At 42.5% G+C, this 144,179-nt stretch overlaps 1 protein-coding gene across 1 annotated transcript; it reads right to left on the bottom strand.

The window, feature by feature from the left end:
* Positions 1 to 53,532: 53,532 nt before the first annotated feature.
* LOC125461469 (potassium channel subfamily K member 9-like) lies at positions 53,533 to 110,813 on the bottom strand. The gene is made up of 2 exons (XM_048550293.1): positions 110,528 to 110,813; positions 53,533 to 54,525 (listed from the first exon to the last, which is right to left on the bottom strand). Exons 1-2 carry the CDS (start codon positions 110,808 to 110,810, stop codon positions 53,621 to 53,623), a joined length of 1,188 nt encoding a protein of 395 aa, XP_048406250.1. The 5' UTR covers positions 110,811 to 110,813; the 3' UTR covers positions 53,533 to 53,620.
* Positions 110,814 to 144,179: the final 33,366 nt, after the last annotated feature.

Below are 144,179 nucleotides of genomic sequence, written 5' to 3'. Positions count from 1 at the left end.
ACGAAATGCATGCTTGAACCAAAACCTGACTTTCAAACTATCACTGGAATAGGGGTTCAACTTGGCAAAACGAACTGGGTTTATGATTCTGATTGATCATTCAGGTGAGCGAAACTGGCAGATACTTGGTCATTGACAAGAGGTAAAGATAGATTCAGCTGTCTATGGATTCCACTTTGCAAAGAAGTTATTGGCAAAATGATATCCCTTCTATTTTAAAGTATCCTTCAGTTAATTCTTCCTGTTGCCATGTCTCAATTGACATCCTAATTTCCTACTCAATGCAATACCAGCTGAGACCATTTGGCCATTATGCCAGTGCTATCTCTTTGAAAGAGCTATCCCAATAGTCTCATGCCCCCTGTTCTTTTCCATAGGCGTGCACAATTTTCACCTTTGTATAATTAATCAAATTCTCTTTGAAAAAGATATGACTGAATTTCTTCCAACATCCTTTTCTGCGACTTATCATTTCAGATCACTGCCGAAAAGACACTTTCCCCATCTCCCCTCATCACCTCAAAATTATGTCCACTCTTTATCTGATCTTCCACTGAAAACAATGTTTCCTGATTGAGGCCATCTAAACCCTCGTTATTTCAGGCATCTTTTCTGCTTAAGGAGGAAGAATCTCAGCCTCTCTAATCTTTCCACTTCTCCTTACTCTAAGTCAAACAACTTTTTCTCAAAAGCAATGGGAATGGCTTATGTAAGTTATTTCACTGCAGTTGGCTGTCAAGTGGAAGCAGTGAACCCCATCTTCAAGAAACCAATCCACACTTAGTTCAAGTCTTCTTTCTCTTTGGCTACCCCTGCTTCTTTATTTCAGCTCCCTAATCTGCTTTCACTGAAGTGCTAAGAGGAGATAACGTATGAACTTAGCCCAGGCAATGCTTCAAAGATCAGAAATGGACGTCAGGGGACACAGGGCATTGGTGAGGGGTAGCTTAGGTCCTGGATTGTGTTGCAGGGTATATCTCATCCTCCCAGCAGGAGAACCTCCCTCCACATATTGACAGGTTGGAAAATTGGTGCCACAGGAGTATAGCTCCATCGTTGATGTCAATGGCCTTCCATTGTTCAGGATGAATCTGAGCCTCAGAATGTTTCAGCAAGGGGTTTTCCATATGGACAGCTGTGTCCCATTTATCTCATTGTAATCAGACTATGGAAGATGTGGAACTTTCCCTAAATTAGCTCATAATGAACTGATGAGCATTGTACACCAGGCCAGGAATTACTGGACTGTAAAATAAAGCAGTCATTAATCAGTTGCTTGGGTGGTAAATTACTTTAAAACTGTGTTGCTTGTGTCCGTAGTCTTTTTCCCTATATCTCCTTTCCGATTAAAAAGTAAAGCTAATTAGTAATTGATCACAGAATTAAAGAGCTGTTGTGGTGCAGAAGGAGACCACTCAGCCCAGCCTGCTCTTCAACTGAGCGTCATGACCTATTGCCAATTTTCTGCTATTCCTCAATACCCTTGCAAAATTATTTCTATGCTAATAACCATCCAATTTCCTGTTGAATGTCTTCGGCCTCCACCACATTTCCAGGCAGTGCGTTCCATATCCTTGCTAACTGATAACGTTTTTTTTTCCTCGCATCACCTTTGCTTCACTTGCATATCACTTTTGATCTAAGCCTTCCCTCTCTTGTTCCTTTACAAACAGGAATATCTTTTCCCTATCTACTCTGCCCAACTTGCTCGCTCTTTTGAAAACTTCTTCCGGGGTGGCGCAGTGGCTAGCACTGCTGCATCACAGCACCAGGGACCTGGGTTCAATTCTACCCTTGGGTGACTGTCTGAGTGGAGTTTGCACATTCTCCCTGTGTCTGTGTGGGTTTCCTCCAGGTGCTCTGGTTTCCTCCCATGGTCCAAAGATGCACAGGCTAGGTGAATTAGCCATGCTAAATTGCTCATAGTGTTCACGGATGTGTAGATTAGGTGGTTTATAAGGAGATGGGTCTGAGTGGGATACTCTGAGGTTCAGTGTGGATACGTTGGGCCAAAGGGCCTGTTTCCACACTGTAGGGATTCTATGATTACTTTTTGCTATGATCTCCCCTCAGCCTACTTCTCTCCAAGGTGAGCGGTCCCAACTTCTTCAACCTATTCTCGTCACTGAAATTTCTTATTCCTGTAACCATTCTTGTAACTTGCTTCTGTGCTCTTTCCAATGCGTTCATATCTTTCACATAATATAAAGCCCACTACTGTAGACTATACTCCAGGTGAGAGTTACCGAGTGTCTTATGAAATATTGGTGGACATAATCTTGAGGTGCGCCGAGGACCTGCCGATGTTGGGTACAGCAGAGAATTTTCAGGTACAATTCGGACAATCAATCCTCAGTTTGTGAGGGAGCTTGGCTGTACATTCAGGAGGTATTTACTGACCAGTGATAGTTTCAGGCAAACCTTGTTCCATTTCCCCTTCCTCCACACCTCGGATTACTCTTATTTGCTCCCGGGGTGTTGGCCAGGCCGAGTGGTGGAGCTAAGATTTGACCGACGTGGTTGGATGGTTGATGGCAGTGTGTGCCAAACTCATGATTCACTTGACTTGCGAAGGGGAGATGGAGCCGAGAACTGGGAAGGAGATGGAGCCGAGAACTGGAAGGAGATGGAGCCGACAACTGGGAATCGCATCCAAAATTCAAAAATTGAAAATGTACAGATTTCGGAACAATCCTGGAAGTTGATGAATGACGGAAGTTTTTAGCAATCAAATGAGGCAACTCATCTAAAGAAATGTGACGAGCCTCAAAATAATTGACCAAGGCCATGCCCCTAGTTGCCACCCCAAGCCCCCCCATTCCAAATTAATTCCATCGCTTGGCAGGAGGGTGATTATTGCTCAGGCCTTGTTGCTTTGACGGCATTAAGGGTCAAGTGCACAACATGGATCTTAAACTGCTTGAGGCTGGGAATGCTAGGACGAGAGAGATAGGTTTACTTCCCTGAAGAACATTTGTGAAGTTGTGATGATCAAACTGTTTTATCATGATTATTTATAGGTACAAGGTCACCAATTATTGAATTTAACTGCATAGCCAACTTTTGAGGGATTTAAGTTCACAGCCTTTGCATTTTACACTGTTCTAGGCGGCAGTAATCCAGTCATTTACTGTTTTAACTCAGTATTTTGCAGATTTACTTTCCTGTCAGAATCTTGCATTCTAGTGTCTTTAGACATTGTGACATCTTCTATGCCTTCCTATTAATTCACTTTATAAACTGACACAAGCAAACTCTTTACAACAGAAGTGCAAGTTTCAATTATCAACAATACAGGCATAAATCAGAGGGAGACACTTCAGAAAAAGGAAGGTTTTTAAGTCAAGTTCCTTATCCCTAATAACCACCTCCTTTAATAGCTGAACTTTGATACTGACATGGATTCATGTCTGTTTGGGTACAGAATAACATTCAAATTCATATGTACCACATATTAGACATGATCTAATGGAATGGTAGAACAAGATGATGGACTGAGTGGCCTCTTCCTGCTCTCGTGCCAGTAATTATTTTCTGTTTCTCAGTGAGGTTTTCTTCAGTCATGAAACCGGTTTAGGGAAGGTATTGTCTGAATAGAAGGGTTACAAAGGAAATGGAGAGTATGGAAAACGATGGCGGGATGCAAGGAGATTGTAGCAGGATGCGTGAGCAATGGCTTGATGAAAGGTGACAAATGGAAAGCATGAGTAACTGCATGCTACATGGTGGTAAGCATGGAAAAAGTGGCGGGACGCATGAGAAATAGAACAGCGCATGGGAAAATTCCAAGGCGCATGGAAAACAATGGCAGGATGCATACAAAATGTTAAAGCACTTCGGAACTGACAACACTTATTGGCAGATGCATGGCCAGGGCTGTGGTTCTGTTAAATGCATAGCACCAGCCATCAGCATGAAAATCAACTTCATCAGCATGGATATGACCATCATTCAAGTCTTGAGACAAAAGTTGGTGTTCTGACAGAAGCGCAAAACGTGGTTTCACAGAAGCCATCTTTCCCGCTACCTGTCAATACTGGTCAGCAGGTCAAGCAGTTGTACTCTTTGATTTGATGGATATGATCACCTTCATTCAATGGACATAAGCAATGTGCCCAGGGGTTTTGCATAAGTGATGAACTGACCCCCCTGTGTTGACTACTTTGCTGCGATAGCTAAGAATCCGAACACAAGTATCTTTCGGTGAAAGGATTCTTTCTGGGATCCCTTATACTTGGATCCACTTTCTGATGATATTAAGGGCACTGGGATTGGGCCTCATCGATTGATCAATCTTTGATCTCTGCCCACATTGTGCCCACTCAATCCATCAGGCAACCAGTGACAGTCAAAATGAAAATCTTTCCTTCTGTCGAAACTTCTTATCTTTACAAATTGAGAACCTCACTGAGACCAGAACAGCTGAATGCTATCAAATGTGGTCAATGACCCATGATTGAAACACAAACAAAAGTAGAGGTTGCTGGAAAAGCTCAGCAGGTCTGGCAGCGTCTGTGAAGAGAAATCAGAGTTAACGTTTTGGGTCCAGTGATTCTTCCTCAGAACTCCAGTACTCCACTCCAGTTCTTAGGAAGGTCACCAGGCCTGTAACGTTAACTCTGATTTCTCTTCACAGATACTGCCAGACCTGCTGAGCTTTTCCAGCAACTTCTGTTTTCTTCTCTCATTTGCAGCCTTTTCAGTTCTTTCGGTCTTGATTGATCGATCCCTCACACGCTCACACTTTAAGAAAAATCCACAGTGGCTCTGTTTTCTAGAATGTAGTCTTCAACAGCGTAATGAGAGGCTGGAGGTCGAGAAGATGCTCCCATTCGAGGTGAGACTGAGACTGGAGATTAGAAATGTGCTGAAGTTGCATGTAAATCCAACAGGTAATTCAAGAGAAACATCTTCATTGAGACAGTGTGTGGAACTAGCTACCACTTGGAATACTGTATTGAGGTGAAAAGCAATGGTACCTTCAGTGGGAAACCAGATAAACACATGATGGAGAAAGGAACAGCAGGATATGTTGGAGATGGCAGGGTGGGGAGAAGAGATCAAGTGGAGTATTAGCACTTCAGGGATTAGTTGGATTAAATGGTTGCCTCAGCACTGTATATTCTTTGAAATAGCTTTACAACATTCAACTGATTAAACTTGGTGTTGTTTAAGAAAGAATGGAAGCAGAGAAAATAGAATAACTCAGATCCAGAGCTTTTGATCTTCAATATCCCTCCTGTACACAGTTATTGTGCAAATGTTCCAGCAAATGTATTTTGATTGCATCGAATGAATCCCTTAGAGGATATTGTCCAGGATCCCTCAGTGCAAGGAGGGACTCCCATTGAATTATCTCCAAGTGTGATAATCCTTTGTTTTCCAATATTGTCTTTGTTTGATTGTAACACATGCTGATAAAGACCGTGATCATAACAATCTCCCAGACAGCCACATTGCAATGGAGCTGACCCTCCCACGAGGCAACAAAGTTCATTCATTTTCATCAAGAAAGCACTTTGCGAAAAATGATTTCTTTTTGCCCCACTGCCTGAATGAACCGAAAAATGCAGAGGGTGGGATTGGGGACTTTGTGGATATTGTAAAAAATGCAAGTCAAAGCTCCCATGAACTTTTACCCCAAGTCTGATGTAGTTGTTAAAAATCACATTCGTAAAAATAAAAAGCCCTGAAGTCTAAGCATTTAGCTAAATGAGCACTGGAGCAAAGTTTGACTTTTTCCAGACATTCGTCTCTCTTAAGAGTGCAGTAGCTTGGAAGTTTTTTTCTTAGTATAGGAATGATTTATTAGTGTAGAAGCTAAAATTGCAATGGGGTGAATCTAGCTGCTGGCCCCTTGGCGTTGACAAGTTTGATTTGGAAAATTTTCATGTCAATTTCTTGTGTGCTAGCATTTGCATCACCCAAAACCTGCGAACTAATCCCTTTTTTGAACAAGTCAGAATTGGTCAAACATCGAACTATCTTGATGTCAAACTTAATGTTTTGCCCTTCACATATGATGGTAGAGCACTATGTAGGTAGATCTGAGCCATCCTGTAAGTGTGTATCAGTGGAGCTCAGTCCTAAAGCATCACACAACTATCAAATATGACACAAAGTAATGGATGGCAATTGCACAGTTTATTGTAAATGTTAAAACTGTTGAAGAAACTTTTTTTCCAGATAAATGCGTTGGTGTGAAGTTTTAATTAAGTTCAGGAGCCTGTTGTCAAAAGGCCTTTTACACCGATTTGTAGAACTGGAAAATGATGTGTTTATCCAATCTGAATATTTTACAAAATAAAGTGAATGATTAAACATTGTAGTGTGTGTTAAACCTGTCATTCTCATTTACCAGTGGGAGGTTTGGGATTTGGTGCTGCGTAGCAATTGAAGTGAGGGAATCACTGAGGGTTTCAAATCTCTTTCCACGCTGATCCTTCAGCACACATTGGGGAGCGCCGCACTGGCGGAGGGTCAGCGCTGAGGGATTTTGGCTCCAACGGTGGGTCAGTAGGGAGGGAATGGGCACTGTCGGAGGGTCAGGGCTGAGGGGGCGCCGGACTGTCGGAGGGTCAGGGCCGAGGGGGCGCCGGACTGTCGGAGGGTCAGCGCCGAGGGATTGCAGCTCCAACAGTGGGTCAGTAGGGAGGGAATCCTACATTGATAGAGTGTCAGGGCAGAGGGAGAGTGGCTTTGATGGTGGCTTAGTGCTGAAGGTGCACCACAGTCTTGGAAGGAGTTCTGAGGAAGGGTCACGGGACCTGTAATGTTAACTCTGATTACACAGATGCTGCCGGACCTGTTGAGTTTTTCCAGCAACTCGTGTTTGGGTACACAGTTGGAGAACTGATGCTGAGTGCTTCACTGATTTGGGGTCAAAAGTGAGGGAGTGCTGCACTGGCAGGACTGAGGCTGTTCTGTATTATTTGAGGGTAGTTACTGAGGAAACACACTGCTAACAGGCCAGTCCAAATGGGGAGGCAATAGTGAAATAATGTTGTTACTAGAGTAATCTAGACGACTAAGTTACCAGGGACTTGGATTTGCATGCAACCAAGGCATATGGTGGAGTTCAATTCTTTAAAGCACACAAATAAGTCTTAATTAATCACCAATGCCATTTGCCTTCAATAATCACCTCCACTCCCAACACTTTCCTTTCTGGTCTGAGGAGAGATGTTGGGGCATTCTCAGCTGACATTTCTTTGCCCTAGTGATTTATCTTCCTTTTAGTCTCTGACGCACTTGCCGACTCAGCTTTATGGGCTGGCAGAAAAAAAAGTTTCAGTTGTATGGATCAGCTGATAATCATCTGGTCTTCAAAATGTGTTGTAAATCCAAACCTAGTGAGTTATTACATTCTTTAAAGAGAGCAATTTATCCGAGAGCTTCGTAGAGGGTAATTACTCCTATTGCCCACATTAATCGTCAAAATTGCTTCATTCTTTTCGATTCGGTACAGGTTTTCCCAAGCTACTTCTCGAAATTACAAAACTTCCACCTGTCTGCTTCAGGAACTATATCACGTACACAGAGAACATCCATTTTATTATAGTGTCATAATCCTCAAACTTCTGACAATAATGCATAAATCTCACATGCTCTACCTGTCAACTTGCTCTGCATGGGCAATATTCAGTTGATTTTGGCCACTTCATTTTATTTTCTATTTTCTCAAACAGCATAAAGAATGACACCCTATTCTTTTCCTCAAATTTTCGTAATGCCAGCACAAATTTAAACATTTTCCTACCGGACTTTAGATTTTGATTAGGGGTTTCCTCATCAGCACCTTCTCTGGCATCGGACGTCTTTTTTTGAGCTGCACCATTCCTCTCTCCTCCCTTTTCTCTTTATCCTTCTTTCTCCACTGAATCCCTATTTTTCAGCCTTTTGAATTCTCTTATTCATAGGTTTTTTACTCTCTCTGAAAGGTTTGCACATTTTCTTTCTCTTTTTCTTCAAGCACAAGTCTTTTAGGTTTCATTTCCTTTTCACCTCAGGCTGGTTGAGCACTAATTATCAATCCTTTTTCCACGACTGTGGTTTCTCACCCATTGTAGTTGACAGCACCCTGTCAAGTGCATCTGACCTAGCACCCATACAGCCGTCGTGGCCCTTTTCCATCATTCAACAGCATGATCAGGTCCCCCTTATCCTCACTTTTCATTCCACCAGCCTCTGCATTCAAAAGATCATCCTCTGCCAATTCAGACAACTGCAGCAGAATGCCCCCACCAAACATATCGTCCCCTCCCTCTCCCTGTCTGCATTACATACGGTAGAGTCATAGGGTAATAGAGCATCGAAACAGGCCCTTCAGCCCAAACTGGTTCATGCTGACCATGGTGCCCACTCAGCTAGTTCCAATGCTTGCATTTGGTCCATATCCTGCTAAACCCTTCCCATCCATGTACCTAACCAAATTTTTTTTTAAAATGTTGCTATTGGACCTGCCTCAAACACTTCCTCTGGCAGCCCATTAATATACACACCACTCTTTGCGTGAAGTTGCCCCTCAGGTCCTTCTTAAATCTATGCCCTCTCACCTTAAACCTATGCCCTCTAGTTTTCAATTCCCCATCCCTGGAAGAAAGATAATATGCATAATATCTATGCCCCTCATGATTTTATGCACTTCAATAAGGTCACCCCTCATTTTCCTACCTTCTAAGGAATGAAGTCCTATCCTGGCCACCATCTTCCTATAACTCAGGCCTACTGGTCCTGGCAACATCCTCGTAAATCTTATTTACACACTTTCCAGTTTAACTATGTCCTTCCTATACTGGGGTGACAAAAACTGCACACAATACTCCAATACAGCCTCACCCATGACTTATACAACTGTAACATAATGTCCCAACCCCTGTAGCCTTGACCAATGAAGGCCACCATGTACATGCCTTCTTCGCAATGCTGTCTCCTTGAGATGCCGCTTTCAACAAACTATGTACTTGTATTCCTAGGTCCCTCTGTTCCACAACACTCCTCAGGACCTCACCATTTACTGTATAAGTCCTTCCTTGGTTTGACTTTCCAAAGTGCAACACCTCACACTTATCTGTATTGAATTGCATTTGCTAATCCTCAGCCCATTTCCCCATCTGATCAAGGTCCCTCTGTAATTTTTGATAACCTTCTTCATGATCAACGATACCTCCTAATTTTGTATCATCCTCGAACTTACTAATCATTCCTTGTACATCCACACCCAGATCATTTATGTAAATAACAAAGGTCCCAGCACCGACTCCCGTAACATGCCACTAGTCACAGGCCTCCAGACTGAGAAACGACCTTCAACAATCACCTTGTGCTTCCTACCATTGAGCCAGTTTGAATCCAATTAGCCCTTTCTCCCTGGATCCCCTGCAGCCGAACTTTCATGACTAGCCTGCCATGCAGGAACTTGCCAAAGGCCTTACTAAAGTCCATATAGACAACATCCACTTCCTATCCTCTTCCATCTTCTTGATTACCTCTTCAAAAAACTCTTAAAAGACTTGTCAGACAGACATGGCTTCCCACGCACAAGTCCATGCTGACTATCCCTAATCAGACCTTGACTACCTCAATGTTGATTGATCCTGTCCCTCAGTATCCTTTCCAATAACTTGCCTACCACTGATGTCATGTTCACTGGCCTGTAGTTCCCTGGCTTGTCTTTACTACCTTTCTTAAACAATAGAACAACAACAGGGACTATTTCCTCCTGGACACCCTAACCCGATCGTCCAACACCTACACCAATCCCTTTCCCATAGGACCTTTTCATGTAACTGCAGAAGGTGCAACACCTGCTCCTTTACCTCCTCCACGCTGACCATCCAAGGGCCTAAACAGTCTTTCCAGGTGAAGCAGCATTTTACTTGTACCTCCTCCAATCCGGCCAATTGCATTTGCTGCACTCAATGTGGCCTATCCTACATTGGAGAAACGCAGACAGGCTGACTGTAGAACACCTCCAGTCTGTGCACAAGTATGACCCCAAGCTTCCCATAACTGGTCATTTTAACACAGCATCCTGCTCATATGCCCACTTGACTGTCATCAGCCAGCTGCAACTTTCCAGTGAATCACTGCATAAACTGGAGGAACAACATCGCATCTTCAGATTAGGCACTTTACAACCTTCTGGACTTAATATTGAGTTCAACACCTTCAGGTTGTGAACTGACCCCCTACACATTTCACATCAGATCCGATGAAGAGTCAACTTGACTTAAAAATGTTAACATGCTCTCTCTCCATGGATGCTGCCTGACCCGCTGTTATCTCCAGCACTTTTTGTTTTCAGCACAGACTCTAGCATCTGCAGCAATTTGCTCTTCAACTGTAATTGAATTCTTGTCTACTGAACAGACTCACCATTCCGTGTATCTTGTCCTCTCTGTATATGTACTTTTCCCAGATACCTTGCCCTTTCAATATCATCTGCCTTCTTTGCTTTACCAGGGGATTCTACTTCCAATTCTTTCTTTTTTTTAAACCAATTCTATAAGTCTGGCTTTTGTTAATTCCTGTAAATCCAGCAGAAATACTGATCCCAGCTATTTGCTGGTTTCATCTGCTTATAATGCTGTTTTATTTCAATGACAGAAACCTGATATCTGTCCCTTTATCCTCTACCAATTATTTCTGCACCACATCTAATCTTATGCTGTTCTAGTTCAATGATCACAAACCCAGAACACCCAAGCATTTCGTACAACTTAATGGGAAGGAATGTACTAATAATTGAGCCCCATTATTCTGCAACCCATCCCAAATGTGTGCAGCCACAAATTAAACCATCTGGGAAATTGCCTATTCAGGAATTCAGAACAGATTTCAACATTAACAGCAAAATATTTATTGTAAAAAACAGTATTAATCAATAAAATGACAGAGGACAAATAAACTATAATCTACTACAATGTGGCTTAACTATAATCTTCTGAAATCCAAGTCCTCAACTGCCATTCACAAATAAGATAGATAAATGACAGATGATGGCTGGATGACTGCTTTCTGCAGATTGAAAGTCCAGGCATAAAATGGAAAGCTATTTATTTCTCACAGTCCTTTTGATATTAGCAATTGTGACACACTGTTGTTTGATTGGGTGATTAGGTCTTTTCTTTTGTTGAAGTTATTGCTTCTAATTCGCTGGGGGTTTGTTTTGTCTTTTCACTCTTACAGAGATAAGGGCAGGAGATATTTCTGTTTGTTGCTCTGGGATGTTACAGATTGCACACTGTCTCAGTCTACTGCGAACTGCAGCGTAACTAATCCAATGGCTGCTGTCAGGCAGTTTTTCCGCAAGTCTAAGATTCTACTTTCTGCTGTGTCTCAATAAGGTGGCAAACACTCTACTCCAAACGCAACATTGTCTTGTACAGTATAAAGCATACACTGCTTGATTTTCAGATGGTGTGACTCTCCAGACATTTTATCTACATAGCAGTGTCCATCTTCCCTTCCAGTTTATGGCCCAAAGAGGAAATAAGTGCACTCCTTTGCTTTGTTTAAATGATTCTTTCAAGTTTGCTGTCATATTTTATATTCCCGACTTATTCAATCTCTTGATCCTTTGTTTTAATTCATCAGAGGTAGGCATCACAGACTGGACCAGCACATAATACTTATTTCTAATTACCCTTGAATTGATCAGGTTGTTAGGTCATTTAAGACACAAACACGTTTCTGTGAGTCTGGAGTTACATGGTGGCCAAGCCAGGTAAGAATGATATCAGAGATAATGGGAACTGCAGATGCTGGAGAATCCAAGATAATAAAGTGTGAAGCTGGATGAACACAGCAGGCCCAGCAGCATCTCAGGAGTACAAAAGCTGACGTTTCAGGCCTAGACCCTTCATCAGAGAGGGGGTGGGGAGAGGGTTCTGGAATAAATAGGGAGAGAGGGGGAGGCGGACCGAAGATGGAGAGAAAACCAGCCCAGCTCATCCCCTCCCCCCACTGCATCCCAAAACCAGCCCAGCCTGCCTCTGCCTCCCTAACCTGTTCTTCCTCTCACCCATCCCTTCCTCCCACCTCAAGCCGCACCTCCATTTCCTACCTACTAACCTCATCCCACCTCCTTGACCTGTCCATCTTCCCTGGACTGACCTATCCCCTCCCTACATCCCCACCTAAACTCCCTTCTCCACCTATCTTCTTTTCTCTCCATCTTCGGTCCGCCTCCCCCTCTCTCCCTATTTATTCCAGTTCCCTCTCCCCATCCCCCTCTCTGGTGAAGGGTCTAGGCCCGAAACATCAAAAAGCTTTTGTGCTCCTGAGATGCTGCTGGGCCTGCTGTGTTCATCCAGCTCCACACTTTGTTATCCAGGTAAGAATGGTAGATCACTTTTCCTCAGGGACATTAGTGAACAAGCTGAGAGTGACAACAATGTACTGCTGTAGATGCCTTAGCGCATTTGTTCTGGATTACTAATCCAATGACATTACCACTATGCCACTGCCACTGCCTTTGGTGAAAACTAGACTGCCCCTGAGGTGAGCTACTTTTTTGCACAGCTTTATATGACTCCTCTTTGGATCCAATTCTGTCATTAATTTAGTTTGTTAGCCATGGTTGGGCGATATTTTTCTGTTTTGTTTTTGTGCCAGAAAGGAAGGTACAGTGAGGAGATGTAAAATCACCAGAGTCCGACTGAACCGTAGGGCTGCTGTCTCCTCACAGCTGGGTGACTGGTGGTGCCTTAACCTGAGCATACCTCAGGCAAGTGGAGAGGTAGATTAGATTAGATTCCTCACAGTGTGGAAACAGGCCCTTCAGCCCAACAAGTCCACACTGAACCTCAGCGCATCCCACTCAGACCCATCCCCCTATAACCCACACACCCCTGAACACTACGGGCAATTTAGCACGGCCGATCCACCTAGCCTGAGCATCTTTGGACTGTGGGAGGAAACCAGAGCACCCGAAGGAAACCCACGCAGACACGGGGAGAATGTGCAAACTCCACTCAGACAGTTACCTGAGGCTGGAATTGAACCCGGGTCCCTGGCGCTGTGAGGCTGCAGTGCTAACCACTGAGTCACCTCAGCCAAAGTAGAAATTGAACCCAAATTGTCAATGTCAGCCTGCAATAGCATCAAGCTGTCCAGCCAACTGAGCTAACCAATCCCGTACAACATGGATTGCACTTCCTGATTCCTCAGAGTTTGTGCACCATCTACAGGTGTGGGATGGGTTACTCCCCACTTGCCTGGATGGGTGCAGCTCCAACAACATGCAAGATGTTTGACACCATCCAGGACAAAGCAGCCCACCTGATTGGCATCACATCCACAACCATTCACCCCCTTTCCCGTTGATGAAGTGTTGCAGCCACTCTGTGCCATCCACAGAGTCAGATTGCATTTAATTAACTCTGGACTCATAATTACTTCTGGTCATGCACACAGTGTGTTGACTTCAGGTACATTCAAACAAATGTGGGGATCCAGAGTCTGCATTCCCGTCTTTTCCTGGGCTTTGAATATAATTCAGATTCATGACTATTTCCTGGTCCTGACTCCACTCACGCCTGAATTGCTAGTTAGCTTCATTCCCCTCAAGGATGCCTGAGCAAAGCCCAGGAGATGGGCTGTATTGGGGGCACTAAGGAAGTCAGTCGGATTGCTCTCTGTGGAGGCAGCCAGATAGGATGTCAAGCCTGGGGTCTCTATTGAGATGGAGACCAGTGGGTTGTGCTTTCAAGTTGGGATGCGCAACCGGTGCTCCCTGTGGGAGAGGTGATACTACTGGTAGATGTCAAAGCTGCAAGGTCACCTCTAGACTCCCGAGGGCATAGGCCATGGTGTTTTTCACCTTGAGCACTCTCCCTCTTCCTTGCCTGAGATTTACCAGATTGATCAAATCATGGAATCCCTACAGTGTGAAAACAGGCCATTCAGCCCAACAAGTCCACACCACACCTCTGAAGAGCATCCCACCCAGACCCATTCCCCTACTCCTGTCTAACCTACCTAAACTAATCTTCCCTGGGTACTGTGGGCAATTTAGCATGGCCAATCCACCCTAGCCTGCACGTCTTCGGACTGTGGGAGGAAACCCGAGCCTCTGGAGGAAACCCACACAGACACAGAGAGAATATGCAAATTCCACACTGACACTAACCTGAGGGTGGAGTCGAACCTGGGTCCCTGGCACTGTGAGGCAGCAGTGCTAGCCACCGAGCCACCGTGCTACCCCTGTCCTCCAATGACTAAATTGTAATGAGAAGTTACAAAACTAGGGTCGTGTTCCCTGGAGTTTAGAAGTTTAAGTGTGATTTGATTGAAATGTTCAATATCTGTAGAGGATCAGTAGGATAGGCAGGAACTACTGCCATTGTTTGCGGTCTAGGACAAGGAGGCACTGCCTAAAAATGACAGACTGGCTTTTCAGGAGTGCAACCAGCAAATGTTTATTCATACAAGAGGTAGCGATCCCTCTTCAGCATCTCATCAAAGCTCCTTAGACAGCACCTTCCAAACACACGACGACTATCACCTAGAAGAACAAAGGCAGCAGATACGTGGGAACACCATCACCTGCAAGCTCCCCTTCAAACCACACTCTGATATATCAGAGGTAAATTCCTATTTCTTCACTGTCACTGGGTCAAAGTCATGAAGCTCCTTCCTGGACAAAACTGTAGATGCTGCTACACCAAATACAGGGGTTCAAGGAGGCAGCTTACCACAACCGTCACTGGGGCAGTTAAGGATAGACAATAAATCCTGTCACAGCCAGTCTTTGTGCACACACAATGAATGAATAAATATATTATAAAGTGTCAAGGTTATTGTGCCTGCAGTTTTCTTTAAAGAGTCTTCAGTTATTGATGATAAGGAAGCTTAACCTTGTGATTGTGCCCAATCCCTGAGTCAAAGTTGAGCTGACTGAGCTTTGACAAGTAACCTCTGGATGTCCTGTAATTCCTTGATATGTAGGATTTTATCAGCTCAAAGTGTTCGTTGCATTCATTTGACATTTGCAGCTGAGAAACAGCAGGGGTTGTAATGATAATAAGCACGGGGTTTGGGCTGAGGACAGGAGAATATTCAACATAATCCTTCATTCTGATAACACCCAAAATATACATGAATTCCCTGACATTGGGCAACAGCTTCAAGGAATAAATAAAAACACTGCCCAAAATGTCCAATTAAGTTGAGAAAATCAGCATTACGTGATTGTGGATATATAGACTGTAGCAATGAAAAACAGGCCGCTCATCTCCACCCTCTCAAGGGTAATTAGGGATGCACACTAAATGCTAGCCCAACCACATATTGTGAAGAAATTTTAAAAAAAAGACAATTAATGCCAGGTCAATTGTTAATTTTAAGAGATTGATAGATTTTGTCAATCAGAGATGTCACAGGATATTGGGATGAGGGCAGGGCTATGGAAGTAGGTCACAGATCAACTATGGACTCTGAGTGCTAGAAAAGGCTCAAGAGGCTCTCTGGCCACATTCTAGTCATGAGGTGGAAAAGCTATCTTTTCAGAAAAAAAAGACATTTTGATTATACAGCAGCTGCTGAAAGGACAGTTCAGTGTAGTCTTTCTTAGAACATGATCTTACAGCACAAACAGATTACCATGCAGTTAAATCACGCTGTGATACTACTTGTTCTCCCCATGCTGCATTCCATCTCCTGCGGCTGTAACACTTTAAAGCTTTGTTCGCTGTCCTTGGTGCTGAAGTCAATATCCAAGGACATTGGGTCAAGTGGAATCTGACTCGGAATGTTGACAAAAGACTTGTGGGTATCCTGTAATCAATGATATTTCTTGATATGTAGGATTTTATCAGCTCAGAGTGTTGGGCTGATGTTTGCAGCTGAGGAACTGTCAATAAATATGGGGCTTGGACTGAGGGCAGGAGAATGTTCAACACTATCCTCCATTCTGAGAGCACACAAATTCTTGGAAGAAAGAAGGAAACTAAATTAGAAAAGAAAATACCATTAAAAAATGATAATGTATTAGTGATATTCAATGGATGCACGTGGTTCACAGTGGCTCAAGAAGAGGGCTCAGTTCCATCTTTTCCAGTGGAATGAAGGATGAACAATAAATGTTGGTCCAGCCAGCAAAGTACACATCCCAGTAAAGCATTTTTAAATATGTACAGAAGACAGACAACTCTGTTAAACGATAATATTAAGCATGACATTGTTTGAAAGTGCTTGAACAAAATAAGAAAGTTCTAAGATGTACTTGAGATCGTAGGCTTTACAAATATTTTCTGGACATGACTAAAGGCAATTACAGAGGTGAGCAGGGCTGATAAATGTCAGTGTTGGCTGGCATGATGGTTTCTGAAAACTGCTGGGGGTATTGGCCATTTCAGAGACAGTAAATTTGAAACCTGGTCAAGTTTCCATCCTAGTTTGAATCTGTAAGAGCCTTGTTAACAATTGATAAAAGAGACTAACTGAGATTTTATCCTTCAAACTTTAATATATTAACATGGCAGTGATACACTATGCAGTGTGCTGAGACACTACATCTACACCCAGTGAGACATTGAGATAACAGCATTCCAGGCCCTCACTCCCTGTCTGTGTCTGGATTCAAACCAAAGCTTCACTGTAGAGCCAGACTTGCCAGAAATCTTTTTGCATATTTATTTTAGTTTTTAAAATTGGTTGGGTAAACTTCTTGCTGAAAAGCTCCTTCATTTTAAGTTAGCACCACTGCTCAGAGACTGGTAGGGTCAGTATTATTAATTAACCTGTTATTTCACAGTTCTGGAGCAAGCCCAGGTCTCCTGGCCCAGAGATTGTGAGTAATATAGCATTACAAGACCCCTGAAGAACTTGCATCTTCTTGTAGCTGTGAAGTCCTCTGAAACTGGAAGGCGATTGGTAGATTTCTTTTTATTCATTCATGGGATGAGGGCATCACTGGTGAGGCAGCATTTATTGTTCCATACCTAATTGCCCAGAGGGCAGTTCAGAGTCAACCATATTGCTGTGGGTCTGGAGTCACATGTAGGCCAGACCAGGAAAGGATAGCAGTTTCCTTCCCGAAAGGACATTAGTGAACCAGATGGGTTTTTCCGACGACAATGGATTCATGGTCATCATTGGATTCTTAATTCCAGATATTTATTGAATTCAAATTCTACCATCTGCCGTGGTGAGATTCGAGCCCAGGTCCCCAGAACATTACCTGGGTCTCTGGATTAATGGTCCAGCGATAATACCACTAGGCCATCACCTCCCACGAAGCCACAAGCTTCTAGAGACTCCCAGCAGCCCTTAACTGGGTAGGGAATCTGGGGGCCATGCCAAACATTGTGAGGGTTGGGGGAGTTGTTGTTGGTCCCAGCCCCAATGGATCCTACTTCTCATGCCACCAGAGCACAAAATTCAGGTTCCAAGTTAGAGAACAAGGGAAGGATGGAAAACATTTATAAAATGGGGGTTAGTATTGGTTTGGGCTCAGTGGGCTGAATGACCTGTTTCCACATTGTGGGGTTTCTTTGATTCTGTGCTTCTCTGATACCTCAGTTCTATAGAAAAGTCATACCGGACTCATGCCATTAATTGATGCTCCTAGACCTGCCCAGTTTCTTCAGCTTTCTCTGTGTCTCCTCCTGAGATATTTTGCCTTTCTCCTTCCAATTCTATGGACATCATTAGTTTTGGTGGAGCCTAATGTAGTCTCCAGTAATTACCCTTTTGGGACCATTATCTTATGCCACAGTTGCCAATGATCAAGTTGTAGAGTTTACAGGAATACATTTGACTTGGATTGATTAGCACATCTGAATATATTGACAAATTTGAACCACTTCAATTCCTTTGAAAATTGCTCTCCTTCTCTGAATCTAGGAGGAATGGTAAGTAAGTTTGCAGAAGACATCAAAATTGCTAGTGTGGTGGAGAGCAAAGAAGGTTATCTCAGAGTACAACAGGACCTTAAACAAATGAGCTGATGGGCTAAGGAGTGGAAGATGGGGTTTAATTTAGATAAATGAGAGGTGATGTATTTTAGTAAGGCAAATCAGAGTAGGACTTATGCAGTTAATTGTGGGGTCCTGGGGAGCATTGCTGAGCAGAGAGACCTTGGGGCACAGGTTCATGGTTCTTTGAAGATAGAGTCGCAGGTAGGCAGGGTGGTGAAGAAGGCATTTAGTATGCTTGCCTTTATGGTCAGTGTATTGAGTATAGGAGTTGGGATGTTTTGTTGCAGCTGTGCAGGACATTGGTTTGGCCGCTTTTGGGATACTGGAGTCAATTCTGGTCTCCCTGCTACAGGAAAGATTAAACTTGTAAGGCGCCAGAAAATATTTGCAAGGGTGTTGCCAATGTTGGAGGGTTTGAGGCATCGGGTGAGGCTGAATAGTCTGGGGCTATTTTCCTTGGAGCGTCAGATGCTGAGGGGTGACCTTATAGAGGTTTATCATCATGAGGGGTATGAATATGTTGAATAGACAAGATCTTTCCTGAGGGCAGGGGAGTCCAAACCTATAGGGGCATAGGGCTAAGGTGAGAGGGGGAAGATTTAAAGGGACCTAAGGGGCAACTTTTTCACACAGAGGGTGGTGCGTGTATGGAATGAGCTGCCAGAGGAAGTGGAGGATGTTGGTACAATTACAACATTTAAAAGGCATCTGGATAGATACATGAATAGGAAGGGTTTAGAGGGATATGTGCCAAATGCTGGCAAATGGAACTAGATTATTTTAGAATATCTGGTCAGTATGAACGAATTGGACAGATGAGTGTGTGCTGTACAACTCCATGAATCTAAGGTTGTCCCTGAAGCTCATTGGAATGAAAATGCAGCCATCCTTTGCCAATTCTCCCCATCCTGAAAAATTTCCCTGTGTGGCCTACAACATTGAGAGACAACATGCCATTTGACCATCAGAGCTGAGCTTGATTTTGACCTTATCCATTGCATCTTCCCCTCCCTAATTCAAAAGGTCTGAGACATATTTTAGAGCCCAAGACAATACCCCTGCTAGAGTTAGATCCTCCAACTCAAACTATGAATTCAAGCTAGAATAATTTTGTGGTTTAAGTTTTCACTGTTTTAATGTGTTAATTATTTATGATTGGGGCTGGGGCGAAAGTGAAAAATGCTCAATAAAATGATGGATTTTCTCAAGTGAAAATAGTGAAGATTGACATATGGTTTAAATTCCATTTTCTGTTTCTGCCCTTCTCTCCTACGGCTTGACATTTAAGTTCAGCATTTATCATTGTCTGACAGTCAAAATTATCTCCAGTGTCAAATCAGTTTACCCTGTTGCAGAGGCCTTGAGACCAGTGGTAATAAATCAGTCTATGTACACCAGCTGAGGTCAGCAAATCCTCAGGTATGAATCTTGGGCTGATCAAATACATATGATTGAACTAGAGAGCAGGCCCTGACATATCAGACATTGCTACATCATTGGAAAGGGTGGTGGGCGTGGGTTCAAGTGTGGATCAGGAAATGGTAGGATTTCTTTGTTGAGACTCAAGGGACAAAATGGTCCCCCTCTGGACATTAATGATACAATGACCCTGACCTCTGTCTATAGATGTCAATGGATCATGATGGATGTATGACAAAGCTGTGAATTTGACAAATTTTCTCCCCTTCTTAGTCTTCTGAAATATAAGCTACATTTTCACTGGATCATAGGAGGTTGAGAGGTGACCTTACAGCATTTATAAAATCATGAGGGATCCAAATAGGGTTAATGGTTGTTGTCCTTTCCCTAGAATGGAAGATTTGAAGACAACGTATCATATTTCTGAGGTGAGAGGAGAGAGATCTAAAAAAGACATGATTGGCAAATCATTTACGCAGAGAGTGGTTCGTGTGTGAAATGAACTTGGAAGTGGCGGATGTGGGCACAGTTACAATGATTAAAAGATGCTTAGATAAGTGCATGAAGAGGAAAGGCTTGGAGGGATATGAGCCAGGAGCAGGCAGGTGTGGCTAGTTTGGTTTGGGATTATGTTCGGCATGAATGTTTTGGGCTGAAGGATCTGTTTCAATGCTGTATGACTCTATCACTATGACAATGACTATCTCAGCGATTCCTCATTTATTAGGCTTGGAATGGAGAGTTGATTGACTAACTGACCACATAACTTGCCTTTATAATTCTTAAAACACCGGAAGCATTACTATTTCCATTGAACCAAGTCTTCATCATTTGAAACTGCTCTCCTTCTGGTGCCTCACAATTACTGGGAGAAATTGGATGGCCTTGTGTTCACCCCGTCAATCCTGAGAAGGGAGGTCTCCTGCTTTCTCCTGAGTTGGTTTTGGGCTGATCTTGTCCAGGTCTATGGAAGAGAGAATAACCACCCAGAATCCCCCCACTGCCGTGTGACTCCCTGGGAAATGAACAAGTGATAACAGAGTGAGGAGGTTAGGCTTTCTGATATAAGGCCAATTTTCAGGAAACTGAAAGGATTGGTTAGGATTAATGACCTACCAAAAGGAGCTCCGTTTGTTTAAAACTATTAATTAAACAAACAAACTGTTAAATGCTGTCAAAGGAAACATGCTGGGAGCATCAGTACTTGGAAAGATTTTTAATCAGCTAAGTGAGAGGTTGGGATGATCACTGCACTATTAATCCAGAGTAATGTTCTGGGTACAAAAACAAAGTTGCTGGAAAAGCTCAGCAGGTCTGGCAGCATCAGTGGAGTAGAAAACAGAATTACCGTTTTGGGTCCGGTGACCCTTCCTGTTCTAAATGGTCTACTCCATACTCTGCCGAGCTTTTCCAGCAACTTTGTTCTTGTTCCTGATTTACAGCATCCGCAGTTCTTTTGGTTTTTAATGTTCTGGGGACCTGGGTTCAATAACAACCTGGAATTAAGAGTTCAATGTCCATGAATCCACTACCGGAGGAAAGAAACCCATCTGGTTCACTAATGTTCTTTAGGGAAGGAAATCTGCCATCCTTACCTGGCCTGGCTGACATGTGATTCCAAACCCACAGTGATGTGGTTGACTCTTAACTGCCCTCTGGGCAATTAGCGATGGGCAATAAATGCTGGCCTGGCCAGTGACACCCTCATCCTGCGAATGAATGAAAAAAATAAATGCTTTCGGGATTGAGTTCAGAAGTAGGGATGGCTTACATTAGCTGCACAGGGCCTTGGTGAAACTTCCCCTGGAGTACTGTGTGCTGTTTTGGTCTCCCTACCTAAGGTAGAATATGCTTACTATGGAGGGGATGCAGTGAAGGTTCACTGAGCTGATACTACACATGGTAGGATTGTCCCACAAAGACTGCTCAGTTCATCTGAGCCTGTATTGACTGGAGTTTAGGAAAATGAGAGGGGACCTGATTGAAATATATAACAGGATTGGATGGGCTAGATGCAGGAAGAATGTTTCCCTGATTGGGGAGTCTAGATCCAGGGGAAACAGTCTCAGGATATGGAGTAGACCATTTAGAACTGAGGTGAGGAAACATTACTTCACTCATAGGGTAGTGAACCTATGAAATTTTCCACCCTAGAGGGATGTGGTGGCCCAGTCACTGAACATACTTAAGTAAAAGATTGATCAAGATTTAGATTTTAAAGGCATCAAAGGGTATATAGAGAGAGTGGGAATGTGGTGTTAAAATCGAGGAATGACCTTGATCATGTTGAATTTCAGAGCAGACTCGAAGGGCCAAATGGTTTACTTTTGCTTTTAGTTTCTGCGTTTCTCTGAGGTTAAAGGTGATTTAGATGTGTGACATTGACTATCAAAAAAAGACAAGTAGAAAGAGCAGCTGTGAGAACAGTGAGCTGGGTAAGGTGAGAGAGGATGGGAGAGTGCAGGAAGTGTATTAACAAAATCAAAAGGGGAGTACACTCAGAGGTCTCAGTGAGTCCACAGGCACAACACATTGGTCTGGTTCTGTCCCAGTTAATCCAACAATGCTCTTTATTTTTGTTGCTACTTACTGTTGATCTGGTCAGCCTCTGAAATCTATACCTGAATGAAAGTTGCATCTCTGAGAAAGCATAGTAGGAAAAGCTTCTAAAAAATATCAATTAAAACATCTAATTGTTGAAGATCACGTTCAAAATACATTTGTTTTCATGATTGGCAACATTCACCTTTGAATCACATGGCAGTTGGTTTAAATCACACTCCAACTGCTGAACGCAAAACAAATAGAGGATGATCAAAAACAAAGTTGCTGGAAAAGCTCAGCAGGTCTGGCAGCATCCGTGGAGGAGAAAACAGAGTTAACGTTTCAGGTCCAGGGTCTGAGGAAGGGTCACTGGACCTGAAACGTTAACTCTGTTTTCTCCTCCACAGATGCTGCCAGGCCTGCTGAGCTTTTCCAGCAACTTTTGTTTTTGTTCCTGATTTACAGCATCACAGTTCTTTTGGTTTTTACAGAGGATGTTCCAGTAACTGTCGCAGGTGCTATCTTTTGGCGAGTTTTGAGAAGATTTGTAGCTCAGGTTGAGGTTCTGGATGTGAGTTTGCTCGCTGAGCTGGAAGGTTAGTTTTCAGACGTTTCGTCACCATTCTAGGTAACATCATCAGTGAGCCTCCAACGAAACGCTGGTGTTATCTATTTATCTGGAAGAAACGCAGGAAATGACATCACCAACCCAAGGAAACCTAACCAGATAAATAGAAAGCGGGACATAACACCAGCGCTTCGTTGGAGGCTCACTGATGATGTTGCCTAGAATGGTGACAAAACGTCTGAAAACGAACCTTCCATCTCAGCGAGCAAACTCACATCCAGAGCTATCTTTTAAGTGAGATGTTAAACTGAGGCCACACTCCCTGCTAAAATGGAAATAAACAAGGCTATAGCATTGTTTTGAAGATTAGCAGGGGAGTTACTTTTTCTGTCCTGGCCAATATTTATCCATGAATGAACACAATAAAAGCAGATTTTCTGGTGGCATTGTCTGTTTGTGGGGGCTTGCTGTGTGTCAGTTGGCTGCCGTGTTCCTTTTCTATAACAGTGACTACACTTCAATAAGCTACTTCCTTAAGCCTCATGGGTTTCAGGTTTCTGATTGTTATGAAAGGTGCTACATAAACGCAAGTATTTTTGTTACATGACGACTGCCAAATTACATAATCCCACCAGTAGATGGAGTCAGTGTAATATTTTATCGTATTAATAAAGGAAGACTATTGACATTTGCTGACGCGTCCCAAACATTAGGTACACAGCTCACTTCCTTTGTCGTTGCATGTTCTTCGCCATTACACTGTCTCGTAATACAAAAAGAAAGAACTTGCATTTATGTAGTGCCCTTTGGAACCTCAGGAAACCTTAAAGCATTTCACAATGACATATTTCTTCAGTGCAGCCGCAGGTGTAATGTTCGAAATACAGCAGCCAATTTGCCCACGGATAGCTCCCATGATGACCAGGTAATGACCAGGTTTGTGACGCCAAGAGTATCCAACCAGGCATGTCTGCATTGCTCCACGATGATATTGTTGACTGGCTGGGAGAGGTAATTGAAATTCCTGTCACAGGACTTCAGATAACAATGCCAATGAGTGGGGGTAACAGCCTGTAGAACCCCAGGTTTAGAGTGTCACATTATGAGGATATTAAATTACTTTAACGATAGCAGATGGAGGCAACATCTAAACAAGGTGTTAACAATGTTGAAAAAGGATCTTGTTGCATGAATGTTCGGCTCTGAAAGGGTTAATGCTGAGTCATTTATTAAGTACCACCCAGTTTGATGATACCACATGAACCTGGGCAGTGTAACAGCTCACAGAAGGTGAACCTAACGTCTCTCAGCAACAATGAGCTGGACCTTACCAGTATTAGGAGAACTCTCATTTTCGGTGAGTTTCATGGATGGTTTCTCTCCACAAGGTCTAGTGAGTTTTCTCAAGTGAGTGTTTTCCCTAACTTGCCTCTTTAGTCATTCACCATACCCCCATCGTGTCCAGCTCATCCAATTCTCCCAGTCACCACTGACAAGTGGTAGGACCTCTCAGGATTCCTGCAGCCAATGCCATCTTTAAAGTCCAAATGTGTACCCAGGCAAGTGCTGGTAGCCCACAGCCATCCTTTGTGGTCAGTTTTATTTTCCCCGGACATGTCTGACAGAGGGTAATCCCACTTTGCCAAAGGGGAACTGCAGGCTCTGACATGGAGGGGGTTGATAAGGGTAGGAATTTTGAGGTTACTGTCTGTGGGCCATGTCCTGGGATTTTGGTGACTGATGGAAGAAGCAAGTGGTGAGCTGGAGTCACCCAATACCTGCTCAGATACATCTTATCACTTGCTCACCTTTACCAGTCCTTTGGCCTGGCAGTGCCAATTGTGTAAAATAAAGCTCAGCAAGTAACAAATAGGAAAAGCTGTAGTGATACTGTTAGGTACAGGAGGCAATACTTTTGGGGTTTGTTGGCGATAAACCAAGCAAGTTCCCAATAACCAGACAGCCCAGAACCAAAGGGGTCATAGTCAAAGGAAATGGATTGAGATGAGGAGAAATATCCTCAACAAAAGAGTGGTGAGCCTGTGGAACTCTCTGCCACAGAAAGTGGTTGAATGTTTTCAAGTATGATTCTTAGGCCTTGAGAGATCGAAGGATATTGGGAGAAAGCAGGAACAGGAGACTGAGTTGGATAATCAGCCATGATCATGTTGAATGGTGGGGCTGGCTTAAAGGGCCGAATGGTGTACTCAAGCCCCTATTTCCTATGTTTCTTTGAAGGCGCTTTGAAAGAGTTATCCTTTGCCAAGTGACTCCCACACCATTATTGATGATAGTGTTGACTTTATTGAACAGCAACTACAATCGGTGTTGGGGTCAATGGATTATCCACATTTTCTGTGAGTCTCCTCACATCCGATGGTCATTCAACCAAATCTCTGGCAGTTTTGAACAGTGAAGATCTGCACATATGTATTCTGGAACATTTCAGGAGTGCTTTACCTGACTACTGTATTGCCCACACATGTACATTGCATTCTTTCTTCATCAGTTTCCCCTCTTCTTTTTGAGGTAGTTCCACAGTTTCAAGGGCACTAACAGTGTAATGGATTCTCATTGCTCAGTCATTGTATGTGAGCCTAGAAAACAAGGTCAAGACTTTGTGATTCTATCGCAAATGACGTCTTCCCACTGTACCAATACTCACCACAAACTTCCATTGCCTTAGCCTTTGTAATGAGCATGGGCTGACCTTATGAATACACACTCCCATACAAATATTCTTCATGAACCTGGCCATTTTCTTCTCCTTGACAGACCAATGAAGACTATTGTTGCTTATCTATGTCCTCTTTCACATTCTTCCTCTACCATTTCAAGCCCTACCCACCAACCCCCATGTCCCAGTTTTGATAAATCCCTCAACCTCAACCTGCTGAATGCTGCTAGGATCATGCCCATCAATGCAAATGCTGCCAGGCTTAGAAAATCCCATGGAGTTGGGGGACTGGAGATGAGAGGCTGGCTGACTGGGCTATAGTAGGATGAAATTCCATTCTTACGGAAATGCCTCCTTCCACACACTCCTTCACCACTCTTCCTTCCCCTTGTTTCCTCTCCTTCTTCTTTTTCACCTGCCACTCAACCTGCTCCTTCCATCCTTCCCTTCCACACTCCCCTCCCTCTCTTTTTCTCTCTTCCCGTCACTTTCCTCCCTCCTTCTCTCTTACCCCTCCTCTCCCTCTCTCTCACTTCTTCTTCCCCTCCCCAGCTTTCTTCCAGGCCTTTCACCCTTAGTTCTCACTCCTTCTTCCCTCTTTACTCACTCCTCCCATGCCTCCTGCTATCCACTCACTATCTCCTTCCCTTTCTCCTCTCCTCACTCCATCACCAAAACGGCACACTCGAGTATTGGTGTTTGCACAATATACCATCCCAGGTGAAGCATCATGGACAAACTCAATCCATCTTCACCCAATATTGGTGCTCTTGCAAAGAATAGGCAGGGACCATTCATCCCCTTTGAGGCTATTCTACAATAATGGTCATGTTTGACTGGTGACTTCACCCTATTGGTTTGTTTTGGATCCACTTCCTTACGTACCTTTATCAGCAAATACTTATTGATTTCAGATTAAAAATGATTAATTAATTAATTACCTTTGACAGTACTTTTTTATACTGTATCATGTGTAGAGATGCATCTCCTTTACTGAATGGTCTACCTCTGATTTTAAGCGGATACCCCTGGCCCTGCCCTAGATTCCCCTGCCACCAATAAAAATGTTTCTCCTTATCTGTCCCTTGAATTCCTTTCAGAATTCCAAATTCCTCAAGAAAGTCGCCCTTTGGCTTCCAATATTCCAGGGAATACTAGCCCATTTATTGGAACTGAAGGCTGACCCTTTCACAGGGCTGAGTTGATTCACCATGGTGAGCCTGCGTAGCTTACGGACCCCATGGGGTTGCTGAGTTAGTTAACGGAGCCCTTGGGCAATGTGCTATGGCTCAGTTACTTGGATCCCGTGATAAAAGAAACAGGGGCACGTGCAGAATGCATCTCCTTTATTGATAAAAATATAAAAGTGTCGTAGTTATCCAGGCCATATCCTTTCCAAAATGTATAGACGGTAAATTGTTTACATCAAATAGAAAACATATGCATCTAATTACATTTGTACAAGGTTCTCCACTCCTCCCCTGCCCACATTGCTGCTGCAGTGATTGATTACATTCCAAATCTCATACGCACTCCTTATGTGCTCCACCCTCCCACACCCCCCCCCACCCCCCACCGCCACCACCCCCTCTCTTTCCATTCCCACCATTAAATATCCACGTCAGAAATTGGCCAGCACAGAGAGAACCTGAAATACATTAGTGCAAATGAAATCTCCAGTAATTAGCTTCTTTTTTCTCCTTGTGCAGGCTCAGCAGCACCGATGAGTCAACACATCATCGCAGCCCTGTACTTTATCTCCAACAAACTCTGCAACAGCTTTCTGACAAAAGGCTTGATCATAAATCTCAGATCCAGAGAGAGCTTGAGAGCTTCCAATCACAAGCTTTGGAATCAGAGGCTGAAGCAGCTAGCTTTTTGCTGAATGACTTAAGGATGATCTGGGCCCATAACAGATTCTTTCTATTGATTTGTCTCCTGGGATTGGCCTGTCCTACTTGCCCTGAGAATGCGCAATGGGGCGGGAGTTTCCTTTTATAATTAAGATGCTATTTCAGAGTTCATCATATTGTGTGTGAGGGTTAGCAACGTTTTCTAATGTGTAAAATCTTTTTTGAGAAAGGTTGTATAAAATAAAATCAGGGTTGTGAGTCAAAAATTTGATATTTCAAAACCCATATACATGACAAATAGCCAAATATCTTTGGCAGATGTACAACTTGCATATACAATAAACTAAATAAATGTATGAATTTATGCATCAATGGGAAGAAGGAAACAACATTTAAAATATTTATAACCAAGAATTATCACCTTTAGCAACTTTTCTTTTTACTGTCAATAGAGTCCTTTAAAAACAAACTTCAACTTAAGATGAATGGAATTAAGATGATTTTACAGCTGTTGATTCTCATAATAAAAAGAGCTTCTAAAAGCACATTCAGAATGATTTACTCTTGCAACTATGTTCGATACAATAATAGTTGGAACCACAAAGCCTGAATGGCTCAAATCATGGTGTAACTTTATCACTCATACATGTTTATTTAGAGATTGGTAATGTTTTTCATTCGGATAATTATTCAAAATTTAATGATTAATTCTTTTTCAAATCCCCAGAATAAAGCAGGACTGGGACTTCTTGTAACAATTTTTATTTAGGTTTTTTTCACATTAATGCAATCCAACTGGGGGCTGCAAATGAGAGAAAAGTTCCAGTAACTGAAGGTTGTGGAAGCAGAGTTTGAGGAACCGATGTTAAGATGTAAGTGAGCTGTGTTAGCATTTGTTGAAGGATTCCCAGGAAGAGACTTTAACTGAAGAAACGGAATTGGCTGTATGTAGTTAGACATAGTATTCAGATACATAGTACTTAAAGGGATCAAAGAGTATGGGGAGAGAGCACTGACAGGATGCTTAGTTGAATGATCAGCCGCAATCATATTTTAATGGCAGAGAAGGCTCAAAGGGCAGAAGGTCTAGTCCTGCTCCTATTTCTATGTTTCTATGCAGAGATTGGTTGAAAACAAATCAATTACTGCTGTACTCACTGGTCAAAAACCTTTAAAGTGGAATTTCACTGAGTGCAGAGTATTTGTTAAGTTGTTTGGAAGGGTAAACGTATTGGAATTTTATTTCAGGCATGTGTAATAAGAGCATTGCATATAGGTCTATATAATGCAAAATTTTGATTTTCTGTTCTTTGTACATGATAAACTTTGATGTTCTTTGTTATAAGTACACTGGTAACTTCTTGTGTATACATTAGTTACTAACCACTGTGGAAAACAGATTGCAAACACTACAACTTATGATCTATCAAGCCCGGCCTCACTCTGCGATTGGGCTTGTCCAATATTGCTATAGCTAGAATCATCACATTTTCAACCCATGCGATAGGGGCTGGGTGGAGTTGGGGGTGGGGAGAGTACATAGACATAATTTCCCCAAACTCCAGGATAGAACTATTGCAAATCAGATCAGCAGCTGCTTTATACAATAACCGATTTGATTTCCTGTTGGTGTTAGTGAGAGAGTGGAGTTGCATGTACACAAGGCCACATTGTCAGGTTAGGGGATGGGTACAAGTGGGCGGATAAGTGGTTGCAGATTCCCTTCCCTTAAGGATATTAGTCAACCAGTTATTTCAAAAACAAATTTTCATGTCATTTTCCAAATGCTGACTCACAAATAAGCTGATTTATTAAATTCACTTTTAAAAAATGCCAACGGTGAGATTTGCACTTTGCATGTGTGTGTTGCGAGGTTTTCTGGACAATAACTGCTCTCATAGCGCAACCACAATTTATTGCCTCTGGTTCACGTTATACTTCGACACAAATGCCAATTGCTCAGGGAAATGAAGGAAAATGAGAGGCGCCCCGGTTAATTTCCATCACAAAGAATCACCAATGGATTCACTTGGCAAAATATTGACTTCGACTGCATGTTGATGGCAGAACAAGTGGGCTGTGCCTTTCATTCTCATTGATTGTTCTGAGAGCTCTACGGGGTCTTGAAAACTGCTTTAAATGTTGTGCTCAATCCGCCAGGGAAGAATTTTTTTGTCCCACATTTTCCTCTTTGCTCCTGAAGCTGAGGGCCCTAGTTGAATCTGGATACCAAGTGCCAATGTCCTTTAAACAGTTATAACTGAATCACAATCATCTTGGCATCCCCATGTCCTTCCTTCCAATCCTACAATTATACGCAATCCCAGGCTGTAACCACGCTGCCACGCCTTCAGTTACCTGGCATCTAAACTCTGGAATTCTCTCCCTAAATCTCGCTGCTTTTCTGCATTACCCTTTTCATTCAAGATGCTCCTTAAAATCTAACTCTTTCACCAAATTTAGTCATCTTTCCAGCCTTGGGTAGCGTTTGCATGTTCTCCCCGTGTCTGCGTGGGTTTCCTCAGGGTGCTCCGGTTTCCTCCCACAGTCTAAAGATGTGCAGGCCAGGTGGATCAGCCATGCTAATGGCCCAAAGTGTTCAGGGACGTGTGGGTTGTAGGGGGATGGTGTGGGTGGGATGCTGCAAGGGGCAGTATGGACTTGTTGGGCCGAAGGGCCTGGTTCCACACTGTAAAGAATCTAATCTAATCTAATTCCTAATACCTCCTTATGTGATCCTGTGTCCAAATTATTTATAATACTCCTGTGAAAAGTCACCAGTCATGTTATTACTTTAAAGGCACTATATAAATTCAAATTACTGTTGATATAACATTTTGTTTAACTGACAGGAAGTTCCTTGGGATATTTGACTGTTAAACTCCACAGTGATACTTCAAAAGGCAAACTAATAGAGAGGAAACAGTTAGGAAAGACTCAAAATGTTACTTCTGCTCTCTCTCCACAAATGCTTCCAGATCTGCTGAGTTTCTCCAGCAATTTCTGTTTGATTTCAACAGATATCCTTAAGATCAGGGAATCTGCTGTTTGCATTAAATGCAACTTCAATGCCCAAACCCATACAGTGGACTATTAGTTTGCCTTTTGAAGTATCACTGTGGAGTTTAACAGTCAAATATCCCAAGGAACTTTCTGTCAGTTAAACAAAATGTTATATCAACAGTAATTTGAATTTATATAGTGCCTTTAAAGCAATAACATGACTGGTGACTTTTCACTGGAGTATTATGAATAATTTTGACACAAGATCACATAAGGAGGTATTAGGAATGATGACTAAATTTGGTCAAAGAGTTAGGTTTTAAGGATTTAATTGCTGGGGAAATTTAGCAGGTCTGGCAGCATTTGTGGAGAGAGAGTCCTTTCTAACTGTCTTCTCTCTCCACAAATGCTGCCAGACCTGCTAAATTTTCCCAGCAATTTCTGTCTGTAGAGTCTGCAGCGTTCAGAGCTCACATTTCAAGTCCAGAAACTCTTCACTGAACTAGTTGTATTGACTTATTACAATCTGATACCTTCATGGTCATGCTTGCTTGTGCTGACTTCCAGAATTTTGTTTCAGGAATAATCAATCACAAATTCAGAAACTTCCTTGAACACAAGCCCACCATTGGATTACTTTAGGCTCTCAAGATGACTCCACTGACAATGGAATCATCAGTGTATTGTTCCTCTAGGCCAGCACCTCACAAACTGTGGCCATTTTTTTAGATTCCAGCCATTAAAGTGTAGAAGGAAAAGCAAAATTTTGTGATACATGGAATCATATAGTACAGAAGAAGCCCTTCAGCTCATCTAGCCTGCACTGCCAAAAAATACACTACTGCTTATGCCAATCTCCTTTCCTGCACAAGGCACATAGCCTTTATTTTATTCATTCACAGGATGAGGGCATCACCAGCCAGGCAGCATTTATTGTCCATCCCTAATTGCCTGGAAGGCAGTTGAGAGTCAATCACATTGCTGTGGGACTGGAGTCACATGTAAGCCAGACCAGGTAAGGATGGCAGTTTCCTTCCCTAAAGGACATTAGTGAACCAGATGGGTTTTTCCTGACAATTGACTCAGGGTCATCTTTAGATCCTTAATTCCAAATATTTTCTATTGAATTTGAAATCCACCATCTGCTGTGGCAGGATTTGAACCCAGGTCCCCAGAACATTATCTGGTTTAACAGTCCAGCTGTTACGAGGCCATTGCCTCCACCACTTGAGACTTCAGTGTTCATCGAAGTACTTTCTAAAGATTGTGAGGTTCCCTGCCTCAACTACCCTGCCGAGCAGTGCATTCCAGACCCCCAACAGCCTGTGGGTGAAAATGGTTTCCCTCAGATGCTGAAAATCTGAAATAAAAACAGAACGTGTGGAGAAACTCAGGAGTTCTGGCAGCATCTGTGGCAAGAGAAACAGTGCTAATGCTTTGAAACCAATGATTATTCTTCAGAAATGGAGAACAGTCATTTCAGACTCAAAATGTTAACTCTATTTCTCTCCACAGATGCTGCCAGACCTGCTGAGTCTAGTTATTGTTGATCATGCTATTAATGAATAAAAGGTTTAAAGCACTCATATTTCCATTTGAACTGCTATCATTGAATCTCATGCTCATTCAGCAAGGTTCAATGTCTCAGCTTAACATCTTCAAACTTCACACCATCCAGGACAAAGCAACCCCACTTGATTAGCATCATATCCACAAACATTCATCCCCTCCACCACCAAACCTCAGGAGCGGCAGTGTGCACTATCTACATGATGCACTGCAGAAAGTCACCGAAGATCCTTAGACAGCAGCTTCAAAACCCATGACCACTCCCATTTCGAAAGTCAAGGGCAGCAGATACACAGAAGTAATATATCCTACAAATTTCCCTCCAAGCCACTCGCCATCGTTCAGTGTCACTGGGTCTAAATTCTGGATGCGCTCCCAAAGGGCATTATGGATGTAACTGCACATGGACTGCAGCAATTCAAGAGGACAGTTTATCAGCACTTTATCAAGGGCATCTAGGGACAGGCAATAAATACTGGACACCCATGTCTCACAAGTGAATAAAATAGAAGCACAGTTAGAGGATCACATCCACACTGTAGACCTCAGTACCACACTCAGTGCTGTGATTAGCAACACGTTACAGAAAAACAGACAGTACCTAGCTGCCAGATTCACACAGTCATAGAGTCATACAGCATGGAAATAGACCCTGATGTCCAAGCAGCCCATGCCGACCAGACAGTCCAAGCTAAACTAGTCCCTCCTGCCTGTGTTTGGCTCATATTCCTCCAAACCTCTCCTGTTCTTGTACTTGTTCCAACATTTAAAAGATGATTACAAGAATATCTGCATCCACCACTCCCTCTGGAAGTTTGTTTCACACACAAACCATTCTGTGTGGAAAAATAGGGTGTAGAACTGGGCGAACACAGCAGGCCAGGCAGCGCCAGAAGCTGTGTTCATCCAGCTCCACACCTTGTTATCTCAGACTCCAGCATTGGCAGTTCCTCCATCTCTGTGTGGAAAAATGTTGCCCGTCATGACTTTTTAAAACCCTTCTCCTGTCACCTTAAAAACATTCCCCCAATTTTGAAATGCCCCACCCTAAGTGAAAGACATCCGCCATTCACCTTATCTGTACCCCTCATGATTTTATGAATCTGTGCAAGGTTACCTCTCAACGTCCTACTCTCCAGTGAAAAGGCCCAACCTATCCAGCCTCTCCTAATAACTCAAACCCTCCATTCCTGTTAACATCCAGGTAAATCTTTTCAGAACCTTCTCCAGAATAATAAAACTCTTCCTATAACAAGGTGACCACAGCCAATTATTTACACTGGGAAAGCTGAAACAATTTTCCTTACAACAGGTGAGGTTAAGGGGAAAGTTTGATGATGGCGTTCCAAATGACAACAGGTTTTGGATAAAGTAAATATAGAAACACTGCTTCCAGTAGAATGAATGTCAATAATCAGAAGGTTCAGCAAGCAGGCAATAATTGGTGAGAAAAAGAAGAGGTAACATCAGCAAAAATTTTTTTATATTGTTATAATCTGAAATGTGCTGCTTGAAAGAATGATTATTGAATGGATTCAATAAAAAAAAACTTCCAAAGGAAATTTTATAAATGCCTGAAAAGATATTAGTTGTGGAGTGCTGAGGAAAAGAGCACAAGGAATGGGACTAATTGGCAGTAACTCTTCCAATGAGCCAGCAGGGGTATGACAGAACAAATGGCCCTGTTGTACTCAGGAAGAAAGATTTATGAGTGAATTGATCCCAAAGTACAGGTTAAAATGGCCAAGATTGCATTGCCACAGAACCCTGTTGTTGCCCCCCACTATCCTGAAGGATTTGGTGAAGGTGATGGTGGGTGGGTAGACAGGTGTGAGGAACTAACAAATGAAAATCTGTGGGGTGGGGGTTGTGGAGTTCAGATTCTTTAAATCAACAAGAGCCACAAGGTTGGAATAATTCATGTGGACACACCCATGTGTCAAAAAAGAATTGTTACTGATGAACAAGGGAGAGGGTGATCCTGAGGTAATGAATTCTGTTCAGACTCTCAACAGACATAAGCAACTGATGTAGATCTTGAAAGGACCAATTAAACCCGTTATTGCCACTTATGTTAATTATGTCAATCGAGGCACTTGTATAGATAACAAGGCGTAGAGCCGGAGGAACACAGGAGGTCAGGCAGCATCAGAGGAGCAGAAAAGCTGATGTTTCGGGTCTGGGCCCTTCTTCAGAAAATTTATATTTTGTTATTGCATTGGTTCACTGTGCTGAGTTCAAATTTCATTCATGCATGGGGCCCATTTCCGAAAATGGGTCCAGACGTAAAATGTAAGCGTTCCTGCTCCTCTGATGCTGCTTGGCCTGCTGTGTTCCTCCAGCTCCACACCATGTTATCTCAGATTCTCCAGCATGTGCAGTTCCTACTATCTCACTTGTATAGTTAATACATTTTGTCACATGAAGATTATCTCAGGTTTCCATTCCTGATTTTTATTACTCGACACTGTAGGGGAAGTGCACAAGTGTGGATTTTGGGTGAGGAAATGGTCCCAGTTAAAAAGAAGGAACTTTATTTCAATAGCTTTCCAAGTTTCAAGCTCACAGTGTCCTGAAGCCTAGGGAATTATTGCAAAATGTGGTTACTGTTAGAATATTGGATGTCAGATCAATAGTTTTTTTGGCAGCAGTTATTTAATACACTGAATGGGAAAGAGGGATATGCAACAGGCAACTTGTGCACAGCAGGCTCCCACAAGAAGCAAAGTGATCACAACAAGTTATTCCGCTTCACTGATGCTGACTGAAGATAGATATAAATTTGGGATGACCCTGTTCTTTAAACAACAGCCTTGGGATCTTTGGCACTGCATGAGAATGCAGATGACATCTCATCTAAGGAACAACAATTTTAATCATAGAGCACCCTTCCCCCAAAGTTCTAAGCCTCTGATAGTGCAGCGCTCTCTCAGCACTGATCCTACAATGGTGCAGCATCCATCGGCACTGACCATCCCACAGTGAAGCATTCCCACTGACACTCCAACACTGCAACACACCCTCAGTGATAATAGGCACTGCAGGTGCTGAAGAATCTGAGATTACACAGTGTGGAGCTGGATGAACACAGCAGGCCAAGCAGCATCTTAGGAGCAGAAAAGCTGACGTTTCAGGCCTAGGCCCTTCGTCAGAAATGGGGGAGGGGGAGAGGGTTCTGCAATAAATAAGGAGAGAGGGGGAGGCGGATCGAAGATGGACAAGAGAGTTGCAGTGGGAGAGAGATCCCCTGAGGATTTTCCAGAGGGAGGAGGGTAACTTCTTCAGGTTAGGCATCCCTAGAAGAGGGATGAGCTTCAGTCCCTTTGTACTGCACTTCCAATGGTGCAGAACTCCGGTTGTACTGCACTGAGCGTACCCCACTCAGCAATAACCCACTCACTGATTCTCTGTTTGGGTTTCACTTGGGCTTTTCAGCAAGTAATATCTTTCTAGTCTTTGTTCAAGGAGCTGAATTCCAGAGTTGAAATCAGAGGGATGCCCTTGACATCAAAGCCACATTTGACCGAGTGCTGCATCAAAGACCATTAGCAAAACTGGAATCAGGGTCAAACTCCAACTGATTGGAGCTATATAAAAGAAAATGGTTGCAGTTGCCAGAGGTCAAACATCTCGGCTCCAGGATATCTCTGCAGGAGTTCCTCAGGGTAGTATCCTAGGCCTAACCATCTTCAGCTGCTTCATCAATGTCCTTCCCTCTCTAATAAGGTCAGAAGCAGGGGTCTTTACTGATGATTGCACAGTGTTCAGTATCGTTGGCAACTCCCACAGACACTGAGGCAGCACGTCTGTCAATGTCCTAGCTCGGCTTAAAAGGTGGGAATAAAATTCATGCCATTTAAATGCCAGGTAATGACCATCTCCAATAAGAGACAATCTGACCACCACGCATTGACACTCAATAGTTGAATCCCCCATGATCAATATTTTTGGGGTTACCATTAACCAGAAACTCAACTGGACTGACCATGTAAACATAGCGTTTACAAGACCAGGTCAGAGGCTAGGAATACTGCGGAGAGTAACATCTTTCTGCCTCCCGAAAATCTGTCCAACATCTACAATGCACAAGTCAGGAGTGTGATGGAATACTTCCCACTTATTTAAATGAGCTTGAAATGTTACCTCATTCACAAACATCCGCTCCCTGTAACACCAATGCTCAGAAGCAGCAGTGTGTACTATCTACAGGATGTGCAATAACAATTCATCAAGGCTCTTGGGCTGTATCTTCCAAACCCATGATCTTTACCATCTAGAAGGATAAGGGCAGCAGATACATGGGAAGACCACCTGCAAGTTCCCCTCCAAGCCACCCACCATCTTGACTTGGAAATATATCATTGTTCCTTTAGTGTCACTGGGTCAACATCCTAGAACTCCCTCCTTAACAGCACCGCAGATGTTCCTACATCAGATGAGGTAGAGAAAGGGGGTAGCAGGGAGATAGGGAGTGCAAGGATGATGGATGGGAATTGGATGCGATGGAAGAGAGGATGGTGGGGAGGAGGAGAATAAAGGTAGGGAGAGATAGGGAATGCAGAGCAGTGGGTGTGGGGGAAGGGAGAGATGGTGAGGTGGGAGGAGAGAAGTTGAGGAAAACATGGAACACAGATAACTTTCTGAAGTCACTAAGGACGCCTATTGTTCCTGTTGGATACCACCAGTTTGAGGGGATTCCTATATATCATTTGGAAAAATGGAACCATACAAGCATCTGGAGGAGTTTGACCTAAGTGGCAAAAAATGACTAAGGTGGCTATTTTCAATTACCCGGCCCAATGTTTTGGGTGTCCCCCAATTGCCTCCTGACAGAAGGACATATCCCTCACTCAACCACAGGCAGAGTCTAGCTATTCAATTGCTGTGTCTCTGATACACTGCACAAGTCTGTTCCTGGGATACTTCCATCAGTTACCTCTGCTTGTTCAAGACTGAAATTTTCATAATTCTCAAAAATGAATTAAGAGCCTGTTTAATCACTTATTCAAAAATATTTCTCTTCCTTCTCCAAATCTGAAAGAGCACTGAACCTGCTGACAATTCATTTTTGCAGTGAGTGCTGGGCCATTGGGGAATGTGCCAGATGGGACTTCAAAGCTGTTTTATCCTTCGATTCCTCTCCCTCACTGTGCAGTCAAAGAAAGGAAGATTTGCAACGCTGCAGAGCCTTTCACAGTTCAGGTGTTTCAAAATGCACTTGAGCCAATTAAATACTTTTTGAAATGAATCATTGTTGTAATGAACTAACCTTGAGATAGTTGATGGAAAATTAACAAAAAAAGATGCATGGAACAGCATCAACTGCTGTTCATGTCTCTTTTTGACCTCACAAAAGCTTGATTCTGTTAACCCTGAAGGTTTAGAGAATACCTTCCTTGAATTTGACTGCTATCAGCAACTTGTCACCATCTTCCATGGTCTCATCTGAGTGGTGATCCCGTCCAATGGGAGTCTCTATCTCAGTGTGGGCCAGCATCGAACAAGTTTCTCCATTGTCCTCACCTCAATACTGCACCTTATCTCCAACCAATCACCCACTGGAGGTAATCTACACAACAGATTCAACCTACACTGCCTCCAATCCAAATGCAACACCTCTTCCACTTCAGTCACTGACTATCATTGTGTTGTTGGCATTTTCACTAAAAAACATAGAAATCCACAGTCCTTTATCAACCAGCTCCAAAAACACACGATAAAGATCAACTGCAAGATCATGGAAGGCCCCAACCATCATTGGCAGAAAGTTTGGTGGGGATGTTAGGAAAGCGTTTTTTACCCAGACGGTGGTGGGAATCTGGAACTCACTGTCTGTAAGGGTGGGAGAGGCAGAAACCCTCAGAACAATTCTGAAGTATCTAGATGTGCCCTTGCAATGCCAGTGTTCACGAGGCTATGGCCAAGTGCTGGAAAATGGAGTTAGAATAGTTCAGTGACTTTTTGATTGGTGCAGTTGTGATGGGCTAAAGGATCTTTTTAGTTGTTGTAGAACTTTATTTTCTGCAATTTTGTGAACCTCTTCACAATAAAGTCTGATGTAGGTAACACATTTGTCATTACACACAATATGTCAGCTATGCTCTCAAGTAACTGAAGATGAGATCAGCACCTTGATCTGAAACATAGTGACTGGAAGAGGCCATTTACGCTCATTGAGCCTACTCTAATATTCAATTAGATCATGAGTGCTCGTCTATCTCAATGCCACTTACTCAGACTATCCCTTGATATAATTAATCTTCAGAAATCCATCAATTTCTGTCTTGGATGAGTTCAATTATTCTGTTTCCACATTGCCACCCTCTTGGTGAAGAATTTATTCCTCGGCTCAATCTTAAATGGCCTGCCTCTATTTGGGCGGCACGGTGGCTCAGTGATTAGCACAGCCGCCTCACAGCGCTAGGGACCCAGGTTCGATTCCAGCCCTGGGTGACTGTCTGCGTGGAGTTTGCACATTCTCCCCATGTCTGTGTGGGTTTCCTCCGGGTGCTCCAGTTTCCTCCCACAGTCCAAAGGTGTGCAGACTAGGTGGATTGCCCAAGGTGCCCAGGGATGTGTGGGCTAGGGGGATGAGATGTAGGAAATGCAGGGTTACTGGAAATAGGGTGGAGGAGTCGGGGTGGATGGGGTGCTATTGAGAGGGTCAGTGTGCGCGGCATGGCCTACCCCAACACTGTAAGGATTTTATGATTCCAATCCTAATACATCTGGTTTTACCTCTGACATAATCAGAGGGTTTAATTATGCTCCTGTTCATAGACTCAGTAGCTGGGAAAACTTCCAAACTCCATCTGACATGTCTCACCCGGCCTATGATATCCAAAGCCCTGGCTTACTGAGCAGCAGGGATTCGGTAACAAAGAAGCCAGCCAACTGCAGTATACTCTCTCAGTTCACCTTGCCCCACATCGAGGTGCAAATCAGTCCAAACCAGCCCTGCTGAGTAGGGCATGTCATTCATGAGCCTAGCACTAGATTACCAAAGCAATGATTTTACATGTTCACAGCAAAGACTCTGAGGAGGTCAGGGGAAACACTAGATCACTGAAGATTGAAACATTCCACTAACCAATGAGACTCCCTGGCTTGCTCTGCTTCAGTTCACGCCTGAAAAGAAGTCTAACCCATATGTGTCAGAATCTCTATCGTGGGGGCTTGGCACAGAATGAGGCTCTGAATCCTCCCAGCTTGAGCAGAGAGCGAACCTTGTGCTGCTGGCACCGTTCTGATCCAAATTGGCCACCCTGCCAACTGTGCCACCTGGTCCCTGAAAAGGTGTCTGAATTTCCATGGTAACATACAGGCACGTTGTTGGCTGAAGCTATGATAGCGATGGTAGAGTCTACAACTTTCTTTCTGCTGGCTCGTGGCATCAAAAATGGCGAAGGTTTATTTGGGAAGGGACTCAACACATCGAGCGACACTTGCGGGGATTTGCAGAGGTAAAGGTGAGGGCGATCGAGAGATTGAGCAAACCTCCAAACAACTTTTTATTCCTGCGCCAGCCAGCAACGTGTCCCACATGAGGCAGAATCTTCAGATCATGCATTGGACTGACCAACCATCTCAGAATCAAAGTGAGATAACAAGGTGTAGAGCTGGATGAACACAGCAGGCCAAACAGCATCTTAGGAGCAGGAAGGCTGATGTTTCGGGCCTAGACTCTTCTTCAGAAACAGAGTGACTGGGTAGGAAGCAGGGGATCATTCTCAGTCCCAAGGGTCTGCCTACAGAGGAAGGCAATGAGGCAATTGATTTCTGTAAGCTTCCACCCTAGGAGATAAGGAACAGATAATCTGCTTTTAGTGATTAAAAATGGGAAGTGATGGGGAAACTCAGAAAGTCTGATGGCACTTTTAGAGGAACGATCAATGTTTTGAGTCCTTTGAATCTTGATCAATCATATTAGACTCAAAATGCAAACTCTGTTTCTCTCTCCAAGGATGCCACCAGACCTACAGAGATTCCCTACCACTTCCTGGCTTGGTTTCAGATCACCAGCATCTGCAGGAATTTACTTTTATTTGCTTTTACTGATGTTACAAGGCAAACATTGACTGGGACAGTCTGGAAAACACCCCTTGTCCTTTTTAAATACCTCCATGAAATCTTTTATGTCCTTGTGAGCGGGCAGACAGGACCTGTTTGATGTCTCATAACCATGAGGCTCCTTTAGGAGAGCACAGGGAGTGTCGGCCTGGATTTTGTGCTTGAACATCTGACGGGGAGCTGAACACCATCGTGATATCATGCATGAGTCCAGAAGATTAATGCATTGTAACTACCTCTTCAACCATCTAGCATGGAGAAGGGCTGAGAGACTCACGTGTAAGTTAGAGAGGTGGTGACAGGCTTACAGGGATATGGGCCAAACACAGGCAAGTGGGACCAGTTTCATTTGGGAAACTTGTTTGGTATGGATGAATTGGAGAGGGCACCCTGATTCCATGCTGTCTGACTCTGTAATGCTTCTAGGATCATAGAATCTCTATAGTATGGAAGCAGGCCATCCAGCCCATCAAGTCCACACTGAACCTCCAAAAAGCATCCCACCAGACTCACATACTACCCCATCCCTGCAACCGTGCATATCCCATGGCTAATCCACCTAACCTACACATCCCTAGGCACTATGGGCAATTTTCCATGGCCAATCCACTTAAGCTGCACATCTTTGGATTATGGGAGGAAACTGGAGCATCCAGAGGAAACCCACGCAGATGTTGGGAGAACACGCAAACTCCACATAGCTGGTCGCCTGAGGGTGGAATCAAACCCAGGTCCCGTCGCTGTGAGGCATTAGTGCTAACCACTGACCTCCCATGCCATTCCATAGGCTATTGCTCCAGTAACCTCAGGTTAATGCTGTGGGGACATGGGCTCAAGTCCCACTCATAGCAGCGGGGGAAATTCAAGTTCAATAAAAGCCAGCTTAATGCCAACTGTGGGTCAATTGCCATAAAATCCCATCTGGTTCACAAGCGCATTTTAGGGAGGGAGATCTGCTATCCTTGCATGGTCTGGGCCACATGTAACTCCAGAACCACAGCAATATCTTTGACTCTTAACAGCCCACTGGGCAATGGCCCAGTCAGCAAACCTCGCATCCCATGAAAGAATAAAAGACAAGAACATTAGAGAGGCAACAGATGTGTCAAAATATGACTCACGGATTCAAACAGTTTGAAGCATTAAAAGTAGGTTCAACAACAAGGTGACACACTATCAGTTATGAACCCACAGTCTTTTGGCATGCCTTATCACCAATACAAACCAAGGATATTTAGCAGCTCTCCTGCATATACGGTTTTGCAAACATTTTTTGGACACTTTCTCTGGTGTCTTGTTATTAAATTCCTTCTCAGCCTGAGGAGCTCTCTATAACAACATATGCCAGACAAAATCCTTTTCTCTCTCTTCCAGTCTTCAAAAATGGCTCTTCTAAATATCAGAAACAAAAACAGAAGTTACTGGAACAGCTGTGTCCGAAGAGAAGTCAGAGTTAACATTTCAGGTCTGGTTCCCCTTCCTCCCAGTAAGAAGGGTCACTCGACCTAAAACGTTAACTCTGATTTCATTTCACAGACGCTGCCAGACCTACTGAGCTTTTCCAGCCACTTCCGCTTTTGTTTCTGATTTACAGTATCCACAGTCCTTTTGGTTTTTATTCTTCCAAATATCCCCAGGTTGCCCTGAATGAACAATTTTACTGTTGCTTATACTCAAAAAGCAGAACAAATCAACCATCAGTTCTGAGCTTCCTGGAAACTGCATTGCACTAAAGGCCAATATTTTTGAAATGTGTACATATAAAATAGTACAGCAATTACCATCATATTGTTCTTTACACGCATAAAGATACTACCTGGATGCAAGGGTGGATTATTACAAGGTCATTGCATTTTTCATATTCAATGCGCTCATCCCCAATGATCCCACAACAATGTTATGCATTTATATAGCCCCTTCCACCTAGAAACACATTCCAAGGTTCATCATAAATGTTCGTTAGCAAACAAAAAGTAAAGACAGACATGTCTTTAAAAAATGTTTCAAAAAAACTGAAAGCATGCCAAAAGAGGTAAGTTTTGAGAGGTATTTTTAAAGAAGAGAGAGAGGCAGATGGAGAGATTTATGGATGAAATTGAGAGCTGGGTGGCATGGCAATTGAAGATACAGTGGGTGAAGGTGAACAGTGTAAGCAATGGGCAGGAGACTAAATGTGGGGAGTGGAATCCTAATGGACAAACATATCTCTGAGGCATGCATGGGTGTCCATTACATATGTCAACTCATTGCAAAATCAGTTCTCATTCTGCGCTCGTGTGTTTTGTTTAGGTTACTAATAGGGAAGGGTATTTGACCTGAGTAGAGAAATAAACAAATTAGAATTCCCTCTTCTTGACCACAGGATTACTATTGAAAAGCTTGATGCATGTATAAATCAGGATGAAAACAGTTTCAATCATGGTGTCCTCCATTAGTGATCAGCCTGCTAATACTCACAGAACAAAGCTTGCAAGAAATGACCATTGATCGGTGAAGTTCAAACCATCTATCGATCAGTAATTCACAAGTGGCAATTTGAAATGGGCAATAAATGCTGCCCCAGTCTGTGACATCCACACACCAGCAATGAATTAAAAAAAGAATGGCCAGGTTAAGTTGAGGCAGAAGATCAGTCACAATCTTGTCGAATTGTGAAAATTCTGAATGAATCCCAAGTTCGCGGACGACACCACCTCAGCAGGTAGATATCTACCAACAATGAGTCAAAATACTGAAGGGAGTTAATGGCTTCAGTGATGTGGTCCAATGAGAACAACCTCTCTCTCAATGGCGGCAATACTAAAGAGCTGATCATTGACTTCAGAAAGAAAGGAGGAGAACAGGCCCCCATCTACATCAACGGATCTGAGGTTGAGAGCATGAGAGGGTGAGAACGTTAAGTTTCTTGGAGTGACGATAACTGAGAACCTGTCTTGGACTTCCTACAAAGATGCAAGAAGGTACAACAACACATCTCTTCCTCAGGAGGCTCAGGAAAATTGGCATGTCCATAGGTCCCTCACCAACTTCTACAGATGCGCCACTGAAAGCATACAGTCCAGTACCATAATGGCCTGGTACAGCAACTGCTCTGCCCAGGACTGTAAGAAACTACTGAAGGTGATGCGCACAGCCCAGACCATCACAGAACCAACCTCCCACCCACGGACTCTATTTACACGGCTCGCTGCCACAGAAAGGCGGCCAACATCATCAAAGACCCTTCGCATTCCAGTAATGACCTTCTACAACCCTTTCCATCAGGTAGAAGACACAGAAGCCTGAACACACACACCAGCAGGTTCAGGAACAGCTCCTTCCCAACTGTTATCAGCTGATGAATGGACTCTTAGACTCAAATGATAATGATCTTGCTAACATTTATCTTGCCTAGCACACACCCTGTGCAACATAACCTGTATGCCTCAGTCAAAGTATTTATTACATTTTATCTGTACGTTGTTGCTTACTATGATCTGCCTGTACTGGCTGTAAACAAAGCTTTTCAGTGTAAACCAGTATACATGACAATAAATCAATCAAAAGACTCAAGCAAAGTTACAGCTTATTCGTGCTCTCGTTTCTTATTCGCACAGACATGTTGCCAGGAGGTAAACAACAATGACATTATTTTTGGATTGTTCAAAGGTTAAAATGCACACTGCTGGCAAATGGTAAGGAATAACTGCATTTACAAAATATTCCTGAGCTGCTTAACATTGCCTGGAGGAAGAAGTAGTATCATCTGTTGGATATGATCCGAAGTCATCGGAATGAAATCATCCTCAGATCTTTTAACGCCATTCTATGTTGACACTTAATTGTAAAGATCTGAACGTAACAGCATATCATGACTGGTTGTGTAAAATATGACAAGTGATTTCAGTCAAGGACTAAACAAGCAATAACATACACAACAGCTGTGACTAAAGTGCTGGGCCATAATAATTACTGAATAAAGATTCCCTCTAGCTGGTATTTCTCTTGAAATTAAGAATATTTCCAAGCAACATCAAGGAACAGAGCTACAGTTTCAATCTTCCTTCTGAATGGGGTATACTCTGACAGCTTTAAAAAAATGTTTTTGAATATTCACTCACGGGATGAGGGCATCACTGACAGGGCCAGCATTTATTGCCCATCCCAAATTGCCCACAGGGCAGTTAAGAGTCGACCACGTTGCTGTGGGTCTGGAGCCACATGTCGGCCAGGTAAGGACGGCAAATTTCCTTCCTTCAGGGACACTAGTGAACCAGATGGCTTTTTCCCAACAATCAGTAATGGATTAATGGTCATCATTAGACTTTTAATTCCAAGTTTTTTATGTTGAATTCAAATTCCATCATCTGCCGTGGTGGTATTCAAACCCAGGTTCCCAGAAAATTACCTGGGTCTCTGAATTAACCACAAAAATGGAAATTGCTGGTAAATCTCAGCAGATCTGGGACCATCTGTGGAAAGAAGTCAGGGTTAACATTTCAGGTTGAGTAACCCTTCTTCAGAGCTACTGGTCCAGTGATGATATCACTAGGCTACTGGCTCCCCTACTGGAGCTCAACATGCGGAAGGTGGAGTGAAGGTAGCAGGAGGTTTAGCAGACCAGGTACAACGTCATTGAAATACAGTGCAAAGCTGCAAAAAGTCATTAAAACAAGGTAATGGAATGTTATTCTTTATCTCCAGGAGTATATAATTCTATTTCACAAGACCATAAGGACTCGGACATCGAGACAGTTAAAATATCACACTGATGTGGTGAAAGTTTATCTTCTGAGATCATTGCTTACATTAATAACCAAAGGGTAACAGTGCCTATTTTTGTTTATAAACAGAAATGTTATTTCTAATATTTCTAATTAATATTCAATGTTTAACGATGCTTTGTAGAAATAAGTTAGCACTATCTATTACATTTCTTTTACTCAAAAATTGTGTATTCATTCCAATGTAGATTTTCAGTGTGGCTTGCTGGTTAATGACTGCATTTAACTCTGAATAAGAGAATTACTGGTGCAATTGAATACCATTTAACATCTTGTTGTGACAAACATTTACAATTAGAGCAGTGTCAGTCAATGCCCACTGTATTGCCATGGACGATAGTATAAAATGAGCAACAATTGATTCTGCTGACTGTAAATACATACGTTGCCACATTTTTATTTATTTTTGCAGTCGAGGAGGTGACTGGATCAGCGCACGTAACCAACATCAATGGTAATGCAGTGATTATGTTTTGTTTTGAGTGATTCTTTCACAGGATGTGAGTGCCATTGCCTGGATCAGCATTTGTTCCCCATCCCTCATTGTCCTTGAGAAGGTGGTAGTGAGTTGACTTCTTGAACTGCTGCAGTCCATGGTCCACATCCACTGGGCTGATGTGTAAACCTTTTATAGGTCTAAAGGGATCAAAGTGTGTGCGGAGAAAACAGGATCTTGAGTTGGATGATCATACTGAATGGTGGAACAGGCTCGTAGGGTGAACTCCTACTCTTATTTTCTCCTATGTTGCTACAATATGTAGAGATACGAATTTTTAATCTTCCTACAACAAATGGGAATGCAAATTCAGTTAATTAAATAAACCTGAGATAAAAAGCTAACATCAACAATTGTGACTCTGTGACTATCAAACATTTATAAATACCCAACTGATTCATTAAAGTCCCTTGTGGAAGAAATCCTGCTGCCCTTGCCTCATCAAATTTGTTGTTGGTTCACAACTGGCTACTTTGTTGTCTAGGCAATAGGGAATAACTAATGACCTTGTCGATGGCACCCATATCCAGTGAATGAATACAAATGCACCATCACACCCTCTGATTGAAGCGGAGGTTAGTCTCTGGATGGAGTGGAATGGGCCGGGATGGATTGTTGGCCTGGGTATACTGATATAGTTTAGCCCTTGTTTAAAAGCTACATGTAAGAACATAAGAAATAGGAGCAAAAGTCGGTCATCTGGTTCATTAAACCTGCTCCACCATTCAACAAAATATGTTGATCTTTTCGTGGACTCAGCTCCACTTACACATATTCTGTCCTTCGTGCTGCATTTCATAGAACATAGAACATAGAACATTACAGCACAGTACAGGCCCTTCGGCCCTCGATGTTGTGCCGACCTGTCATACCGATCTCAAGCCCATCTAACCTACACTATTCCATGTACATCCATATGCTTATCCAATGACGACTTAAATGTACCTAAAGTTGGCGAATCTACAACCATTGCAGGCAAAGCGTTCCATACCCTTACTACTCTCTGAGTAAAGAAACTATCTCTGACATCTGTCCTATATCTTTCACCCCTCAATTTATAGCTATGCCCCCTCGTGCTCGCTGTCACCACCCTAGGAAAAAGGCTCTCCCTATTCACCCTATCTAACCTTCTGATTATTTTATATGTTTCAATTAAGTCACCTCTCACCCTTCTTCTCTCTAATGAAAACAGCCTCAAGTCCCTCAGCCTTTCCTCGTAAGACCCTCCCTCCATATCAGGCAACATCCTAGTAAATCTCCTCTGCACCCTTTCCAAAGCTTCCACATCCTTCTTATAATGTGGTGACCAGAACTGTACGCAATACTCCAAGTGCGGCCGCACCAGAGTTTTGTACAGCTTCACTATAACCTCTTGGTTCCGGAGCCCGATCCCTCTATTAATAAAAGCTAAAACACTGTATGCCTTCTTAACAGCCCTGTCAACCTGGGTGGCAACTTTCAAAGATCCGTGAACATGGATACCGAGATCTCTCTGCTCATCGACACTACCAAGAATCTTACCATTAGCCCAGTACTTTGCCTTCCAGTTACTCCTACCAAAGTGCATCACCTCATACTTGTCTGCATTAAACTCCACTTGCCACCTCTCAGCCCAGCTCTGCAGCTTATCTATGTCTCTCTGCAACCTACAGCATCCTTCGTCACTATATGACAAACAGGAGTGGACCCAACACCGACCCTTGCAGTACACCACTAGTATCTGGTCTCCAGGATGAACATTTCCCTTCAACTGCCACCCTCTGTCTTCTTTCAGCAAGCCAATTTCCGATCCAAACTGCTATGTCTCCCACAATTCCATTCCTCCGCATTTTGTACAAGGAAAATATGATCTGAGCAAAGATGAATTGAAAATATTAAAGTGGTCACAATTTTTATCCAAAACTGTTATGTTCTTAAGGTCTGTAAAAATAAAAACTAGTACAGGAACGGGGAAAATTGTGTTGGTACTTTTAAAAGAAAATAATTTCTATGCTTACATTTATATAAGAAGATAAAATCCTTGTTTACCATCTCCCCACCACCGTGGCTAATGTGTTCGTTTTTGCAGAATAAAGTTTTTGCATAATCAGAGATAATTAAGGCCCTTCTTTCCTCAGGCTTTTCTTTACTGCACTGCTGAAATATTTCTTTAGAAATATAGTGAAATCACCCAATTCCTTCACTGTTATGGACACTAGGACAGGGGCAACTTGAAGGAATTCCTGACCATCATCTAACTTTGATATTTCTTTGAAATAATCCATCCTTAGCTCCTAAAGCATGTATACATTCCTCCTCTGCACCTTCACTACAGAAGCACAAAGGTTTCCCTGCTGTTATGGAGATCACAGGACAGTCTCAGTTCCATGCCCACACAGAGCAAATTGTTGAGCCATAGAGATGTACATCATGGAAACAGACCCTTCTCTCCAATTCATCCATGCCGACCAGATATCCTAAATTAATCCAGTCCCATTTTCCAACATTTGGTTGATATCCCTCTAAACCCTTCCTATTCATATACCCATCCAGATGCCTTTTAAATGTTGTAATTGTACCAGCCTCTGCCAATTCCTCTGGCAGCTCATTCCAGACACGCACCACCCTCTGTGTGAAAAAAGCTGCCCTTTAGATCAATTTTATATCTTACCCCTCACCTTAAACTGATACCCTCTAGTTTTGGACTCCTAGCCCTAGTCAAAAGACCTTGTCTATTCACCCTATCCTTGCCCCTCGTGATTTTATAAACCTCATTAACATCATCCCTCAGCTTTGGTATAGTTTGATAGTCATTGTACTGTGTCCTTTTTGATGTTTTTCCTGCCCAGCACTTCATGTGGGTCTCTCCTACTTAATTTTACTGGTTTTTGAGCTACCTATTCACCCAACTTCATTTAAAAAAGAATTTTGAATTTTTACGTTTCCAACCTTATTTTCTGCTTCAAGGACTTTTGGCCTTTCAATTGGGTTTCTCAAAATAGAATGAGTATCAAGCAGAAATATTTGCGATTGAGCTTAGCAACTGATGTTCAGAACAAGCTACCCTCTATTTTCCTGTAACATTACCAAATGGAGATTCTCAGTGTGAAAGGTCTTAGGGAAAGGGGATCACTTACAGGAAGGTTTTGTGAAAGTGAAAAAAAAGTAAAAAGTGCAGGGGAAATTCAGCAGATTAGTTTTCACTCTGCAAAGAAGATGCCCAATCAACATTGAGTCCAGTGGCCATTCTTCTTTTGCTCTGAAGAAGGGTTATACCAGACTATACTTCCATATTACCAGACTATACCTCTCTATCCATAAATGCTGACAGACCTGCTAAGTTTCTACAGCAATTTCGGCTTTTATTTCCAATCTCCAGAATCTGCAAGATTTTATTTTATTGTGCCAAAGTGATTTTTAACTTGGACTCAACAGAACTACCAGTTGGATAGTAATCAATGATAATCAATTCCTAAAAGAGACAAAATTGAGGTTTGCTGCAAAGGTATCATCAGAGAGACAGGAGAATTTAAAGATTTCACCAAGGGATCAGATATATGGAGAGAGAGAGAGAAATGAGCAAGGAGGCTTCGAATTTGAGTACTAGTGTAAAGTAGGTAACAGTAAGTTGACAACCTACTTCATTCCTGAGTGTTATCAGCCATTTAAAATTAGGTGAGAAATAACAAGGTAGCTGATTTGCCCGCATTTCTTTTAGAATACTGCACAACCCAAATATCCTTCAAGCAAGGGACCATCAGACATGAAAATTAGGGCACAATAACTTGAGGGCAACTTGTCTTTAGAACAACGAATCAAAGCCAAATTAATAAATATACAGTGTTGGGAAAAAGTTTGACATTTTGGAATAGAATCCATGGAGAAAGATCAAGAGCAACAGCTTTGTTTTCTTTTGAAAAGGAGGAACTTTGAGATATATCTAGTTGAAGTTTTAAGGTTGCGAAGGAAATAATACATCCCAATAAATTTTTACTGTGGTAAAGAGTTTCATTTAACAATAAGAATGTTCCCAGTTAAAAGCTGGGTTGACGTTGGTAGATAGATAGAATATAGTACTGGATATGGCCATTGAAATAGAAAGGTCCTGACCCAAAACGTCAACTTTCCTGCACCTCTGATGCTGCCCAGCCTGCTGTGTTCATCCAGCTCCACAATGTGTTATCTCTGACTGCAGCATCTGCAGTTCTCACTACCTCTCAAGGAATGTTAGCATGTTTTCCTGGAAAGGCTGAGGAAAAACCATTTAGGAGAGGCTAATTTTCCAAAGGAAATAGACCTCATGAGCTTATTGTTTTCAAAAAGTACAGTTCAATAACTTTTTAGGGAAGGGCTTTGAAGCAGTTGACATTAATGCATTGAGACATTTCAATATACTTTTGGCCTGAGAAAAACTCAGGATAAAGGCATGAAGACTGGGGTGAACTCAAGCGATAATGCATTGTTTGTCAATCTTCATGTTACTCCTGATGAAGATATTCTCATCACTCAATAGTTCCTAAACATTGAAATAAATGAATAGGGATGCAAAATAAATTATAGAAGTCCTGAAAATGGCAAAGATTTCAAGAGTCATAAGGGATTCAAATAATACCTGAAGAGAGATGTAAGACAGGTGGGACTTGTTGCTCATTAAACCACAAGGGCAATGATCATTTCCATCGCCAAGGAACTGACTATGGTGCAGAGTGCATAACCAATAGCCTGGGGCATGATGTTACGTTGGGTACATTTCCATTAGATATGACCCTTTGCGGTGACCTGATGCAGGATGAAGATCTTAAAGAAATGAAAGTGTTGCCTTGTTTAGATGCTCCTGACAGTTCTGGACTTCTCCGCTCAGGGCCTATACCATCAGTATATTCCAAAACTGTTCATTCTCTCCCATATTCAATGATTCTCTTTCCCCCACATACAAATTCTCAATCATGGTCAATGGTTTCTGAGTGGAGAATGCTATTTTGGAGTGGAGGACATAAGTAATGAGGTTTTATCTTCCTCCCAAATTTTTTTCCTCACTTTTCATCCAGTTCCGTTGATGTTGGATTCCCTCTCGCAATAAACCCCACCTTCTTGTATGAGATTTTGCAGTGAACTACTCAACTGCAGGGGAATTCTGAGCTGAAGCAGACCTGCCCTTAATCCAAGATCATGCAGTAGGAGTCTATGCACGGTATTGGGAGTGGGCCCTGTCCAATTTTCTCTTTCTCTAGCTCAGCGTTACAGAAGGTCACCTGAATTAGGTCTTACCAGAAATAAAGCCATGATCTTTATGGTTGTAATACTCCACTCCCATGTCCTATTATTCACTGAGGAACAACCTAGGAACACTAAAGAGTCACAATTCAAAATGCCTAGGGTTAGAGATGGCAGGCAGCAGGGCTTGGGGTAGAACCTGCACTAAACTAGGGTTCCGTTCATTTTCCTCCAAATTCTGCTGGAGTGGGAGAAGGGGGAGCAGCATGGTGTTCGGTTCATTCCTTACCAGGTCAAAGGGAGTTGTTGGGCCTTTCTTTAAACAGTCCCAACCACAGCAATGACTCCTGGCAGCAGCAATGCATGCCAGGAGAAAGTATTTTAACATCAAAGTTTGCTGTTCATTGAAAATGAAGAGAATATTTTTGCCTATTGTTTCTTTGGACTTGTGATGAACTTTGGAAACGTGTTTGTGGGTGTTTTGAGGCTGCTTCATCTCCCAATAGATGGTTCTGCATCACAGGTTTAAACCACATTACAGGTCATTACTGGTGAGAAGTGACCAGGGGGTCCAGTTTTAAATTCCAGAGACACATCCAATGGGATTCTCATGTATTGTGTGAGCTGTAGGAGCTCACTAAACCCCAAAAATACAGATGATTATAGCCTATGGAATGAGTCTTGTGTCCTGTCAGAATGTTAAGTGTCACTGATAAGTGTGAATTTTCCTGTGACTTCAGTCTGTATGAAAACCACAGCCAAACAGGTTAACCCTGTTGGGTTCAATGTTATTCCTGTATGAAATAGATTAGATTAGATTCCCTACAGTGTGGAAACAGGCCCTTCAGCCCAATAAGTCCATACCGCCCCTTGAAGCATCCCACCCAGACCCATCCCCCTATAACCCACACACCACTGAACACTATGGGTAATTTAGCACGGCCGATCCACCTAACCTGCACATCTTTGGACTGTGGGAGGAAACCGGAGCACCCGGAGGAAACCCACACAGATACGGGGAGAATGTGCAAACTCCACACAGACAGTCGCCCGAGGCTGGAATCGAACCCGGGTCCCTGGTGCTGTGAGGCTGCAGTGCTAATCACTGAGCCACCGTGCTGCCCCAAAATGAGAAAGATTCCCATCCATTCTGGCTGGGCATTGGCTGATGGATGGGTGAGCGGTTGTTGAACATGACAATATAGGCTAATGGTTACATAAATGTATGAAAAGACAAACTGTTGCTTTGTGTTGGAAGCCATTGTAATGGGCTGTGTTCCAAGGAAGGTTTTCCCACATGCTTCTCCTTGCACTCCTCAATTTCTTAGAAACAGTTTATCTTGTGGGTTGCCTTGGTTGTTGGGATTACAAGCCTGTTATAAATGAGCATCATAAATTCTAACCTGGCAGAGATACGGCTGCTAAAAGTGGCAGCTCTGAATTACTGACGACTGTGGAGCCATATAAAATCAACATCGCCGGTTCATGCTAGACTCGTCTGTGTTGGCAGTTTCATTAGCCCACAGTGTCTAAACGCTCCTGCAGGAAGGAATTCGTTTTTATGGTGACACTAAAGATGGCATTACTTACACCCAGGGCCTGGAAACAAAATGTTATGATACTGTTCAACTGTCCACCTAATTTTGTATCTGTTTCATTCCGTTTAAGTGTCTTTTTCTTCCTGTAAAGTTCTGAGAAATTAACTTTAGCCTTAGACAAAATACAGTCTTTGATTTGTTTTTGTTTTCCCTTAACTTACACACTTTGCCATTTCTCTAAATTGTTCCCAACTTCTGACCTATTGAAGTAATCTGATGCCATCACCTCCCCAACCACCTTCAACCTCAAACTCCCAGCCTGGTTTTGTGCAATTGGTCTGATCGGTCCCCTTAGAAACTTAGCCTAGAGCTTTACATTTCATGCTCTATTTAAATCAAGTAATTTAACAGTTACAAATGAACAGACAAATTAATGAATTAAAATAGCAGAATGGAATTTTCCGCAAGGATATTAATGAGTGGGCTACCAGTGAAACTCAGTCCCAAATGGGATGGCATCGCACCATGTGATGTTCAAATACACAGTCCCTTTTGAATTCTGTTCACTTCACCCTCATGACTTGAATGTGTTTTGTTTGTTGACCAGGCTGCCACATTGCCCTGGGCAGGTAGGGTGTGAGTTTAATGTCGTCTGCTTGATGGAACTGTGGTGAGGGATAGGCTTAAAATCGCAACTGATGGGTACTTACTGCCGTGCTCCTGTGGGTCTCTGCTCACCGCCATTTTGGAATTTTCACTGTGGGTAAAGCACTGGATGTCAGTGGGAGGCGCTATAGCACATGGTATTATGGTAGACTTGGAGCCAGAGTCTCTCTAATGTACGTAGGGCATCCAAAAGTCAACCCCACCCTCCGAGGGCAATTGTAACAAAATACAGAGGGAGATGTTGCACAGCTGATACTTTGTTTTATGACTGATACTGAAGAGAAACAGATTCTGGGACAATGGCTTGGGTCCCTGCCTCAGCCGTGAGACATTGGTTCCTGGACCCCACCCACCCTGTGCCTTCCCGTACCATCCTGATATGTTCCCATGCCACAAACTGTACCAACCTAGGGCTGGTGAGCTGCAGCAGTTGACAATAAGCACCTGCTCGACCTATGTGTGCGGACAAGGCCCATTCGAAAAATAAACTTCCTATGGTCTATGTTCGCCTCGAGACCTCCCGTCACCCCAACCACATCCCTCTGTACTAGAGCAGACCATCAACCCCATTCCCTAGGAATTTTTCTGAGGGCAGAGCAACCTGACAAATTCCTTGCAGATTCCGGTAGATTACTCCATACGGCTGAATCAATCACATCTTCATCTCCACAGGAGGCCGTACCTTACATAAAGTAAATCTGGAACTAAGTGTTATTTTTTGTTTTGTCGCTGCAGCTGTTATTGGTGCGGCCTACAATTTCACAGTAAACTATCCAGGAGAAAGGGCAGGCTGCTAGAGAGGACCTGTATTCGGCAGCAGCCCCTTGTGAACCATCTCAGGAACTGAAAAATCTGGACGTTGCGACATGCTGCCTGGTGGCAAGTTCAAAGTGCGTGCTGGACTCCTGACAACTCATGCCCTTCCATTGGCAAGACCATGTCACCAGCTCTGACTGCACGCAAGCCAAACTGATAGGGTTAGAGATTGAGGGAAACCACATTAACAATGGGTTACCTCTGGCCTGCATTGTCTAGTCAGGCAACGAAACCCTGGTTGAGTTAAAGTTTAGCTTCACCTGTTCTTGAAGCACAAAGAGTAGGGTCATGTCCGTGACTCTCGGTTAATTGTGGAGTCAGGCCCACCTTCGGCAGGCTTCGTGTGTACAAACCGTCCTCTTTGCGCGTTGACCCAGTTGCACAGACGAGCTGTTTACTGAGCTGTGGTGTACAATAGCCATGCTTTGTTTGTTGAGGCTCTGGTTGCCATGCTGCTGCTGCTGCTAATGCAATGAGCGTATCGATCGAGCAAACTCCAACAGAGTGCACATGCAGTGGGTTCACACTGACCTCCGTCGGGTTCGGAGGTGCTGGCTGAAGCTCGGGTATCCAAGGGAAGTGGTGCTTCCAGGGGAGGAGAAGGCAAAGTTGTCTCGTGCACTCAACGACATCTCATCCACCTTGAAGGAGATGGAGTTGAAGTAAACCGGGTTGGTGTGGGCTCTAAAGGAGCAAGGGTGCAATCCATTGGGGCTTTCGAAATCCTGAGATCTGTAGCACATGCAAGAGCAAAGAGATCCGACGTCGGAGACAGGCTCTGGCAGGCTCTCACGCCTGATCTCCACCTCGCCCTCCATCAGGGGGATTAGATTGCTCCTACTGCGGCCTTCCTCCAAGGGCAGCAGTACGGTGCTCCTGCTCTGAATGTCCTCTCCGACGGCCATAGCTGCATCCCTATTCCCGGCACGCTCCTCTGCATCTCTCTTCTCGTCCTCCGAGTTCATAGTGAGGAACCTCAAGACCACCAGGTTGAGGAAGGCTCCAATCACAGTCAGTCCAACGAGAATGTACATAAAACTGAATGCCACATACGGAGGCCTCTTCTGCAATGCTTCATTGTTCTGCAGAGCCACAAAATCCCCAAATCCAATGGTAGTAAGAGTGATAAAGCAATAATAATACGCATGGAAGAAGGTCCAATCCTCAAAGTGTGCGAATGCGGCTGCGCCAATGCAGAGGGTTCCCAGGCAGGAAAAGAAGCCAACTGTTACCATGTTCTCCATGGAGACCTCAGTCTTCTTCATTCCAAGGCATTTCTTTATCCTTTTCAGTAGGTACCTGACAAAGGTGTTCATGCGCTCGCCTAGACTCTGGAACATCACCAGGGTCAGTGGAATGCCCAAAACTGCATAAAACATACAAAAGGCTTTGCCGGCATTGGTGCCTGGAGCTGCATGGCCATAACCTGATGTGAGAGAACAGAGAGAAGACCAACTGTTAGTTACATATGTGTCTTGCATGCACACTGCTGTCATTTTAATGACTCAACCAACTAATGTACTGTCTCTAAACCATTGCAAAACAGAATGATCTTCACTTTAGAACAGAGTTTGCACATTTAGCTGATCACAAAGAAATGGCCTAGCTCTCCTAAACCTATGAGGACTGGCAACAAACATAATTCTGGCCCATGTCCCTGTTAAATGAACAGGTGTGGAGCTCAGTGAGGACAGGACTACAGGGATAGAAAAAGGATGTTCATCCTCTCCAACACAATCGACTCAGGAAGTATGGGGAAGGGGCAGAAAAGTGGAATTGAGGATTATCAGATCAGCTATGATTTCATTGAATGCTGGAGAACATTTTATGGATTGAATGGCCTACGTTTGCTCCTATATCTTTTGGCCTTTGATCATAAACAATTAAGGTGCGACCAATCTGTACCTCAACTTCATTTATTTGTCTTTCCTACATTTACCCTTACTCTATGAAAGACCAGCAACACTCCAACATGTTCTCCACTATCCATAGGGAAATGAGTTTGGATTTCCATTAGCTTTGGTCTGAAATAATGCTTCCTGAGTTCACCCCTGAATGGCTCAGCTCAAATCTTATTATGATCACGAGAATTAGACCATTCAGCCCATCGACTCTGCTCTGCCATTCAATCACTGCTGATATGTTTCTCAACCCCATTCTCCTCCTTCTTCCTGATCCCTTTGTCCTTGACATCTAGCCACCCCCAGCAGAGTTGTTAGTTTCATTGTATCCACCCTATCAAATCTCTCCATCAATATGATTATGTCAGTCTGGACTAAACAATGTCCTGGAGTCATGGATTAATACAGCATTATAACGGGTGGGCAGGAAATTGACCAGGGTGTTGTCTTGGATGGAATAGTTCAGTTGTGAAGAGAAACGAGATAGGCTTGCGTTGTTTTCTTTAGTGCAAAGAAAGCTGAAAAAGGACCTTTTTGAAAAATCTTCATTTACAGACAAAACAAGGCTAGAGCAGCATTTACTGCCCATCGCTAATTGCTCAGAGGGTAGTTAAGACTCAAGCTGTGGGTTTGGAGTCACATGAAGGCCAGACCAGGTAAGGAAGGTAGATGCCTTCTCCAAATGGGTTATCCCAATAATTGTGAATGGATTCACGGCCATCATTAGTCTCTCAATTCCAGTTTTCTTTTGCTGAATTCAAGTTCCACCAGCTGCTATGGTGGGATTCAAACCCTGGTGCCCAGAACATTTCCTGAGTCTCTGGATTAACAATCCAGCGATAATACTATTAGGTCATTGCCTCAACCTGGCTGCGGTGCAAAAATTTGTGAGATGCATGGATAGAGAAGAGGCGGAGAAACATTTCCTCTTTAGTGGAGGGGGAAATGACCAGGTGCCACAGTTCTAATGTAAGGAACTAATGTAGGCTTAGAAGGGAGTTGAGGATTTTTTTAATGGTTTTGGATATCTGGAACTCATTACTTGAAAAGGTTGTAGGGACAGGGATCCTCGAGGCATTTAGATAAGCACTTGAAACACCATAGAATGCAAAGGCAAGGACACATGCTAGAAAATGGGATTAGATTAAATTGATGCTTGATGACTGGTGTAGGCACAATGGGCCAAAGGGCCTCTATCTGTGCTGTAAAATCTCTTTCACTCTATGACACAGAAAGAGGCAATTCGGCCCATTGATTCTTTCCTGGCTCTACCGAAGACTGGTTTTCCACTGAGTACAATTCTTTTCAGCTCCCAGTGTTCAATGCAGCTTTCTTTTGAATCCTGAGATTGCCTCTTTATCCATCACTGCACCAGGCAATGCAGCCCAAATCTTAACTAAAAAACCAAAAAACAAAACTGTGGATGCTGGAGATCAGAAACTGCTGGAGAAACTCAGCAAGTCTGGCAGAATCCATGCAGAGACAAACAGAGCTAATATTTCAGACCCATGGACCCATCCTCAGAACTGATCGGAGCAAGAAAAAGGATGGTAAATATGCTGAAAACGGAGTGGGAGGAGGGTTGAGGAGTAAATGACAGGTGAGAGAGAGAAAAACAGTTGGGTAGACAAAGCAATGGGGAAAGATCAGACTGGGAGAATAAATAGCTGCTAATGGGGACCGTTAGTGGTTGACTTGCAGTAAATGCTGCCAGACCAGCTGACCATTTTCCAGCAATTTCTGTTTTTTGTTTCTGATTCCCAACATCTGCTGTTCTTTGAGTTTTGTTTTTGGGTTCCAGGGGTATCTTGGCAAGAACAGGAATTGCTGGAGAAACTCAGCAGGTCTGGCAGCATCCGTGCAGAGAAAAACTGAGTTAACATTTCGGGTCCAGTGACTCCTCTTCCGAACTAAACTAACTGTTTAATAAAATCAATTCTCCTCATGTATCCTCTAGATTCTCTTTTTGCCAATCATCAAAAATCCATGCTGCCTTGTTATTCATCCTTCAGCTACCATAAGCAAATCCTCTTGATTTCCTCTATCAACACCCTTCACTGTTTTAAACATGTCTAATAACGACCCATTTAGCTTTCACTGCTCTAAGGACTTTAGCCCCTCTCAGCCTCACCCCACAATCTACTGAGACCAGCACATGAAAACTGCTCACACTTTTGTGCTGCAGTCATCAACCATTTACTTACAAGATATAAGGAAAATGTAGAAAGAACAACCTGCCAAAAAGGAAGATTAATTTACAAACTGAGATCTTCCATTTGGGAAACATGGAATAAAGCAGCCGTGGCTGTCTCAGCTGAGTTGCTATGAGAGATGCCCTGACACTTTACAAACTATTGCCTTCTGATTTTGTGAAATTATTACATCGATTTGAAGTGGAGATTTGGGTGTTTTTAAAACACTGAAGTAGTAATTGAACCGATGATTGTAACAAAAATATTACTGCAAGAATAAAATAATACCATTGCGATATGCTGTAAACATTCATATGATTGCTTCAACAGCTCTCCAGAGACAGGCGCTCTGTTTAATAATTGTAGAAAGCCCTTCTTCACACCACATCTTTTTAATAGTTTCATAAAATTATTCATTTGCAATATAACTCAATTTCTTTCTTCCCCAATTTCCTTCCAGTTGCTTCATTCTCTTCTTGAAGTTTTTAAAAAAAATTTATAAGGAATATTTCTAAACAGCTATGACGTACAAGTAACACTTGTTCACTTGTGACAGTTGTGGGGATTTCTGGTGTGCTGTGCACCACAGCTTAAACCTTTTCAGTCCTCTTGCATCCATCAGTTTTCACCCAGAAATTGTTCATTTAACTTCTCCAAATGCCTCTCCACCCTAAATACCGAAGGCAACAATAGACCCAAAGCTAACTTGCTGGTTGAGACACAGCAGAGATTCTGACTCAAGAGTCAGAGATAGCACTCATATGGATTGTGACTGTTTTGAGACAACCTCAATGGATAAATTGGTCTTTTTTTAGTGTTTCTTGTTTGCATGTTTGTAACTTTCTAGCCTGAATCTAGCTGAGAAGATAACTATGTTTTTGAAGTCATCATTTTGCACTCATCAGGACAGACACAAGAATGTCAAAGTTCAGACAGTCACAATAATTTATAATAGAGGAGAAAAGGGTGCTCATTGGTTAGCAGGTCAACTGTGATTGACTAACTGCATTTCCATGGAGAAAGCAATGATTCCCCAAGATCCTGTAAGATTCATCCTCATGATCAACAAAAATAAGAACATAAGAACTAGGAGGAGGAGTATATCATTCAGCTCCTCAAGCCTGCTCCAATATTTAATACTGGTATAACTGCACACAGGCTGGTTTCCCATCACTAAGTCACCCCTTTATTTGCATGGGCACAGTATACTAGCTATGCCAGCCCTCAAAGCCAGTACACTCTGAAACCCCTGATTGGCCCAGATTAACAATCCCAATCAAGGATCTCACAGTCAATAACCTCCACCTGGTTTAAAACCAATACAAATACGATTATGGTTGATCTCATCTCAGCTTCCACTTTCCTGCCTGCTCCTCTTAACCCTTCAATTCATTACTAATTAAAAGTCTATCTGATCCTTACACTCGTTCACTATCCCAGTGTCTACTGCACTCTTGAGGTACTCACAGATTTACAACCCTTTGAGAGAAAAAATTTCTCCTCATGTCTGTTTTAAATCTGTTGCCCCTTTGCTTAAGACTATGACCTCTCACTGTAGATTGCCTGAGGGGAAACATCCTCTCCACATCTACTTTGAAAGCTTATATGCCTTGATCAGATCTCCTCTCATTCTTTAATGGAGCAAGTATCGACTAAACTGCTCAATCTGTCTTCATAAGACAAGCCTTTCATCTCTGGAATCAATCTCATGAACCTTGTCTTAACGGTATCCAATGCAACTACATCCCTCCTTGATAAACAGAACTGGAGATGCTGGAGAATCCAAGATAACAAAGTGAGAAGCTGGATAAACACAGCAGGCCAAGCAGCATCTCAGGAGCACAAAAGCTGACGTTTTGGGCCTAGACCCTCCATCAGAGAGGAGGATGGGGAGAGGGAACTAGAATAAATAGGGAGAGAGGGGGAGGCGGACCGAAGATGGAGAGAAAAGAAGATAGGTGGAGAGGAGAGGATAGTTGGGGAGGTGGGGAGGGGATAGGTCAGTCCAGGGAAGATGGACAGGTCAAGGAGGCGGGATGAGGTTGGTAGGTGGGAAATGGAGGTGCAGCTTGAGATGGGAGGAAGGGATGGGTGAGTGGAAGAACAGGTTAGGGAGGCAGAGACAGGCTGGGCTGGTTTTGGGATGTAGTGGTGGGAGGGGACGAGCTGGGCTGGTTTTGGGATGCAGTGGGGGGAGTGGATGAGCTGAGCTGGTTTTGTGACCAAACCAGCCCAGCTCGTCCTCTCCCCCACTGCGTCCCAAAACCAGCCCAGCCTGTCTCCGCTTCTCTAACCTGTTCTTCCTCCCACCCATCCCTTCCTCCCATCTCAAGCCGCACCTCCATTTCCCACCTACCAACCTCATCCCGCCTCCTTGACCTGTCCATCTTCCCTGGACTGACCTATCCCCTCCCTACCTCCCCACCTATACTCTCCTCTCTACCTATCTTCTTTTCTCTCCATCTTCGGTCTGCCTCCCTCTCTCTCCCTATTTATTTCAGAATCCTCTCCCCATTCCCCTCTCTGATGAAGGGTCTAGGCCTGAAACGTCAGCTTTTGTGCTCCTGAGATGCTGCTTGGCCTGCTGTGTTCATCCAGCTTCTCACTTTGTTATCTTACATCCCTCCTTGAGATCAGATTCCAAAACTATGCATCGTTTACAAAAATGGACAGGGCTTGATCGTATTTCTTTTGCTTGCAGACTCTGCAAACTGGGAACGTAATCACAGTTTAAAGGGAAAATAGAAGTCTCTACAGGTGATAGAATACAGCCTGCAGCCAAAGATATTGGGTGACAGTTTACTCTGTGATATTAGACACTACGTTCTGGAGAGGTTGATGCTATCATCACAAGGAACACAATTGAGAAATAAACAGACATTCACAACATAGTGAATGAAATAGCTTCATGCACAGAGCACCTGTTCATAACCTTAGGATGTTCCAAGGCACGTTAGCAGCTAATTTAGTACTTATGAAGCATAATATAGGGATTACAGAAGCTAATTTATACAGAGCAAGCTCCCACAAACAATAAACTGTTGAACACATTACATGTTTTGGAGATGTTATTTCAGAGATATATATTACCACGATAAGAATTAATATTCCCTTGCTCCTCTTTTAAGATCCATTGGATCTTTTATTACTAAGTGAAAGTGTGCACTTGATCTCAGTTTAACATCTCATCTCATAGAGTCATAGCGTTATACAGCATGGAAACAGACTCTTCAGTCCAAATCGTCCAGGTAGGCAACAATGCCAAACTAAACTAGCCCCATTTGCCTGCATTTGGCCCAAATCCCTCTAAATCTTTCCTATTCATGTAATTATCTAAATGCCTTTTAAATGCTGTAACTGTACCTGCACTGACCCCTTCCTCTGGCAGTTCATACCACGCACCCTATGTGTGAAAAGGTTGCCTCTCAGATCCCTTTTAAATCTTTCTCCTCTCACCTTAAAAATAAGACCCTTGTTTTGAACTCAGCTATCCTAGAGAAAAGATCTTTGCGATTCACCTTATCTGGGGACGGCACGGTGGCTCAACAGTTAGCTCTGCAGCCTCACAGCGCCAGGGACCCGGGTTCAACTCCAGCCTTGGGCAACTGTCTAAACGGAGTTTGCACATTCTCCCCGTGTCTGCATGGGTTTCCTCCGGGGGCTTCTGTTTCCTCCAACAGTCCAAAGATGTGCAGAGTAGGTGGATTGGCCATGCTAAATTGCCTGCAGTGTTCAGGGTGTGTGGGTTATAAGGGGATGGGTCTGGGTGGGATGCTCCAAAGGGTGGTGTGGACTTGTTGGGCCGAAGGGCCTGTTTCCACACTGTAGGGAATCTAATCTAATCTATGCCGCTCATGATTTTATAAACTTCTATAAGGTCACCCCTCAAATTCCTGTGATCCAGTCAAAAAAGTCTCAGCATATCCAACCTCTCTTTATAACTCAAACCCTCTGGTCCTGGTGGCATCCTGGTAAATCTTTCCTGAATCCTCTGCAATTTAATAATATCCTTCATATAGCAAGACAATCAGAGGAACATAATACTCCAAAAATAACCTCACCAATGTCCTGTACAACTTCCTACATTCATTTTTCAGAACAATGAAGGCAAGTGTGCTAAATGCCTTCTTAACCAGCTTATTTACCTTTGAAGCAACTTTGATCCCTTAGGTCTCTCTGTTCAACAATCCTACCCAGGGCCCTGCCATTAATTATATAAGTCCTGCCCTTGCTAGTTTTACCAAAATGGGATATCTTGCATCTATTCAAATCCTCTGATGAAGGGTCCAGGCCCGAAACGTCAGCTTTTGTGCTCCTGAGATGCTGGTGGGCCTGCTGTGTTCATCCAGCCTCACATCTTATTATCTTGGATTCTCCAGCATCTGCAGTTCCCATTATCACTCTATTCAAATTAAACTCATTCTGCCACTTCTCACCCCATTGGCTCAATCTTAGATAACCTTCTGAAAGATAGCATTTCCAAAATTGTGGCATTCCCATGGTACTCATGCAAATTTTCAATCTGGATTGTGTACTCAAGTGTCCCGACTGGGATCTAAAAACGCAACCTTCTGAGATGAAGACAACATTGCAATCCACTAACGCACAGATGTAAAATGATGGGCGTGTAAAGCACTTGTCTTCTTTTTTCAGCATGTAAGTATGTCAGAAGCAGCTGGGCCAGCATTTACGCCCTTCCCTAGTTGTCCTTGAGAAGGTCTTAAACTGCTACAGTCCATGTGCTGCAGGTGGACCCACAATACCATTAGAAAGATAATTTCAGGATTTTGATCCAGTGATATTGAAGGTACACAGATATATTTGAATTCAATAACATCTGGGATTATAAAACGGTTCGAGTCTAATCATGACTATGAAACCATTGTTGTATTTTTCTGGGAAGGGAATCTGCCATCCTCGCCTAGTCTGGCTGACATATGACTTCAGGCCCACAGCAATATGGTTCAGTCTTAACTGCCCTCAGGACAATTAGGAGTGGACAATAAATGCTGGACTAGTCACTGATGCCACTTCTTTTGAACAAGTTGACAAAGATATATTTCCAAGTCAGGATGAACTTAGAAAATAGAACATAGAACATAGAACATAGAACAATACAGCGCAGAACAGGCCCTTCGGCCCTCGATGTTGCACTGGACTGTGAACTAATCTAAGCCCATTCCCCTACACTATCCCATTATTATCCATATGCTTATCCAAGGACTGTTTAAATGCCCGTAATGTGGCTGAGTTAACTACATTGGCAGGCAGGGCGTTCCACGCCCTTACCACTCTCTGAGTAAAGAACCTGCCTCTGACATCTGTCTTAAATCTATCACCCCTCAATTTGTAGCTATGCCCCCTTGTATAAGCTGACATCATTATCCCCGGAAAAAGAGTCTCACTGTCCACCCTATCCAATCCTCTGATCATCTTGTATGTCTCTATTAAATCCCCTTTTAGCCTCCGTCTCTCCAATGAGAACAGACCCAAGTCCCTCAGACCTTCTTCATAAGGCCTGCGCTCCACACCAGGCAACATCCTGGTAAATCTCCTCTGCACTTTTTCCAATGCTTCCACATCCTTACTGTAATGGGGCGACCAGAACTGTACGCAATATTCCAAATGAGGCTGCACTAACGTTTTGTACAGATGCAGCATGACATCACGGCTCTGGAACTCAATCCCTCTACCAATAAAAACTAACAACCATAAGCCTTCTTAACAGCACTATCAACCTGGATGGCAGCTTTCAGGGATCTATGTACTTGGACACCAAGATCCCTCTGCACATCCACACCACCAAGAATCTTTCCATTGACCCAGCATTCTGCCTTCCTATTATTCTGCCCAAAATTGTGGCATTAAGTATTAAACTCCATTTGCCACCTTTCAGCCCAATTCTGCAGTTTATCCAAGTCTCCCTGTGACCTGCAACGCTCTTCCACACTGTCAATCACTCCACCCACTTAGTGTCATCTGCAAACTTACTAACACAGCTACCTATGCCTGTGTCCAAGTCATTTATAAAAATGACAAACAGCAGTGGTCCCAAAACAGATCCTTGAGGCACACCACTAGTAACCGGACTCCAGGCTGAATATTTTCCATCAACGACCACTCGTTGCCTTCTTACAGAAAGCCAGTTTCTAATCCAAACTGCTAAATCTCCCTCAATCCCGTGTCTGTGTGTTTTCTCCAACAGCCTACCATGTGGAACCTTATCAAAGGCTTTACTGAAGTCCATGTACACCACGTCAACTGCCTGACCCTCATCCACATGCTTGGTCACCTTCTCAAAAAACCCAATGAGGTTTGTGAGACACGACCTGCCCTTGACGAATCCATGCTGGCTATCTCCAATCAAATTGTTGCTTGCGAGATGATTATAAATCCTATCTCTTACAATCCTTTCTAAGACTTTTCCTACAACAGACGTAAGGCTCACAGGCCTATAATTACCTGGGTCATCCCTACTGCCCTTCTTGAACAAGGGCACAACATTTGCAACCCTCCAGTCCTCTGGTACTAAACCTGTAAACAATGATGACTCAAAGATCAAAGCCAAAGGCTCTGCCACCTCCTCCCTAGCTTTGTCGGAGGCTCACTGATGATGTTACCTAGTATGGTGATGAAACGTCTGAAAATGAACCTTCCAGCTCAGCGAGCAAACTCACATCCATTCCCAGAGAATCCTCAGAAAAATTCCATCTGACCCAAGGTAAAGGCACTATAGACATGTGGAGACTGTTTAAGGAACAGTTGTTGCGTGTGATGAATAAATATGTCCCTCTGAGACAGGCAAGAAGGGGTAAGATAAAGGAACCTTGGATGACCAGAGCGGTGGAGCTTCTCGTCAAAAGGAAGAAGGTAGCTTACATAAGGTGGAGGAAGCTAGGGTCAAGCTCAGCTCTAGAGGATTACAGGCAGGCGAGGAAAGAGCTCAAAAATGGTCTGAAGAGAGCCAGGAGGGGGCACGAGAGAGGCTTGGCAGAACGGATTAGGGAGAACACAAAGGCATTTTACACTTACGTGAGGAATAAGAGAATGGTCAAAGAAAGAGTAGGGCCGATCAGGGATAGCATGGGGAATTTGTGTGTGGAGTCTGAGGAGGTGGGGGAAGCCCTAAATGAGTTTTTTGCTTCTGTCTTTACGAAATAAACAAACTTTGTAGTGAATGAAACCTTTGAAGAGCAGGTGTGCATGCTGGAATGGATAGAGATAGAGGAAGCTGATGTGCTGAAAATTTTGTCAAACATTAAGATTGACAAGTCGCCAGGCCCGGACCAGATTTTTCCTCGGTTGCTTTGGGAAACGAGAAATGCAATTGCTTTGCCACTTGCGAAGATCTTTGCATCCTTGCTCTCCACTGGAATCATACCTGAGGACTGGAGAGAGGCAAATGTAATTCCTCTCTTCAAGAAAGGAAATAGGGAAATCCCCGGCAATTACAGACCAGTAAGTCTCACGCCTGTCGTCTGCAAGGTGTTAGAAAGGACTCTGACGGATAGGATTTATGACCATCTGGAAGAGCATGGCTTGATTAAATGCAGTCAACACGGCTTTGTGAGGGGCAGGTCATGCCTCACAAACCTTATCGAGTTTTTTGTGGATGTGACTAGAAAAGTTGGTGAGGGTCGAGCTGTGGATGTGGTGTATATGGACTTCAGTAAGGCATTTGATAAAGTTCCCCGTGGTAGGCTCATTCAGAAGGTCAGGAGGAATGGGATACAGGGGAACTTAGCTGTCTGGATAAAGAATTGGCTGGCCAACAGAAGACAGCGAGTGGTAGTAGAAGGAAAATATTCTGCCTGGAAGTCAGTGGTGAGTGGTGTTCCACAGGGCTCTGTCCTTGGGCCTCCACTGTTTGTAATTTTTATTAATGACTTGGATGAGAGGATTGAAGGATGGGTCAGCAAGTTTGCAGACGACACAAAGGTTGGAGGTGTCGTTGACAGTATAGAGGGCTGTTGTAGGCTTCAGCGGGACATTGACAGGATGCAGAGATGGGCTGAGAGGTGGCACATGGAGTTAAACCTCTATAAATGCAAGGTGATGCATTTTGGAAGGTCGAATTTGAAAGCTGAGTACAGGATTAAGGATAGGATTCTTGGCAGTGTGGAGGAACAGAGGGATCTTGGTGTGCAGATACATAGATCCCTTAAAATGGCCACCCAAGTGGACAGGGTTGTTAAGAAAGCATATGGTGTTTTGGCTTTCATTAACAGGGGAATTGAGTTCAAGAGTCGTGAGATCTTGTTGCAGCTCTATAAAACTTTGGTTAGACCGCACTTGGAATACTGCGTCCAGTTCTCGTCGCCCTATTATAGGAAAGATGTGGATGCTTTGGAGAGGGTTCAGAGGAGGTTTACCAGGATGCTGCCTGGACTGGAGGGCTTATCTTATGAAGAGAGGTTGACTGAGCTCGGACTCTTTTCACTGGAGAAAAGGAGGAGGAGAGGGAACCTAATTGAGGTATATAAGATAATGAGAGGCATAGATAGAGTTGATAGCCAGAGACTATTTCCCAGGGCAGAAAAGGCTAACATGAGGGGTCATAGTTTTAAGCTGGTTAGAGGAAAGTATAGAGGGGATGTCAGAGGCGGGTTCTTTACACAGAGTTGTGAGAGCATGGAATGCATTGCCAGCAGCAGTTGTGGAAGCATTGGGGACATTTAAGAAACTGCTGGACATGCATATGGTCACAGAAATTTGAAGGTGCATACATGAGGATCAATGGTCGGCACAACATCGTGGGCTGAAGGGCTTGTTCTGTGCTGTACTGTTCTATGTTCTATGTATCTACCTTCACACCTTCTAGAATTGATAACACCTCCTCCTTACTAACTTTAATCCTTTCAATTCTAATAGCCCGCAACTCAGTCATCTCTTCTACAATATTCTTCTGTTCCTCAGCGGAAACAGATGAGAAATAATCATTTAGCACCTCTCCGATCTCCACAGGGTCCACACACAACTTCCCAATTCTGTCTTTGACTGGCCCTATTCCTACCCGAGTCATCTTCTTATTCCTCACATACCTATCGAAAGCTTTAGGGTTCTCCTTTAATCTACCTGCCAATGTCTGCTCATGTCCCCTCCTTGCTCTTCTTAACTCTCCCTTTAAATCCTTCCTAGCTAATCTGTAACTGTCCATCGCGTCATCTGAACCATCTCGTCTCATCATCACATAAGCCTCCCTCGTCCGCATAACAAGAGATACAATTGCTTTAGTAAACCACGCTTCCTTTACCTTATTGGTTCCTCCCTACCTGACAGGGACATACGTATCAAGGACATGCAATATCTGTTCCTTAAACCAGCTCCACATTTCGATTGTCCCCATCCCCTGCATTTTGCTAACCCATTTTATGCCTCCTAAGTCTTGCCTAATCGCATTATAATTGCCCTTCCCTCAATACTGAGGGAAACTTGCATGGGATGGTGTTCCCGTGTATTTGCTGCCCTTTTCCTTCCAGATGGAAATTGTCAGGGATTTGGAAGGTCCTGTCTGAGGACCCTTGGTGAACTACTGCAGTAGATCTTGTCGATAGTACACACTGCTGAGACTGTGTGTTGGCGGAGAGAGTGGATGCTTATGGATATGGTGCCAATAGAACAAGCTGCTTTGTCCTGGATGGTGTCAAGCTTCTAGAGTGTTGTTGGAGCTGCTCCCATCCAGGCAAGTGGGGAGTATTCCATCACACTCCTGGCTTGTGCCTTGTAGATGGTGGGCAGGCTTTGGGGAGTCAGGAGGTGAGTTACTCGCTGCAGTACTCCAAGACATCGATCTACTCTTATAGCTACAGTATTTACATGGCCAATCCAGTTCAGTTTCTGGTCAATGGTAAGCTCCAGGATATTGAAAGTGGGAAATTCCGTGATGCTGATGCCATTAAACATCAAGGGAAGGTGGTGAAATTCTCCCTTGCTGGAAACATCTGACACTTAAATGGTATGAATTTTACTTGGCACTTTTCAGCCCAAGACTGGATATTATCCATGTCTTATTGCGTATGAAATTCATCTATCGATCTTACATCGAAATAAACACAGTGTAATTTATCAGTCTTACCATATTCTCTGCTGTGCCTTTGTCTATGCTGACTTTTTAACTTGCTTCCCTTCTCTACTGTACTACCTTCAGAGATATTTCTTTTCTCGATAATGCTTTGGGTCCAATACCCGCTGACTAGTTTAAAGCTTCCCGAGTAGCACTAGTAAATTTTCCCACCAGGGTATTGATCCTCTTCCAATTCAGGTGCAACCTGTCCTTCTTATATAGGTCACTTCTATCCTCCACAATCCGTATTTCAGATCCATTTTGTGTTGTTGTTCAAAAAAAATCCAGTTTGGGAAGTACATAGTGACCTTTTACTCAGCTTGACTGCCATGATTCCAGAACCAAAGCATTTCCAATGAAGTGTCATGAACACAAAATGTTTCTTCTTCCTCCCACACTGCTGCTGCATGATCTGATGCATATTTTCTGCATTTTTATGTCTATCCCACTGCAATGGGGCTGCCTTTGAAGAGCCTGAGCAAACCACCCAATATTGAATTTCCCATTCCCAAGGGAACTCATGCTGCAACCTGACTCCATAATTTAACCCCGTGTCATTCTGCTGAATCCCTCCTGGAACTTCATTCCTTAAAACAGCTGGCTAGCTACAACCAACATTGTCCTTCTGAAACACAACAAGCATCACACCCCAAGCCCTCTCTGCAACAATGGTTTCCAAAAAGCTAATTTTTAGTTGCAGATTTTTAGTGAATTAAAATTTCCCCACTTGCCATGTTGGGATTCAAACCTATGTCCTCAAATCTTCTCACCTTGCCTCAATTTTGTCATTTTTGTTTGAACTGAGGATGTATTGAGTTCAGGACATGGCAGAATCCAAACTGAGCATCAGTGAGCATGCTTTTGCCATGCAAGTGTTGACTGATAGCACTATTGATGTCTCTTTCTATCACATTGCTAATGATCATGAGAAGGCTTATGGTCTATAACTGGGCCAGATTTGTCCTGTGTTTGGCCATGGGCAAAGCAGAGCATTTTTTCCTATTTTTGGAAAGATGTCAGTGTTGTATGCATACAGGAATAGCTTGGCTAGGGCTATAACTAGCTCTGAAGCACATAGGGTAACAGGGTAGATTTCTGCAAAAATCTAGTAGTTTTGTGTTAACTGATGTTGATAACAGTCTGATGAAAATTCATAAGACATTGTTATTTCAAACCTTGGGTTTGAAATGGAAGAATAATATAAACCTTTAAGATTAAATTGTATTTTTATTTTGAGTGTTAGGAAGATGAATGCATGCTTTTCCATTTCATTTTAGATTTGGTCTGTGAGTTTTACTGGGGTATCTGTAGATTTGTTCAGTTTACATGCATTTAAATGAGGTCTTTAAACCCTTAAATTGAACAGTTCAGTGCATTAACAAAAATAGGACAGAAGAATGAAAAATAAAGCTGCTGTTGCCTAGAGACGAAAGTCCAATAACACAGAAAATTAGGATAACTCAGAGGTCAGGTGGTGAGCAAAATCATTCCAGGAGAAGAGGTCCCAATTAGCTGAAGTGCTGTTACTATAAGCATCCAAGCAGCCTTGAGTGGTTTAGAATTTAATATGAGAATCGTTCCAGAAGCAGAAAGCTGTTGAGGTGCCAGAGAGGAACCCATGTTAAGGAATGGTGAGCTGAGTTAGCAGATTGTCAAAGGCTCAGGAAGAGAGTTAGCCAAAGAAAAAAGCAGCAAATGAATGCATAAATTTGCTGAACATAAACCGATTAGTTATCTCACCTGATAAAGACAACAATGGGGACTTATCAGTGAGGTTTGCATGTTTATAAAGTTGTTGTGGCGGTGAAAGAGTTGAACTTTTCATTCTGGTGCTTGTAATAAGACAGTTTAAAAAGTTCTTCTGTGATAATGCATAGTTTATGCTTCCCTTTTCTGTAATAAAGTGTTGTTATTTTGTTAAAAGTATATTGGCTGAATGTGATCAGTGATTGACCACTACAGGTTACAAAAATCAAAAGTAAAACCTGTCGTCTTACCAAGCCAGCTTTTATTCTAGGATTGGACCTATTCGATATAACCATCAACTGGGATCACTTGAGCTTTATTTAATTAATTGAATTGAAATTTCGTTGCTGCAATTGTGGGGTTTGAACTTATGTCTCGGAATCCTTGCATGACATGCAGCTTGATGATAGTAGTTAGATCTTGGGACCACTCAAGTCGCAAGTTCAACTAGAAGTAGGGATAAGATATTGGCTTTCATAATTAAACCAATCCAGGCAGGCTTATGCTATAGGCACACTGCATCTTTAAAATTATATTCTTTAAAATGCATGTGTTTATTCAACACATTCCACATTGAAATAACTCACATTAGTTTGATGTGATATAGTTGTAACAATAGTACAATTATACCAAGAGTCTTGCAACAATGTGCAGATATAATGGGAATGTATCAGTATTTAGCAATGTTTACAGAACATAAACGTCAGGTCCACAAGCATTAAGTGACATTATTTATACACACTGCCTATAAGGGTGATAAAGGCAGAAACCCTCATAACATTTAAGAAGTAATGTTGTATTTAAGTTGTACAGCATGTTGGTGAGGCCTCTTCCTGGACCACTGTCCAGTTCTGGTCTCTCTATTACAGGAGGAATATTATGAAGCTAACACTAGGGTGTCGCTGGGAATGGAGGGTTTGAATTGTAAGGAGAAGCCAGATAGGCTGGGACATTCTTCACTGGGGTGTAGAAGATTGAAACGTAAATTTTATAGAGGTTTATGAAATCATGTGGAATACAGATAAGGTAAATGGCAATTTCTGAAGAAGGGCCCATGCCTGAAACATCAGCTTTCCTGCTCCTTAAATGCTGCCTGGTCTGCTGTGTCCCTCCAGCTCCACACTGTGTTATCTCAGGCTCCAGCATCAGTAATTCCTACTATTGCTAAAGTAAATGGCAGGTGGCTTTTCGCAATAGTGGGGGATTGCAAGCCTAAGGGACATATTTTTAAGGTGAGTGAGGAGAAAGATTTGAAAAAGGCATGAAGAGCAATTTTTTGTTACGCAGAGAATGACATATGTGTGGAATGAGCTTCCAGAGGAAGTGGTGGATGTTGGTACGGTTACAATGTTTAAAACACATTTAGATAAATACATGTTTGGAAAAAAAATTGTTTGGAAGGAAATGGGCCAAGTGCAGGCAGGTGGGGCTAGTTTAGTCTGGGAACACAATCAGCATGGGCTGGTTGGACCATGTTGTGTGCCTCTAAGTATTTAAATGTGTACTTGTGATGCCAAAGCATATATTGGCCAAATGCTGAAAATGGGATTAGAATCTTTACGTGGTTATTTTTGACCAATGTGGATGTGATGTACCCAAGAGCTTTTTTCTGTGCTGTAGACCTCTACAGCTCTAAGGTATCTTGAACATTGTAAAACCTCTTAGGATGCTTCAAAGGAGAAACAATCAAATAAAGTTGGAGTGTCAGGATCCAGGTTCAATTTCACCCTTGGGTAACCGTTTGTGTGGAGTTTGCACATTCTCGCTGGGCCTGCGTGGGTTTCCTCCGGGTGCTCTGGCTTCCTCCCACAGTCCAAAGATGTGCAGGTTTGGTGGATTGGCCATGCTAAATTGCCCGTAGTATTCAGGGATGTCCAGGTTAGGTGGGTTAGCTATGGGGAATGCAAGGTTACAAGGATGTGTTTGGGGGTTGGGGTGGTAGATCTGGGTGGGATACTGTTCAGACAGATAGTGTAGACTTGATAGGTTGAATGGCCTCTTTCTGCACTGTAGGGATCCTGCAGTCAAAGTCATTGACCATCAAAATTGGTCAAAGCTGTAGGTTTAAGGGGCAGTTTATGTGCGAGCTGATAAGGTTCTCAGCTCTGCGTTGATGGATTGATGGTGCTCAACTGCCTCTAGGAACTTGAGCATAAACCTCAAGGTTAACATTCGACTGCAGAACAGAGGCAGTGGTGCACTGTGGTTGGAACATCATAAGTGCCATCTTTCAGATTATCTGTTAACCACCATCCTGTCTGCCCCTAGAAAGGGGGTAGAAAAGATTCCCAAAGCACTATTTTGAAGAATAGCACATTTTAAATAGTTTTTGGGAACCACTGGCATGGCCAGGATCTGTTACTTGGAACACAAGCATCCTTGAGCAGATTTTGGTGGGCTATCACAGAATGGATTGTTGGGTGATTTCAGAGCTCCATTACTCTGGATCTAAAGTTACGTGTGCAAAATGTGCGAAAAGCAATAAGCTCCCTTTCCCTAGGAGCAGAAACAATATTTTTCTACCGGCTTGTATTACAAATCACAACAAATTCCTATGGTGCTGGGGAGGCCATTTGGTCCATTGTGCATCTACTAACTCTTCAAGATGAGCACCATCACATCATGCCAATCTGCTGCCTTTATCTCCATACCCTTACACTCTTTTTCTTATCCAAATAACCATCCAATGCCCCTCATGAATGCCTGAATTGAACCTGCCTCCACACATTTCCTGGCATGACATTCCAGACTCTGGCTACTCGCTACTTGACAACATTTTTTTTCTCAAATCACCTTTGATTCTTTTGCACATCACTTCAACTCAGAGTCATAGAGCAGATAAAGGCCCCTTGGTCCACAGAGTTTGCACAGGTCAAAATCAATCACCTGGCTATTCTAATTTCACTTTCTAGCATTTGTATGTCTTGGCATCACACTGAACCACTAGATACTTCTTAAATATTACGTAGCTTCTACCTCCCTCACACACAGCAAATTCCAGATTCCTACCACCTCTGGGTGCAAAATATTTTTCTCCAATCCCCGCTAAATGTCCTGCCCGTTACCTTAAATCTGTGCCCTCCTAGTCATGGATCCCTCCACCAAGGGGAAAACTTATTCCTCTCTACTCTTTCTATGTCCCTCATAATTTTATACATCTCAATCGTGTCCCCTCTCAACCTCCTCTTCTCCATGGAAAATAATCCCAGGCTGTCCAGTCACTCTTCGTAACAAACTCCCCAGCTCAAGTAACTCCCTGGCAAATCTGCATCCATGGAGAGAGAGCAAGCTACTGTTTTTAGTCTAGATGGCTCTTCATCAGAGCTGAAAATGAAGTATAAAGGGGCCAGCAATTATGCAAGAGTTGGGGAGGGGGTTTTGGGGGAATAGGTGTTGTGAGGGTGGTGGGGTGTAGAGTGTTGTGGGAGAAATGATGTTTATCATTCGGACTAAATGACCAGAATGTGAGAATGGCAGAATAGTGGTGTGTCTAACTGCCAAACTGCAAAGAGAAGAGACAGTCCCGCTGGAGTAAGGATGCATGGGGAGTGAGGACATGATGGCAGAACATGTGCCAAGTAATGTTAAAAGAAAGGAAAGAAATAGCAGTTGGTTCACAATTTGAAGGTGTTGAACTCAATGTTAAGTCTAGCTGCAGAGTGTGTAGTCTGTTGGTGAGATGTTTATCCTCCAGTTTGCATTGTGATTCGCTGGGACACCACAGCACGCTGAAGGCAGGCAAGTGGGTATTTCACAGGGATTGTTCCTTTCTGGACACCCTCATCCCTTTAACAACAACCAACACAATCCCCCCTTCCCAGAGCACTTATCCATGTAACTGCAGAACCAAACATAATCTGCATGACTGCTTTACAGAACACCTCCGTTCCGTGTGCAACTGTGACCTGACCTTACTGTAACCAGTCTTTTTAGCACAACAATAAAATGTGAGGCTGGATGAACACAGCAGGCCCAGCAGCATCTCAGGAGCACCTGCATCTGCAGTTCCCATTATTACTGTACAATTTTAGCACAACATGCTGCTCGCATGCTCACTTCTCTGTCCTCGGCATGCTGCAGTGTTCCTGTGAATCACAGCGCAAAAATGCTCTGTCCCCATGCCCTCTCTCCCCACCCAACACCCCAGTGGGACTGTCTTCACTTTCAAGTCTGACAGTTAGACACACCATTGCTCTGCCGTTCTCACATTCCAATCACTTGATATCAACTACTAACACCTTCCTCCACCAGCACTCTACATAGAGGGAGGTGATGGCTTAGTTGAATTATCATTGGATTGTTAACCCAGAGACCCAGATAATGTTCTGGGGACCTGGGCTTGAATCCTGCCACAGCAGATGGTGGAATTTGAATTCGATAAATACCTGGAATTAAGGATCTCATCATGACCATGAATCCATTGTTGATTGTTGGGAAAAACCCACCTGGATCATTAATGTCCTTTAGGGAAGGAAACTGCCACCCTTACCTGGTCTGGCCTACGTGTGACTCCAGGCCTATAGCAATGTGGTTGACTCTTTTTTAAGAAAAGCCATCTGGGCAATTAGGGATGAGCAATAAATGCTGCCTGGCTGGCAAAGCCTTCATCCCATGAATGAATAAAGAAAAAAACCCCACCACCTCTACAATACCCTCCCCCAAAATATTGCATAAATGCTGCCCCCTCCACACTTTACATCAGCTGTGATGAGGAGTCGTCTTGACTCGAAACATTAGCTAGCTCTCTCTCCATGGATGCTGCCTGATCCTCTGTGCTCTCCAGCATTGGTTGTTTTCAGCACAGATTGCAGCATATACAATAACGTGCTCCTATCCTCTGCACCCTATCCAATGCAATCACATCCCTCCTATAATGAGGATTCCAGGACTGCACTCAATACGCTAGCTCTCGTTCTTGTCCTTTTTATGAGAGGGAGAGCTTCTCCCTATCTATTCTATCTAGTCTACTTGTCATTTTGAAAACCACTATCAACCTTCTTTTCTCCAAGGAGAACAGTCCCAAATTCTTTAATCTATCCTCGTAACTGAAATTTCTCCTTGCTGGAACCATTCTTATAAATGTGTTCTGCATTCTCTCCAAAGCATTCACACCTATTAGTTTCATTGCCATTATTACTGCAGCTAACATTTTTTCCCAGATTTGTTAAATTGAATTTAAATCCCTAGCTGTCATGCTGGGATTTGAACTCATGTCTCTAAAGCATTAGCCCCAGTCTCTAGGTTACACTTCTTCAGAGGGTCTGCTAGCTGTAGCAATTTGATTCCCCCAACAACACCATGAAAACGAAATTATCTGATCGTTATCATACTGTTGTGGGAGTTTACTGCAGGCAAATTGACAGATTTCCTGATTTATACCCTTAATCAGCAATATAGCACTTGGGGCTGTCGCAGGATCTGCTATACAAATGCAAGTTTTTCTGGTAGAGAATTAGAGAAATTTAGGAGCTTTGGGTTTTGGCAGCTGAAGGCATGGCTGTCAAATTTCTGCAAGGTTATCTTATATTTTCTGGCTTACACTGATCTGTATAAAGCTGGGTGGATGCGATACAGCATTAATACAAATTAGCAACATTCTGGGCAGGTGCTTCTTGAAGCTACCCAGGCATACATGGCAGGGATAGAAGATGTCACCTATAGATCAGTAACTGCAATATAACTGTCTTCTAAAGAAGAGGGTCCTGCGAATTATGTCAGCTTTAATGTGAACCTAGAGATGTAATTTCTTTCCCTCTGAATCTCTCTCTCTCTCTTAAAGAGAGCTGGGGTTGATCAGATTTTGCATGTCAGGATCAGCCTCGTTCAAGTAAATCTATTCCCAGAAGATTAATGGTGTCTATTAAGTGGGCAGCAGCCTCTGTTTAAGAGAATGTCAGTGCTGGTTGTTTATTAAGAGCTCCTTTATGTCATTGCTGTTCGTGCTTTAATCATCAGGTGCAGCAGTAAAATACCACAGCTGAAATTTTCTGCAAAACACGAGCGACTATATAAATTCTAATCAAGCAGCAGTGGTGATTATTTGAAGGGCAGTTCCTCTGTTCACCTCTTCATGCCTCGTGGATCTTGTGACTTCCTTATCAGTTACTAAAAGGAGCCTCCCACTTACAATTCCAACACTGTGCAACTTCATCACTCTCTTTCTTAGTTTCTTCTTGGTCTTGAACTTTCCTGCAGCAAATTTGTAGCCTCAGAACGTGGCTGATCCAATGCTGTTGGTTGATTGACGATATTCGTGAAGAATCTCACTCTGTCCACTATCCCGAGAAGCTCTTCATTGCTCCTTGTTTTCTCTAATGACCCAGACCTTCCAACGTTTTTGTCTCTGAATATCTGCTTCACTCATGGCTCATGTTTCAAGCTGATAGAACAAAGGTCACCAAATCCATGAATGATTCGTGCTTTCCTTAAGATCTTAATTCATCCTGAGGAGACATATGAATCGGGAGATATCATTCAGCCTCTGAGACCAGCTCCTCCATTGAATCAGGTCATGGCTAATCTAATTGCGACATTAGGTCCATTTTCTTGTCTAACGTCAAGCCTTGCCTCCTTTGTCAATCAAGAATCTGTCCAACCCTTGCGGTAAATCCCCTTACATTAGAAGATGAACTCTACAGTATCGCCATTATAGCTAATCTCTTCAAGACAGTGACAGCATTCTGCCAAGGTGAATTGCAGGTAGTTAACAAAAATAGAAAGAGCTGGAGAAACTCAGCAGGCCTGGTCACATTTGCACAGGGAGAAAAACAGGCATGGCTTGAAAGCAAGTTAAAAGTCCACAGGGTAACACAGCTTGCAGATTCCAGCCACGCAGTATCACAACACATGACATGGATGTCACTGGGAAAGCAGAAGGAAATACCTCCACCCAAGTGGTATTCCCTGAGCAGAATAAACACGATTCATTAAATGCCAAGACTGACACAAGTACAAGTTCAAATATCATCCCTTTGCTTATCTTACTTGAGATGTGCTCAGGAAACTGCCACAAGGTGGGGCAGCTCACACACAAGATAATGGGAACTGCAGATGCTGGAGAATCCAAGATAACAAAGCGTGAAGCTGGATGAACACAGCAGGCCAAACAGCATCTCAGGAGCACAAAAGCTGACGTTTCGGGCCTAGACCCTTCATCAGAGAGGGTCTAGGCTTGAAACGTCAGCTTTTGTGCTCCTGAGATGCTGCTTGGCCTGCTGTGTTCATCCAGTTCCACACTTTGTTATCACATACAAGATAAGCTGATTTCTGACAATGGGTCTGACATCCCACCTACTAGTGTCACAAATCTTAAATTCAAAACATCTCCTAGTGCTGGACAACTAAAACCTCTAAGTTGTTGACACAGCGGGAACTTCTATCATTGGTCCACCTGCATGCCATAGTCTATATTAACCTGCAGTGCTCTGATCCATGAGGTAACAAACAGTTCAATTCTAACACCATATATTCCAAGCACTGAAATTATACATTTTGTTGAGTCAATCAATACTCTCCTCTCATACGGCATAAATGTTGTTTTCTCTCTACTTTGGTATTCCTTGCAAATTGTCTTGCTGAGTGCAAGATGAGATTCAATAAAATTACTTGTTTCAGCAGAAATCAAGTTCTATACTACCAAACAAATATTTATACCAAAAATGCTTTATTATCCTGCAATGTGCTCTTTGATGTTATGATCTGACCATGATGGAAACAGAGGCATCCCAGAAAGCCCGTGGGAAGTGTATTAAAGGATGACAAGAACATTGGGTTTCGCTCTGAAGTCCTTGCACCAGCTCATCATCAAAAGAGAAACTCTCACTTTAAGTTTTGATGTACAGAGGTACCTATTGGGTCATCATTTCATTGCTCACGCTGACCATAAGGTATTGAAAATAGCCTGTTCAAAACATTACAGGTGCACCTCCACAATTACAGATCTAAGAACATGATTTCACAGAACAATATGAACTCGGCTCTCGGGTGATCATTTCTGACGATCATGACTGATTTCCAAATGACATTAAGTACAAAGCTATTCCTCTGGACCCATAAATGGATATTGTTGAAGTTGAGTGAGAAGATAAAAGTGCTTCATGTGTGGAATTAACTTCCAGAGGAAGTGGTGGATGGGGGTGCACTTAAATGTTTGGAAAACATTTGGATAAGTACATGAATAAGAAATGTTTGAAGGGACATGGGCCAAACGCAGACAGATGGGACCAGTTTAGTTTGAGATTATGGTCAGCATGATTGCTCTCAGGGGTCTGTTTCTCTGCTGTATTCTCTACAATCTCCATTTGATTTGATTTATTGTCATGTATATCTAAGTACAGTGAAAAGCTTTGTTTGTGAGCAGTACAGGCAGATCTTGTAAGCAAGGACATACAGATCATAGGGTGAAGAAAACTTGGCCAAAGTGAGGCATACAGGTTACACCGCACAGGATGTGTGCAAGGCAAGATCACCATTAACAAGATCAACACTATTTGAAGTTAGAGAATCCATTCATCAGCCTAATAACAGCAGGGAAGAAGTGGTTCTTGAACCTGTTAGTGCATGTGTTCAAACTTCTTTCTCTTCTGCCTGACCAAAGAGGTTGTAGGAGATCATTGCCGGGGTGCAATGGGCTTTGACGTTGGCCACCTTTCTGAGGCAGCGAGCTGTGTCAATAGAGTCCGTGGATGGGAGGTTGGTTTCCCTGATGGTCTGGGCTATGCGCATCACCTTCAGAAGTTTCTTACAGTCCTGGGCAGAGCAGCTGCTGTACCAGGCCATGATGCACCCAGACAGTTTGCTTTCAATGGTGCATCTGTAGAAGCTGGTGAGGGACTGTATGGACATGCCAAATTCCCTGAGCTGCCTGAGGAAGCGAGGCGTTGTTGTGCTTTCTTGGCCATTGGATCTACGTGGGAAGTCCAGGGCAGGATGTCCATTATTGTGACTGCTAGGAAGTGGATGCTCTCCACCCTCTCAACCTCAGCTCCGTTGGTTTAGATAGGGGCAAGGGCTCCTTTTTTCCTTCTGAGGTCAATGGTGAGCTCTTCAGTTTTGCTGGCATTGAGAACAAGGTTGCTCTCATTGCACCATGTCACCAAGCTCTCTATCTCCTTTCTGCATTCTGACTCATCAGTGTTTGATATCCGTCCTACCGCGGCGCTGTCATCAGCAAACTTATCCGCTTTGATCTCTGCATTTTGATCACTGCCAAATAGAGCAGGCTCAGCAAGCTGTATTTGAAGACATCCTTCTGCAGCAGCTCAAAGAGATGGTCATCGGCGCACAGCCTTGCCACGTTCAGTTTTGGTCTCCCTATCCAAGAGGCAACGTTCCTGCTGAAAGGAAGTGTAGCAGAGATTCAAAAGAAAGAAACGAAGAACTGTGGATACTGGAAATCAAAAGCACAATTGGAAATTGCTGAAAAAGCTCAGCCGGTCTGGAAGCATCTGTGGAGAGAAAGCAGAGTTAACGTTTTGGGCCCAGTGACCCTTCTTCAGTGGAGATTCCCTCGGCTGACAGCAAGGTTGGCGGGGTTGACCCATGAGGAGAAATTAGTTCAGCTGGGCCGGTATTCACAAAAGTTTAGAAAAACAAGAGGGCATCTGACTGAAACGTGGAACAATTCCAGCAGCGAGGGACAAACAAGCTGTAGGGAGGATGCTTTCCCTGATTGAGGAGTCTGAACCGGGGACAGAGTCTCGGGATATGGGGTGCAGCATTTAGGTCTGAAGTGAGGAAATACTTCTTTACTCAAAGGCTGGTGAACCTTTGGAACTGTCTATCACAGGAAGCTGTGGAGGCCAAGCTGCTGAATATACTCAAGAAAGAGATAAATAAGTTTTTGAGATTTTCAGAGCATCATGAGTTGTGGAGTAAAAGTAGGAATGTGGTGTTAAAATAGAGGATCAACCATGGTTATTACTGAATGGTGAACTGGGCTCACTGAACCAATGACATATTCCTGCTCCTAACTTTAGTGCAACTTTATATCTGTCTGACACATCCCAGTAAGCATCATCTTCCTGGCCATTCAGAGATGAACTTGGAATGTAATAGTCAGAAGCACACACAATTACCCTATCAGCTCGAGACTGAAATATTTTGAGCCATAGACACATTGGTCAAATGGATGCAGATTAGAAACAAGGCATTGGCATGTGAATCGATCTATTGGCTTGGCATCAAAAAGGACATTGATCAACTGACCAAATCACATGAAATGTGTCAAACCATCAACTTCAGCAATTGTGAGAATCTCCCGTTCCACATAAGATTCCTCCTGAGCTGTGGGCTGAAATTATACCCGAAATGTTCCATGTCCAAAGATATAATTACATTCTGATGAGTGATTATTTCACCAAATTCCCTTTCTGAGAAAAATCAACGCCTGAAGGTTGCTGACACATTAACCGCGATTTGTATCATCGGTGGTTGGTGTTCCTCAACAAACTCTGTCTGACAACATTCCAGAATAAGTTAGTGCACCCTTTCAGGTTATGTGCATGGAGTGGAGTTTTCAACAAATTACCTCTCCCATGAGGGAATTACTGCAGCTACAGGAATCTGAACTGAAAACAAAAATGCTGTAAATCACAGTGGGTCGGGTAGCATCCATCAATAGACAGCAAGCTAACATTTCCAGTCTAAATGACTCTTCATCAGAGCTGACATGAAGTTTGGAAGGGGCAGCGTTTATGCAATAATGTTGGGATGGAGGGGTGGAGTGCTGATAGTGTAGATTAAGTGGTCGGAATCTGAGAATAGCAGAACAATGGTGTGCCTAACCACCAAACTTGGAGTGGGGTGAAGTGGAGAGAGGACTTAGTGACAAAGAATGAAATATATAGAGCTAAAAGTGAGTTCACAATCAGAAGGTGTTAAGCTCAATGTTCAGTCCAGAATGTTATAAAGTGTCTAGTTTGAAGATGAGCTATTGTTCCTCAAGTTTGAGAAATTAACACTTTTCCTCACTACTGTCTGTCCAATGAGACACAGAACACACTACCCTGACAGTAAACTTCACGAAAATTAAATGTAAAACTGACTTGTCAAGATTTTCAGACAGCCATGGAAAATCTCCATGCTACTGCTCAAGACAATGGGTTACACTCACCAGCAGCTCTTGTGTTTGAAAAAAAAATTCACAGAGTTCTTCTTTCACACACGCTCACCATCCAGGTACGCATGCTTCATGTGCATTGTTGGAATGAGGGAGAAAAAAGCAACAACAGTTTGACAGATGAGTATTCAGTCAGTTATCCCAATGTGAACCAGGACAAAGCATCAGAGTTTGAGTGTTTCATTTGATTTGGAAAAACTGTGGCACTGAGTCCAACCCAGTCACTACGAGCATACAAACGTGTGGCCAAGGGACTAGAGTACACCACTCTGCTCTTTGATCCTGCTCTGCCATTTAATAAGAATGTGGTTGATCATGATTTTAACACCATCTCTATATTCCTGTATAATCTTTCATTCCCTTGGTCAGTAAGAATCTATCAACATCTGCCTTAAAAATATTTCAACATTCTGCATCTACTGCCTTTTAAGGAAGGGAATTCCAAAGACTGATGACCCTCTGAGAGAAAATAAAATGTTTCTTCAACTCTGTCTGAAATGGGTGCCCCATGATGTTTAAACTATGCCCCTTAGTTCTAGATTGTCCTACAAGAGAAAACATCCTTTCAACATCTATCTGATCAAGTCCCCTCATGGCCATGACACGGCCACAAAGAATGGTCAAACCCTATGATGAAAGAGATAACGTATTGGAGTTTTACATAGTCAACCACCCATTGTACAGGGTGACAACTCCAATTCTGAAATTGCTACACCAGACAACAATCATTTATCTGTGACAAATCATAGACACTCATGCACAATGGCAGACAACAAATCACAGACTGAAGTAACAGTGAAATTGTGATAATTGTATAACGACTGGATCTGGTTATATTGCACATCCATCAAAGCATTATGTTATTGTGTAAAGATAATGTCTTGCTGCACATCTTTGTACACATTTATCAGAACAGCTTTTCTAGCCTTAAAAAGGGGAGAAAGGGGATTGTAATATTGTTTCACAGATCTCAAAAAGGCACTAAACGTTTAAGGCAGCTCAATAATCATGAGATATGACATTCAAGCGTAAAACATCTCCTTCTTACTTCGTTAGTTAGTTAAGCAGTCAGTGAGTGAGTTGATCTGTGACAATCAGTCAATTAATCAACCAGTTAACACTGTATAGAAGTAACAGTAATATGGGCAAGAATAGAACCAAGGCTATTTGCAAGTCTGAGATATCATAGAAGTGTAGAAAATTAGTGTTGATAAATTTCCAGATTTTTCTCTGTAAGTCTTTGTGTTGCATGTTATGTGGGCTAAGACACAAGAGCTACAGAATACTGGGGAGGGGTGTCAGGGGAGTGGATGAGAACTTAGGGCAGATCCAGTAGTCTGGATGGAGGGGTAGAGCCGGAATGATGGGGGCTGTTGAGGTGGATCTGATTGTGCCAAATGGCGTTTGATTATTGGATGGGTCATCTCGCTGGAGAGGTATGGTGCAGGCTGAAGGTTTTTTTTGAGGATTTGGTGGTGGAGGGTTTGGTGGAGGGAGTTGGGAGGGGAATGGTTCAGGCATGGAATTTTGGGGAGTGGGATGTAGTGCCAGGGGATCAGTGTAGGATCAGTGGTGAGCTGACAGAAGGCTAGCTGTTGGGAATGGAGAGTGGGTTTGAGAGATGGGATGGTAGGATTAGGATTCAGAGGAAGCCAGGTCAGAGAATGAGATTGTCAGCAGATTGGGGGGGCTGGGTTGTACTTGATGGGCGGGGATCATGTCAAGCCAAGAGTTCAGTTTGCCAGTTTGATCTGGTTTTAATCTTCCTTTATCAGCATTAAATTTAAGACAGTCAGAACTTTCTGACTCTAGCTCAAATGTGGGGAGATTTTTGGAGGCTTTCACATGTCGGCTAATGGCGCACAGGATGTTCTGATATTCCAGGGAGTTCAAACAGGGTCAGCTGGTATTGGGACTTCTGCATCAGGCCAGTGCACAACTGAAATCTACTCGGCAGAAATGTTTTTCAGATGGTCTCTGCAGCTAATTCTCAAAACAAATGCTGGGGCATGGCGACCAATCGGCATGTCCTGGAAAGCAGGACATTATTTACGTAAGTATTACAAACAGAACAGCGCTAATTCCACATGTGGAAAGACTATAAATCACATGTTCAGAAGTATTAATCCTACAGACACTACGTCCCCACAGAATGAATTGCACTAATCCTATCCAATGAATCATACTAACCCCAGCTGGAATTACACCAATCCCAGGATGAATTATAGCTATCCCAGACTGAATTACACTCTTCTGAGAGTGAAATAAACAAATCTCATCTGAGTCACTGACAAATATTTGGTAGATTGAATTACACTAATCTCACAGACAGAATTACACCTACTCCACACATGAATTACATTAATCTCACACAGTAAATAATGCTAATCCAATGCTAGAATGCACAAATCCCACAGAAAGATTACACTAATCCAATACAGTGAGATACAATAATTGCAGATGCTGAATGTCACTAATCTCTCAAACAGAATTATACTGACCTCTGGCAACTGGATTCCACTGATTTTATACTGAATTACATTCATTGCTCAGACTGGTTTATACTAATCTCAGAGATTGGTCACACTAAATTTAGGCATTGAATTACACTAACTCCATTCATGACATACAATAATCTGAAAGACAGGCTCACATTTAACCACACTAACTGATTGACACCAATCCAATGCAGGAAATACTAATCCCACAAACCGAAATAGACTAATCCTATAGAGTGAATCACATTAATTGGTGTAGCTGAATTACACTAATCTCAGGGGCTGAATCATGCCGAATTATACTGACAGCAAACAAATTGTTTAGACAGGATTATACTAATTCGATACACTAATTTTAGAGATAGATTTATGCTGATCTGACAGACTGAATGATACTAATCTAATGCAAGAATGTACTAATCCCAGAGACTTGATCACATTAATCCCATAAAGTGAATGACACCAATCACAGAGGCTGAACTTCACTAGCCTCATTGACTTTATAATTTTAATCTCACAGGGTGAATTATATTAGCCTCTCAAACAGAATTACACAAACCCCATAGTGTGAATCACAATGTCCTCTGGGCCTGAATTTCAGTAGTCTCACAGAAAGAACTAAAAGAATCACAGACTGAGTAATACCAGTCCCATAGAGTGAATCACACTATTAGTGGTGCCTGAAATTCACTAATCTCACATACTGAATCACAAAAATCATGGAAACTGAAATATACTAATCTCAAAGACTGTCTTGCTCTAACTTGAAGGGTCTAGGCCCGAAACGTCAGCTTTTGTGCTCCTCTGATGCTGCTTGGCCTGCTGTGTTCATCCAGCTCCACACTTTGTTATCTCAGACTCTCCAGCATCTGCAGTTCCCATTATCTCTGAGGCTTAAATTATATTGGCTTCGAAACTGAACTACATCAATCTCAGAGGCTGGATCACGCTGAATTACACATTGTCACAGAGTGAGTTATACAAATTTCCCAAGTGAATTACACTAACTCCATACTCAATTGGCACTAATTTTAGAGACAGAATTACATAAATCACACAGATTGAATTATACCAATCCAATGTAGGAATACACTAATCTCTCACCAGAATTACACTAATCCCATACAGCGAATCACAATATTCTCTGAGCCCGAACTTCTCAAAGACTGAACTACACAAAAAGCAAAGACTAATCACGCTAATCTCGAGATTGAATAAAACCAGTCCCTCAACTTGTTTTACACTATTCACAAAAACTAAGTTTCACTAATCACACAGACTGAATAGTCCAGATCTCACAGACTGAATTACACTGATCTGAGGCACTGAATTACACAGATCTGAGGCACTGAATTACACAGATCTGAGGCACTGAATTGCACTGAACCTAATGAATAAATTATGATTAGTCCATTGAAAAAATCCACTCAACCCATAGAATGAGTTCCACTAATCTCATGGAGAGAATTACGCTAATATGACAGACTCAATTACAAAATGAATTATACAAAAATGAACCTGAAATAAACTAAATCACAGGCAAATTACACTAGCCACACATACTGGATTACACAAATATCACAGGCTGGGTTACATCAATCCCAGTTTTAGTTACACTAATCACACAAACTAAGCTACACTCACTCCACAAATGAACTACAGCAAAGTTAGAGACAGCAGGAACTGCCGATACTGGAGAATCTGAGATAAGAAGGTGTAGAGCTGGATGAACACAGCAGGCCAAGCAGCATCAAGGGAGCAGGAAGGCTGACGCTTCAGGTCTGGACCCTTCTTCAGAAATGGGGGAGGGGGTAGGGGACTCTGAAATAAATAGAGAGAGCGAGGAAGGCAGATGGAAGGTGTATAAAGGACCAGATAGTTGGACAGCCCAGGACTGACCTATCCCCTCCCTACCTCCCCACCTATACTCTCCTCTCCACCTATCTTCTTTTCTCTCCATCTTCGGTCCGCCTCCCCCTCTCTCCTTATTTATTCCAGAACCCTTACCCCATTCCCGTCTCTGATGAAGGGTCTAGGCCCGAAACGTCAGCTTTTGTGCTCCTGAGATGCTGCTTGGCCTGCTGTGTTCATCCAGTTGTACACTTTGTTATCGTGGAGGGGAGACAGACAGGTCAAGGAGACGAGGGTGGAGCCAGTAAAGGTGAGTGTAGGTGGGCAGTTAGGATGGGGGTTGGCCAGTCAAGGGAAGATGAACCGGTCAAGGAGGTGGGGATGAGTCTGGTCAGTGGGAGGTAGGGGTGGGGGTTTGGTCAGTGAGGTGGGAGGAGCGGATATGTGGGAGAAAAGATGGACAAGTCAAGGATCCAGGGACGAACTGGGCTGGTTTTGGGATGAGGTCAGGGCTGGGGAGATTTTGAAGCTTGTGAAATCCACATTGAGCCCATGGGGCTGCAGGGTTCCAAGCAGAATATGAGGTACTGTCCCTGCAGCCTTCGGGTGGCATCGTTGTGGCACTGCAGGAGGCCCAGGATGTACATGTCGTCCAAGGAGTGGGAGGGGGAGTTGAAGTGGTTTGCGACTGGGAGGTGCAGGCTTTTGTCATGAACCGAGCGGAGGTGTTCCACAAAGTGGTCCCCAAGCCTCTGCTTCATTTCCCCAATGTAGAGGAGGCCACAATGGGAACAGTGGATATAATATACCACATTGGCAGATATGCACGTGAACATCTGTTTAATCTGGAGGGCTTTCTTGGGTCCTGGAGTAGGGATGAGGGGGGAGGTGTAATGACAGGTATAGCACTAACCTGCAGTTGCAGGGAAAAGTGCCCGTTGTGGTGGGGCTGGTGGGTGTGGAGCGGACAAGGGGGTCACGAACAGAGTGGTATCTCTGGAAGGCAGATAAGGGTGGGGAGGGAAAAATGTCCTTGGTTGTGGGGTCGGATTGCAGATGGTGGAAGTGTTGGAGGATGGTGCATTGGATCCGGAGGTTAGTGGGGTGGTACTTGAGGATGAGGGGGATTCTGTCTTTGTTGTTATTGCGGTGAGGGGGTGTGAGGGATGAGTTGCGGGAAATGCCTGAGATGCGGTTGAGGGTGTTTTCGACCACAGTGGAGGGCAATTTGCAGTCCTTGAGAAACGAGGACATCTGAGATGTTTGGGAGTGAAATGCACATCTTGGGAGCAGATGTGGCAGAGGCGAAGGAATTGGGAATAGGTTATGGCATTTTTGCAGGATGGTGGGTGGGAAGAGGTATATTCTAGGTAGCTGTGGGAGTCGGTAGGTTGGAAATAGATTTTGGTTTCCAGGTGGTTACCAGAGATGGAGACAGAGAGGTCCAGGAAGAAGAGAGAGATATTGGAGATGGTCCAGGTGAACTTAAGGGTGGGGTGGAAGATGTTAGTAAGGTGGATGAACTGTTCAAGCTCCTCATAGGAGCATGAGGCAGCACCGAAACAGTCATCAATGTAACGGAGGAGGTAATGGGGGATGGGGTCAGTGTAGCTGTGGAAGAGGGCAAATTTAGAGACTAATTTACATTAAACACACAGACTGGACACACAGACTGGATTTTCCCTATCTAAGGCAGGAGGATATTAATCCTAAAGGCTGAATTACGCTAATCTCACAGAATGAATTAATTCTTCCCAAAGAATGAATTTTGCGCTGTAAAGTTCTATTTATCCCATATCATGAACGACACTATTCTCACAGAGAGAATTACACTGACAACAGTCAATTACGCCAGTTCTGGCAAATAAATTATAGAAAACTGCATCTGAAATAAGGAAGTTCCCAGACTGAGTTACTCTATTCCCACAGAATAAAGTAGACTAATCTCAGGCTGAATTACACTGATTTCAGAAATTGAATTACACACATTCCAAAAGAGGAATTATGTATATCTCACTGACAAAAGTCCACTCATCCCACAGCATGAGTTACACTAATCTCACAGAGAGAATAATAGTAACATCTAGACTCAACTACACTAGTCCCACAGAAGAAATTATAGAACACCATGTTTGAGTTAAACTAATTCATATTGTGAATTAGGCTAATCTCAGTGACAGGATTGCACTCACCCAGAAGACTGATTTACACTAATTTTACAGACTGAATGACACTAATCCCAAGAACGGTATTACACCAATCACACAGATGGTTTTACACTAATCCCAATGACTGAATTATAATAATTTAGCAGATTTAAGTACACTACACTGCAGACTTAATTATACTAATTTCACAGATTGAAATAATTCAACAGGCAGAATTACATTAATCTCTCCAAGTGAAATACACTCATTACAATGACTGATTTACTCTAATCCCACTGACTGAATTACATTCAAGTTGCACAAGAATGACATTAATGTCACAGACTCAATTACACCAGTCCTGCAGATGATTTATTGAAGTTCAGGTCTGACATAAGATAATTCACAGGCTGAATTACACTAATCTCATAGACTCAATTATTCTACACAACAAACTGAATGACATTAATCCCACTGACTGGGTTGCACTAATCACACAGGTTGAAATGTACTGATTCTACAGGCAAAACTACATTAATGTTTCGGACTGAATTTTACTAATTTCAGTGACAGAATTACACTAATCTCAGTGCCTGAAATTCACCAATTCACCATCCCTCTGAAAACATACTGCTCATCCCATAGCATAAATTACAGTAATCTCACGGTGAGAATTGCACCAGCCCTGCAGAATGAATTACAGAAATCTGAATCTGCAATAAATTAATTCACAGAGTGAATCACACTAAAATCACAGACTGAATTCCTCTAAAATCACAGGCTGAATTCCACCAAAATCACAGGCTGAATTCCACCAAAATCACAGCCTGAATTCCACCAAAATTACAGACTGAATTCCACCAAAATCACAGGCTGAATTCCACTAAAATCACAGGCTGAATTCCACCAAAATCACAGCCTGAATTCCACCAAAATTACAGGCTGAATTCCACTAAAATCACAGTGAATCACAATTTTCCATGAGCCTCAACTTCACTAGTCTCACAGACTGAGCTACTCACATCACCGAGACTGAATTATACTAAATTTAAAGAAAGAATTATACCGAATTTACAGACTGAATCACAATAATTCTCCAGTAGAATTGCACAAATCAGATTCAATTATATCAGTCCCGCAGAACACATGATAAAAATCTGAGGATCTCATAAATTAATTTACAGACTGAATTACACTAGCATCACAGGATCAATTACTCCAATCCCACAGACTGAATCACATTAATCCCGCAGAATGAATGACACTAATCTCAGAGACTGAATTGCACTAGTCTCACAGGCTGAATTCTACTGTTTCCACAGGCACAATTACATTAATGTCTGACTGAATTTTACTAATCTCAATGACAGAACTACACTAATCTCAGAGCCTGAAATTCACTGCTCATTCAGATTGAATTGCACTAATCACTGAGATTTAATTACACTAATTGCAGAGCCTGAATCACATTAATCTCAGAGATTGAATTGTACTAATCCAACTGATTGTTTTACACTAATTACACTGACTAAATTACGCTGATCTCAGACAAATGACATTAATGTCACAGATTCAATTACAGCAGCCCCTTAGAATGAATTATAGAAATCCAGTCTGACATTAACTAAATCACAGACTAAAGTACATGAGATTTACACCAATCCCACAGTCATAATTACACCAATAACGTACAGTGAACTATATGTGCCTCAGACACTGAACTACAATCATACAGAAGAATGAATAATGCATATCCCCTGAAAAAAATCTGCTCATCCCTTGGCATAAATTATATTAATCTCAGTGAAAATTATACTACCATCACAGACACAATTACACTAAGTCCAGAACAAATATTAGAAATGCAAGTCTGATTCCCAAACTGAAATACGGTAATCCCACAGAAAGAAATACACTAACACCAGACTCAAACACATCATTCCCTCAGAATGAATTATAAAAATCTGAGTCTGAAATAAGCAATATCACAGACTCAATTACACTAATTCCACTGACCAAATTATACTAATCTCTGAGACTGAATTGCACTAATATCACAGAATGAATTGAGCTACTCATGCAGGCTGAACTATGTTAGTATCAAGGACTGAATTACAGTAATTTCAGAGACTGCACTCCCCAAATCTCCCATTCTGAATTAACATATTTCATTAATTATTTAATCAATCAAATCCTGAACAGATTTACTCTCATCCCAGGTTTAAATCACAGCGAGGACTGCATTACCTCATAATCTGAATTGAACAAATTTTATCAAACAAATTTCTCCGATCTATATCTGCATTAATGGAAACATACTGTCTAAATTACATCAATCTCTTGAACCAATTTACAATAATTCCAGCCTGAATTACACTAATCCTAGAAATAATTAAACAATGCCCTGGTTGGAATATACTCATCCCTGTCTGAATTACTCTCCTGACACTGATTGAATTATAGAAATCCCAAAAGTAATTTCACTGATCATACAGACTGCGTGGTACTAATTCCACAGGAAGAATTGCACTAAACCCAGTCTTAATTACACTATCGCATAGACTGGATTATAATAATCTCAGCCTAAAATACACTGGCCCCCAGAATGAATTACATTCTCCAAGATTGAAACAAATTAATCCCACAGATTGATTTACAAATTTTCTACAGGTTTAGTTACACAGATCGCGGAATCTCTCAGCCTAAATCACAAATCTCAAATTTCTCAGCCAAAATTGTACTTAACACCACAGACTGAATTCCATTAATGCCACAAACTGAAATACTCTAATTGCCCAGAATGGATTGCACTAATCAAACATGCAGAATTACAACAAAACCTGATAGAAATTCGGCCATGCTGCAAATTGGATTGCATTAATCATTGTCTAAATAGCACCGATCCCACGGACTGGAGTAAAAGCTCAGACTGAATTTCGCTAACCACAGATGAATTTTGCTGAATTTTATAGAACATATAATACTAACCACACAGATTCAATTATTGGAAAGGGCTCTGAGAGATAGGATTTATGATCACTTCGAAAGGCACAGTTTGATTCGTGATAGTCAGCATGGATTTGTGAGGGGTAGATCATGCCTCACAAAGCTTACTGAATTCTTCGAAAGGGTGACCACACACGTGGATGAAGGTGGCGCAGTGGATCTGGTGTATCCAGATTTAAATAAAGCTTTTGATAAGGTTTGCCATCGTAGGCTCACATAGAAGGTAAGGAGGCATGGAATAGGGGGGAATGTGGCAGACTGGATTCAGAATTGGCTGACCCTTAGAAGACAAAGGGTGGTAGTGAATGGAAAATATTCAAAATGGTGCTCAGTTATGAGTGGTGTACCACAAGGATATGTTCTGGGTCCTCTTCTATTTGTGAATGATTTGGATGTAGGACTGGAAGGGTCGATTAGCAAGTTCTCGGATGATACGAAGTTGTGTTAGTTGTGGACAGCGCAGAGGGCTGTTCTAGGTTACAAAGGGACATTGATAGGATGCAGAGCTGGGCTGAGAAGTGGCAGATGGAGTTTAACCCTGAAAAGTGTGAGGTGATTCATTTTGGAAGGACAAACTTGAAAGCAGAATACAGGGCTAACGGAAAGATTCTTGGCAGTGCGGAGGAGAAGAAGGATCTTGGAGTTCATGTTCACAGTTCCCTGAAAGCTGCCACCCAGGTTAAGAAGGTGTATGGTGTGTTAACTTTCATTAATAGAGGGATTGCGTTCAAGAGCCATGAAGTTATGCTCCAGCTCTCCAAAAGCCTGGTTCAGCCACACCTGGAGTATTGTGTCCAGTTCTGGTTGCCTCATTACAGGAAAGATGTGGAAGCATTGGAAAAGGTGCAGAGGACATTTACCAGGATGTTGCCTGGAATGGAGGGAGTGTCTTATGAGAGAAGGTTGAGAGAGCTAGGGCTTTTCTCTTTAGAACGACAAAGGATGAGAGGTGACTTGATAGAGGTGTACAAAATGATCAGAGGTATAGATAGAGTGGACAGCCAGAGGCTTTTTCCTAGGGTGGAGGAGGCTATTATGCAGGGGCATTGTTTTAAAGTGAGTGGAGGTAGATATAGGGGAGACGTCAGAAGTAGGTTCTTTACTCATAGAGTCTTAGGGGCGTTGAATGCATTGCCGGAGAGGGTAGTGGAGTCGGCCTCATTAGGGGCATTTAAGTTCCTATTAGATAGACATATGGATGATAGTATAAGGTAGGGATAGAGGTTAGATAGACCTCAGGTTTCGGGTAAAAGTTCGGCACAACTTTTCAGAAGTTATGTTAATCTCACAAACAGAATTTTACTGGTTCAGTGGACTGAATCACACTAATCCCAGACTGATTTCAAAGAAGATCATAGAACCCCTATAATGTGGAAACAGGCCCTTTGGTTCAACAAGCCCAGTCAGACCCCCAGAGCCTCCCACCGAGACCCACCCCCAAAAATCTACACATCCCTGAGCACTCTGGGCAATTTAGCATGGCTAATTCACCCAGCCTGCACATCTTTGGACTGTGGGAGGAAACCACAGCACCCGGAGGAAATGGGGAGTATGTGCAAAGTCTACACAGACAGTCACCTGAGGGTGAAATTGAACCCAGGCTCCTGGTGCTGTGAGGCAGCAGTGCTAAACGCTGAGCCACCATGCCACCTTAATTTATACTACTAATGCAGATTGAATTTTCTAATCTGACCCTGAAATAAATTAATCTAATTACAGATCTAATTACAATTTTTCTACTGAATGAACTATACCAATCATAAACTGATTTATATTAATCCCACTGACCACATTACCCCAATCGCAGACTGAACTACACTAACCTCAGATTGAATTGCCCTAATTCTATAGACAAATTTTGCTAATCCTATCGACTATGTCTGAATTCCAGGACACCAGCAGACAGCATTACACTAATTATTCTTAATTTACTGTCTGAAATATATTAATTCCACCATGAATTCCAAGTTGTTATATTGATAAATGTAGAATTGTCCAGAGATTGAAACATACAAATTCCCCTAAATACTGAATTGCATCCATTCCACAGTGTGTATTGCCAACTTCATCAATGTCTATCATCAAGTATGGTTCAGTATCACCATGACTGACCAAGCTGACCGAATCCTAAAAGATATCACTGATCGGTCAGCTGCAGGTGGTGAGAGCACCAAATGATGGAAAAACATACTGGAACCCGTGCTCAGAGATCAGCCTTAAGTAGATGCACTGTCAATGTTAGTTTCAGTAGGAGTGAGCAATGAACATTCCTGGTGAAGACAGAATTCTGCTTTCACGCTGAAGATCCCTCCATCGTCTTATCATTGTGCTGAATCAGACAGATTACAAACAGATCCAGCAACTCAAAATTGGGCATCTGTGAGGTACTGCAGGCCATTGGTCACAGCAGAACTATATTCAACACAATCTGTAACCTCGTGGCCCAGCATCGCTCCCATTCTACTATGGCCACCAATCAAGAGATCAACCCCATCTAACGAAAAGTGCTGGATGGCATGCCAGGAACTACATTGGACACAGTAAAGCTGAGGTACCACCTGATGGAGTTACAATGTAGAATTACTTACATGCCAAGAAGTGCAAACAGCAAGTGATAGACAGATCTAAGTGATCCCACAATCAATGGATTTACTCTAAGCTCTGCAGACCTGAATAGTAGGGAGCCATTAAAGAGTTCAGTGGAGATGTATTTTCTACAAATATCCTCCAAGATAAAGGAGCCAAGAAAATCAGGGCAAAAGATATGTCTGACGTACTTACAAGGTTCTGTAACCAAAAGTGACAAGTGGATGATCTATTACAGCCTCCTCCTGAATCAGCATCACAGATGCTAGTCTTCAGCCAATTTGATTCACTCTGAGTGATAGCAAGAAATAGCTGAAGTCACTGGATACTGCAAAGGCTAGGGACAGTATTCCAGCAATAATGTTGATGATTTATGCTTCAGAACAGGACACGCCCCTAGCTAAGCTGTTCCAGTTCAGCTTTAAGAGATAACAAGGTGTGGAGCACAGCAGGCCAAGCAGCATCAGAGGAACAAGAAAGCTGACGTTTCAAGCTGTGTTCATCCAGCTCTACACCTTGTTATCCCAGTTCAGCTTTAACATTGGAATCTACTCTCCAAGTCACTCACAATCCTGACTTGGGACTATAACACTGCTCCTTCACTGTCGTCAGGTCAAAATGCTGAAAGCCCCTCCTTAAAGGCATTAAGGCTCTACATACACCACATGGGCTGCAGCTGTTCTGTAAATTACTGAATTTAAGTTGTGTATTTCAAAATAAATCTTTTTATCAACCTGTTGGGACTATTGTAACACACCTATGGGACAGGTGTAACATAGCCTGGAGGCAGGGACACTGCTTCACCAGGCCTCTTTAGATTTTCTTTTAATGCCAAACACAAAATACAAACAAAATTAAACCAGTATAAAATAGAAACTTAGACTTGCTTATCCAACAGCTGTAAATATTCAGTCGTGTACATATTTAGAGGGCAGACTGAGAGTTTACTCTGAGGTGATTTCGAATGGAGGTAGGGAATGGGATGGGGGGAGGGTGTCTAATACGAGGAAGAAAGATAGAGGATATGTCAAGATGTTTTAACTGAATCCAGTCCAGCATCATTTTTAAATAACAGATGTGCTTTAAAGATTTGTAAAGTGAAATTGCAAGCACCAAGGTGATACAAAATAATCATTATGCAAAGAGAGAAATTTGAAAAAATTGCTCAGTTATTCAGAACCATCTTCAATGCATTTACTACTGCATCAACTGTAGAGTTCCTGAAAAGCAGTTAACTCATTTTTCAAATCTTGAATTGTACTTCTCGTGCGGAGGCTTTGTTTGCAAACTATTTTGAGATAGATTGGAAAGATATTATTAAATCTGATAGGCTTCAGAAAAGATTTACAAGGACATTGGTGGAACTGGAAGGCTTGAGTTATGAGGAGAGGCCTGATAGAACATAGAACATCTACAATGTAGAAAGAGGCTATTCAGTCCATCAAATTACACCAACTCGCTGAAGAGCATCCCACCCAGACCAGCCCCCTACAGTTTGTCATAACCTACATTTATCATGGCTAATTCACCTAGCCTATGCATCCCTGAACACTACGGGCAATTTAGCATGTTCAGTCCAACTAACCTGCACATCTTTGGACTGTAGGAGGAAACCGGAGCACCTGGACGAAACTCACAGAGACACAGGGAAAATGAGCAAACCCCACACAGTCACCCAAGGTTAGAATTGAACCTGGGTCACTGGCATTGGGAGGCAGAAGTGCCAACCACTGAGCATCCATGCCACCCCTAGGGCCCCAGGGGTTCTTACATGGGAGGGTGGGACGTTGATGGGTAACCTTGTAGAAGTTTATAAAATCATGAGGAGCATACATCAGGTGAATGGCAAAGGTATTTTCCCCAAAGGTGGGAAAGTTCAAAACAGTGGGGGCGGGGCATATTCTTAAGATGAGAGGGGTAAGATTTAAAAGGGACCTGAGGGGCAACTTTTTCACACAGTGGGGGTTCATATGTGGAATGAACTGCCAGAGGGAGTGGTAGATGCAGGTACAGTTACATTTAAAAAATATTTGAATATGTAAATGAATAAGAAAGGCTTAGACCATTAGACATAGGAGCAGATGTTAGGCCATTATGACCATGAGAATTAGACCATTCAGCCCATCAAGTCTGCTCCGCCATTCAGTCACGGCTGATAAGTTTCTCAACCCCATTTTCCCGTCTTCTCCCCATAATCTTTGATCTCATTAACAATCAAAAATCTATTTCTGTCCAATGATCTGGTCTCCAGATCTCTGGTTTCTGTGGCAGTGAATTACATAGATTCAACACTTTCTGGCTTAAGAAGTTTCCCCTCACCTCCGATGTAAAAGGTCTTCCCTTTACTCTAAGGCTGTGCCTTCAGGTCCTTGTCTCTCCTGCCAATGGAAACATCTCCCCAATATCCACTCTGTCCAGGCCATTCAGCATTCTGTAAGTTTCAATTAGATCCCTCCTCATCCTTCTAAACTCCATTGAGTATTGACCCAGAGTCCTCAAATGTTCCTCATACATTAAGCCTTTCATTCCTGGGATCATTCTCATGAACATCTTCTGGACCTGCTCCAGGGTCAGTGTATCCTTACTGAGATATGGGACCCAAAGTTGCTCACAGTATTTAGAGGGATACGGGAGAAAGTCGAGGCTGGTGGGACCAGGTTAGTTTGGGAAACTTGGTCAATATGGATGATTTAGACTGAAGGGTCTGTTTCTGTGCTGTGTGATTCAATGATTCTATGAATGTAAGAAGGCAGCTTACCACCACAACCTCAAGAGCAACTAGGGACAGGCAATAAATGCTTGGCCAGCCAGGAATGCCAATGCCTCACAATTGAATTTAAACAAAACTGAAGCATCTTTATTGATGTGGATTACATGATTATGTGATTAATGCTTACCAGACATGACAAGTAGTGGGAAACTCCCAATTATTAATTAAATGAACACTTTCAATTCCAATAGCAACTTTTGAAGAGCTGTTTAAAATGCTCTTAATAGATTATGTATGATCTATACCTAAAATCAGGGGTGAGAAACTATATATTTTAACAATTATAGATTTTTCACAAAACTTCTTGAATACAGTCACCCAGTTGTAGAAAGGATATTATTAAGATGGAGAAGGCTCAGAAGAGATTTAGCAGGGTGTTGCTGGGTATGGAAAGTTTGAGTTATAAAGAAAGGTTAGGGACTTCTTTCACTGGAGCGTAGGAGGTTGAGAGGTGACCTTGTTTATAAAACAATGAGAGGTATAGATAGAGGTAATGCTAACTGTCTTTTCCCTATGATGATGGATCTCAAGACTAGGGGGTACATTTTTAAGGTGAGAGGACAGAGAATTAAAAAAGACATTAGAGGGAAATGTCTTTTACACAGACAGTGGTTTGAGTGTGGAATGAACGTCCAGAGGGAGTGGTGGATATGAGTACAATTACAAAGTTGAAAAGACATTTGGATAGATACATGAATAGGGACAGTTTGGAGTGATGTGGGCCAGGAGCAGGGAGTTGGGACCAGTTTAGTTTGGGATTATGTTCAGCATGGGCTGGCTGGACGGCAGGGTCTGCTTCCATTCTGTATGATTCTATGACTATATGTGCATTTGGGAAAATTAAGATATGTTTGACTGTAAAGAAATTAATTCATTCTTTTTCAAGATATGGAATATCCAAAATAAAGTCAGATCAAGGGAAAAAAATGCATTCAAAAATATAGTTAATAATTTGGGAATAAAAAATCATGTCTTCAGCTTATCATCTGTAACTGTGTTTATCGTCAGGCATGTCTTAATGATTATGGTAAAAGGAATTTTTTGCTTTAGGGATTCCCTTAATGAGTCCACAGGATTGTGGCTTACTGAACTGATATATAGGCATGAGGTGCAAGGTCCCTTATAAAGAAAATTTTATAAACCAGTGACCAGAGATAATACTTTCAATCTATTACATGCTGGATTTCTAAAATGAGCTAACAAAAGCATGTGAGCTTGCCAAAAAGCATTTGAAAGGTATTCAAAACACAATAAAAAGGCCAAAGTTCAGAATTTTGTTGCTGGAGACAACAGCTTAGTACTGTTTTCTCCCTCTGGGGAACCATTAAAAGTACAGTATACCGGACTTTATTGAATCAACAAGAAAGTCAATGATGTGAATTATGCAGTGAATACCTCAAACAGAAGAATAAATTAGACAACGTGTCATGTTAACATGTTAACGCAATTCATTGGAAGGGAGGATAGTCATAATTGAAGTGTATCTACAGAGCTAAAAGGTACCGGGAGTGAAATAAAAAATATCAAAACATTTTGAGACTGAAATAGAAAGTAAAAGTTCTACTACTCAGATTGTTTCATACAGAAATGTTGAAAACATTTGATATATGATTATGGCAGGCCAGGCAGCATTAGAGGAGCAGGAAAGTTGATGCAACAGGTCAGGGCGCTACTGCAGAAATGAGTTGGGGGTGGGGTCAGAAATGAGAGCTGGGAAATACAGAGAGGAGGGTGAACTGGGGAAGATAAGTGGGATGGTGCAAGGTGAGTGCAAGTAGGTGGTGGTGGGGATTGGTCAGTGAGGTGGGTGAAGCAGATAGGTGGGAGAGAAGACGGGCAGGCTGTGTCGAGTCAAGGAGGCAGGGTTGAGAGGGAGAGTTGGACATGGGTTGAGGCCAGGGGTGGGGAGATTTTGAAACTGATAAAGTCCACATTTAGGCCACTCGGCTGTAGGGTCCCGAGGCAGAAAATGAGGAGCTGGTCCTCCAGTTTGCAGGTGGGGTCGTTGTGAAAGTGGAGGAGCCCCAGGATGGACAAGTCGTCCAGGGAGTGGGAAGGGAAGTTGAAATGGTGCAGGGCTGGAAGGAGTTGTCGTTTGCTGTGAACAGAGCACAGGTGCTCTACAAAACAGTCTTCAAGCCTCCGCTTGGTCTCACCGATATAGAGGAGATCACATTGGAAGCAGCCGATGCAGTAGACCACGGTGATGGATGTGCAGGTGAACCTCTGTTTAAAGTGAAAAGTTTGTTTGGGTGCTTGGGTGGAGGTGAGGGAAGAGGTACAGGGGCAGGTGTAGCACATCCTGCAGTTGCAGAGAAAGGTGCCAGGTGGCATTAGTGGGGAGTGTGGAACAGGCGAGTGAGTCATGGAGAGAGCGGTCCCTATGAAAGGCAGATATGGGTGGGGAGGGTGTAGGTGACAGAAATGGTGGAGAATGAAATGTTGGATACGAAGGTTAGTGGGGTGATATGTGACGACAAGGGGGTTTCTGTCTTTGCCTTTGTTGAGATGAGGGAATGTGTGGACAGAGGAGCGGGAAACACAAGTGACATGTTTGAGAGCATTTTTGACCACTGGAGGTGGGGCGTGGGGGTGGGGAGGTGGGGTTGTAGTGGTCCTTGAAATAAGAGAACAACTGGGATGTTTGGGTGTGGAATGCCCCAGTTTGGGAGCAGACGGAGCAGAGGCGGAGGAATTGGGAGTAGGATCCCGACCTGAAATGTCAACTTTCCTGCTCCTCTGATGCTGCCTGGCCTGCTGTGTTCCTCCAGCTTCACACTGTGTTATCTCAGACACCAGCACCTGCAGTTCTTACTATCTCTGATATATGATTATGCTGTCTCCCAGAAAGCTATTGAAATATACAAAAATTATGATAATCTCACAAATGGAGTTTTGTAAATAGGGCAACATTTGATGATAATGTGAGAAACAAATGGAGTTTAAAAACAGGAGGCTATTCTGCAGCTGTATCAGGTCCTGGCGAGGCCACACCTGGTGTGCTGTGAGCAGTTTTAGTCTCCTTACTTGAGAAGAGATATACTAGCACTGGAGGGGGTGTAGAGCAGATTCACTCGGTTGATTCCAGGGTTGAGAGGGTTGGATTATGAGGAGACACTGAGTAGACTGGGATTATGCTCATTGGAATTCAGAAGAATGAGGGGAGATCTTACAGAAAAATATAAAGTTATGAAGGGAATAGATAAGGTAGAGGCATGGAGGTTGTTTCCACTAGCAGGTGAAACTAGGACTAGAGGGCATAGCCTCAAATAAAGGGAAGCAGATGTAGGACTGAGGTCAGGAGGAACTTCTTCACCCAAAGGGTTGTGAATCTGTGGAATTCCCTGCCCAGTGAAGCGGTTGAAGCTATCTCACTGTTTTTAAGGCATGGCTAGATAAATTTTTGAACAGTAAAGGAATTAAGGGCTATGGTGAGTGGGTGGGTAAAAAAAGAAACAAAGAAGCAAAGAAACCTACAGCACAGGATCAGGCCCTTCAGCCCTCCAAGCCTGCGCTGATCAAGATCCTCTGTCTAACCTGTCATCTATTTTCTAACGGTCTGTGTCCATTTGCTCCCTGCCCATCCATGTACCTGTCCAAATATACCTTAAAAGACGCTAACGTGTCTGCGTCTACCACCTCCGCTGGCAACGTGTTCCAGGTGCCCACCACCGTCTGTATAAAGAACTTTCCACGCATATCTCCCTTAAACTTTCCTCCTCTCACTTTGAACTCATGACCCCTAGTATTTGAGTCCCCCACTCTGGGAAAAAGCTTCCTGCTAACCACCCTGTCTATACCCCTCATGATTTTGCAGACCTCAATCAGGCGACCCTCAATCTCCGTCTGTCTAATGAAAATAATCCTAATCTACTCAACCACTCTTCATAGCTAGCGCCCTCCATACCAGGCAACATCCTGGTGAACCTCCTCTGCACCCTCTCCAAAGCATCCACATCCTTTTGATAATGTGGCGACCAGAACTGTACACAGTACTCCAGATGTGGCCAAACCAAAGTCCTATAAGTGGTGCTGAGTCTCTAAAGATCAGCCATAATCTTATTAAATGGCGGGGCAGGCTCATGGGGCCAGAGGGCCTGCTCCTGCTCCTAGTTCTTATGTTCTTATGAAATGTTAACCCTGAGATTTTCCAGCAATTTCTGTTTTTGTTTCAGATCTCCAGCATCTGCAGTTGTTTGGGGTTCCTGTTGTGATCGGTTTGGTTTCAGCATCATCTACTAGTTTCTGCTACCACATCTAAGCTCAATAATATCATTGTCAATCTCTTCCTGATCTTGTCTCTCAATCTGGCTAATTCCTTTGAGATAAGCCTATAAGTTTATTACTGTATGGGTAGCACATTTTCTATGATTTCATATGTAGCCAGATATGTTTTGCCTGCCTTATTTACACAAATCAAGTTATGAGATCACAAAACCTTTTGTATGATACTTCTATAACTTTCTAGGAGGTAGAATAAGTATTGATCAATTGCTTTAAGCACTTGCATATTATGAGAGGAATATTTACACCACTTAAATAAATTGTTTGACCAGCCATAAACAGCCTATTAGGCTGAAATACAGTTAAAAGTAAATTAGTTAAATGAAATCTGATTTATTTGGACTACATTGTGGGGCAAGTCCAAGTAACAACTTGAGAAATAAATAAGGACTATTTTGGATTTTCCCATGCCGAACACAAGATGAGAAATGTCGTGATACATCAGCGTGAATGGCTTTTAGTATAAGTTTGCTTCAAGTTTCAGCATGATACTGGCCCCTATGATAAGCTTCACATAGTAAGGCAAGAAAACTAAATGGATAAAGAGATATCAAAATGATTTTGACAACTTGAAAGCTATATTGATTACTCCATCAGTTTTGGTAGCAGGAAGTTTTGTTCAACTATTTAAACTGTTGTCAGTTGTTGTGACATTGGTGTTAGTGTAGTGTCATTACAGGAAGGTGAGATTGGGATCATTTTGTCAGTCAGTTAATTTTAATTCAGTGAAACAAGAAGACGAGGGTGTGGGAGATGATCAAGCTTGGGTTAAATATAATGATTCAAGGTGGAGAGCTTTTAATGTGGAAAATGTTGTGGAGATGCCAGTGTTGGACTGGGATGGACAAAGTCAGAAGCCACACGGCACCAGGTTATGGTCCAACAGGTTTTTCTGAAATCACAAGCTTTCAGAATGCTGCTCCTTAGCCAGGTGAAGTGATTTCAAATAAACCTATTGGACGATAAGCTGGTGTTGTGTGACTTGGAAAGTGATGGTTTGCAAATGGCACAGAGAGAAAAAGAATTGGAGATTGTATTAGCGGTCAAGTCTGGTTCCTTCACAGAGAAGCGGGAAATGAAGCTAAACACATTGAATTGGAATCTGCATTGCATTTATAACAGCCAATGAATTGATGGCGCACAATGAAGTGAGTAAATGAAGCAATAGCCATTTGGGAGATGTAGCTGGAGGATGACAAGGAATAGCTTCTGAATATCGAGGGGAATATGGCATTCAAGAAAAATAGAAAGCTAGGTAAAAGCAGAGGAATAACATTGCTAATCAAAGTGGTTATCAGAGTCACAGAGACATACAACACAGAAACAAAACCCCCAGTCTAATTCTTGGCTGCTGACCAGGTTTCCCAAATTGAACTAGTCCCATTTGGCTGCATTGGGCTCATATTCCTCGAAATCTTTCCTATCTGTGTACTGGTCCAAATGCCTTTTAAATGTTGTAATTGTACTCACCTCTACCACTTGCTCTGGCAACTCGTTCCACATTTGCACCACCCTCTTGAAAAAGTTGCCCCTTAGTTCCCTTTTAAATCTTTTCTCCTGTCACCTTAAACTTATGCTGTTTAGTTCTGGACTCCCCTACCCCAGGGAGAAGACCCCTGGCTATTTACCTTATCCATGCCCCTCATGATTTTATACACCTCTATAAGGTCACCCCTCAGTCTCCTACGCTCCAGGGAAAATTGTCCCAACCAATCCAGCCACTCATAACATGGAATGTAGAACATAGAACAGTACAGCACCATACAGGCCCTTCAGCCCACAATGTTGTGCTGGCCTATTGTCCTACTAAGATCAATCTATCCTGCATACCCTACATTTTACTATCCTCCATGTGAGTATCCAAGAGTCGCCTAAAAGTCTCTAAAGTATCTGGTTCCACTACCACTGCTGGCAGGGCATTCCACACACCCACCACTGTCTGTGTAAGGAACCTACCTCCGACATCTCCCCTATACCTTCCTCCAACAACCTTAAAATTATGTCCCCTCATACTAGCCATTTCCACCCTGGGAAAAAAGCCTCTGGCTGTCCATTCTATCTATGCCTCTCATCAACTTGTAAACCTCTATCAAGTCACCTCTCATCCTTCTTCGCTCCAATGAGAAAAGCCCTCGCTCCCTCAACCTTTCCTCATAAGACCTGCCCTCCAGCCCAGGCAGCATCCTGGTAAATCTCCTTATAACTCAAACCTTCCAGTCTTGGGAACATGCCTATAAATCTTTTCTTGCAACCTTTCCAGTTGAATAACATACTTCCAATTGCAGGGCAACAAGAATTGTATGCAATCATCCAAATGTGACCTTACCCAATGTGTTGTACGGCACTAACATGATGTCCCAACCCCTTAAAATAGAATCCCTACAGTGTGGAAGCTGGCCCAACAAGTCCACGCTGAAACTCAGAGCAGCCCACCCAGACCCATCCTCCTATAACCCACCTAATCTACACCTCCCTGAACACTACAGGCAATTTAGCATGGCCAATCAATCTAACCTGCACATCTTTGGACTGTGGGAGGAAACTGGAGCACCCAAGGAAGGCCACGGAGACACGCGGAGAATGTACAAACTCTACACAGACAGTCACCCGAGGTTGGAATTGAACCTGGGTCCCTGGTGTTGTGAGGCAGCAGTGCTAACCACTGTGCCACCTTGCCACCCTGTACTCAATGGTTTGACATGCGAAGGCAAGCTTGCTAAATCCTTCTACACCATCCTGTTAACCTGTGATGCCACTTTCAAGGAACTAAGTACCTGAACCCCAAGGTCTGCCTGTTCAACAGCACTCCCCAGGGCCCTACCATTAACTGTGCCAGCCCTCCCCTTATCTGTCTTACGAAAATGCAACTCCTTGCCTTTATTGGAATTAAACTTCATCTACTATTCCATGGCCCACTGGCCCAGTTAATCGAGATCTCTGAGATAACCTTCTTCACTGTGAGCTGTACCACCAATTTAGAGGTCTTCTGCAAACTTGCTAACCATGCCTCCTCTATTCTCTTCAAATCATTTAGAAAAATAACAAAAGAACAGTTGACCTAGCACCGACCCTTGCAGCACAGGCTGCAATCTGAACAGCAACCCGTTACCACCACTCTGTCTCCTACCATTAAGTCAATTTTGTATCCAGTTGACTAGATCTCCCTGGATCCCATGTGATCTGACCTTACTAACCAGTCTGCCATGGGGAGCCTATTGTTGAAATAGTCAGAGCGGACATTTGTTCAGGGGATTGGGATGTAAATTCAGTTTGGAAGGCGGTGAGTTATAGTAGAAGGAAGAAGTCACTTGCTGTCACCCCCACACTCCTGGTCCTGCCATGACATGGGCTATTTTCAGCATAGAAAACCTATTTTCAACTACTTACAATGCCCATTATCAGCCTGTCTCCTCCAATGGCTTACTGTCAACCATCACTTTATCTGTCTTTCTTTCTATCCCTATCTGCTCACTCCTTTCCCCCTGTCCCCTGTCAGCAACAGATATACCACATTTTCTGAGCTACCATCAGTTCAGAAAAAGGGTCGCCGGACTCAAAACATTAACTCTGCTTTCTCTCAATAAATGCTGCCAGACCTGCTGAGTTTCTCTAGTAATTTCTGTTCTTGTTTCTTATAGCAGCACATTCTGGAACCAACCAGAGAACAGGCTATGACAGGAGTTGGTATCATGAAACGTGACAGAGTTAACTAATGACCTTTGAGTAAAGGCACCTCTTGGCAGCAGTGGTTGTTCTATTATTGAATTTTGCACCCAGCTTGAAAGAGAGAAGTGTGGGTCCAGGGTTAATATTTTAAACTTGAAAACTGGCAACTCTGGGCATGAAAGCTGAGCTCGTGGAAGTGAACTGGGATAGATCAAGAGAGAAGCAGTGGCTGACACTAAAAGGGGTCTTTCAGAATATTCAGAATAAACACTTTCCTGTCAAAAGCAAAAAAGTCCAACAGGAAGACCTACCATCTGTGGTTAACTGGAGAATTTAGGAGAGCACCAAACTTCAGTAAAAAGAATATGATGGGGAAAAGGTAACAGGCAGGGCAGATGAGAGGACAGATTACAAAAAACGCAACAAATGACTGAAAGATTAATCAGGACAAATAAACTAAAGCATGAATGAGAGGAAGCTAGGTAAAAATGTGAAAACAGATAGCAAAATTCTCTACAAACATCTAAAACACAAGAATATAATAACTAAATGCTTCAAGAAGGAAACTCATCACCACCTTCTCAACGGCAACTAGGCATAGGCAATAATTGTTGGCACAGTCAGTACAAGCCACATTTCATGACCAAATAAAACTCAGAGCAGACACAGGCCATTCAGCCCCTTGAGGCTGCTCTACCACTGAATACAAACATGGATTGATCTTGTCTCAATTCCACTTTTTTGCCTAACACCCTTATTCCTTAATCCATTACTAATTAAAAATCTGTATTTTCTCCTTAAATGCATCCTAATGTCTATCACATTACGAGTAATGAATTCACAGATTTATAAGCCTTTGAAAGAAGCAATTCCTCCTCACCTCTGATTTCAATCTGCCACCCAATAGAATAAAACTGTGACCTCTCAGCCTAGATTGCTATACAAGATGCAATATCACTTTACACCTTAGTATAGAATGTACAAGTTGGTAAAGTGAGTTTTGGCCTTCTAGACTGAGGAAATGGGGAATTAATAGTCAATAACAAAAAAATGATGGATGAGATGAATAAATGTTTTGCTGTCTTCACTATAGGGGATACAAAAAATCTGGTAATAGCTGTAAATCTAGTGGCTGAAGAAAGAGAGAGCTTGGTGAAAATAGCATCACTCAGGGAATGGGACTAAGCAAACTGATAGAGCTGCAGATTGAGAATTCTCTGGGTTCTGGTGGATTTCATCCTAGGGTCATAAATGAGATGGTTCATGAGGTTGGTATTAATTTTTGAAAATTCATTAGCTTCTGGAAAGACTAGAAAATAGCAGATATAATGCAAATATAATTCAAGAGTGGAGGAGGTGGGCAAAAAAACAGGAATCTTAAGGTCTGTCAGTGTGATATCTGTCACAGGAAGGTGTGTCGTTAAGGAGATTATAACTGGATTCTTGGAATGAGTCAAAGTGATTGGAAAAAGTCAGCATGGAAGGGAAATCCTGTTTAAGGTTATTTTTTGGGAATTCTTTGGTGAATAAAGAAGGTCCCATTGATACACTTTACTTAGATTTCCAGAAGATATTGAACAAGGTTCCATATAAAAGGTAATTATGTAAAGTAGAAGCTTATGGTATAGAGGGTAACATGATAGTATGGCTAGAAGATTAACAAGCTAGCAGTAAACACAGTATGCATAAACGAATTTGTTTTTTCAGATTGGCAGGATGTGACAAGTGGGGTCTGAGCTGGGCCCTCAACTTTTACAATTTATATCAATGACTTTGATGAGGAATTCAAAGGCATGGTGGCTGAATTTGGAAATGACACAAAAATAGATTGGAAGATATATTGTGAACATAACATAATGAGGATATTGACTAACTTAGACAGGTTAAGTGAGTGGACAGAAATCTGGAAAATGCAGAAAGAATTTTAAAAACAGTGTACTGCTTAAATGGGGAATGATAGCAGAATTCACTGTGCAGAGGGATCCAAGTATCCTATTTTCAGAGTCACAGAGGGTTAGTTTGCAGATACAGCATACAGTCAAGAAGGCCAATGGGATGCTAGCCTTTCTTACAAGAGGACTTGAACAGAAAGGTGAGAAGGTTATGCTTCAGGTGTGCAACTCAAATACTGTGTGTCATTTTAGTCTTCCAATTTCAGGAAAAAAACAGTTTTGAAATGGTTTAGAAGAGATTTACTAGATTTCTATTTAGAGTTATCTTATGAAGAAAGATGAGATAATCTGGGCTCATTTTCACTAGTTCAAAAGAATGAGGGGCGACTTGTTTGAGGTTAATATGATCTTGAACGATCTTAACAATATGATGATGGAAAGGATGTTTCCTTTTGTAACTCAGTCCTGAACCAAAATGCACTCTTTTAAAATTAGCAGTCACAACTTGGTCTTGGGTTGTGAGAGGGAGAAAGTTCAAAGGAGTTGTGAATAGCAAGTTTTTTTTAACTCAGGGAGTGGTGGGTGTCTTGAATGTGTTGCCAGGGATAATCGTGGAGGCAGATACAGTAGGGGTGTTTAAAAGACTTCTGGATAAGCACACAAATATGCAGGGAAGGGAGGGATATGACCAAGGGCAAGCGGAAGGAATTTGTTGAATTTAGTGTCATGTTTGGCACAATGTCATGGGCAGAATTGGCCATTCCTGTGCTGTACAGTTCTATGCTCTATGTTTTATGTTGTGTGATTTTGGACTCTTTACCATCAAAGGTGATGCAGGTGGGGACATTGGAAATTTTGAATGTGGAGTTAGGTAGATTCTTGTTAGGCAAATAAATGCAAAGTCCTTTGTGGTAATTGGGAATGTGAACTTTGAAAAATAAATCTCAGCTAAGGTCTTATTGAAGCTCAGAGCAGACTTGAAGGGTTTAATGGCTTATTTCTGCTCCTAACTTATACACTTGGATTAAATAGTTTTTCAGTTTACAGTCTACAATGTTTTGAAGTTGTCATTCCCAATAACTTTACAGAGACTTTTAGTTATATGGATGATACTCCTTCTGTACTTTTGATAACATTTGAGGACTGTTTCATTGGAGTTTGATGCTACAACCATATAATTAGAAAAATCTTCCCTCTAAAGATCTCTTCTAATGGATGCTTTATCAAGAAAAAATAGAGGAAAACAAATGTTGGAATTAAGATGGACATGAGTTAGAATATGATTATTCAATGCAATCACATTACTACTGTTAAAGTTGCATTTGGACAAGTAGAATAGATATAGCAATGTTAAAAAATTGTAATAGGAAAATGAAAATGCCTTTTAAAGGTAAATTTCCAAAATGTTTCCTCAGTTGTGAGGTGTGATGATATTATCTGGAAACTTGTATTCTCAGTAGACAGAACAATGTATAGGTTAAAATTTACCTTGTGTTTCTATATTGTGTTTCTTTAAGGTTAACAGTTGAATTTGGCGAGGGGTATCAGGTTGTCTGGAAGTTGGTTTACAAGCACTTAAATGAAACCTTTAAAAAACACCTGAGGTGAATAGCTCTTTAGAAAGCAAGGACTTGTAAAGAAGAAGAAAAAAATGGGTAAAGCACCCAACGATTCAGGGAGCCAGGGAGATAAATTCTTTTGGAAAGAGAATTATCTGGATATTGAATGAGTGTGCAGGTTTTTTCAGAGAGAAGCATTTCATTTAAACAGGAAATATCTGTAAGGGCAGTACAGCAGTTTCGCAAACTCCTAAAAAAGAAGTTAGAGCTGAAGAAAATAAAAGAAGTGGTTTAGAAACTTAAAAGCAAAACTCTCTAAAAATATAAGGCTGTAAGGTCTAAAAGAGGAAGGTATGATACAATGACATTGAATGCATGAGTTTAATGAGACCATCAGAAATAGGTGAGCTGCATTTGCAGTTTGTTTAAGGGTCTCAGCAAGAGACATTAACTGAAGAATATAGCATTTAGTGACTGCAGAGCCTGGTTGAATAGAATTCAAGTACTGCCATGTCTACTGAACAAGGAACATAAATGTGGAAACAGGGTAGTCCTTCACTGAGTACGTAGCTGCAAGGTTGGTGTTGGAGATGAAAAGATTGAATGTTTATTTCTGATATTTGTAATAAGACCATTTCAACTAGTTTTCATATACTGTTAAATACTTTGTGTTTTTTTTCTGCTTCTTATGTGTAATAAGCTTTGATTTTTTTTTGTTTAAAGTGCATTATCAGCCTCTTGTGGATTTGTTCAGTGAATAATCACCATGGGGAAAAACACTGCAGAAATAAAATGTATGCTCTATCAAATTAGGTTTCACTCTGGAATGTGATTTGATGAGTATTACAATCATTTGTGATCATAACATTGTTCTGATTTACATTAAACACAGAAAATTTTCTCTTATTCCATGGTCTGAATCACACTAAATTTAAATGAAAGAACCCAAAGCCAAAATACTGAATTATGCTAATCCTAGACTGAATTACAGTAATTGCACAGCTAGTACTAAAGTGAACCAGCAGCCTGGATTACAAAAATCTGACAACTGAATTACAATGATCCCAGAGACTAGAAGATAATCATCACAAACTTCAATTATATAAAACCCACAATTTAACTGCATTATTTTGATAGATTTCCCTATACCAGTCACAGATTGAATTACGCCAATCCCAAAATTTAAATGACACTAAGATTGATGTGATGATCTGCACTTTTAAGCAGGATTTATTCTGTCCTGTTTCTCTTGAAGAGGGGTGTTGTAAACCTTGTGCTGAGGTGTCTGCTCCATGGCAAGCAGAGTATATACCTTTGGGTTTTATTTTAAACATAGGGAAAAGAAGCATGACTGGGTGCAGTCACGCTCACTCAGACCTAGGGTTTGGTTTTGCTTTCAGCTGTTGAAATTGACTTTTTGGAGTTGAAGCTGCTAGATACAGTTCTCTCTCTCTGCTGCTGCTGCAAAAAGCTTGAGTTCTCTCTCTGCTGCTAGATTCATTCTGTTGGTGTTCCTTCTCCAGGACTGGAGGAGATTGCAAATGAGGGAAATCTGATTTGCTGAATTTGCCTTTGCCAAGGGTGCATTTATGGGATCCTGCTAAATTGAAACACTTGATGAGTAGTAGTTAAATAATATATTATTTTGTGTATATCTTGATAGAGTTAAAGTTATGCCAATTCTTTTTATTTTGCTTGTGCTTTAACTGTGGTGTAAGAATAAAATGTATATTTTTATAAAGTCTAGTGTTTTGACTAATCAAATCAGACCTGGGTTGCAGCACCTTATATTCAACTTAAATTTGGAGTTAGAATCTAGCTTTCACCTTATGTTCTGAGGAGGTTTGGTGTGGTCCATACGTAACATTATCCTCATTCTGTTCAACTCTTCTAATACAATTTGTGTGGTATGATTTGTCTGCACTGCACGTAAAACAAAACTTTTCACCGTACCTAGGTGATCTGACAATAATAAATCACATCAAATTAATGCCAGATTCATACCTACTATCCTACAGTTTGATTTATACTAATCTCAGTTGCTCTAATGCTGACACCTGAATAGATTAATCCTACTAAGAGGGTAGATTACCACCTAAAACTGTGTCACAGTAATCCCACAGACTGTACTAATAACAGACTGAATTAATTTCATCTCAGGCTGAATTGCACTAATCCCACAATCGTACACCCCTAATCCCAGACTGAGTAACACCAAAACCAGATTGAAATACATAATTCCCAGACTGAATTACACTCATCACAAAGGACTAAAGGCATGACATTTGGAAGATGTGCATGATCTGAAGACTCTGTTTGCTTCCATTCTGTATCCCAACATACGGGCAAAGGGTTGACAAAATTCAAACAAAACAAAGGAAAGCAAATGTGTGACCTAAAGTAGTGATGAGAGTAATTTAACAAACAAAAACCCTACAAAGTTCTGGAGAAACTCATCTGTGAAGAGAAAACACAATGTTTTTTAGTTCAGTGCTCTGAAGGGTCACTGCATTGAAAATGTTAACTTTGTTTCTCTCTCCACAGATCCTGCCAGACCTGCTGAGATTCTCCAGCAATTTCTGTTTTTTATTTGTTTCATGATCCAGCATCTACAATTGTTTGTTTAGTTTTAACTAGATTAAATTACTGTGGAATTAGTGTGATTCAATGTGCAGCATTATTGTGGGATAAGTGTGATTCAGTTTGTGGGATTATTGGGAGCATTTACTAGCATTTAGAAAAATGAAGGGTGTTCATGGAAGCCTATAAATTCTAGCAGGACGAGATAGGGTAAAGGCAAGATCCTGATGGTGGGCAAGTCCAGACCACGGTCATAGTCTAAGTATATGGAATTGGCCATATAGGACCAAGCTGAGGAGAAATGTCTCCGCCCAGAGAGTGGTGAGCTTTTGAAATTCACTACCACCTGGTTGAGGCCAAAACAATGAACATTTTCAAAGAGTTAGATACAGTTCTTAGAGCTAAAGGGATCAAAGGGATTGGTAGAAAACAGGTACTGGGTCTGAGTTGGATGATTGGCCGTGATCATGTTGAATGGCTGAGCAAGCTTGAAGGGCCAAATGGCCTTGCTCCTATTGTCGATGTTTTTGTGTAATTCAATGTGTAGACCAGTCAATGGGATGAGTGCACTCTAGTTTGAGGAGTTGGTGACTAAAGCTGTCTAAGAAGGTGGCTCACACCCATCGTTCCCAGGAAATTACAAGTGAGTATTCAATGCTGGCCTGGCCAGGAAGATGTACTTCCTGAGAACATTACCTTTGCAAAAGTCCTCACACTGTCTCAACTGATCTGTGTGTCTTTCTCTACATCACTTGACAAAGGAGCAGCATTCCGAAAGCTTGTAATTTTAAATAAGCCGGTTGGACTATAATGTGGCGCTGTGTGACTTCTGGCTTTGCGCACCCCTCAGTCCAATACCAGCACCTCCACATCATCATCTAATCTGAGCATCTTGCCAACCAATCAGCATCTTTTCCTCACTTGGTTCAAATTGGGTCTGCCTTTGAAAAGTGGCATTCTTGAGCCTGTCCTGATGAGTGTAACAGAATATCTTGCACAGCGATCACTGCGTGATCTAAATAATTAAAATGAAGTTTTGAAAAGGTTGGCTCTCATTACAATCCTGTCAAATCCAGGCCGTCCTGTGAAAAAAAGAGTTGGTTATTTCTAGGTGAACGCCTCACTGAGGAAGGTTGTGTGGTTTCCCCAGGAGCACAGTAGGATCACTTAGCCAGCTGTCACACAGCTAGGTCTGTAGGAGGTTCGATCTCCATGCTGGGTTCCTGTTCTGAACATGGGAAAGATTGAGACTCGCATTCAGGGTACAATGAAGAGCCCCTTTTGCCGTATGTTTCTCCTCATTAGAACATGGGAGTCACTTGAGAACAAAAGGGCCCGTTCTGATACGTTTCCATCAGAGCATTCCCGTGTTATTACTGTCACCCAGAGCTATGAGGCTGTTGGAATTATAGGAAACAACCTGTATCTGTTAGAGCGTCCAACCAGACTACTTTTACCCTGTTTGCCGGAGTTTAAAACTTCACCAGCCCCTTCCCTCTCCCAGTTATAGTCCCAGATCTCTGCGCTGGACTCACCGCCAGTCCTGTGTGAGCGGAACACACTCTCACCTATGGTCGTGATCACGGTGATGGCAAAGTAAAAGGAGCCGGCGAATTTCCATTGGTGCCCAGAGCGGTGCGGCTCGGCTTGTAGAACCACCCACTCGAGCTCCTTGTAGTCTTCGTCGCTCATGCCGTACTTGTTCTTCAGTTCCATCCGCTTGGAGTTGAGCAGCCGCTTGCGGGAGGTCTCAAAGTCGGACTCCAGCGCGTCGAAGACGGCGGCGCCCACCAGCAGGTAGGTGAACATGCAGAGGATCAGGGAGAGAGTCCGCACGTTCTGCCGCTTCATGGCCACCAGAGCCCGGCTCCAGCGCGCCGCATCCCCGCCTCCCCCGCCCACAGCACCCCGGGCACTCCGGCCGCGAGGGCGCGCCACCTCGCGCGCTCCCCACAACGTGCGCGCGCCCCTCAACTCATTCAGCGATGAAGCAACGAAGTGGGCAACCGATGGGTGCCACGGACCCGCTGGGGGTGGCGGGCGTGGTGAAGCTGTGGCCGGGGACACGGGGTTGGACCTCAGTTGGGCTTGGGGCGGGGCTATTTGGGGTCGAATTAGTTCGGGTTGGGTTAATAACGGATTAGTTTGGTTTAGGGTGGATTGGGTAGGGGTTAGTTCGGGATACACCGGTTAAACTGAATTGGTTGGGGTTGATTGATCTGGGTTAGTATGGGGCAGTCAGCAAGGGGATAGTACGGGATGGATAGGCCGGAGTTGATTGGTTTGAGTCAGTGTGGAATAGGTTTGGGGTTGGGTTTGGGGGGGTGATTTGGGTTTGGAATGGCGCCGGTTCGATCACTTTGGCTGGAGTTGGTTCCGTTTGGGACAAATAGCCTTCCCAGCTCCCCGCAGGTAGACCTGGATCGGTTCCTAATCCCGGCCTTTGGTCAGCTCAGGCAGGATTCAGTTTAGCAAATCCCATCCCCCAGCCCTCACCACCGCCCCCCCACATCGCCTCACCCCCGGGTGTAACTTGTTGCCTGGTGTTTGAAGCGGATACTTGGTCCCGGGTTGTTCCCGGAGCCCGGATCGGGGTTTCCGAGTGAAGACGGGCTGTTTCCAGTTGCTCGGTCCCTCTCAGTGGGAGCTCTGTCGGTCCGGAGCCCTCGCTGCTCCCGCTCTCAGCGGCTCTCAGTGGCTGACCATTCCGTCCCAGGGGCGCTGTGCTCCCGGTGGGATCCAGGGAACTCTCGGGGTCCGGGATGGAGCCGGGCTCTCGCCCTGCCCTGAGAAATCCCACTCTCTCATTCCGCCTGTTGCCTCTCGGTGTCACAGCGAGCTGCCAGGGATTAGAGGGGTCGAGCGGAGCGGCTCGGAGCCCTGGCCCCTCCACATTTCCCTCCTGCCCACCGAGCTCCCAAGTGCTGCCCAGTCAGCCGCCGAGTTTCTCCCAAGTGTGGCGTTGTGCAGCGGCGATGTGCGGCGGCCGGGACCGCTCCCTCCCCCTCGGCAGGAGGCACGGGCTGAGCCGGCAGCAGCGAGCTCTGGGAGAGAGCTGCTCGGGACTGAGCCGCTCCTGCTGCCTGCGCGGAACATTGATGCTCAGGGAACGCAACGGCTGTGTGTGATCAGGTATCAGCACTCTCACTCACACACTCTCACACACACACCCTCTCGCATAGTCACACAGCTTCACACGCACTGCTACAACCTCTCTCACACACACTCAACCACATACACAGAATCTCTCTCTCACTCACAACCTTCCACACACAATCACACTTGCACAGCTACACATAAATGATGAACCCACATACACACAACCTCACAAACCGAGATGCAAGTTCGCACACCCATGCGCAAGTTTATAGATCTACACACAAACACAACTTTGCACACCTAGAGACACAACGACGCAGTTATGTACACATGTACACACTTCCACACATACAGACACGATGAACACACACATGCGGCCTCACACACAACTGGACACATTACACATATCTAAATTCCCAACCTTACGTATCTACGAATACAATGGACACATACAACCTTAAATACCTACGCACACAGACACAGAACCTTATACATTTAGACACACACATACACAAAACTTGACACACCTATACAATAATAGACACACACCAATGCCAGCCACATATATCTACATGCTCATTCACACACATTGACTTATTAGGCCATACACAACCACATTACCATGAGAAACAATATTAAAATACTAAGAACGACAAATAAAGACACACTTAACCACACACAACTATACACGCAAACAACAAAATATACACAAGTATATATAACTGGCCAAACTCTCATCTTCAAACAATCATGATAGACTGTAGATAGGAAATGACACACAGACACTTAATCACACTCATCAATCCCAACACACATCCTACATGCCCTGTCAGATACACAATTACATAGTTACACAATCATTCACCTACAGACGTGCAATTGTACAAAAAAGTATATACAAAAGGCTGCAATATATCTACATCTGTAAACAGGGGTATGTGTAGGCACACATTCAGACACAATTTTACACGCACAAAAACACAATAATACTTTATGAACTGTCATCTCAACATTGCATCCACTCATCTGCACTGATCCACTCTGGTTAGAGACACAAATCTGTCCACATGAAGTGAATCTAAAGACCTTCTGATAAACTCTGAAGCATCATTCACAACAACTCCAACTACATACACTATTGTATTTAATTAGACAGTAGATTATAATTAATGCTCTACATTAGGCATTACAATGCTTCGCACATGTGAAAATACCATTCATCTCCCTACCCCTAAATTGAATACCAGTGTACACAGCATCACACACAAACTGATACCCAGGGGCACACACTATTATCCATAAAAGTATTATTGTGTACATTTGTGTATACACCACCTACATTTACACACATAATACCACACAGAGACATTGTATGAAACAGGTGCACAGAGTAATATGCTCACTTACATGTACCACTCTGTTACTGCTTTCTAACTGTGGCAGCCAGTGTCCCGTGCTATTTATTAAAAGTGATATTGTTTGTCTTACATTTATAATGGAAAATTTTGATTAGTGCCTCTTAGTAACAGAAGCAGTGCCATTCCCAGCAATTTTTAGACAGCAATTAGTGGCGTTTGTGAATATGTGTGTGTGTTTTTTTTGTGGGGTCTAGGGGCTACAGGAAACACTGTACGCGTTATTCAGTCACGCTGCAATGACTTCTCAGGGCTTATAAAACTGCGACTGATGTATTTTTGTTGTTGCTTGAGATCGACGATCCGATAAATAGCAAAAATCATTTGCACCTTAGGCGTCCACACTAATTCGTTTTAATAGAACTCTAAATATCAATTAGATATCAACGAGGGTGAAAATGAATGCTAGAGTTTTAGGACTAATTTTGCGTAATTCTGGGGTCGATTAGCAAACTGGTTCTGCAAAATGGGTCTGTGTTTGCTCTATAGTGTAACAGACGGAAGTTGCAGAAAGGAATAGAATCCAGGACAGACAATGATCGAATAAGATATTCACATTTCCAAAATATTTCACGAGCTGAGAGCAAACTGCAATCGCTTTTATTTTTCTTTGTTCAGTATTATCCCCTTTTTATTGCCTATAAACAGTAAATTAACTCTGCCCGACTCTTGGAGAGCGCGATGATCGCGAAGCCCTATTCAGGTGAGAACTGTCCGTGGTCCTGAACGCTCGGCCAAATCCCCGTGTCAGTGACAGAATGTTCAGGACCACGGACAGCGAGCTCCGCAGCCCGCACCAGCAGTTGGCTGCAAACAAAACGAGCCTCAACTTATCAATGGCGACTATTTAAATAATGATAAATCCCACTGAAACCATCGTCCGAGCTTTTCTTGGGGGTTCACTGGGTGGTCAATAAGACAGCGGATTTTATTCTCAATTATCAATGCGTAAACACGTGCCAGGCAAAGGTGAGAGTCTCCGATGCTGTTGACTGCAAACAAAACCCGCGCCAGGAATCCGACTTTTAATTGCGTCAATCCTCTCGATAAGAAGTAGATTTGATTTAGAGGCAGGACTGTTTTTGCCTGTTAAAATTGGTAGTGTAGAATAGCTGGTGAATACTTCCAGTCTAGGCCCACATATAAATGGGGATATTTGGAACTCTCCCAGTGTCTTTCTGTGTCAATCATAGATTAATTTTGCGTAGAGGGGGGATATTTCGGTCCATCATTTTCGGTATCACCTCCGTAGGAGAGCAGTTGAATTAGCCCCAACTCATCCGTATTCTATCCCTGTGATCCAGAAAATATTTCTTTTCAAAATTTTTTCCAAATCCCTTTGGAAAGTTATCATTGAATTTTCTTCCATTGGCCTTTTCCAAAAGTGCACTTCAGATCAAAGTGCCCTTAACTTCTCCAATCTGTTTACTTCCATCCTATATTCAAAGATTCTGCTTAAGTTACAGAAGTAATGGGTGGACCAGGTTTTGTGGGGCTATCTGCAAAGGAATTTGAAGAGCATATTACAGGTGGAAATCTCTGCACGAGAACAACTCAGTTAAGCCCATTGTTGCATTGCAGCCCATAGAGATCTTTGGAGATTAAATTTAGAGGGGGTTTATATTTGTATTCATTCAAGATACCTCTTTAGTGGGAATCAATTATAAATTAATTCCATTATTTCTTCAACAGAAAATAATCTTTTGTCTGCTTCACAAAAGAGAGGAATTGGAACAATTGGAATTTGTCAATTTAAAGCATAGGTTGATAAGGGAAGATGCTCAAAATTAAAGGGGATTTTGATAGAGCAGATAAGGAGTAACAATATCCAAAAAGAATGATTAAAGAGTGTTGATAAAACGAACAAGAGAGGAAATGATTTCAATATATATTTTCTATTCAGTCTGGCAAGAACCAATTGATGAAAGCCAATCCATAATGATTTTAAAATATATTTGACAGATACTTCAAAATGGAAACAAGATACAAGAATTTGATCACTCCTTCATTGAACCTATGTGAATAACATATAAATGTAACATACCATTAGGCCAATTCCACCTGGGCCTGTCACCCCAGTTCTTAGATGACAGCTGTCACTCCTAGATTGCTCCTGTGTGAAACCATGCTCCATCCAATTTCTTCAATCAGGTCTGCAAATCATCAGTTCTGAGGAAGGTTCACCAGACCTGAAACTTTAACTTTGTTTTCTCCTTCACATATGCTGCCAGGCCTGCTGAGCTTTTCCAGCAACTTGGTTTTTGTTCCTGCAAATCAGCAGAGCTGTCCTCCTTGTATTGTCCACTCTCTTTACTGCCATTTCAATGGACCCTAGTTTGAAATGTCTGAAAGGATCTTCTTAGTCCCTGTTGCAGAGTCTATCACCATTGCAACAAGGAATTATCAGGGAAATTGGCTTTTTTGGGGTGGTGGGTTGTCATAATCTATTATTTATAATCAAGTTGACACGTAACATTAATAGGCTGCACATTCATGTTAAATGATGTCAAATTCCAACACTGTATTTGTTCCATTTGGAATGGAAGAAGAGGTTGATTTTAGATATCTTATCATTTCAGTACATAATGGACAGTATGAGATGATAGTCAGCCTCTTAGATCACTTAGCTCAGCTTTCTGATGGTACAGTTAATAAACACTGAGCCATGGAGACAAGGAAGATCCAAATTCCATCTCTTTTCTGCAGGGCATATACCGACCAGTTGGGCTGAGAGTATTTGCTATTAAAGTTGATGTTACAATCAGTGCTACAGCTGACTGAAGGGATAGGGAAAGTCAGTCGGTTTCCTAGGTCTGATCATTTGTCAGTAACTCACCTGAACTGTATATATATGCCTATGTGTCTGCATGTGTGAGGTAGAGAGTTAGACAAGGATGGGGTTAATCACAGCTCTGATGCCTGCCCTCTCCTCATCTCACCATCTCCACTCCATCTTAGAGTCAAGTAACCCATTGATGCTCATTATTTAGGCTAACCAATGACCATTTCAATGTTGCAATGGATCTGGCAGTTCCTTTCAAGTCATTTCCTCCCAAAAGTCCTTATTTCGTAAAATTTGTAAAAATGTATTACTAGACATTTCAACTTGAAAATTACAATAAAATGTAACTTACCTCCAAACAGCCCATTCCACTCAATGGTGAGTCTTGCAGCTTTTTTTAAGATTCCCTACAACGTGGAAACAGGCCCTTCAGCCCAACATGTCCACACCGCCCCTTGATATATCCCACCCAGCCCCATCCCCCTATAGCGCACACCCCCCTGAATACTACGGGCAATTTAAACATGGCCAATCCACGTAGCCTGCACATTTTTGGACTGTGGGAGGAAACCGGAGCGCCCGAAGGAAACCCACGCAGACACGGGGAGAACACGCAAACTCCGCACAGACTGTCGCCCGAGGCTGGAATCGAACCTGTGTCCCTGGTGCTGTGAGGCTGCAGTGCTAACCACTGAGCCACTGTATTGGGTGGACTTGTTGGGGTGAAGGGCCTGTTTCCACACTGCAGGGGATCTAAAAAAAAACTGCAAGACTCACTACTGAGTGGAATGGGCTGTTTGGAGGTAAGTTAAATTTTATTGTAACTTCTGTAATTTTCAAGTTGAAATATCTAGCTGTAATACATTTAATATCACTAACACCTGAAGAAGGAGTGAGACTTAGAAAGCTTGTATTTTCAAATAAACCTATTGTACTGTAACCTGGTGTTGTGTGATTTCTGACCTTGCAGCAAAGCAGTCCAGCACTGGCACCTCCACATCATTAACTATTTATAACAGATTCCATACCAGGTATACAATCTGAAGGCAGAACTTTTAAACTTAGTTTACGGTAAAGATCAATATAGTTTAAAATTTCTTGCATGTCATGTCCTACTCTTTGGTGCCTCAAGACATTTTTTACCATGCTTAACGTTCACCTTTGTCAGGTATACAGTCTGAGGGTCTTACAGTTTCCAGCCCCTTGGCAAATTATAGCTGAGAGGCCTTAGATAATGATCTTTCCCCCATTGCAGCTCTGTAGTGGATGCCGCAAGCCTCAGTACTTTCCTCAGCTTAGTACTAAACTTTGCAATCTGCTAATTTCTAAATCTTGGGCATGGACAACCCTTTGCTAGGTGAAGGACATATCTTGAGCAGTGTAAAGAGCATCTTTCACTTATCCTACAGTGGCAGTTGATATTAATCTCAGTGTGTATCCCTAAGAAATGCCCTCAGGGCACAAAGTCTTACGTCATACAGTAGGTCAGCATGAACGTCAACAATGCTACATCTCTCTCCAGGCCTTTTTCGTAAAGATATACTTCCCAAGGAGACCTACAATGATATACTCTCCACCAGAGCCAATGTGAGGGTATGTTTGGAGGAGGATGAGGCTCCAAGTGTATAGGAAGGATCTAAAAAAGAGCATCTTTCTTACAGCCAGCCAAGCTGCATCTTGGTGACAGTTTGAACGTTCTGCATTACTCCATTCTGACGAATGTTTTTGACAGCCTGCTGAGGGAACCAACTTATAGTGCCTACGATTTCCCTTTCCTGCATGGCCTTTTGAACACTGCATGCACATCATTAGCTGATGAACTTGATGTCAAATGTGTTTTGCTGCATAAACTTTCAAGTCATAGCTGAACATCAGTGAGGGGGGGAGCAATAACTTTTTCATACTCCTCAACTGTAATGATTTACATGGATGTTAACAATATTACAGTATTACTGTTTGTAGAAATGAAGCTGTAACCTACAAGTACTAAAGTGTAAGATTTTGTTTGTGAGATGTGGGCATTGTTGGCTGGGTCAACATTTATTGCCCATCCGTAGTTGCCCTGGAGAAGGTAGCGGTGAGCTGCCTTCTTAAACCACTGCAGTCCATGTGCTGTAGGTAGACCCACAATGCTACTGGAAGGGAATTGCAGGGTTTTGACCCAGTGACAGTGAAGGAACGGCAAAATATTTTGAAGTGAGAGGTTTGGAGGGAAACTTGTAAGCAGTGTTGCTCCCATGGATCTGATACTGTCGTCCTTGAAGATGGTTGAAGCCATGGGTTTGAGAGGTGCTATTGCAGGAAATTGACAAGACATTGTATTGTATCTTGTAGATAATATTCACTGCTGCCACAGTGCATCAGTGTGAAGAGAAGAAATGTTTAAGACAGTGAATGGGATTCCAATGAAGCAAGTTGCTTTGTTCTGGATGATACTGAGCTTTTTGAGTGTTGTGAAAGCTACATCTATCCAGTCAAGTGGGCAGTATTCCATCACACTCTTGAGCTGTGCCTTGTAGGTGGTGGACTGGCATTGGGAAGACAAGAGACAAATTACTCACCACAGAATTGCTGGCTTCTGACCTAGTGTTGTCGTCATGCTGTTCATATGACTGGTTCAGTTCAATTTCTAGTTTATGATAAATCCCAGGGTGTTGACAGTGAGGGAGATTCAGTCCCATGATTATGTCTATCAGAATGTCAGTTTACATCTAATTTATATTTTTAATTTTTGAAATGATTAATTTTAAGTAGGCTATCATGAGTGCAAATTCCATGAATAGTTAATTGACACAGCTCAAATACTTTGCAGAATTTAATAGCCACAGAATTTTTTAGATTGTGATGTTTACAGGCCATTTGTGAAGTTGAACATTAGCATTGATGCATGTTTAAATTCACTTTTCCCTAGAAATAGGCTGTAGATTCATAGAGTAATGGCCTCAGTTGTACTGTACTCTACTGTACTGTTCTACATCTACAGCATTGAAACAGCTCTTTAGCCTATTGCGTATCCAAGAGAATATCCTTTAATTGCTAATGCATCTCATACTTTTTAATCGTTTCAGTCCTGCCGTGATATATCCTCCATGAATTCAGTGCATTTTAGTTTAACATGACAAGATTAACATTGTCATAGTTGTGACCTGCTTGGACAACAAGATTGTTGAGAACAGATCATGTCCACAGAATTAATGTTTAGACACAAAGCCAATCCTTCGGTCAAGGTTGGGACAGAGCATGGGCATTTTGAATGGATTCAGAGAATGCTTCTTCATTGCCAAAATGGATACTGAGATGTGGCTATTATTCACTACTGCAGCAGTTAGAATTCTTGAAAGAATTGTCAGTCAGATATCCATCTTTGTAATCTTATCAAAGTTGAATTCTACCATTGATTAGATGAACCACACCCGGTTTGCGAGATAAGTGTGGATGCTACAAAAGATGAATTTTTGTTAAGTTTTCAATATTTTGTCACACATTAGATATAGATTTTTTGGGATGCTAATGTTGCTGACTCTGGGAAGTATCCCTGACTGACCACTCACAACTAGGTTTGACTTTTGAACCAGCAGTTCCAATTTAAAAAGGTCCTATTTGTAGCAATGCTGTTTAGATGCAGTTGAGAACCAGAAAATTCAGTCTTTCATCAAGGAGAGTAACACACCAGTTTCAAGCATTCAGAGCAGAACTATTGACATTGCATTTTTAGCACTGAAAATAAAAGAGAACTGTCAGCTATCCTGTCCACCTCTACTTCCTAGAATCTAGCCACTGTTCATCTCTTAAGTGACCAATGAGAAACTTTGAAAATCAAAGAGATCTAGCATTTTATCCAATTCAGCAGGTTCTGAACAAACTCAGGGACACTAAAACTTTGCTGAAGTTAGCAAGATTTCTGGGATGCAATGATTGCAAAGATGAACTTTTGTGGATCATCGCTGAGAATCTGCATGGTTGGAGCTGCCAATTATTCTACAAGATACAGAATATTCTACTATACCACTCTACATACAAATATTCCACAATATACCCAATATTCTACTGTACTCCTCATGATTTTAGAAACCTCTAGAAGGCCACCCCTTGGCTTCTGACACTCCAGGGTAAAAAAGCCCCAGCTTATTCAGCCTCTCCATATAGTTTAAACTCAGCAACATCCTTGTAAATCGTTTCTGAACCCTTTCAAGTATAGCAACATATTTCCTATAGAAAGGAGAACAGAATTGAAACCGGTATTCCAAAAGTGGCCTTACAATGTCCGGTACAGCCACGATATGCCATCTCAAGTCTGATATTCAGTGCACTGACCAATGGAGGCAAGCATGCCAAACACCTTCTTCACCGCTCTGTCTATCTATGACTCCAATTTCAAAGTACTGTCATGGTCGGCATAGATAGGGTGAATAGCCAAGGTCTTTTTCCCAGGATATAAGAGACCAAAACTATATAACATCGGTTTAAGGTGAGAATGGAAAGATTTAAAAAGAACCTGAGGAGCAACTTTTTTTCACACAGAGGGTGGTGAGTGTATCATACAAGCTGCCAGAGGAAGTGGTGGAGGCTGGTACAATTAAACATTTAATAGGCATCTGGATGGATACATGCATAGAAAGGGCTTAGACGGATGTGGGCCAAATGCTGACTCGTCGGGCTAGGTCAGATTGGGATGTCTAGTCAACACGGAAGCATTGACCGAAGGGTCTGTTTCCATGTTGCATAACTCCATGACTCTATATAAATATTCTACAAAATACTCAATATTTTGCTATATTTAAACATTTTACAACACATTCAATATTCTACTACAAGTAAACATTCTACTACAGACATAATATTCTACTGCAAATGGGCTATCTATGATACACTAAATATTTTTGCTATGCATTAAGTATTTTATGATAAACTCTGTTTGAAGTTTCTTTTTTGTCTCAAATATGAGTTATCTTGAGTTTCATCGAGGGGTCTCTCTCACTGAGGCCTAACAGATTCTCTCACTGCATCTTACCAAATTTGCATCACTAATTACATACCCAAACCCTCTGGCTTCCCTCATGTTCAACTCCAGCCCCATTGTACCACTGACCATACCCAGAACAACTCAGCACTGATGGGTGTCCCCATCAGTCTGAGGTCACCCTGCATGGTCACTGACATTTGTCCCAGACATGGCAGACAAGGGGTAATTGAGCAGGGACTTGGACGACCAGCTGGATGGCGTGCTGCAGTAGAAAGATATCCTCTTCCCACCAGGACCAGCAAACGTGGCCACGGCATGAGACCATGCTCAGCCTGATTTGAGGTTACCACCCAGGTCAGTGCAGTCTCAGTGTCTGAAGGAATGCCCAGCACTGTAGGTAGAAAGTCAATGCCCTTCTCCACTCTACCAGCATAAGAGACGCCATCTTCCCTCTCGTCCTTCACACTCACTCTATCTCTGGCCCTGCAACCACGTCTCACAAAGGTTCATGCTTTACCACTCTCACTATAGCTTATAATAGCTTCCCTCACTCACTCTCACCCATGCCAACCCATGGCACCACTGAGCCTTTATTGCTGTCTGTGCTGCCTACTCACTTGCTGGGACAAAATGACACAACCTCAAAGATGGAACAAATCTATTTCAGAGTGAAATAGTAACCCAAACCCTACCACAGGAAGAAATTTTAAATAGAGTGTTGGTAATATGGAAACTTCACCCCAGAAAGCAAGTGGAAACAGTTGAAGCATTGAAGGTTGAAGTTGACAGATTTTAGTTGGGCAAGGCCATTAAGGAGTATCGAGGGAAGCCAGCTAAATGGTGCAGAGCTACGCATCAGCTAAAAATCTAATTAAATGGTGGAAAAAGCTTGAGGGATTGAATGACCTCTTGCTGTTCTTAATATTCAGCTGGTGTAGCACATTGGCTAACTGAGCCATCAACAGACCAATGAAGTTTCACATTATTCCCTTCCCATGGTTAAGCAATTTGATGATGATGCAAAACTCGGGCCAAGTGGAATCTCAAATTGTAGCAGAGTTGATAAGAATGCATGAAAACTGCGTTCACCTGCGAGCAGCTGTCACACAACTTGGGACTCAGTCACTGGTGAATACCGATGAAGGTGAGCATGAATCATAGGTGAGTGTGAATCAAAATAGCAATTCCCGCTGTAATGTTATGTACAACTTATTTACGCATAAATATTCAGCAACCATTTACATTCATTTAATCAAATCCTCAAAGTGCTTAATTGATGTGTGATCAAAAAATGGACCTTGATCTAAGGAAAGCAATATTAAGGCAGGTGGTCAAAGAGGTAGGTTTTAAGGAGCTCTTTAAAGGAGAGAAGCGCGTGGTTAGAGAATGAACTGTAAAACTCAGGGCCCAGGCAGATGAAGACATGGCCATCAGTGGTCGAGAAGTTAAAATCAGGGATGTGCAATAGGCCAGAATTGCAAGAAAGTGAACATTTTGTCCAGTTGTAGGGTTAGATGTAGTCCCAGGGGAGTATTGATTAATTATGATCAAAATTGAGCAAGATAATTTTCTCCTTTAAAGAATCATCTGATATTCTGATATAAATTTTGTCATAACACATAACTAATAAAAATCCATTCATGCCAAATTTCCCTCCTTTTCAAGTTCTGATCCCAGTTAGTGCGGCAAAGCTAACTGTTGCTCATTGGTGCCTCATCAGAGTTGATAAACCATTCAAGCACGAAGCCTAATTTAAACAATCAGTTTGAAGCAGGGCTCAATGTGCAGTGATTAGCAGTAGTAAGCTTGACTGGTTTTATTCCCTCATGAAGCTAAAGCCAACTGGCAAACATGGTGCGTTCAACTTACTCAGCACGGACCTGGAACAGGCAGTTTTTAAAAACAAATTGCCTTGATGACACTGTTATTGCAATAGTTCCGATTGATGTTTTTTTTTGAAGGACGATTTACTGTAGCCAATTACTGCAGTGTGTTTCATGTTGTCAAGATGATAATAGATTAGATTTCACATGCCACCCCTTCTACGCAAGGCATGCCATTCCTCTTTGAAAAGAAAATTATGCTCATCATAGTTTGCCACAAAAATTTTCACATAATATTTAACTTTAGCTTCATTTGATGCAGTTTATTGACAATGACCTGAGGACGGAGCTCCCAAATATGTTAGGGACAGAATTTGTTGATGGGGTAATGACAAATACAATGTCAGTCACTATTGTTAATTTGTTAGATATCCAGGTACCTGTGACTAGGGAGGGATTTTTTTTTAAAAAAGACGTATTTTTCCTAATCAGCTTGTTCAGAGATATTATTACACACTTCTGGAGCAGGTGGGTCTTGAACCCAGGTCTCTCCGCAAAGACGCTACCACTGTACCACAAGATCGCTTTTGCAAATGATCATAGTTAACAGGGCAGAGATAATGGGAACTGCAGATGCTGGAGAATCCAAGATAACAAAGTGTGGAGCTGGATGAACACAACAGGCCATGCAGCATCTCAGGAGCACAAAAGCTGACGTTTCGGGCCTAGACCCCTCATCAGAGAGGGGGATGGGGAGAGGGTTCTGAAATAAATAGGGAGAGAGGGGGAGGCGGTCCGAAGATGGAGAGAAAAGAAGATAGGTGGAGAGGAGAGTATAGGTGGGGAGGTAGGGAGGGGATAGGTCAGGGAAGGCGGACAGGTCAAGGAGGTAGGATGAGGTTAGTAGCCAGGAAATGGAGGTGCGGCTTGAGGTGGGAGGAAGGGATGCAAGCCACACCTCCATTTCCTGCCTACTAATCTCATCCCACCTCCTTGACCTGTCCGTCTTCCCTGGACTGACCTATCCCCTCCCTACCTCCCCACCTATACTCTCCTCTCCACCTATCTTCTTTTCTCTTCATCTTCGGTCTGCCTCTCCCTCTCTCCCTATTTATTCCAGAAGCCTCACCCCATCCCCCTCTCTGATGAAGGGTCAAGGCCCGAAACGTCAGCTTATAGTTAGCAGGGCAAACAGCTTTGTTTGATGGTTAACTTTGCAAACTCAATAGCTCACTATTAACGTTGCCAGGTGTTTTAAAAGTTTTTCCATTAAGACATGACTTATTTATTGGAGCTGGGCCGGATATTTAGCAAAATAAAGACTTTCCTGATAAAGAGATCTGAATTCTTGCAGCACAACATAAATTTAGGGCCCTTGTGGTGCAGTGATAGCGTCTCTCTGCATCTGAGCCAGGAAGCCCAGGTTCTTGGGTTTCTCCAAACTGTCCAATCCAATCAGGAAAATTAAAGTGAAGTTATCATTCCTGCAGGTACATTGTTCTTAGATATAAACTTTATTATTGCCTTTCTTTTCCTTTTTTCTCTCTTTCACCTTCTCTTACTTTTACTCTTCTTGTTCCTGATTCAGCTACTTCATCCAATTTCCTCCTTCGCCATTCTCCCTGTTCCTTTCCAAATTTATCTCTTCAACTGATGAGGTGTAGAAATGATCAGTTCCACCATTTACTAAGACCCCTGATACCCTATTGCTCTTGCTGCATCATTATCGTCTCACAGTTCCCAGCTAATTAAGAACAAAAACTTATCTCACTCCGAATGAATTATGCGCATCATAAGATGCACACTTCCAGAATGACCTGACCAATGTCCACAATATTCTACCTGAACTCAAACACATACTTTTCTCCTTGTCATGACAGCACATCTATGTAGGTGTCTCTACTGTCAACAGCAGGCACAGAGAAAGCAATGGGAAGTGCCTTTGTTGGAAATGCTATCTACCTTCACTCAGCGTTTCATAGATGACCCGCTTCCCTTTCAAGGCGTCAGTGAAAGACACAGTTAAACACTGTTTACATCCGGTATCAACAAATTTTTTAAAAAATTTGGAAAATTTCATCAGCTAAAAGGAACATTTGCATTTACATATACGTCGTTCTCCCCTGCAGGTCTCATACAAACACAGGTGGGTGCATTGGTGATGAGATTTGGAGTGGGGCAAAGTGGTAGAGCTCGATGAGAATGTAAAAAGACGTAATCGCTGAAGGGTTTTAAAAACAAGGTTGTGAATTTTAAATAGAAGACATTGGCAGACCAGAAGTCAAAACAGACAGATGAATGGTGTTTCAGAGATTATAGGTACTGTAGATGCTGGAGAATCTGAGATAACAAGGTGTAGAGCTGAATGAACACAGCAGGCCAAGCAGCATCAGAGGAGCAGGAAGGCTGATGTTTCAGGCTTAGAACCTTCTTCAGAAATGGAGGAGGGGAAGGGGGTTCTGAAATAAATAGGGAGAGAGGGGGATGCAGTTAGAAGATGATAGAGGAGAAGATAGGTGGAGAGGAGACAGACAAGTTAAAGGGGCGGGGATGGAATCAGTAAAGGTGAGTGTAGGTGGGGAGGTAGGGAGGGGATATGTCAGTCCAGGGTTGACGGACAGGTCAAGGGAGCGGGATGAAGCTGGTAGGTAGGGGATGGTGTTGGGGCTTGAGGTAGGAGGAAGGGATAAGTGGGAGGAAGGCCAGGTTAGGGAGGCGGGGACAAGCTGGGCTGGATTTGGGGTGCGGTACGGGGAGGGGAGATTTTGATTAATCATTGGTTTTCAGTCAAAATGTCAAACTTGCTTTTCGGCTAGTGTTTGACAGATCTGTTACGCAAGCTAAGAAGTTGGCAGGCTTTTTCTCATCCCGATCTCATCCAAAGTGTGTGAGAAACTCAGGCTAGGATATAATGCTCTGTGTGCAAAGTATTGGAGCATGCAAATTCAGGGATGATTCACTCCCTGCCCTCACCAGTAAGAAAGCTCATGGCATCCACTACAAATGAGGTACTGCAGTGCTTCCGAGAGATGTTCTCATGTCATGAGGAATGAAGTCCCACCCAATGGCAATCTAAGTGGGCCACATTCAAGGATGAGAGATAATGGGAACTGCAGATGCTGGAGAATTCCAAGATAATAAAATGTGAGGCTGGATGCACACAGCAGGCCAAGCAGCATCTCAGGAGCACAAAAGCTGACGTTTTGGGCCTAGACCCTTCATCAGAGAGGGGGATGGGGAGAGGGAACTGGAATAAGTTCCCTCTCCCCATCTCCCTCTCTGATGAAGGGTCTAGGCCCGAAACGTCAGCTTTTGTGCTCCTGAGATGCTGCTTGGCCTGCTGTGTGCATCCAGCCTCACATTTTATTATCCACATTCAAGGATGAGTTGTGTATCCAAGAAAATATCCTTTAATTGCTAATGCATCCCATACTTTTTAATTGTTTCAGTACTGCCCGTGGTATATCCTCCATGAATTCAGTGCATTTTAGTTTAACATGACCAGATTAACACTGTCATCGTTGTGACCTGCTTGGACAACAAGATTGTTGGGAACAGATCATGTCCACAGAATTAATGTTTAGACACTGAGCCAATCCTTCGGTCAAGGTTGGGACAGAGCATGGGCATTTTGAATGGATTCAGAGAATGCTTCTTCATTGTCAACATGGATACTGAGATGTGGCTATTATTCACTACTGCAGCAGTTAGAATTCTTGAAAGAATTGTCAGTCAGATATCCATCTTTGTAATCTTATCAAAGTTGAATTCTACCATTGATTAGATGAACCACACCAGGTTTGCGAGATGATAGAGGAGAATGAAGTCCCACCCAATGGCAATCTGAGTGGGCCACAGTCAAGGATGAGTTGTGGCTTTCAACAGTTACTCCCCTGGCCCCATCCTTTCCTTAGATTTGAGACAAATGGAGACCACCCCAAACCAACAACCATCAGCAAAGCAACCAGCTTTTTCACCTTCCTCAGAATGCAAGGAATCAGGGCCAATGATTTTTTTTTCTTTTGTATTTCTGTATATCCAGAAGTGCTCTTACACTCAAATGAATATCTTTTCTTCTCCATCGCCAATCACCTGTATCAGGCCCTGAGATCCTTAAGTGTCAATAATTGACTGCTTAAGGGTTTTCATGGCTGGCAAGTTGAGTGGGTCCTCCTTGGACCTCTCTGCCTAGAATCTAATTGCCGTGGAGATAGTTAGTGGAAAGGTATCTCTCTGAGGCCAACCCAATTATTTGCCCCTTCCACCACCTTCCTTACCATCTCCAAGGAGGGTCCAGTGGCTCTCTCAGTAAGGGCAGTACATATGAAGATACATCAGAGATGTATGTTATAGGGCAAGAGTTCACTGATACAAAACTATGTAATTAAGTGAGATGTGAAGAATTGTTTCTCCATATGGAAGACAAATTGGCTTGTGACATTGGATTTTTTAGCAGAAGGGCTGGATAGTGTCAAAGGAAAATGGTAGAGGTGAAATCTCGGATAATTAGGTGAAACAGATTGAATCACTAACAATGATACATTCACAAAAAGACTTTGATACTGTACAACTTCCACAACTGTGGGCCATTCTGAAGTGTCTTATAGCCATTTTTCACATTTTGAAGTGTAGTTCCTGATGCAATATGGGCAATGCAGCAACATCTGCAGGCCACCAGAGAGAACTGTCCTGCTTTTATTGGAAATTGTACCCTGACATTTTCTAGTTTACTTGAGAGGACAGGGATTGGATTAATGTCTCATCTGAAAGATGACCCCTCTGATGGTAAAGCACGCAGTCCCTCGGTACTCCCCTACACAGTACAGGTTGAGATAATAAATAGATTCAAGGCTGAGATGGACAGATTTTTAATCAATAAGGGAGTCAAAGTATCTGGGGAAAAGCCAGGAAAGTGAAGTTTAAGATCATCAGATCAGCCATGATTTCATTGAATGTCAGAGCAGACTTAATGGACTGAATGGCCTACTTCTGTTCATGCATCTTATAGAGTCAAAATTAGTGTGGTAATGATCTTGTGAAGAACCTTGGGACAGTTATTCCATCAAAGGTGCTACATAAATAAACATTGTCTCTTGTCCCTTCCTTCCTTCCTTTAGTAGTGACTTGTCTGGCTATCATAGCTCTGCCTGAAATATTGATCCAGATTAGTCTTCACTTTCTATTTCAAGGCAGAGGAGCCCACATTTTTGAAACCTTTTCTTACAAAAAATTCCTCGGTTGCGGTGTGCTGGCTTGAACATACATTCAACTGTCAGTCAGGTAGAGTGAATGAGAAGCTCAGCAACATAAAAAAAAAGGAGCAAGAGTTGGTCATTTCTCCCTTTGGGCCTGCTCTATCATTCAGTGTGATCATGGCTAATCATCCAACTCAGTCACCTACTCCCATTCTCTCCCCATGCTGTTAGATGCCTATAGACCTAAGAACTATATCTATATCCTTCCTGAAAATGTTCAATGTTTTAGTCCAAACTGCTTTCTGTGGCAGAGAATTCCACTTGTTCAGTATGTTCTGGGTGAAGATATTACTCCTTATCACAATCCTACATGGCCTATCCTGTATCTTTAGACTGAGGTTCTGGACTCTCTGCTCATTGGGAACATCCTTCCCACATTATCCTGTCTCTTCAGTTTCATTTTCTACAGATTTTGATAAAGTTACCAAAGAAAAACTATTGATTTGGCAGCATCTGTGGAAAGAAATCAGAGTTAACATTTCCAGTCCCGTGACCTTTCCTCAGAAAACACTGGACCAGAAACGTTGCCTCTGATTTCTCTCCACAGACACTACCAGGGCTTTCCCAGAAATTTCTATTTTTGTTTCTGATTTGCAGCGTCTGTAGTTCTCTCATTTTTGTTTAAAAGAGTAACATTGCCCAGTGACAGGAGTATTGCTAAATAGACAACGGGAATTTAAGGTAATCAGCCAAGGAAATGAATGAAACTTGAAGAGGAAACATTTTACCCGTGGAATTGTTGTGAAATGGAATGTGCTATCTGGGCGGATGATGGAAACGGATTCAATGTTAACTTTCAAAAGGAAATTGCATAAGCATTTCAAGGAGAAATTTGCATGGCTGTAGGGAAGAAATGGATAAGAGTGCTACTGATTCCACAACCCTTCCAAAGAGATGACCCAGGCATGATGGGCTGAATGGTCTTCTAACACAGTGTAAGGGTCTAAGGTGCCAGGATAAAACTAATGAAGGAGCCAAGGATTTAAGGCTCCACCAGGAATGAAGGAAATCCTGGATGTAAGGCATGTACAGCTTTGAAAACAGCCTTGGCTTTTCAGGATGTTAATATATTCTTTTCTTGGTCACAGATAAAAATGCTGCTCTTACCCTTGTGTTTTCACAGTACACCCCTGTTAATTTGTGTTAGCTTAATTTGAATTACAGAGCAAATTGAGGTTGAAATATAATTTAGAAAAATGCCTGCAGTCTTCTTTTATTCCAACTTATTAATTCAAAATATTGGATAATTTAATATTTTTAGTGGAAGAAAATTACTTTGAATTAGGACGAGCAAAGTGCTCCTCCATTAGCTGTTTGCTTTATACAGGAGCCAATAGTTCAACGAAATCTTATTAGAGCTTTTAAACTTGGTGAAGTTACAAACTGTAGAACTGATCCCACTCTGTCAGTATGACCCATTGAGCCCATCAATAAGTATTCAATCTCTCAGGTCTCTGATTGGTCACGAATTAATTGAATTTTGTCAAAGTGTAACTGAAAGGCTGTATTTAGTGAACTGGACTTGGACTACTCCAGAATTTCACAACAACTGAACCTGGCCTACTAGATTTGGAAAGAGCTGTGGTCCACCCCATATTGGACCTCTCAACAGTTACTGCCAGATTATCCTCAGGCAGATCTCAGAAGACGGGTTGAGGGTGGATTGTTTAAGGATTAGGGAGAGCAACAAGTTTGGAGGAGAATGGGTGATGGCCAGCAGTAAGAGAAGGTCACCATCTGGCGATTGGTTTTGATGTGAGGTTGTGATGAGCCTTTTCGCTCTGCATTCGAGAAAGTTTTTCACAAAGTAAACACAACCTTATTGTTGGCAGTCCCTTTAAGGCTGCTATTCAAACCTCATGAAGTCCTGCCTTTTATTAATGAATGTGGCCTACTTGCTGCTTTGGACCAAATGAAACTTACACTGAAAGGTCTTCAAACAGAAATTATTTCAGCCCCACACTCAGGGGTAGAAATGTTAATGCTTATTTTGTTGCCTTTTGGGTTCAGTGTGTGAAATAGTGCCAATGAGTTTCTAGGAAATAGTCTTGGTGAAAGTTCCAAACGCTGATTAAAATGGATATAAAATTGCACAAACTTGCAGCTTGGGGCTTTATTTGCCACAATGCTTTAGTTTTCCAGCATTAGCAAAATTAATATCTTATAAGGTTAAGCACCCTGAATCGAACTTTATTGCAATCACTTTACTTTCTAAAAATAATCCCTTTATTCATATCACAGGTTTTTCATCAAGTGGAGTGCACATCAGTCAGAGCCTGAATTGATAAAATTGACAAATAAATCGATGAGAAAAATCTGGGTCTCAATTTCAATTTTTGGCCATACTGGGTTTCTTCACAGCATTAACTACATTCCAACTTGCAAATATCCGTAATTGTCAATCAAAAATGCTTTCCTTCCTTTTCTTCTCTTGCTAATCTTCCCTCTCCTTGCCCCCTTCTCTCCTCACTTCTTTCCTCCTCGCTGCTCCTCTCCTTCACCTCTTCCTCAACTTTCTTCTGCCCTCTCTTTAGGCTTTGTGTATTTTTCTCCTCACCTTTCTCTGTTTATTTCTCCTTCCTGTATCTCTTCATAAAATGATAAAGGTTTCACAGCATGGAAACAGGCCCTTTGGCCATTCATTAAACATCCATCTATTCTAATCCCATTTCCCAGCACTTGATATGTAGCCTTGTATGCTGTGGTCCTTCATATGCTCATCTAAATACTTCTTCAATGACTTGAGGGATAGATAGGTCGGTTCTTGATTGTCAAGTGGATCAAAGGTTACAGGGAGAAAGTGGAGAATAGGGTTGAGAAATGTACCAGCCATGACTGAATGGCAGAACAGACTGGATGGGCTGAATAGCCTATTTGCTGCTCTTATATCTTATGATCTTATAGTTCCCACCTCAACCACCCTTCTAGGCAGTGACTGTTAATTACCCACGACCCTCTGAGTGAAAAATAAATATTCAAGTCCCCTCTAAACCTCCTGCTCCTTTTCATAATGCTATGTCCCCTTGCTATTGACCCTTCTACTAAAAGCAAAAGATTTTTTCATCTGTCCTGTCTATGCCCCTCATAGATTTGTATACCTCAATCAGACCCATCCTCATCCATCAAAGATAACAAGGTGTAGAGCTGGATGAATACAGCAGGCCAAGCAGCATCAGAGGAGCAGGAAGGCTGGCATTTCAGGCCTTTCAAAAGAAGGATCTAGGCCTGAAACATCAGTTTTCCTGCTCCTCTGATGCTGCTTGGCCTGCTGTATTCATCCAGCTCTGCACCTTGTTATCTCAGATTCTCCAGCATCTGCAGTTCACACTATCTCATCCTCATCTATCCCTGCTCTAAGGTCTTGTGTCTTTTCCTCCTCACTTTTCTCTGTTTATCTCCTCTCTCCATTTCTCCCCACTCTCTCCTCTCTTTTTTGCTCTTCTTACCTCCTTATTTCTCATCAGTTCCAGGCATCTCCTCATTCTACTTTTTCTAACTTGAAGGTGTTTGCTCTTTATTTCTTTCTTTCACCTTTATAATGAGATCTAATGGTTGGTTTCATTTTCCTTAAAGCTGTTACCTTCCCAGCCCAATGTGGATGTTGTGACTTATGTATAATTCTCTAATTTACTGTTTTTGGATCAAGAGGCCTAGTGCCCATTGTACCCATTATGAAATTATCCACAGCGTCTTTCATATGAATTAAATAGTTTGATGTTTCCAAGCTCTCTTGGTTTCAAAAAGTATTACCCCTTCAGAGATTCTTCTTGTTTCTGGGCCAAATATTCTTCCAGAATCAGAGACACATCTAAATATGACATTGCTGAGTTTGTCTGAAAATTAATCACATTGAATTTTCTGTGCCAGCTCTTTAGGATTCAATTGTGGTCAAGGGGGTTACGTGGGGCTGTGGGCAGTCTCCCTGCCTCTGAGCTTCAGAATCCTGGAGATGCCCACGTCTCGTTATTGTTGAGTTGTGAGCCAAAGAATAACATAGATGTACAGCATGGGAACAGACCCTTCAGGCGAACTCATCCATGATGACCAAATTTTCTAAATTAATCTGGTCCCATCTGCTAGCATTTGGCCATATCCATTTTTATACCCATCCGTGTGCCTTTTAAACATTGCAATTCCTTAAGCCTTTACCTCTCATTCTATGAATGCACCACCCCTTGTTAAAAGAAAATCCCTTGGGCCTCTTTTAAATCTTTGCCCTCTCACCGAAAACCTATATCCTTTAATTTCTAGACTCTCCTACCCTGAGGAAAAGACCATAGCTATTCATGCTCCTCATGATTTTATAAACCTCTACAAGGTCATCTCTCAGCTTCTGATGCTCCAGGGAAAATAGAACCAGCCTATTCAGCCTCCCCCCAGAGCTCAAACCTTCCAACCCTGGCAACATCCTTGTAAATCATTACTGCAAATGAGCAGACATTTCTTCAGCCAGAGAGTGGTGCGCCTGTAGAATTCATTGCCACGGAGCGCAGTGGAGGCTGGCACGGTAAATGTCTTCAAGGCGGATATTGATAAATTCTTAATCTCGCAAGGAATTAAGGGCTATGGGGAGAGTGCGGGTAAGTGGAGTTGAAATGTCCATCAGCCATGATTAAATGGCAGAGTGGACTCAATAGGCTGAATGGCCTTACTTCTACTCCTATGTCTTATGGCCTTCTGGTCTTAAGGTAACCTTGCATGTTTAACAATATCTTTCCTATAGCCAAGGGAGCAGAATTGCACACAGAATTCCAAAATTAGCCTATCCAATGTCCTGTACAGCTGCAACATGACATCCCAACTCATATACTCAATGTACTGATCAATAAAGGCAAGCATACCAAATGCCTTCTTCACTGTCTATCTGTGACTCCACTTTCGAGGAGCTATGAAACTGCACTCCAAAGTCGTTGTTCAGTCATAATCCTCAGGACCTTACCATTAAATGTATAAGTCCTGCCCTGATTTGCCATTCCAAAATACAGAACCACACATTTATCTAAATTAAACTCCATCTGCCACTCCTCAGCCCATTGGCTCATCCGATCAAGATCCCGTTGTACTCTGAGATAACTTTTTTCGCTGTCCACTACCCCACCATTTTGGTGTCATCTTCAAAGTTACTAACCATTCCTTGTATATTCACATCCAATTATTTATAGAAATGACAAAAAGTAGTGGACCCAGCAATGTTCCTTGCAGAACACTGCTGGTGACAGACCTCCAGTCAGAAAAGCAACTCTCCACCTTTTACCTCCTACCTTCAAGCTAATTTTGGATCCAGATGTCTAGCTCTCCCTGTATTCTATGTGATCTAACCTTGCTAACCAGTCTTTCATGCGAAACCCTGTAAACCACCTTACTGTGGTTCATATAGATCATATCCACTGCTCAGCCTTCTTGAATCCTCTTTGTCACTCCTTCAAAAAACTGAATCAAGTTAGTGAGACATGATTTTCCATACACAAAGCAATGTTGACTATTCCTAATCAGTCCTTGACTTTTCAAATATATGCAAAGCCTGTCCCTCAGGATTCCCTCCAACAACTTGCCTACCACTGGTGCCAGGCTCACCGATGTATAGTTCCCTGGCATTTCCTTACCACGCTTCTTAAATAGTGGCACCATATTAACCAACTTCCAGGCTTCCGGCACCTCACCTGTGGCTATCGATGTTACAAATATCTCAGCAAGGGGCCCAACAATCACTTCCCTAGCTTCCCACAGAGTTCTAGGGTACACCTAATCAGGTCCTGGGTATTAATCCACCTTTATCTCAGGGGTCAAGCACTTGTTCCTTTGTAATATAGATACTTTTCAAAGTATCACTATTTATTTCTTCAATTTCTCTAGCTTCCATATCCTTCTCCAAAGTAAATACTGTTGTGAAGTATTTGTTTAGTACCTCAATCATCTACTGTGATTCCACACTTTGACGGCCTTGTTGATCTCTTTGATCAGACATACAAGATGATCAGGGGATTAGATAGGGTGGACAGTGAGAGTCTTTTTCTGAGGATGACGACTTCAGCTTGTACAAGGGGGCATAGCTACAAATTGAGGGGTGATAGATTTAAGACAGATGTCAGAGGCAGGTTCTTTACTCAGAGAGTGGTAAGGGCGTGGAATGCCCTGCCTGCCAATGTAGTTAACTCAGCCACATGAGGGACATTTAAACAGTCCTTGGATAAGCATGTGGATAATAATGGGATAGTGTAGGGGGATGGGCTTAGATTAGTTCACAGGTCGGTGCAACATTGAGGGCTGAAGGGCCTGTTCTGCGCTGTATTGTTCTATGTTCTATGTTCTATGTTCAATGTTCTATCTTTAAGGGGTCATGTCTCTTCCTAGTTACTCTTTTATCCTTAATGTGTTTGTAGAATGAACCAGGTCCAGTTGATGCTGAATTCAGAAGTGAACTAGATCGAGTTGTGATTGAAGATCCAAGTTGAAAACCAAGCCCAAGATGCAGCCTAAAATGTCAGACCCAACCAGAGAATGGAATTGCCAAACACATCCAAGCTGGAATGGAAATCAAAGCCCACGCTGTTGGCAGCAACAGATCCACAGACATCAATAGAGACAAACAGCCCAACCTGAATTTGAAGTTGCTGAGGCAGTATACACTTCCAGTGGCCCTAGACAATGTATTGATAATGCAGCCAAACAGTTTGATTATTGACTTGCAAATCCTTTGAATGCACACCAAAGGCAGAAGCCACGATTGTGAAAGGTTCTTAACCATGGAAAGGAATTGGGGTGGGCACCCATCATCACAAACAAAACTCCAAGTGTATACTGCCTCAGCAGCTTCATATCCTTGTTGGGCTGTTTGTCTCCATTGATGTCTGTGGATCTGTTGCAGCCAACAGCGTGGGGTTTGATTCCCACTCCAGTTTGGATGTGTTTGGCAATTCCATTCTCTGTTGGACCTGACTTTAGGCAGAAAACGTCAGATGATGACCCTGTTCAAATATAGTGGGAGGCAATGGCCTGGTGGTATTATTGCTGGACTGTAACTCAGAGACCCAGATAATGTTCTGGGGAACTGAGTTTGAATCCCACAATGTCAGAGGGTGGAATTTCAATTCAATAAAAAATCTGGAAGTAAGAACCTAATGATGATCACAAACCTGTTGCCAATTGTCGGGAAAACCCATCTGGTTCGCTAATGCCCTTTAGGGAAGGAAACTGCCAGCCTTGCCCACAGCAATGTGGTTGACTCTGAACTGCCCTCTGGGTAATTAGTGATGGATAATAAATGCTGCCTAGCCAGTAATACCCTCATCCCATTAATGAATGAAGGAAAAAAATGTTGACTGTTGTGTCATTGTCTGTAAATAGTTAATTGGTTGCTTTGATCTTTTTGAAACAGTTGACCTCTTCTAAATATTTTCCCAATTTGTCAAGTGTTTGGTAAAGTTAAGCTTAACCCACTAAACAGAAACATGATGACGTTTGATCCCCAAGGCTGGGAAAATGCCTTTCATCATCAAGGTAGCACCACAAGAATGAAATTATTTTAGAGGTTGGAGGGAGTAATTTGGTCCTTTGAGGTTTTGCTGCTGATCAACTAGATCAAACTTGATCTTTTGCCTTAATTTTATCTTTATGCACTATGCCCATATTTCTTAAAAAAGTATTATTGACCTCTGGAATAAACACAATGTCAGGGCAGATGCACTCTTTCAGGGTAACATTTATTGTCTCTATAGTGAAAAACATTCTCCTAATCCCAGCCTAAAAATTCAAAATCTGAGGCTGTGAACTTTATTTTTCACCCCTGGGGAAACATCGTATCCAGCATCTACCAATCAAAACTCTTGAGAATTTTACATGATTTGATAAGATCAACTTTCATTCCTCAAAACCCCAGAGAGTAAAAACAAGGGTGCACTTGCTCAATTCTTAATAAACTGTCTGCTCATCCCAGGGACATGTTGTCTAATGTGTTTGTAATCATGCGAATGGAAATTGTCATAAACCCATTTACAATATCGATGGACATTGTTACCCTGATAAGAAAATATTCTGAATGCTAAATGTTCAGAAAATAAAAGACTGTCTCCTGAATCATATGGGACACATTCCAATCAATTATGAAAATCACTCTTCGACAGTGAAAGAGAAAGCCAACATTGACTCAGCATAATACGCTGTGCCATTATGAACTGAATTTTGTCTGTATTTGGCTGCATTTTATATCTTATCTAATGTTGTGAAGTCAGTTATGGAATGCAGGACTATCTCAGCATCGAGTTGGGCAAAGTTTCCTGGCTCAGTTATGTCTTCTATCTTGGCCAATTCTGCCCTGGGATTGAGGCTTAGAGGGTTGGGACTAGCTGCCAGTCTTCTGCCAAGTAAAGCACTAACTCTGGATCTCTTCCTGTTTAGCTTCTGATTATATTAAGTCATTCTTACCTTGACAGCTAGAATAAGTTATGGACTGAAGTTGTGGCTTGAATTTCAAGTGATAGATCCCCAACTAAGGAGATGGAGAAATCATTCAAACAAGCAACATGAATTAACAAGGCGATACAAAAATTCAAGGCAAAGCACTATGGCTCATTTCTCAATATAGTAGGAACTGCCGATGCTGGAGAAACTGAGATAACAAGATGCAGAGCTGGATGAGCACAGCAGGCCAAGCACCATCAGGGGAGCACAAAAGCTGATGTTTAAGGTCTAGACCCTTCATCAGAAAAGGGGGAGGGGGAGAGGGTTCTGAAATTAATAGTGAGAGGGGGGAGGCGGATAGAAGACGGATAGAGGAGAAGATAGGTGGAGAGGAGTCAGACAGGTGAATGGGGCGGGATGAGGATTGTAGGTAGGAGTTGGAGGTGGGACTTCAGGTGGTAGGCAGGGATGGGTGGGAGGAAGGACAGGTTAGGGAGGTGGGGATGAGCTGGACTGGTTTTGAGCTTGTCCCCGCCTCCCTAACCTGAACTTCCTCCCACCTATCCCCGCCTCCCACCTCAAGCCCCACCCCCATCTCCTACCTACTCACCTCATCCCGTCCCCTTGACCTGCCCGTCCTCCCTGGACTGACCTATCTCCTCTCCCTACCTCCCTACCTAGACTCACCTTTACTGGCTCCATCCCCACCTCTTTGACCTGTCTGTCTCCTCTCCACCTATCTTCCCCTCTATCCATCTTCTATCCGCCATCCCTCTCTCCCTATTTATTTCAGAACCCCCTTCCTCTCCCCCATTTCTGAAGAAGGGTCTAGGCCTCAAATGTCAGCCTTCCTGCTCCTCTGATGCTGCTGGGCCTGCTGTGTTCATCCAGCTCTACACCTTGTTATCTCATTTCTCAAAGGATAGAATTGAAAAGTTCTATTAAATTCTTGTAAGACTTTGGTTCAACTACAGAGTTGTACATCCATGGCACTGTGCAGATTTTGGACTTAATGTTACAAAAAGGAATGGAAAGAAGGAAGGTGCAAAAAAAGAGAGATGATAGAACTGAGAATTCATATCTGTCAAGAAAGATCATAGTCATTAATCTGGAAAGGGGAAGGCTGAGGAGTGAGGTGATAGAAATCTTTGAAATTATATAAGGTGCTGATGGGCTGGTAAAGAAAATATCTCGATTTGTATCAGAGTCCAACACTAGAGGTTATTAATATAAGATGGTCATAAATAGGAAAATAGGAACAGGAGTAGGGTGGTTAACTTGTGAAACTCATTACTACGGAGGGCCGTGGAGAACAAGTTTATTGAGTATATTTAAGTCAGAGATAGGTTCTTGATTAGTAAGGGGATCAAGGGTTATGGGAGAGAGCAGAGAATGGGGTTCAGAAATATATCAGCCATGATTGAATAGTAGAACAGACTCAGTGGGCTGAATGGCCTCTTCTGCTCCTATATTTTATGGTCTTATGGTCTTCAGTATTTGAAACCTGTTATTGAATGAGATTATGGCTGATCTGTGGCCTAACTCCATGTATCTGCCTTTGGTTTATGTCCCTTAAAACCTTTGCTTAACAAAAGATTATCTATCTTAGATTTCAAATTAACAACTGATCCAGCAGCGACTATCATTTGTTGAAAAGAGCTCTTAACATCTCTCCTGAACGGTCTGGCCTCAATTCTCAGACTATGCTCCTAGTTCTAGAATCTCCAAGCAATGGAGTTAATTTACCCTCATCTATCCTGTTCATATCTTGAAGACTTTGATGTCATCGCCCTTAACCTTCTAAATTAGAGAGAAAACAGGCCTAAATTTGTAAAATCTCTCACAATAACTTCACCCCTGAAGTCTAGGTATCATTCTTGTAAACCTACATTGTCGTTCCTCCAGAGCCAATATATCATTCTCAAAGGGTAGTGCCCAGATTTGCTCTCTGTCCTCCAAGTGGGGCCTCATCAGGGTTTTTGTATAACTGCAGCATAACTTCTCTGTCCTCCTAGATATAAAAACCAACGTTCCATCAGCTTTCTTGCTGATTTTCCACACCTGTTTGTGACATTATAAAGATCTATGCATCTGCACCCCTGGGTGTCTTTGGATTAGAATTCAGTAGAATGCTCAGGAGGACTGTCTTCATTGGAAGAGGAGTAAGAATATGAAGTTGTTACAGTAGAGAGTGATTACGGTGAATAGTACAGTTGCATTTAAAAGATAAACTGGACAAACATGGGAGAGAAAGTGCTAAGAAAATATGCTGATGGTGTAACATGACATAGAGTGGGAACATGCTCTGGTAGGTATAACTGTTAGCAAAGCCAGATGGGACAAATGGACTGTTTTTGTGCTTTGCATTCAATGTGAAAGTATACTGAATGCACACCCAGAAACGTAGTTGTACTTCACGTGGTTAAAAAAGCTTTACAGGTATATTTAAACTGCTCAGTACTGTGATGCCTCTTCCCCCACCTATTGCTTTAACTCTCTGTTGACTTAATTTCTGCCTGTTAGATCTAACTCACTATTGCTAGCATTTATTGTGTTGTATCAATTACAGGCAGATGGTTGATACTCATGGAGGTGAGCAAGAGTAATCATGATCTAACTGCGTGGTGGAACAACATTGAAGACCTGAACTGCTTCCTTCTGTTTCTCTCTTCCAGCAAAGCATGTGACAGATTTAGCCTCAACCATAAATCCTGAGAGTACTGATTCTGATTTTACACAGGGATTGGCTAAGAGCTTTCATTCCTCATAAAAGAGACTGATTAGAGAAGATTAAAGATAACTTAACCTTTGTGATTGAGATTATAAAAATGATTAATGATTTTGATAGTATAGATAGAGATAAACTGGTTCCACTCTGGTCATCCATCACATTGTTGTTTTTGGGAGCTTGCTTGTGCAGATTTGTTGCCATGCTTCTAACATAATAACAGGGATTATACTTCAAAATGCCTCATTGCCTATAAAGTGCCTCATGGTGTCCTGAGGTCATAAAAGTAGCTGTAAAAATTCAAGGCTATCTTCCTTTGTTAATCCATTGCATTGCAGGTTTTTCTCAGTTATTTACAGTATGTTTGAAAATACATTTTGTTATTTAAGTGTCTAGTTATTCTCTTCAAACATTTTGATTCATACACAAATATGAAAAGATTTAAGTGGAAATGATTACACAACACAGATAACAGAGTAATAAGATAGAAAAACACTGAGGAAGCCTTATTGGCAACCCAATTACAGTAATTTCCTCCCTTTGATGTTTTGTTAGTACAAACAAAAGATAAAATATTTGACTTAAATTGATTTCAATGATGTTATGGTCGTAAACTGTCCAGTTTCATCTTAATCCACAAACGGGGAAGTAGAACAAAGCTTGGGAATTGAGGCACTGGAATGTTGGAACAGGTTCAAGAGGCTGAATGGCCTCCTGCTGTTCCTAGCTGCCCACGGTGTCTGGTTGTAAAATTTCAACGATGAGTTCTCTCAATCATCGTCTGCATCTTTAGAGCATCATATATAGACACATTGGTGGAAGAGAGCAGTTATATGATTTCTACCGGGCTTTTATAGAACATTGAGTGAAATCGTTTTGGGAAATTCAGAAAACCACCTCTCAGCTCGCTCGCCTAAATTACTCGGGAAATGATCACTCCAACACAATACTGTTGTGGAGGGGGCGGTGTTAGTGGAGGTGTTAAAAGTCATGAAAACTTTTGATAAATGAGACACAATAAGATAATTTGCCACGGACCTGGAGAGATTACATGTTTCTTTGTGCATTGAGCTGTTGTATTGTGGAGTGTGCTGCTTGAAAGCTGTACTGTTTCTGTCGTGTTTATAGAAGTAACTTGCAGACTTCTAGATGGAGCCTTATTTTATCCTGTGTGGGCATTGCTTATGCTTGTGAGGCTTTGTTGTTCTGCAGTGCTATCTCTGAATCTTGACACCTGCCTCCTGGTTTACACTCTGTGGAGGCTTCTTAATCTGTCCCTTTAGATTTGTGTGTGCCATGTGAAGTGAGTAGGTGTTGTTGCTTTCCTGAGGCTGGATGTGGTCTCCTTTCAGGATTTGTCAGAGACTATTTCTGGTTCTCATTTCCAGCATAACTTGCATAGCTTTCTCCAAAATCAAATCTTCCTTGGGCTGTAAGAGAAAAATGACTAGAGACTCATCAATAATTCCAATAATAATTCTATCATGAAAGAATTGTGATTTTGTAGCTCCTTAGTCACCATTTTCCATTAATTTGGAGAGGTCATTAATGAAATCTGTAAGATTTGAAAATCTGAAATTAATGAAACTGTGTTTTATCTTTCACAGATTTTGTTTGTTCTCTAATTAAAGTAATTTTCAAAGGTTTTTAAAACTTCATCAAAAATATTCTCTGCTTTCTTTAATAATTTAACAATTTATAACATCATCCACTTTAGCACCAATGGATATTATATTGTATTTAATTTGTTCAGTTTCAGACATGGTGTTTAATCTTGAAGCAATTCTATATCTTAATATAGTTGGCATCTTCTGTTAGGCAGAAGAAACAGAAGCCTGAACACACACACCAACAGGTTCAAGAACAACTTCTTCCCTGCTGTTGTTAGACTATCGAGTGGACTCTCTCACTTCAAATAATATTGATCTTGATAACATTGATCTTGCTCTGTGCACTTCCTATACAGCTGTAACCTTGTATGCCTCACTTTGTATAACCACCTTATGATCTGTATTTCCTTATTGGTTATGATCTGTCTGTACTGCTCACAAAACAAACTGTTTCACTGTACTTAGGTATATGTGACTACAGTAAATCAGATCAAATAATTCTTTTCCTCGAGATGTTGAATTCTGTGTCTTGGCTGTCTGTCTCTGACATTAAATAATTTGGAAATATAATTTCTCTTTCTATTTCTTCTTTAATATGTTTATTATTGTTATTCCTTTAATTCTACTGTCACAGCGTTATAGAGATGTACAGCATTGAAACAGAACCTTCGGTCCAACTCATCCATGTCGACCACATATCTTAGATAAACCTCGTCCTACTTGCCAGCATTTGGCCCATATCCAGATAAACCCTTCCTCTTCATGTACCCATCCAGATGCCTTTACAAAGTTGTAATTGTACCAGCCCCACAACTTCCTCTGGCAGCTCATTCCTAAAATGCACCATCTTCCACATGAACATGTTATCCCTTAGGCCCCTTTTAAATCTTTCCCCTCTAACCTTAAGCCTATATCATCTAGTTTTTGACTTCCTACCCCAGGGAAAAGGCCTTGTCTGTTTATCCTATTCATGCCCTTCATGACTTTATAAACCTCTACAAGGTCACCCCTCAGCCTCCTACCCTCCAGGGAATATAGCCCCAGCCTATTCAGCCAATTCCTCTAGCTCAAACCTTCCAACCCTATCAACACCCTTGTAAATGTTTCCTGCACCCTTTCAAGTTTCACAGCATCACTCCTTCGGCTGGAAGACTGGAATTGCAAAGTATTTTTTAAAAAATTGGCCTAGCCAATGTTCTGTACAGCCACATGACCTTTCAACTCCTATACTCAATGCACTGTTCAATAAACACAAGCAAACCAAATGCCTTTTTCACCATCCTATCTACCTGCAACTCTACTTTCAAGGAACTATGAACTTCCACTCCAATGTCTCTTTGTTCAGAAATGCTCCCCAGGACCTTACCATTAAGTGTGTATGTCCTGCTCTGATTTGCCTTTCCAAAATGCAGCACCTCACATTTATCTAAATTAAACTCCATCTGCCACTCCTCGGCCCATTGGCTCATCTGATCAAGATTCTGTTTTACTCTGAGGTAACCTTCTTCGCTGTCCACTACACCTCCAATTTTAGTGTCATCTGCAATACTGACTATACCTCCCTATGTTGACAGCCAGGGGCCTAGCAATCACTTCCCTAGCTTCCCACAGAGTTCTAGGGTACACCTGATCAGGTCCCATGGATTTATCCACCATTATGTGTTTTAAGCCATTCAACACCTTCTCCTCTGGAATATTTTTCAAGATGTCACTATCTAATTCCATATCCTCCTCCACAGTGAACACTAATGCAAAATGCTTGTTTGGTATCTCCCCACTCTCCTGCAATTCCATGCATAGGCGGCCTTGCTGATATTTAAGGGACCCTATTCTCTCCCTAGTTACCCTTTAGTCCCTAATGTGTTTGTAAAAAGACTTTGGATTCTCCTTAACCCTATGTGCCAAGGCTATTTCATGTCCCCTTGATCTCCCTCTTAAGTATACTCCTACAGCATTTGTACCCTTCTAAGGATTCACTCTATCTCTGTATCTCAATCTCATTTGTAATCTGTTGTCTTCAAGTTTATATCCTCACACTAAATCAATGCTAGTTTAAGTCCAGAGATAATGGGAACTGCAGATGCTGGAGAATTCCAAGATAATAAAATGTGAGGCTGGATGAACACAGCAGGCCAAGCAGCATCTCAGGAGCACAAAAGCTGACGTTTCGGGCCTGGACCCTTCATCAGAGAGGGGGATGGGGAGAGGGAACTGGAATAAATAGGGAGAGAGGGGGAGGCGGACCGAAGATGGAGAGTAAAGAAGATAGGTGGAGAGAGTATAGGTGGGGAGGTAAGGAGGGGATAGGTCAGTCCAGGGAAGACGGACAGGTCAAGGAGGTGGGATGAGGTTAGTAGGTAGATGGGGGTGCGGCTTGGGATGGGAGGAAGGGATGGGTGAGAGGAAGAACCGGTTAGGGAGGCAGAGACAGGTTGGACTGGTCATCCCACCTCCTTGACCTGTCCGTCTTCCCTGGACTGACCTATCCCCTCCCTGCCTCCCCACCTATACTCTCTCCACCTATCTTCTTTACTCTCCATCTTCGGTCCGCCTCCCCCTCTCTCCCTATTTATTCCAGTTCCCTCTCCCCCCCTTCCCCTACTACATCCCTAAACGAGCCCAGTTCGTCCCCTCCTCCCACTGCACCACACAACCAGCCCAGCTCTTCCCCCCCCACCCACTGCATCCCAAAACCAGTCCAGCCTGTCTCTGCCCCCCTAACCGGTTCTTCCTCTCACCCATCCCTTCCTCCCACCCCAAGCCGCACCCCCATCTACCTACTAACCTCATCCCACCTCCTTGACCTGTCCGTCTTCCCTGGACTGACCTATCCCCTCCCTACCTCCCCACCTATACTCTCTTCACCTATCTTCTTTACTCTCCATCTTCGGTCCGCCTCCCCTTCTCTCCCTATTTATTCCAGTTCCCTCTCCCCATCCCCCTCTCTGATGAAGGGTCCAGGCCCGAAACGTTAGCTTTTGTGCTCCTGAGATGCTGCTTGGCCTGCTGTGTTCATCCAGCCTCACATTTTATTATCTTGCTATTTTAAGTCCCATTGTTTTAAAGCTTCCTCGGAATTTCATACTTTCTATTTACCCTTTTAAATACTTTTGTACAATGATACAGTATGATATTCCTACAGTACAAC

This window comes from Stegostoma tigrinum, chromosome 19 (assembly GCF_030684315.1).
Source record: "Stegostoma tigrinum isolate sSteTig4 chromosome 19, sSteTig4.hap1, whole genome shotgun sequence".
NCBI classification, from domain to species: Eukaryota; Metazoa; Chordata; class Chondrichthyes; order Orectolobiformes; family Stegostomatidae; genus Stegostoma; species Stegostoma tigrinum.
The sequence above is the reverse complement of the archived record's forward strand: the minus strand, read 5'-3'. Positions and strand labels throughout refer to the sequence as shown.

Coding starts and splice junctions, on each gene's coding strand:
- LOC125461469 (XM_048550293.1), bottom strand. CDS start 110,810: ATGAAGCGGCAGAACGTGCGGACTCTCTCCCTGATCCTCTGCATGTTC. Junction 54,526..110,527: donor CACCGTGATCACGACCATAG/GTGAGAGTGTGT, acceptor CTCTCACATCAG/GTTATGGCCATGCAGCTCCA.